The 124,076-nt window shown below is 35.9% G+C and overlaps 4 protein-coding genes across 7 annotated transcripts; 2 read left to right on the top strand and 2 right to left on the bottom strand.

Annotated features, from left to right (window-relative positions):
- Positions 1-12,840: 12,840 nt before the first annotated feature.
- LOC149069011 (uncharacterized) lies at positions 12,841-51,855 on the top strand. Of its 3 annotated transcripts, none has more exons than XM_089250385.1 (7): positions 12,841-13,058; positions 13,472-13,597; positions 18,970-20,339; positions 21,692-21,931; positions 36,599-36,806; positions 36,942-37,144; positions 42,654-51,855. In XM_089250385.1, the coding sequence occupies exons 3-7, from the start codon at positions 18,978-18,980 to the stop codon at positions 44,871-44,873; spliced, it is 4,233 nt and encodes a 1,410-aa protein (XP_089106511.1). In that variant the 5' UTR covers positions 12,841-13,058; positions 13,472-13,597; positions 18,970-18,977; the 3' UTR covers positions 44,874-51,855. The 3 variants fall into 3 exon arrangements, with proteins under 3 accessions (XP_089106511.1, XP_089106512.1, XP_089106513.1); XM_089250387.1 differs by having other exon boundaries at positions 12,842-13,058; positions 21,692-21,784; XM_089250386.1 differs by lacking the exon at positions 13,472-13,597.
- Positions 51,856-57,507: 5,652 nt separating this feature from the next.
- On the top strand, positions 57,508-79,326 carry LOC149069010 (sodium-dependent phosphate transport protein 2C-like). Its single transcript, XM_089250962.1, has 6 exons — positions 57,508-57,860; positions 71,627-71,899; positions 72,572-72,763; positions 73,634-73,863; positions 76,863-76,968; positions 77,837-79,326. Exons 1-6 carry the CDS (start codon positions 57,641-57,643, stop codon positions 78,943-78,945), a joined length of 2,130 nt encoding a protein of 709 aa, XP_089107088.1. The 5' UTR covers positions 57,508-57,640; the 3' UTR covers positions 78,946-79,326.
- An 11,501-nt stretch (positions 79,327-90,827) lies between these two features.
- LOC149069009 (transmembrane protein 203) lies at positions 90,828-96,747 on the bottom strand. The gene has a single exon (XM_089250871.1). The coding sequence runs from the start codon at positions 96,608-96,610 to the stop codon at positions 96,206-96,208; it is 405 nt and encodes a 134-aa protein (XP_089106997.1). The 5' UTR covers positions 96,611-96,747; the 3' UTR covers positions 90,828-96,205.
- Positions 96,748-101,348: 4,601 nt separating this feature from the next.
- Positions 101,349-110,930, bottom strand: Adar (Adenosine deaminase acting on RNA). 2 transcript variants are annotated; one of them, XM_089250786.1, is made up of 3 exons: positions 110,739-110,930; positions 105,178-105,233; positions 101,349-103,561 (listed from the first exon to the last, which is right to left on the bottom strand). In XM_089250786.1, exon 3 carries the CDS (start codon positions 103,539-103,541, stop codon positions 101,559-101,561), a length of 1,983 nt encoding a protein of 660 aa, XP_089106912.1. In that variant the 5' UTR covers positions 103,542-103,561; positions 105,178-105,233; positions 110,739-110,930; the 3' UTR covers positions 101,349-101,558. The 2 variants fall into 2 exon arrangements, with proteins under 2 accessions (XP_089106912.1, XP_089106913.1); XM_089250787.1 differs by lacking the exon at positions 110,739-110,930 and adding an exon at positions 105,466-105,555.
- Positions 110,931-124,076: the final 13,146 nt, after the last annotated feature.

Below are 124,076 nucleotides of genomic sequence, written 5' to 3'. Positions count from 1 at the left end.
AAAATTAACAAAGCGGCACATTTGCAGATCACTTAAATTAAGCACGGTGCAGTTCCACACCACTTAAGTAGCCTGTAGCACATTTACGAATCACTTGAGTGACCCGCGGACTACTTGCAGATGACTTGAGTGACTCTTGGTACAGCTCCGGATCACTAAATGGCTTGCGGCACATTCACAGATCACTCAAGTCAAGGTTCTTCAGCCTTTCAGATATTGCGGGCCAAGTTGAACTTTCCAGGAAGCCCGCGGGCCACCAAGTCATATCGCGGTATTCTCGGTTATTAAACCGAGGGTTACCCAAATTATTCAACACTTTTCTTGACTCTGAATTTATTTCTTTCATTACATATGAATTTTTATTTATTTTCAAATAACTTCCTTCCATTATTTAATTCATCCATTAATTAATTATGTATTTTATTAAATCTGGATTTTGCCCGATAATTATGAAATTATAACTTTCAAAAGTTCTCAATTTTTCTCATGAATCATTACTCTTAACACAATTCGAAAACTTACTCATAACAACTCTGAAAATTACTATCAACAATTCTGAAATTATTTCTTTCATTAAGGCGTTTTTTAGTATTTCCGTAAATTCTGTAACTATGTATACTTTCTGGGTGACGAATTTGGGCTCTGGCAGGCCCCGCAGCTAGAAATTTCGTTCTGGGGGGAGGGGACTACTTGCATTTCGGGGAGGGAGCAGAGTGATATAACAATAGATTTTGGACATCTTTCCCCCCTCCTTTTAAGCATTTTCTTACATTTCGGGGGAAGAGATCAGACCCCCCCCCCCAAGTCCCACCTCTTGCTACGGCCTTGACCTCTGGGAATATGTGGCCTATATGAAATCACAGGCCTCGAAAACTCATTTGGCTCTGGGTCCTCCGAATTCATTATGACGGCCCTTTTAATGCATCAAATGCACCGAATTACTATTGAATCTGGAAAGTATCTCACAGTTCTAAGTACAGCAGAACAGATTTCAGAGGCCAAAGGCTCTTTTTTGGAATTTAATAATTTTTCTATATAAAGTATCTATTTTTTTCTAAAAATGAGCAGCGGGCTACAGCGAAAATCTCGGAGAGCCACATTTGGTCCACGGACATAGGTTGGAAGAACCCTGACCTAAGTAGTCCGTGACACGTTTTCAAACCAATGAAATGGTCCTAAAAGATTGCTGTGGTGGTCGAGTGGTCATAGTGACGGCGGGTTCGAACCTCACCGTCACCATAGTGGTGGTCGGCCGAAGTAGGTTTTCTGTGGTTCCCAACTGCGAGGTACGAATGCGAGCCGATCTTCCCTTTAAGAAGTCTCGCCACAGAGAGCAACAAGCCTACAATGGTACAAATATTCAATCATTACACTTCACTTCTGAAATATAGACGGCAGTCTTGAAAAAATCAAACGCAACACTAGATACGCACTCGGACTGTTAGGTACTCACACTTCTGGTACAACTCACTCAGTAGTTAATTGCCCATGGGGCGATAGACCTCCAGCCCAACCCGCTCTGTCTCCCTCGTGGCGATATACCGGAGTTGTGCTCTTGGTTTAAAAGAAAGAAAATCTCCTAAGGTTGAGCACCTTTGCCTTTCAACTTGGATACTTCCATACATTGGACGGTTTTGAATTTAGTCGACTACAATCAGGGCCGCAACTGGGGGGAGCAGGCGGGTCTGGTGCCCCGGTCGCCGGACCAGTAGGGGAGCCGAATTCACCCTTTAATTGTTTCTTCTACATGGCAAGGGGCACCCCAAAATGCCGGTTTGCATCGGGTGACAAAGTATCTAGTTGCGGCCTTGACAACAATCATATTAACATAAAGTTTCCACAATGCTGTACCTCTACATCTTGGACTTCTAACTTTAATAGTAGGTGTCCAACTTAGATTTTACTGTATCAAAAATGTGAATGAAATGAAAATACAAAAAGTGTATATAATTGTGAAAAGGGGGAAAAAAATGGAATTTTTGGTTGCGAAAAGCTCGGAAAAAAATATTTCATAATATAGTCAGTTGACCTCGAATATTATTAAATTTCGGGCTTTCCTGTTAGAGCGCGAGTTTTTTCTTAGTAGGGATGTGACCCGCATTATAATAAATCAACCGCGCTATAACCGACGGTTACAATTATAATTTTGTTACTCAAGTATATTTATCTATCTAAAGATCCGCGGTGTATATCGGAATCGGTGTTGTAGTAACGTATCGCACACACAAAACGCAAGGCCTGCAGACACCGTGGTAGGTCAAAGGTCTCACACGCAGCTTGCGTGGGGCCTTTTATGAGGAAAACATGTTTTATGTATTTTAATCTGGCTTAAAAAGAAATTCAAATTATTTCCAGAAGACTGATGGTGGTGCCGCGAAACTTGAAACTATCATTTTGTTAGTTGCTGTAGGAAACGTAGTTTCAAAATTACTGTATTATTTATTACTGTATATAATTTTGTATGAGAATTTATTTTCTCTCTTCGGTTTTCTCAACCCATATTAATAAATACATTGGAATCTAGCCTTAGGTGCCTAGAGGGATCAACATGGTTTTTTCTTTTGATAATTTTTTTTTAAATAAATATTTTTATTTTAAGAGAGAAAAACAAATTATTGCAAATAATTTTTCCAAACAAAGGTGTCTAACGTTAGGAGACATCCAAGATCTACTAGGGCCGTCTTAAGAGCATCATGGGCCCCCGAGCCAAATGATTTTTCTGAGGCCCTATCAGGCAACTTCTTGAAAATCTCAACCAGATCTCATTTTTTGGAGGCCCCTTTTCTCTTGAGGCCCCCGGGCCGTACCCGGGTGGGCCCATGCCTTAAGACGGGACTGAGATCTACTAATAGGCAACAATTAACTGTACACTATATATTCACTAGAAAATCACCATAAGGGGAAAACCACCAAGAATCTTGAACTAGTGAACCTCGTACTTCAGGATGTTGGGTCCCTGTGTTGAGCACCGTTGAAATACTGTAATTGAAAAATGAAATTTCATGAAATACAATACATTGTTGTTTAAAGGATTGTTTTTCAGTTTGGACATTTAAACTTTCAGGATTTTGAAAGTTTTAAACCTTGAAAGCCTCTTTTTTGACACAAAGTTGTCACTTCCACTTGTAGAAGAGAGAGATGTTGTGTGTCAAGATGACTACACAAATGACTACACCGAAAAATTGTCCATAACGATTGTTTAGTGCCAACTTCTTTGATGATGACACACATGAAAGATCGTTCGAAATAAATTAGAAAGCGCGATTCCCCCTATTGAATTAGCCCAAGTTTGCATGAAATGATCGTGATGCGACGAAAATGGTTGAACGAGTCTTGGATTTTTCGAAACTGCCGCGAGTTTGGTAATATTATGATCCTGTCGGACATTGCGATGAAATTTTTCTACAGGGAAGCCAGACCACAATCTTGCCTCGAAGTCTGTAAACCACAGGTAACCATAGCGTAAGCTTGTATCCGGCAAATGGGTATGAGCCCCCTCCCCGCCAAATATTTGCCACCATCTCCAAAATACCTGAAGAGATATTGGCTTTGAAGGCCTTCCCACCCAAATATTTTTGAGCCCTCCCAATATTTTCAGTAAGTTTACGCCTACGCAGGTAACCAACTTCAGTTGACCATAAGGTCACCCTGGAGCAGGCTCCTTATCATTAATTGATCGTAATTAAAATAAGAAAATTTTATGAGCTAAGGCTATACAGGCTTACAAAAAGCTAACATAATCGATATTTTAAGAAGAAAAAAAAAGATCTAGTACCCTGCCACTGCCCCTCTCTATTGCGCGGAATCCATGGACGATTACACGCTGCATACTTAACATCACCGACAAATACAATCTTGCCAAAAAAAAAGTTTTGTTTTCTTAGAAACAAATCCCTTCATCACGATGTAAAAAAAAAAAATTAGTAACCTTAAGGACATTAAGAGGAAAAAAATTTATTCTTTAAAATTATCGTTCAAACACATCGCTTTGTGACAAAAATAACACTTGATGTGATGACCATTGTGATAAAACTGTCCTAAAACTGATGAATCATGTAAAAAATAAAACACAACATTCAGTGTTCGAATCCAATGCTAAACGTTTTTTCAGAAATAATGAAAAAAAAAACACGAAAAAGATGGATAGTTTTATAAACTTCTCGCTAAGAAAAATTCGGACATGTATCAATACGATATCATCACCCCTATGATTGGAAAAAAAAAAAAAAAATTCTATATTTCCCCCCAATTCTTCATAGAGAAATTCCTACTACATATACAGTTCGCAAACACAGACTAGCATAGACAGAACCGGAACAATTGATATCGGTTCTTACATGAGCTCATCCGTAACGTCAAACAAAAGGACATCGAAAACTTGCAAAGCATCATCATCCACATGCAGTAGTTGTACTGGTATTATAGATTTTTAGCATTGATTTAAAAAAAAGAAGAAGAAGTGAACTAAAAAGAGATCCGACACCGAAATAAACAATTTATAAATAATAAAAATTGCCCAATCATTACCAATTGGTATTGCGACATCAATATTTCTAGGCATTTTTATATCTGTCTTCATCAGCATGATTTCGAAATATTATGCAAGAAAAACACCGTAATAATTTCCAAAAAAATAGAGAAATGTAAGCTCTTAATAATAATTTCGCAATACTTTTTTGTGTAATTCAGTTTTCATTAAAAAAATGTTGGTTTTTTTTTTTTCAATTTCCTCAGAAAAATTCCTCTATTACAATTGAAATAAAAACTATATAAAATCTTCTCCCTTTATATATGATTTACTTCTGTGACAAAATTTGAAATTATTTCAATTAAATTGCTCCGTAAAATAAATATTTATCACTATATCAAGTTGTTCTAATTGAAAATAAATTATACGTGAGATGACCCGTGGGGGATGTCTATGGACCGCGAAAGCTTCGTATCCACTCACAACACAGGTTCGAACCTTACTGAAGGCATAGTGGTAATCGGCTAAAGTTGGTATTTTGTGGTTTTCCAACTTCAAAGCGTGAATTTCCGCCGATCTCATAAAAAGTTTCTCCAATGAGAGAGCAATCAGTCCTACAATATTTGGAATACAGTAGATCCCGCTTAAAAAGTTCCCACTTATTTTCGACGACTTATTTCGTGGTGCCAACTCTTACTAGACTCAGACTTACTAATACTCAGAAATTTCTTTTTTAAAGCGTTTTCCCGCATATAACGTATTTTCATGACGATTTTTAAAAAACATTACAAGTGGAATCCACTGTGTGTGTGGATTCACATATAATAGGCAAGTTGTCCGCTTCGGAATTCGGAAGTTGATGGCAGCATTTCTTGAACATATTACGAACATTCCTCAGACATAAATAATAAATACGTTAGGTAGAGAAAACATACGTAGCACAGTCAGACATGTACCAATTCGTTAGAAGTTCTATAGAGGAATATTTACGAGGTGCATGTGCGGTGCATTAGTAGTAGTAATATCCAGTCGAGATGGCCAAAATGAAGGGAAAAAATACGGGTGATATGGTCACTATAAACCGGTGGTCCACTTGTCCTAAACTGTTTGTATAGTGATCTTGCAACAAAAATGCTTTTGCGAAAAAAAGAGAGATAATTTTTCTCAGCCCAAAAATACATCAAGGACAGAGACTTTCTGGATATTAATGCCGAGACGAACTCAGGAAGAAAAATGGACTGGTCTCCTCCGCTGGGAATCGAACCCCGGTCCCCTCGCATTTTCAGCGGAGACTACTAATTGTTATATCCGAGTTCGTGTTTGGGCCATAGAATGCGGCTTGTTTGTTTTTAAAATATTATAGAATACTTCCCTTGTCTGATTCGAATTGATTGGTACTTTACTGTGCGTTTGTGTTTGATATCCCCCGTCAAAGAGAAAATTGTAATTTTATTGACTGAAATATTCTAAACGCGAAAATACACGAGTATATCAAGCGCATTTCTCAAAACAAAAATCTTTATTATTAGTAAACATTCATATAAAGCGATTTTCGGGGAATGCATTGCGTCAAAAGCTTACGTTAGGAAACGTTATTACGTATTTATTTGTACTAGTTAAATTTTTCGTTCGGCTCGACACTACGTTAATGCAATTAACATTAACAGAAAGGTCATTTAGAATGAAATAATGTAAATTCAAACTCTAGATTCCTGCAAAGCAAGCGTTTCTCAACCGAGGGTTCCACGAGAAACAATGAACAGCATTGGCAAAACAACTCCTCGCGGTGTTGTAGGATTTCGAGCTAAAGAGCCATGCACCAGAGGAAATATTAATTCTCAATGTTTGGCCTACATCTGCGGCGGGAATCTATTTATCCCAGAATTTTATTTCTGGTTCTGATGCTTTCCATGAAAAAGCCTCATTTTTCAATCAGCAATGTTCTGGAAAACTACTAAATTGTACGGGATCCCTAGGCATGGCCCCACGGGGGGGGGGGGGGGGCTGAAAGGGCTCCAGCCCTGAGTCCGGGACGATTCTCATCATTTTTTTGTTTTTTCATGCCATAAATTCCCTATAAGGGGGCCCGTGAGAAGTCTGGTCTGGAGGCCCGCCAAATGTCTCAGCCTGGGGGCCTTGTTCCAGAATGTGGTTGCCATGTTCCTAGTAGGAACATAGATATTATTTTGAAGGTTCTATAGAAAGGAAAGGATTAAGCAGTGGTCCCGTAGGTGCTCGAGTACCCACTGCATTTTAAAAAGTTTTGGGCACCCCCAGAGAATAAAATCGCAAGTGAGAATTTCCTGCATAAAGCTAAAGCTGAGCACCCACAGATCTGAAAGTACGTCTTACGTCTACATATGCTTACTCGCCTTGATCGTCGGGTTATAAATAAATACGCAGGACTTTAGCATTTTTTTCCTCCGCCTACGCACAACCCGGTTGCGCTCGCAGCACCGCAGCCTTCGCTGTACAAAATCCAAGAAAAGCAATCTTGTTTCAAGTCTGTTTTTGATGTATCGACCAAATTTGACGTTCTTCAGTGTGCATGGCTTGGCTCGCTATGAAATATTTCGCGATATTCGTGCACAGATAGAAAATTCCAGCAATCCATTCAAGGAAAACGCATAGCACGCAGACGCACCTTTAAACACTTTCGGCACCTGCGGGATTGAGAAACGCTGCTGAAAGGGTTCTTCAAAGGGTTAACGCCACTGAAAAATAATAAATACAAATGTTAAAATGAGATTGCGTATAGCCTAATGATAATTATAGCCTACTCGGAAGGTACTACGCAATAACAACCCAATGCCTCCACTTCATATAGCAAGGCTTATGATCAAGGCAAAGCTTTGATCTACGGCGGACCCTTCCACAGTAACTTTATAGCGTGAAAAACATAAAATGGTAAGAATCGTCCCGGCTCCCAAGCTTGAGCCCTGTCAGCCCCACCCTTGTGGGAAGGGAGCCATGAATAAGCCAACCATTATGCTGCTTCTCCCGTTCTTCTGAGAGTTATCTTTGATACCTCGTAATTACTGAACAAAGCTTTATAGGCCCTATTACCGACATTTTTTTGTAATAATTATTGTTATAAACTATAGCAATTCATCACAAAAGAAGGAAAAGGAAGAAAAAAACATTATTTTTTTCAATGCAGTAAGAAAAACTTCATTCAGTCATACTTCAAAGTTTCATTTCAGTCATACTTGATACAATTCTGAAATGCTATAAACTGAGTTAGTCCTTCAAAGATAGTTTCAATACAATGCGATTAGAGATTGATCCGAATGATGTACTCTGGTCGCAAAATAATGATCTGGAAACAAAAAAAAAGGAAAAACAAATAACAATAAATAAATAAAGCAAAACGATTCCGATTCTGAAGAACATGGATTTTCTTTCTTCCGACAGGAAGGTGTTCCTCCCATGACAGATTGCCCAAGACGAAGGCAGCAGCAGCAGCTCAATCACTTTAGCGTGAGGAAAGGAAAAGAAAATGGAGACGAAAAAGAAGCATTTCATATGAAAGAAACAACTATTCGCTACAAAAGAAAAAAAAACACCGAGGTCGAAATCTATCGAAAATAGAATTGTTAGCGAAAAATTGCAATGGAGAAGGAAGGAGAGACGAAAGAATCACCCAGTTATGACCAAATAAATAAAATACAGTGCTGTGTAAACGTTGATATATATACCATTTTTTATTTTATTTTCAGCAAGTTTCGATTGAATTCAATTCATAACGTTTTTCAGGGACACCTAAAAAACGAATAATTTTCGTGCCGTAATCCTCTTCCTTTCCCTCAGCACGACTTTAAAATAATCAATACAAATATTACGTATATTCAACTGAATAAATATCTAGGTTATTTGAACTGAGAAACTGAATGCCAGACATCTGTTTGATGAGGAAGGAATTCTGTACATAAAAGTTCTTTTAACAAACGGTATTTTCATTAAAATATTTCTACACTGAAATTATATTCTCACTTTTCAACTTTATGCATCGTAAATATAATCGACTGAAAAAAAAAATTCTACAAAAAAATAAATTTAAACAAAATTTAGGTGCAAAACAAAAAATTGTATAAACATCGTGGTTGAGTATTCAGTATTAAAATATGTTAATATGGTTAAGAAAATTAACACTAACAAATTCCCTGGACGGATCATGCTGATCCTTTGGGAATACGTGAAGATCACGTTATTATTATTATTATTAAAATTAACAAGAAGGGTATTGATGAATTTACACCTAAAACAATTAATTGGTGTAACTATATCGAAAATTTAAATTTGAAATTCTATTTCTAAATTTTTAAATTCGAATTCAAAATTTCATTGCTAATCTCGAATCGGAATTTTTTCGTTTCTGTGGGATTTGAGATATTTTTTCAAGAGTGATTTAAATTGATATTGTTAGTAAAAAATTTAAAACTACTTGTATATTGTAAAAGTAAGTGGAAAATTTGGAAGAATATTTTTAAAAAATTTGGAAGTTTGAGGTTTTTTTTCAGCTTTAAGTATATTTATATGCATCGTTATAATTCGACTCTACCAACTTTTAAATAATTTAAATATAAATATTGTTAGACGAGCACATTACGTGCACCTTACAGTGAGCAGGAAGCAGGATATGGAGCTTCAGGGGCCATATCTGTCCCGGAAGTCGTCAGTTTGAGACCCCTGGTCTATACGGGTGTTTTTAATATTACTTGATAGATTTATAATTGATCATTTTTGTCGCGCTATGGTCATTTTCTGCACAAGAGGGCTAATTAAACCGGGATATACGCTTTATTGCCGATTCCGAACGGCAGTCTTTTTTTCGTACTCACCGACAGGTTCGTGCGCTAACCCCTCGATGTGGGACTTCCTGTGTTAGCAACCTTTTCTGTGGTCATGTCGTCGTTTCTATTGCACCCCCACGTCAAAAAAGTTTCTGTGACAGGCCGAACCGTGTATTGAACTTGCGACACATCTAAATATACTTTGTCACTTTAGGTGAGTATCTTATCGACCTGTGCTACCGCGCCCGATGAATTTATAACTACTGATTTATACTTTTACAAGACACCTTCTTTGAAATAATAGCTCATAATTTCGTCATAGAAGCGAACCACAGAGTATGAATAGTACAAAATTTAAAATTTTCTCATTTCTGTAAGTTTCAAAGATATATTGGAGATTATTTATTTTTTTGAGAATGATTTAAATTTACTACTAAAAATTATTTATTTGAAATTAATTTTGATTTTATAACATATTTGGTGGAGGATTTTCATTCTCAATCACTTCCCATCGTTCTTATTTGGCTAAAAAAGTATCTATAAAAAAAATATAATGAGAATTACATCATGTCACACACGAGCTGGATATGAAGCTTACGCAGGCCATATCCATCATATCCATCATTACAATCAATCTCATTGCGACCCATATTTATTTTTAATACTTCTTTATATAGTATAACTACTTTCCACAACAAATTATTATTTTTTACATGAGAATATTTCTTCGAAATGCCACACATTTCATCACAGAAGCAAATCATAGGAATATGAATAATTTTTATTTCAATAATATATATATATAACTAACTTCTATATATATATATATAAAAATAAACACAAAATTTATGTGACAATTTTCTAAGTCAAAGAAAATTTTTTTAAACACGTTTCAAGACAAATATAAATTTTTCTTCCGTTGGCACATGCGTTTGAATTAAAACCAAGCAAAGCTCGTTTTCATGCAATAATAATGCTTTCTACGTAATTTAAGGTAATTTTTAAGTATTTAAAGTAGTAAGGAAAATTAACTTTTATTAGCACAGATGAATTTTTCCATCAATAGTTGATTCAATCAAAAAAAATTGTAAGTTTTAAAATAATTTTTTACTTGAATTTGAAAAAAAAATGAGACGTCAGTGCGACCAGAGCCGTCTTGAGAACGTCATGGGCAGGGCCGCAACTAGATGCTTGGTCAACCGAGGCAAGTGCGCATTTCGGCGCCCTTGTAATGTTGAAGGTTTGAGAATGAAATTTGCGCCCCCTGTGGTCCAGCGCCCGGGGCACGAGATCCGCCTGCTCCCCCTCTAGTAGCAGCCCTGATCATGGGGCCCCATGCCCCGGGAAAAAATGTTTTTCTCAGGGTCCCCTACCTGGCTAAAAACTTCTGCCCACCAATTTGCATGGTAGAAGCAGCAGGTGGCACTCTTGAAAATTTGAAATCTGATTTTCGAGGTCCCCGGGCGATGCCGTGTGGGCCCATTCATGAAGAGCCATTGCGACCCATAATTATTTTTGATACTTCTTAACTGTACTTGATACATTTATAACTAATTATTTTTTACGACGCTATTACTTTGAAATGTCTCAAATTTTGTCACAGAAGCGAATCACAAAGTAAGCTCAGAAACATAAATAATTTTCAATCAAATTTTTACACAACGAAGTGACAAAATTGCCTAAAATTATATACAAAATTATCTTATATGAAACTTATATTTATTTTCTTTGCATTCAAAGTCGTTATGTAATTCAAATGAAATTATTTATATTCTCTGTTCATACCCTGAGACAAAATTGTGAGGCATCATCATTTCAAAGAAACATTCTAGTAAAAAATATAATAATTAATTTTTAGATTCCCTTTACCACATTCAAATAATAATGCAATAGAGAAAATAAACTTTAATTAGTACAGCTCTGAATTTTCATTCAATCAAAAAATTTTGTAAGTTTTGAAGTAGTAGTTTTTACCATAACTTTTTATTTATAATAGGACAAGACGTCACTTTGCGATTGCTACCCACAATTATCTTCAATACCCACTTTAGTAACTGTACTTCTATCATTTATAAATAAATATTAATATTACTTAATTTAATTATTACAACAAATTGTTATTTTTTAAGAGACAATTTCATTGAAATATCATGAGACAGTTCTTTTAAATGATAGCTCAAAATTTTGTCGCAGAAGTGAATCGTAGAGTATGAATAGGAATATAAATAATTTTCATTTAAACTACATGATGAACTTTAAATACTGTACAAAGAAAATAAATAAAAAAATTTTAGAAAATAAATAATACTTTTTTAAATAATTTAGTCAAGGAATATAAATAATTTTCATTTGAATTACCAACGAACTTGACTAAATTACCTAAAATTATATAGAAAATTATCATCAAAAATTTCTATTTTCTTTGTATTCGAGTTGATCATGAAAATAATTTTAAATTAAATGAAAATCATTTATTTTCCTCTTCATACTCTGTGATTCACTTGTGCGACGAAATTGTGAGCTCACATTTCAGAGACACAATCTCGTAAAAAATATAATAATTAATTTTTAGTTTCTCCACCACACTCAAATAAGAAAATAAAATTTAATTACAGATGAATTTCGATCAATTAGTTGATTCAATAAAAAAAATTTTAAATATCACAATTATTTGGAATGTCACAAGCGAATCACAGGTAATGACCAAAAATATAAATAATTTTCATATAAATTACAAAATGAACTTGACTAAATTACCTAAAATTATATAAATTTTTATTTAGTTTTATTATATAAAATTTAAATGAAAATTATTTATATTCCTCGTCATATCCAATGCGAAATTGTGCGCTATACTTTCAAAGAACCTATTCATTACTAAATAATAATTAATTAATTCAATAAGAATGCAATAAAGAAAATTGACTTTAATTAGTAAAGATAAATTTCCATCAATATACGATTGAATCAAAAAAAAAAAATTGTAAATTCGCTTCCGTTAAAAAAATTCTGAGCTATCATTTCAAAGAAACCGTTTCGTAAAAAATATAGCGATTAGTTAATTTTTAGTAGTATTCTTTACCATATTAAAATAACAATGAAAAAAAAGAAAACAAACTTTAATTAGTATAAAGATGAATTTCTATCAATATACGATTCAATCGAAAAATTTTTTGTAAGTTTGAAAGAAAAAAAAAAAAATTCAGAAACTAATTCGCTTCTGTGACAAAATTGTGAGCTATCATTTCAAAGAAACTGTCTCGTAAAAAAAAAAAATATAACAATTAGTTAATTTTTAATAGTTTTCATTACCACGTTCAAAAAACGAAAATAAACTTCAATTAGCATCCATCAATATTCGATTCAATCAACAACAAAAAAATTATAAGTTCCGAAGTAATAGTTTCTTCTATAATTTTTTTTAAAATACAATATATAAAAGCTATATACTCCTTTCTTTTAGATACTTTTTAATATTTAAACGATCCCCCGGCTGTATTTTTTATTATATTATTTTCTTCTCTCTCCCGAATGTGCTGCGAGTTCCTTGCCCTCAACTTCATATGCGAGAGCCCGTGTGGCGCTGGGGCACTAATTTTGTAGATTTGATCTCGCTAAATCTCGAATTTTATTCGCCATATTGATGATTTGGAAGGGCGAGCTGACGTAGGCCACTCATTAGAAAGCATGCATAACTCATTTAAATTATTAACGTCGGTTTCATAACGCCTTCAAAAAACGAATATTTGGAAACTTTACTCGCGGAATATCGGTCCGGATCCAATCATATTTTAGCGGTAAGCTACTAAATATCTCTTATATAACATTCTTTGATTTTGTTTTTCTTCTTTTTAAAGGGAATATATTTTTTTTTATATATGCGTATGAGCGCGGGGGAAAAAAAAATGAAAGTGCCTCCTTCTTCTATATGTATTTTTTTTTTGGTATGCCATAAAAGCGCTGATCGCCCATCTCGGTACATGCAAATTTTTTCGGAGACGCCTTGTTTTTTCGGGTCGGGAAAAAATTTTTACTTTTTACGGATGAAACTTTTAGTGTCCGGTACCGTCCGAAAACGGGACGTGATGAACTTTTGTGTTGTGTGAGAAACAAACTTTCCGAAAAATATCACCAAGTTCCACGTTTAGGATAGTTGTTATAGTTAGAATATTTTAGTTATTGTTATTATTATTATTTTTTTTGTTTTTAGTTTTTGCAAATATTCGAGCTGGCAAAAATTTATTGGAGCGATGACTATGCTTTTGTTGTGTGTCTTCGATTCAAGATTTCGATGGGATTTTCGCTCGGCGTTTTTGTTTATATGCAAAATTTAAAGGTACTTTCGACATTTTTTTTTTAAACCTTTTTTTTTTGTTGTTTTCGTTGATCTGAATGATGACGAATTGTCTCGGATGTGAATGGCGTATTTTTTTTTAGCTTTTATAACTGGAAATGCATTTTGTTGTTGAATTTCATAAACTTTATTCAATATATATATGCGATGGGAAAAGTTTTGAATATTTTTAGATGGATTGATATACCGAATGGCTGCTGGAATTATGGTTGAAGGCTTATTGTATATCTATCGATCGATCGATTAGTAGAGCGTTTCGATCCGATATTTTAATAATTTATTAAATTTTAATTTTTTTTTTTAATATTAAATTTTAATAAAATTAAAAATTTTAGAAAAAATTAAAAACGGTCGTTTTCGTCATAAAAATCAGAATGGAACGTGTGGAATGTGATTTTATTAAATATTTTTAAATTTGAAATTTTATATATTTTTAATTAATTAAATTTTTATTTGTGGAAATTTTTGAAAAAGAATTAAATATTGAATTTGCAATTTTATTTTTTGTAGGTTATATACTTTCTTTTGTAGGAATTTAACGTTTCGTGCCGATAAAATTCTACTTAATTGCTGAGAAGGGATTGAAATTTTATTGAATTTTTTATTAGTTTTTTGAACTTTATATTTTTTTAAAATTATGAAATATTAGTAGGAAAATCACTGATATGTGCATTAAATGAAAAGAATGAATTTACTGCTGCTTTGAATAAGATATTATTTCTTATGAAGGCATTTAAAATATATTGATGCATAAAGAAATGCCAGTGTATTATATTCAAGGGGGCCGTATACATAATAAACATGGAAATATTCAGTCAACTCGTGTCCTTTTGATTTCAAATATGGATTTATTTGTTTAATTATGATGCAAATTAATATATTTCAAGCTGATATATATATATATATTGATAAATAAATTATTTTCAATTTATAAAAATCAACAATAACCGCTAGAGGCATCTCGGAAAGACTAATGTTTTGAAGAGACTTGAAAAAGAATTGAAACATATTGTTTATTTTATTCCTTATACAACACCATGGCCATAGTTTGGTACAAAATTATAAAAAGATTATGGATTTTTTTTAAAAGTAAGTTTTCCATGACACGAAATGGCTCGTTTAGTTGTTTCGTTTGATGGATTGCGGTATAATTTATGAAATTGTTTGGCAAAGGATATTATAATAATGTGGAACATATTCAAAAGCTATGTTTGGAAATTTATAAAATACAGGGTAGGTCAAAATGATTGCTCAGATTACAAATGGTGATAAGTTTATTTTAAACTTTAAAGTATAAAGAAAGGTATTGTAGAGCCTACACAATAAAACAGTAACTTCAACGTTTCATTACATGCATTATAAGTGTTTCGCATTACTTGCTTTGGTGATATTTTAAAGCCTTGATATCTTAAAGCATGTTCTTTGTCACTGATGTTGGTGCATTCTCAGTGTGCGCCTTTAGTTCTTGTATTTTTATAGGTATGTAAAGCATGTACACTTGGTCTCCCTCTCTCTCTCTGACATATTCCCATAAAAAGATGTTACAATAAGTAATGTAGAAGATATGGGTGGTTACTTTTCATCAAGTCTCTAATGACCGATTTGATTGTTGGGAAAAGTGTCAGAACACAGGGCTGCAGCTGAATGCTAGGTCAGCAGAGACAGCCTCAAAGCAGAATGTTTAGCACTGTTCTGCGACGAGTCCTCCTTACTGGAAGTGTTCTGAGGTAAAAATTCCCATACATGTAATAGTGTTTTTTGCCCTTTTTCTTAAATTCTTCCAAATTGTTCTGCAGTAGCGCTAATTGTTCTGCGACGTACATCACAGATTTTGGCACATTCTGCTTTGGGGAGAGACAGTAATCCATTTTGGGGTCCCATCCTAATGTTGAGCGAGCAGTCAAAGGGTCAATATAGCACTCGCCATAGGCAGAGATAGGCATGAAAGCCTTGGGGGGGGGGGATGATATCCATTCATATATATATACATATACATTACATCAGTCGATTTCGTTATTAATGCTGGGGGGGGGGGGGCAATGTCCCATGGCACTCATCTGATCAAATTACCAGACCCAGTTGCTCCCTTTTAGCCACTCAGTTAACAACCTATTAAAATTCTAAACTACATTCTTCGACGTTTATGAACTGAGAAGAAAGTTGTTGTCACTTGTTATCTGAGCAACCATTTTGGTTCACCCTTTATTTCTATGGATTCTGTTCATAATAGTAAATTTATGCATATTTTAATACAATATATTTAAAATTGTTAATTTTAATATCCAATGTGTGAAAAGTCACACATAAAATGTGGGGAAAAATGAGCTTCTACAATAAGTTTCTTCCCAACACATTGCCCTGGATCAAGTAGCTCGCCTGTGGGATTTGTTGACTGACCATCTTTACTTTTGATACATATGATCATATTATAGTCAGCTTTGTTTTTGTGCTGTAAATTAAAACTCGTAAAGATAAACCAACTTACTTTTCTCGAGACCAATGTATAATGGATCATGTTTAAGAAATTTTCCTGTTTGAGAAGCCTCCTTTTTTCCTCTAATCAAAACATTTTACACTTAAGAAGTTCTTTTGCTTAAGTAAGTTTAGTCTATATTGTATACTCAACTGCGATAAATTTAATTAGTGTCCAACCTACAGATCCAGTCTAAGGATTATTAGTGCCCGTGTGCGGCTGTGGTAAGATGCTTGTTGTCCATTATGAGGGTTACCATCAAGGTCCTTAACTGGTTGGAAATTTCCATATGGTGATATAAAGTTGGTGTACGGTGAAATAGTCTAAGCATTAATTTTGTGAGTGCAAAAGTGTGATTAGGTGACTAAAAGAATAAAATGATTTTTGATAATACAAATTTTCAATTGCTGAATATCAATGGTGGTAACCTAGAATTAATCTACATAATCATTTTACACCCAAGGGGAGTGAACCAGGACTTGGTAGTTTATAGCACATTCCGAATGGCTTTTCTTTCATGTCTCTCACCAATCAGTAAATCAATGTACTAACTCGGGATTTCAAAATTCAACCTGTTAGTAAAAGTCAGGGGAAGGGGAGAGACAATTTTAATTTTTACCATTCCCTTCACCATAAAAAAAGCCCCCCCTACCAACCCCCCCCCCCCCACCTCCTCCCTTTCACCAGACCTTGTGTTAACCATTCAGGAAAAGCACTTTCTGCCGTTGCCATATGTAAAACAACCAGTGCACACATTGCATATTGTTTACTTCAGAATTCGGAATACAGATGGCGGAACTTCTTGAGCACACATAGCTAAACATTCCTCAGAGGCGAGGGTGCACCCGGGTGGCAAGTTATAAGGGGCGGCAGCTTAGGCATTAGTTAGGCATCAGAATTTTAAAAAATTTCCAATATTCAATGACATCAATAATTTTGGCCGTACCTGGATGACAGAGATGTTGAGGGAACAGACAGGCCTGCCTGTCTGTCCCCTCATTTCAACTTTTTCTATTTGCCCCCCCCCCCCAAAGAGCACACTCATATGTATATATATATATATGTATATATATGTGTGTATATACATTTCCCTGGAGCACCAGAAATGCCTTTGAAATAAATTTCTTAATAAAACTTGCCTCATTATGTACTCTCCACAGGATAAAGTGTAAGTAATGATGCCTCATCAGTAAGAGCTGTAATGTGGATAAAGTTATCAGGCATGATTAAGAATGATAAAATAATCCTGGACCAAAGAACGAGACAGTTTCTTTAAAATCGGAATGTATGGTCATGCACATTTTGTGCAGTAAATAATGGTGTGCAGCTTTATATTAAAAAAATCGGGTTCATCCCAGGGTCCCCTAGCCTAAAGCTGTCGCCGCTGTGGTGGTCGAGTGGTCATAGTGATGGACTCGCATCACGAGGATTTGGGTTCAAACCCCACTGTTGTTGCAGTGGTGATCGGCTGAAGTTGGTTTTCTGCAGTTCCCAACTTCGAGGCGCAAATGCGAACCGATCTCCCTGTTAAAAAGTCTCGCCGCTGAGAGCAACAGGCCTACAACGGTATAATTATTCATTCATTACACTTCACGCACTGTGAGTTGAGGAAAAACTCAGTTAAAAAAAATTGATTGCAGATGGCAGCACTACACATAACAAGCATTACACAGAAACAAACTTCACGGAAGGTTCACTATACATATACACACATTCCAACATGCACCAATTCGTTAGAGGTTCCTCAGAGGAATATGGACGGGGTGCATGTCTGGTTTAGTAGTAGTAGTCTGGAGCTGTGTTAGCATCCTTCAAGAGTCATCTTTACGGGCATCATTCGAGACTTTGCACCTGGATGGCAAATAAGCTTAAGCTGGCCCTGCACAGAGACAGACTTTACGTTAGGTGCAAAACACACAAGCACACACATTTGGACATGCACCAATTTATTAGAAGCTCCACTGGGGAATATTGACGATGTGCATGTGCAGTATATGTAGGTGTATATGGGGAGGGGGAAAGCAATCGCCCTCCCTGTTGTCAAAAATATGCGTAAAAAACCACACATAACACTACATGGGCAGTGCCTTTAGTACACCAAAATAATATTGCAGCACAACTCACTTCTCCCCATTAAAATGGTGGTAAATCGCCTAAATGGCAATAGACTGGGTTGTGGATAATTTTAAAGAAAAAAATTGTATTACTGGCGTAAGCGAGAGGGTGAAGGTGGACATCCACCCCCCTCCTTGTTTATTATACCCTCTGTGATTCCTATCTCTCCTTCTCCACTCAAGAAGCCTATATCTGCTTATGGTGGTGTAGTAGTTGACCAAAAAAATAAAATAAATAAAATCCAACAAGGCCTAGGCTGGTTTAACACATAAAATTATGTGGTAAGTAACTGATTGTAATGAAAGTCCATTATAACAACTCACAACTGTGAAAAACATTGTTATAACAGTGAGATCTCTGTATAACATCAATTGCTTTTAACATTGTTATGTCTAAAACGCCAGTTTTTAAAGGCTCCTGCTTGCACAATTGGCAAAAAAGACTTTCTCATTATCAAGTCATTTTTATTCGGTCCCCAGCGGTGAGGGTATACCAAGGTCTGACTGTGTGACAGATATCTTGTATATAAGCAATAGGTACCTTCAACATTAGCTCTTTAATAATCACTTGTGAATCATGATAGCAAGATTCTTGTTATAAGTCCTACTCATTATATATGACTTTGACCATACAATTTGTGATGAAATTTTAATTACTTGTAGAGTTATTCAAGTTCTTTTTAAATAAGTTACATTAAAAAAATTAATATACATACTGTTGTGGTTGAAAAATTCATAAAACTGTTTTATTTTCTTTTTTTTCTTAGAGTATAACATGGGTAAAAGAAAAGCGTCAAAACCTCAAAAATATGTGCAACAATCAGATGAAGAAGAGGAAGATAATTTAGATACCTATTACCATGAAGAAAACGAAGAGAAAAAAGAAGAGAAAGAGGCCCCAGCAATAAATTTGGAGACCAACAACAAGGATGGTGGCACAAGTGCCAAAAGTCAATCTCAAAGCAATAACGTCAACAGCAATAATAATTCATCATCCCAGCACAAAGAACACACGGAATCTCAGTCTCAGTCGTCCTTACCAAGAAATAGGAATGATGCTTGGCACAAAAGGAGCCAAACAAGTATCCTGGAGAGCTACAGAATGCAGCAGGAGAAATTACTTAAATTCACAAATTCAGATCCGCTCCAAGCTTTGAGATCGCAGCAAAATTTTTTCAACCACAATGCCTTGCAAGCGTTTTCAGATAAATCATTCTCATCACAGTTGTTTTCCGATGATCATCAGAGTGAAGGGAGCAAAAACAACTCTGTCTTGAATCTTAGCGGCACTGAAAGTGACAGAAGAAGTGTTTATGAATTCGAAGAAGATTACAAAGGTGGCAGAACGAAGCGTAGACGTAAATATGTAACATACCCAGCTACTTTCAGGCTTGAAGTGGTTGAACATGCAGAAAAACATGGAAAGAGTGCGTCTGCCAAAAAATACAACATTTGTGTTGAAAAAGTTAGCATGTGGTGTAAAACAAAGGATAACATCGTTCATAAAGTTAAGAAAAGTGGTTTTTCTGCATCAGATGGAGCAACAAATGACAGCTATGATGAAAAGATGGATGACACGTCCAGCTTATCTCATGTTGATCCAGACTTTGATGCTCCACCACTCAGAATCGATGAAGGAATCCATGACAAGAAAAAGTCTCTCATCTCAAAAGATATTGAAATGTATGATGATGACGACGACGATGATGATGACTCAGATGTTGACTCCGAAAAAGCTGACGACTCCGAGATTGTGAGAACGCAAGAAATTGTGTACCCACCTTATTTCAAATTACGTGTGATACATGCAGCCGAAGAAAAAGGCGTTTCAGAAGCTGCTAAAGACTTCTCTGTCTGTGAAGACAGAGTCCACCTATGGTGTCAGGCTAAAGATGTAGCTGTGGATCTTGCCAAAAAACAACCAGCTGAAGACTGGGAATGTGATCTTTACATCATGCTAAAATCTGCGTTGGAGCAGAAAAAAGTTGTAACTGTTCGCAGTTTGATTCTATTTGCTGAAAAAGCACAACGATCCAATCCTGGTCCATCTTCCTCAGTTCTGTCTACAAACTGGCTGACAAATTGGTGCCAGAAATTCAAAGTGCTCTTCAAAAGCCCCCTTGACAGTATTCCACCGGTAAGTTTATTTTCCACTATTCCATGTTTATAAAACACACTGCATGGAGTAGGGTGAAATCTCTAACATGTCAGGCTGGGATATTGATTACCATACTACCACATTATTTGGCAGACATATGGGAATATTTCTCTGTTGTTTTTGATTTCTAGTGTTACAGATGGAAAATATTTTGCAAATGTAATTTCACACACTCCTTTAATTTATACCGCATGGTTTAACTTGATGTGTATCCAAAGCGATGTGTCGAAAAGGGTGACATATTTTGTCATTTCTTTGAATTGCCCTGTATTTCATAGGACAGGTCCATCTTTCCTATGCTATTTGTCTTCTCCCCCTGGGTCTAACACATGGTATTAAGAAACCTGTTGAAGTAAATATGAATTCTCTTCATTCCAGAGAAATGGAAACTGTTTATAAAATACAAACAGCAAAGGTATTTGTGACAAATATGTCTTCATAAAAATGATCATGTATTATCATCTCTACCACAAATGTTCTTCTTTTTGAAAATTAACGAGAAGTCTTAACACTGTGATATACAGGGTTAATCTGAATTCCTATTTCAGCCAACACTTGGTCTAAATTAAATTTTTTGCTCTGAGTAGACCAGTTTCTTCTCTGTGTGACATATGATTGATGGTGGAAAATATAAGCTGTCATATACACCAATAAAATTGTATTTTTGTTTTAGTGAAAACATTTTTACTTTATACAACACGTACGTACAACTGAAACAGAGCATTGCAGCTCTATGTAAAAAAATATACATAAAAGTATTCTTCTAATTTTTAATAAAATTAAGAAGATTGAAAACTTTACGAAATCATAAGTTTGAACATCTGATATTCAGCCGAATCATTATTCTGATTTATTGTCGTTCACAAAGAGCAATGATGCTTCATAGTGGCATCAGAGCTGAGGGTGCAGTTATTCTGTACAACCGGTCTGAGCACCTCCAGAATTCCTTCAGAAATCAAAATTTGTCATGTAAAGCTTAAACCAAGCACCCACAGGTGCTTATAAAACAGAAGAATTTTAGACAGTCATTTAATAACACTCTCAAGTACCTTTCATGCTTTTTTGAGTTTTAGGTTTGATCTAGACAGCATTGACCATCGTAATGACTTGGAGATGAGTTATAGGCCTGTTCAGTAACAGTAATGGCAACCATATTAAATTATGTACTTTTTTCAGTTCTATTGTAGCAGTTTCACAATACTTATTCGAGAGAGAGAGAGAAAATGGGGGCCTATCCTTTAGTTTGGTGTGTTAGCAAGATTTTGTTAATTTATTCGTAATACAAGTTTAAATTATGATTTTGATGTATTTTTTCCATCGTTCCTTTGCAGCCCTTGACAGAAGATGCTTCCCTGATGCTGGAGACATCATTTTACCTGGCTGATAGGGAGGAGACACAGGCTCTTATTGCCAAAGGCAAGAAGGCAAGTAAGATTCAAGATCTTATTGACGACAGTAAGAGGACTACTGATGCTTCTCCTAGCACTTCTGATAAGGAAGACTCGTTTTCCTTTACCTCCAGCAGCAGCAAGAGGAGGAGACGCTCTTATACTCTTGCTTTTAAGCTAGAGGTAAAGTCATTGATTGCATTTCCCATTACTTAAGCAAGTAAAAAATTAAGTCCAGAAAAATGTTAAGTCAGTGGAAAATAAGACAAATGAGATAAAAATTCACTATTAATTTCTAATGAAATAAAGATATTAATGTATCATTCAGACTGATGCTTTTTTCCAGCATAGACATGAGAGTTTATCATTTGCATTATGAATTTTTACGCTACTCAGCAAAGACCAAAGATGAATATTTTGTACCATAGGGAATATTAATTAAATTAACAAATAAATGCTAGATAGGCATGAATAGTTTCAGACGTTCAGGTTAAAACTGAATATGGAGAGCTGAAAGTATTTTCTTAAAAAAGAAAATAAAAATACCTAAAAAGTTCTGTTCGGAATAGTCACTCTATTTTTGCTAAAAATTCTTATGCTAGACCAAAGTTTGTTTTTTAGTTAAACTTTGAGTTTTGTGGAAGCATACATTTTTGGGGGTGGGGAATAAACTGAGGGCATTAATGAGCAATGGAGCTAAAATAAGTAAAATAGAGAAAAAATGGTTTACTGACACGAAAAACTGTTCATAAATATTTAATTTTATTTATAGAGATAATCAACTGAGTACTGTGATACCTCAGCTAGCAGTCACATTGGTTAGCCATAAAGTGATTTCCCATAAGTTTCTATGGAAAATCATTTAATTTGTTCCAGGCACTGCCCAAAAATAAAAGTGGAAAATAAGACAGAAAATTACAAAGTTACTTTGTAACTTTCATAATACAATAAAAAGCACTATTAAAAGACTAGAAACTGACTGAAAGTTGAGATGAAGAACTTCACAATTGGATGAAGGAGAATTTAAAGGAATATGAAAAACCGATCATCTTTTTATTTTTCTGTATCTACACAAGTTGCTTAGGTTCGTGCGAGAAGGTGTGATATAGTCAGCTCATTTCTCTCTCACACTCATTGCAAATGGAAAAGATAAGCTCCTACAATGTCCAAACTGTTTGAGCTTGGTGTTAAGAGTCATACTGTATGCACTGAAAACATTCATGTCTAAGGCTTCTCTCTCTTCTCTCTTTTTTTTTTTGCGGCATTATATCTTAGCTTAATCTTTTATTTTACATGAAATGGCTTGAAATCTTTCTGAAAGAAAAGTGGAGGTGTATCTGGGCAGAGCGATTCCATGGTGGAAATAAATTAATCTGATTTAAGTGACAGTTATTCATCAAATTCACTTTGATTGGCATGAAAAATTTAAGATCATGATGTGTCTGTGTTAGGTTAGCTTGTACATCCATATCGACTAAAAATGCTTGTTAGCCAAGGCAGAAAAATCTTGGAAAAAATCTTCATTAGCAAAAAAAAATTCATAAAGTGAGGTGTTCATTAGCCAAGAGGTATCAGTGTACTTAATTCACGTCAGCATCACTGACAAATTTTTAGGGATTTCAAATCAGAATTTAAAGGAATAGAACTTATTTCTGGCTTTATAGATTGCTTTATTTACAGTATTGTCAGGAAAAACAATAATATATATTCACACAAACAACATTATGACTTCCCATGTTTTTTTGTGAGAAAATTTAAACTTATCATTAATATATCTATCAAAAATTTAAGAATTTTGATTAATTTGTGTGTGTATGTCAGTTTTCAGTTTTGTCATTAATTTTGTTTTCCCCCTTTGTTTTAATAAGACTTTTCAGGGCAAAAGTTTGTACTAAAGTTTTGTTCAGTTGTTTTTGTTTGTTTTGTTTGTATGTACCTATAAATTTGTCTATTTTGTTTTGCTAACAGCATGTCTCTCTCTCTATATATGAGAACTCTATGAATTCATAATCCAAAAAAAATATGGCATGTGTCCTAATATATTTCAATCTAAAAAATGAGAATGGGGGATAATGATTTAACCTTCTCCTCAAAAAATAGTAGATGGTCCATTCTCGGATTCCATTAGGTGCTCTGTTAACAAATAATGGAAGTGATAAGATGATTGCATCTTGTAAAACATTGGAAAAATTGTGTTTAAATTTATTTATTGAAAAATTATTTTCTTTTTCTTTTAGTTATTTTTTGTTATTTGTGAAAATAATGAAGCAGTAGTTTCAATCAAAACTTCAAAATCCTGGATGTATGAGTATTAGTATAATAAGATTCATAATTGTGTTATAAATTCCATAAAAATCATCAAAAAACATCATTATCACAAAAACAATTATAGAAACATTTGCATATGCATCCTAACCAAAAGATTTCACCATACAGTTTACTAGTTTGATCCTTTTCTCCAAAGCAGACTCAGTACTATCCAAAATAAGTTAGTCTTAAAATTTCGCAACCTGTGAATCCATGAACTGTGTTTTAAGGTCACAAAAAAATGGGGGGGGGGGAGGAGAAAAGATAAGGGAACAAGTACAGTAGTCAGTGCCCACCCAGGCACAGCCTGAGGGCCTTAAGAGAAGAGGGGCCTCAGAAAAAGGAGGAGTAGTTGAATTTTTCAAGAATTCACAAGATAGGGCCTCCAAAAAATTTGGCCCGGGAGCCCCTATTGCTATTAATTTCTATTTTATGCATAAACATTTAAAGGCTTTGAATTTTACAGTAAGACACAAAGAATTTTGAAACTACTTTTACTAATTTGAATTAGTTTAACATTTGCCCATGAATTTTTGAACTAGTGAAAAACTTCCTTGGACATTGATAAAGTTCATATCATATCTTTTTCTTTTTTTCTTTTTTAAACCTCTTGAAGTCTATTATAACTATATAAAATTACACTGCACGCTTAAGAAATCAGATAGGACTGAAAACTCCATTTGTTACATAAGCCGGACTAAGTAATTTCTGTAAACACCCTAATGTTATGGAGTTTATATTCACTCAATTTATCAAATCATTCCTTCCAATGATTTTGAAATATTTTTCTCTTTTCTTTTTTGAGTGAACATTTGCAGATGTAGTGTAATCCTAGAACTGAAAAAAGGGGGAAATTTTATGCTCGCCTTTTCTGGTTCCTGGTTTCAAAAGATAGGAAGTTCTATGTCATAGCATATTTTTAGTGTTTGACATGTCTCTGGATAGTACAGACAGAAAATGAGGTTACTTTGAACGCAAATTATTCTCAAAAGTTCAACATAAAAATATTTAAACACAATTTGCCACAAAAACAAGACATATTAGTGACATAATATTCATTTTCCAAGAATGAATTCAAATCTGGAATATATTTTAGATAAAATTCTTCCATTTACTCATTTTTTTTTTGAAAGGAAAGATTACTAAAAAAATTAATTATTTAACAAAAATTATAAGAATTCTGTTTTACAACTGAAAAGATGCATCAGTCTGAATGCTGCACATTAGTTGTCCCATTAATACATTTCGCTATCGGAAGAAAAAATACAGGCTTGCACTTATCAAAGTATCATGAGATCATCCAAACCTAGCTCTGAAATAACCATTTCTATATTGATTTTAAAGTTTCTCGAATGAAAATTTCAGTTTTATTTCCAAGAGAAGCAACTTTCAGTTCTCTTAGGTCAAATAGGTGACACATACATGTATAGCTTTATCATAGTTTTAAGCATGTATAGTAGTTAGTAGCGCTTATATGTCAGAGTTGAAAATTTTGATGACTTGTTGTAACTAATTTCAGTTAATGATTGTAAGCAAAAAAAAAAAAAAAAATCAGTTTATTGAAATAGCTTTTACAAATAAGTGATTTGATGAGTTTGCACCTTGATGTTCATGATCTGTGCTATCATTCATGGTTCTAGTTTTTTCTCCCATTTTCTAATGCCAAGGTTTCCATCACAATTCAGCAGATAAAATTACAAAAAATAATCTGAGGTGAAGTTCACCCATCATAGCAAACATATACAGTTAAACCTCTTTTTCTCGAAAAACTCTACATCTCAAAAAATGAAATAATTCTTTCATTTACTGTACTATATCAATGCATTTTTATCTCTGTCTCGAAGTAATTTTTGGAAAGCTATCTCGAAGACCAAGCCCAATGATAACAAAAAGAAAACATAGGAATTCTTTTTCTTTCATTCAGAACTGGTTTTTCTCCGGAGGTTAAAGAAACTGATAAGAAAGGATTATTCGTGTTACAGCCCATTGTATTAATGGATCTTCTCAATCATAGGTGGATACTATGATTGACAAAGGTTGGATGCCATGTGTATGGCTTGTTTAACATGGAAAAAAGTCAGCTAACAGACAGTTCAAAATGACTTCAAGAAAGCTGCGGATTTGCAACCAGTCATCTCAGTACTGAAGGATCAGATCTGGTGGTTCACTCGAATTTCAAAGCATTGGGACATTACTAAAACACGCTTGAAGCTAGAAATTTCATTTTTCGATTTTGTGGAAATATGACCAAGTTCACTACAAACTTGCAGCACCTTGACAGAAACTGAAATTATTGGTGAATGCATGGTTTACTCGGATGACAAAAATACAGTTGAAGATGATTCAGAGGAACTAGAGAAAGCAACAGTGAAAACTGCTGAACATTTTGCAAAAACGCTGAATAATTTTTTGAGCATATTTAGAAGATAGGGCCTGAAATATTTGCAGCTCTTGCTAGCATAGATTAGATTGTGAAGGCGCAAAGAACAAAAAATATGTATCAATCTAAGTTTACGAATTATTTTAAATAAGGTATGTAAATAAAATTGAATGGAACAAAAAAAGAAAAAATTCAAATGTATTTTAGTGTATTTGCATACAGTGTGATTGAACATTCAATGTGCAATTGATTGTGTAATCAATAATTTCCTTTGTATGTAGTAAAATATAATGCAGTATTTTTTTAGTTTTATCAATCACATTTTTGCCATGTTTTTTCTTTCTTACCAGAAAAACTATAGTTCCCGAAAACTCAATATCTCTAAATTTTTTTCCTCTCGTCAGTTTCGAGATAGAGAGGTTTGACTGTATTACTATCCAGGAACAGGCTTAAGTATTTTGTGACCTGGTGTAAAATAAAGCTTTGCAGCTCTCTAAAATGGGGTTTCCCGATCTCCCAGGGTCTATAAGCACCTTCGTGCATGTCAGGTTTACATTGGCCCCTGAGAATGACTATCAAACTACTATTTCATGGTCATAAAAAGCCATTCAGAAATAAATTGGATAATAGTGCCCACTGCAGAAATTGCAAGTGTGCACCCAGGCACTTGAAGGTGGGGGGAGGGGTTGTGTGTGTCAGGGCTAGAGAACTGATTCTATTTTCCCAAGGCCACAACTGATACTCTTTCAGCCAGGTAAGCATGCAAAGCATGCATCATGTATCCCTCATGTGATACTTAATAAGTAGTTAAAAGAAGCATTTAGCGCCACCTTTCCAGTCCAGCTCCTGCAAACCAGATCCACCTGCACCACCCTTATTGGGTGAGGGAGGGTTCTGATGAAATTCTAGGCCAGAAAGTTCAATGTCTGAATTCTAGAGGTTTTTGATCTCCGACAGAATTTTAAGTTTTTTGTTTTGTTAAGAAATTGAAGTAAAAATGCAATCAAAGTATTTTTTATCCCTTTTTTTGCAGCCCAAAAAGTTTAGCGACCCGGTGCGGCCACAGTTTTCACACTTGCCCAAGTCTGGCCCTATTGCTATAAGTAAATGTGTAGCGATTGAAAAGGAAAAAAAACATATTCAAACAAAAGCAGCAAGCCTATTTCACTTTAACTCATACCCGAAAACTACCATTTCTTCCCTTTTTTAAGTTGGACAAGGTCTGGAATATGTAGTGTATTTGTGGAAGCCCTATCTACAGCAAGACATGGACATGATCAAAGGTGTAAAAATGTATATGATGCATTCATTTATAGGCATGTAGGTACAAAGACTGATTAAAGATGCTTACCTGAAGAAAGGCAGAAAATTGAGACTTATCCGAGACATTTCAAAATTTTTTAGTGTATAGACAGGATACGAATCAATATTTTTTCAAGTTACTAATACAAGTACATAAGTTGCATACACAAGTTATTAGATATCTTTGATACTAATGTGATAGAGCTAGAGTTTGATGCCCCACTGAGTTTTTCCTTAAACAGGGTAATTAATGATTGCAATTACTTGTCATCTGATTGTCAGGTGATCAATGGGCACGGTAGCCCAGGTCGATAAGATACTCGCCTGAAGTACCAAAGGATGTTTAGAGGTGTCAGGAGTTTGATACCCAGTTTGTCCTTGTCAGAAAACTTTCCTGACACGAGTACAACAGAAACGGCCACATGACCACAGACAAAATTGCTACCGCAGGGAGTCCTCCATCAAGGGGGTGAGCGCACCAACCTCTCGATGAGTATAAAAAACAAGCCTGCCGTTTGGAATCTGCAATAAATTGTAGGTCCCGGTCTAATTAGCCCTTGTGTGCAGAAAATGACTGCGGTGCGACAAAAATGTTAATGAAGGGTGCATATATGTTCTTTGATTAAATTCTATGAATTGTGACATGATCTTCATAGTATGTCGTAGATTATATTTTCCTGAGTTTGATCAAAATTCTATAGCCTTTGAGATTTTGGTGTCCTGAAACTTATGAAATTCATGTTTGTGATATATATATATATGTCAAATATTTAGGAATTGGTTCTTGTTTATTCAGCCTGAAATATTTATATCAAGTTTTATAAATGTTAAATCTACATATTCAACTAATGAACAAAAATTCATGAGATGAGCAGTGTTCTAATGCAAATAATTAATGCTAATGCAGTATATTCTACTCTATTATATCTAATGCAGTAGTTCTCAAGCTTTAGTTACAATGGTTCAGTTAATTTTCTTTCATCAGTTGACAGCCTGGTCCTAAGATATGTACCATACTTAGTTTAATCTAGCAATCTCCCCCATATTTATAAGTATATTTTTCTTGATATCAACACTGATGTGTATCCAGATAGAAATATTTGATTTTGAAGGGCAAAAACTTATACCAAGATTGAGATAACACAGTACTTGGAAAAATGAATGCAAAATCTGATGAAATAATAATTAGTAGTTCAAAATCCTATGTTTTGATACAGTAGGCCTATCTTATCTTCCTTCTTACCTTTCCGATTCAAATATTATAACACGTATGAAATAAATTACCACAGCAAATTATATTATAAGCAGGGACTGCAAAGATTTTTGGAGAGTGACATTATCCTTGGGTAAGTCACCATATGGTGACAGTGTCAGCAGTTGTGAGCTTTGGCCTGAGTTGGGTCAGACCATCCATGTTCAGTGCACACGAGCTCTAAGGAAAGATTGAGATATTTGTTGCCTTTGTAGTCTAGTGGTCTAGGGTGTTCACCTGGAAAGAACATGGATTTGGTTCCTAGCATACACACAGGGGCAACTAAATTTTCCCTCTTTCCTAAATATATCTTCACATCAGGTAGTTGTTAAAACCTTTGTATACATAGTGGAGAGAGTGACATCATCCTCGGGTAAGCAGGGCCTGTTTCGAATAAGTTCAGGTTCTGGGCAAATATGAATTTTTGGGGTCCCTTATATATACGGGGTGATTATAAAAAAAACTATCCCGACATATGGGCCTCTAACTATCATACCATTCACAGAAACTGAATGAAATTTTGGCATAAGGTATTTTGAGGTATGCGCTCAAGAATGATATGGAAAACAACAGTGTCACTCTAACAGTTACGGTTACAGTGAGAAAATTTTGAAAATATCAAATGGCAACACCAAGTTTTTTGTATTGGAATGCGATCTCCATACTGAAAAACACTAAATAGCGTTGGAATGGCACCTGTAGCACGAAAATCCCCGGAGCTAGGCAAGGAAAAAGTAAAAAGGACTGTGCCGTGCACCAGAGCATTAATGTTCGTTTCATTCTTCACACCGTTTCTTCAGCTGAGATCCCAGCCTGATTAGTCCTCCACAAGGTCATGTGGAAAATTTGTGAAACACAATAAAATGCTTTATTTTATGCTGCTTCTCTGTCCTTATTGGTTGTCCTCACTTTTAGCCTATCTACCGCCGGTGATTTTCATGCTACAGTTGTTGTTCAAACGCTATTTAGGGTTTTTCACAATGGAGATCACATTCCAATACAAAAAACTTGGTGTTGCCATTTGATATTTTCGAAATTTTCTCACTGTAACCGTAACTGTTAGTGACACTGTTGTTTTCCATATCATTCTTGAGTGCATACATCAAAATACCTTATGCCAAAATTTCATTCAGTTTCTGTGAATGGTATGATAGTTAGGGGCCCATATGTCGGGATAGTTTTTTTATAATCACCCTGTATATATATATATATTACTTGTTCAGGCACACACACAAGGCCTAAGTATGGGCCTGTGTCTGTAATGCAGAAGATATACAAGGCAATCAATTTTGGATCCCTGGAGAGTTTATGTACTCCCAGTTTTCCATGCAAGAGGCAGGCCCTAATTATAAGATTCAATAGCCAAAACAAAATTACCAGTGAACTTTACATGAACACAGTACTCAGCTCTGGCAAAAGGACTTTAAAAACAAGTTATTGCTTATCTGGGCAAGAAGCGGCTGTTACTTTCACAGTAATTGTTTTTAGAAAGGGGACTGTACCACCACAAAAATTTTTGCCTGGATTACTATGCAATATTCATTACAGCAGCATGCTGAAAGTCCTGAATGTCTTCAAATCTACATTCTTTGAAAGTATTTTTAAATTTTAGAGACAGTTAAAAAAAAAGTCGCAGACTAAGTTCAAAGAATAAGGTGATTGGTGCCAACCTCCATCAGTTTTAGAATTGATTTCTAGGCCAGCTGTTTGCAAGCTCTTAATGCATTACATGCAGGAGCATCAATATGGGAGACAATTCACCTATCTGGCCAGAGAGCCATAGATTTTACAGAATTTTTCCATGAAATAAGGTTTTTAGTTTTATATATATATTCCATAGACAATTGTGTGTTGATAAAACACATTGTGATGATTTTGATCCGAGAATTAGACAAGTGCACTTACTTTTTGAATGCAGGGGTTTTTCTTTTTCCACTATGTTTTGTTTTTACTGGATTACATTTGAGACATTATATTTAATTATCAGTAATAACACTGTCAAAACCATTTACATTCTTCAAAATACTGGATGGTATATAAGGACATTTTTTTAATTTGCTGCTAGAGATTCATGATACCATTTAAATGGCTGACTGACTACTTTTATGCTCAAGCTTTAATTGGAATCCAGCTTAGTGTTCCAAGTTCATGTCTTGATTTTTATTTATTTTTATTTTTTGAAAAGAAAAACCTTCACATTGAAAATTGTTCTTACTGAGATATCCCGAGTTATGAGTTTGTTAATTTTGGTAGTAATGTTATGAACTATGTTATGAACAATCGATTTTTCCTAAAAATTCTCAGATTTATGAAAAAATGCTGTAATTATTTATGGTTTATATAAAATTCTTATTTGTTAATGTATAAATAAAAATTCATTTGACACACTTGGCAATTTGCATGGCAACTTTCAAAAAGTCAGAGCCAACTGTCATTATCAGATACTGTACCTGTTTAAAAAGCAGAAGAATTTTTGTCATAGTTGTGTTCCAATCCAAAAATTCAAACTGATTTTTATATGGGCCTATACAGTTGGAACTTGAGTTGTAAAAAAGGGAATGGGCACGCACGCTTTCACAAAATAGTACTGTTGGCTCAAAAACAATGTATCATTTCTATTCAAGTATTTTCCCATTAGCAAACTTTTGAAACAATTGTTTCAGTCTGTTTGATTTCGTATAATGAGGATTCACTATATAAGTAGTAATATTGTGAGGATTTGGAAGAAATAAGATTTTCAATATTTTAAATGGTGCTTTCACAGTGTTTTAAAATTTATTTGTGAGAGACCAGTTTCTTTTTTGCATGAGCAACTTTCCAGAATGAATTGATCTCGCAGCTTGATGTACTATTGTCAGGTTTGGATTTTTGATGTCAAAGTGTCAAAAACTGGTTTAAACCAATAACTGTCGAAAACCGTCAAAATTCAACCTAAATTAATGCCTTTTGATAATGTTTTGAACACAATAGATATGTAAAATGATGAAAAACTTATTTTTTGCACATTACAATGTTTTATTTTCAAACATTAGTTTATTACAATAATTAAAACAAAATATTAATTAAAATTTTCAATTTTGAATTTTTCAACATGAGTCTAGAACATATAAAATATAATTTTTTGGTTTATTTATCTAAGCTAATCATTACTTGTGTTCAATTTGTTAAGTGGAATAGAGCTGTTTATTCAAAATATGTATGATAGGGCATCAGGGTTAGGTTTTTGATCCCAGAAATTAACTCTCTATTAGAACTGTCAAAAACTTACTGTCATAGATGTCTAATAGTTTTTGTTAACCTGATAGATATGTTAAATAACAAAACACAAACACTTAACAAAACACTTACTTTAATGTAGATTAAAGGGTTTTATATTCAGAATTATAATTACTGAGGAAAAATATCTATTTTGACATTTTAAATTTTCTGATCCGCCCAAAATTTTATTCTATATAAAAATTTTCACGCAGCATCTGTTAATACACTAACTAAACTCATTTATTTTCCCCTAAAAATTTCTTAATTCAGGGTGTATAAATTCAGTGTTTTCAACCAAAGCGTTTGATCATTTTTGTCGCACCACGGTCATTTTCTGCACACAAGGTCTAATTAGACCGGGACCTACAATTTATTGCAGATTCCGAACGGCAGGCTTGTTTTTTATACTCATCGAGAGGCTGGTGTGCTAACCCCACGATGGGAGACTCCCTGTGGTAACAATTTTTTGCTGCGGTCAAGTCATCGTTTTTTGTTGCATCCCTGTGGCAGGAAAGTTTTCTGACAAGGATGAACTGGGTATCGAACTCTCGACACCTCTAAACATCCTTTGGTACTTTAGGCGAGTATCTTATCAACCAGGCTACCCCCCTCCCCTTTTTAACCAAAGCAGAGTTGAGAGAACTCAATACCTAAAACATTTGTTTTGCACGTTTGGATACAGCTTCAATTGGAAAACCATTGCATTATAAATGGTAGTAAATATACCATAGTAGTAAATATGCCATCATAGTACAACAGTAAGAATAACTAAATTGAAATAAGGATAAGTTACAGGAGTTTCTTAAGCACCATATACAAGCTAGCATTGTCAAATTAAATGCCATTTTAGTCCTACAATTTAGTATTTTGATCGCTGCATATATGTTTCAATTTTATGCACAATAAGAGTATCGTTTTAAGTATCTCATGGTTATCTAGATAATTTAATAACAGAAATCACTATTGCATATATGATGTAATAAACTTTTTTAAACACTTATCTGTCGGTACTGGAGCGAAACGAACCCCAGGGAAATTCACGAGAGACCCCTGCTCTCAGACCGCGTTACTGTGTGGTGCGCCATATCACAAGTAGGCATCATTGGCCCTTACTTTTCCCAGGAAAATCCTCGTGCTGTAACTGTGAATTCGGATCGTTACTTAACTATGCTGCAAGAGTTTTTCCAGCCGGCTTTCGAGGCAATGCAATTATAGGATACCTGGTTTCAACAAAACGGTGCCACTGCACACACAGCGGGCATTATCATGAATTTTTTGAGGCAAACGTTTCCTGGAAGGCTTATCTCTCGGATGGGGGATCTCAACTGGCCTGCACGCTCACCAGACTTAGAACCATGCGATTTTTTTCTTTGGGGTTACCTGAAGTCGAAGGTGTATTGCAACCGTCCCAGCACCCTGGAAGACCTACAGAACAATATTGAGGCTGAAATTGCAAGAATACCAGAAGACATGCTTGAAAGAGTGCATGAGAATTTCATGAAACGTCTTCAGCAGTGTGTGGATTGTGAAGGTAGACATTTGCCAGATACACTGTTTAAAACCATGTAATTAGAAACTTCCATTATTGTCCAATATGAGAAAAATAAAAATGTTAGTTTGTAAGTGTTCATTATTTTTTTTATTTCATTTCCAAATCAGCAAATTGCTGCGCTCCACCCTGTATTTACTTCACAATGATTTTTGTGGTACAAATATTCTATGGTCAAGAGAGAAAAGTCAAAACACTATAGAGACACTCTCCAGATATTTTGCTTCCTGCTCTGACAGATGTCATAAGTAGGTATAATCAATAAACAAAGGGGAAATCACATTTATGACCAATACAACTTCTAAAGATGTTTAACACACATGAAATCCATTTCAATGTATACAGTGGAGTACACTTATAACATACTCTGGATATAACATACAATTTTGTTATCCCCGATTTTTGGCCCATTCCACTCCATCTATATTTCTGTTATTACATACCCCCTCTTAAAACATACATTGTGGATATAACATAACAAACACTCTCTTATTCTAGAAAATGTTTTGGATATAACATATTGCAAAGAGAAAAATCTGGAGAAATGAAGCGAAAAAAGTGACTTATTTATGCAGCATTCATTGTATTTGGGTTATATCTAATGATATAAACTTAATCTCTCTTGTATTATTTCCACATAGAAAGTCGTGGGAATTTTTCTTTAATAACGAAAAATTTGGTCGAAATAATTATATTTGCTACTGATAGATGACACTGGTGAATCAGGGGCAGGCAGGTGCCTCCTCTCTCTGGATCCAGAGTAGATAGCTTCCATAAGCCAGAAATACAATTGAAAAAAATTGTTTCATCCATAAAATAATGGATGCATATGCATCATATGCCCTTCGTTCCCATTAATTTGGCCTCCTCAAGATCTGCTCTCATGTTATTCTGGATCTGCGCCTGTGGTGAATGGCTAGAAAATGCTACCTACCAGTATGTACTGTTATCCTGCAGAAAATTTCTTGTTATTAAAAAAAAAAAACCCCTCTTTCTATGAAAACTGCATCATCAATGTTTTTTACATAATTGAATGTTTCCTTTTGTAATACTTTTGGATCACCTGGTAGATGACAGTGATAAAGAACAACTGTTGTGATCAGGTAAAGCAGAAATTTGCGCTGTTTTAAAAGCATCAAATCTGTACCTGTTGAAAGAATATGCAAAGGCATGTTGATTGATGACTAAATTTATGAACATTAGGTGCTTCTTTAGGAATTAGTTATGCAAAAAAGCCATCATATTTTTAACTATTAGCATAAACCAAAATAATACCAGAGAAATTAATTAAATGAATTAAAAATTTATGGACGTTTGATAGATTATGTACTTTAATAAATTTTTAAAGCTACTCAGCTAATATATCAACCAAGAATTATATTCAATCTTATATAAAATTTAATTATGTGTTGCATAAGATTATTTTGTTTGTGACAATCTCATGCACTTTATACGTGTATACAACTGCTATATAAGCTAATTTCAAGACCTTGCTCATAACATACACTTCTCCAATCACCAAGGGGGTGTGTTATACAAGTGAACTCCACTGTATATGTATATATATATATATATATATATATATATGTATCTTCTACACTTCAATGTAATGTCTTACTATTAAGTATAATGATTGGTTCAAATGTTTGCCAGAAATGTGAAGTGAATTTTTCTTTACTTTTTAAACATCAGTGCATGGAAACTATAAATAAAATAAACATTCATTGTTTTAAAAGAGATGTGTAATGCTTTTTATTGTTGTATGTTTCGACCTTGTGTGTGATTGTGTGTGGGATGCCTTGGAATACCTGGTAAAATGTTTTTGTAAACCTGACTATTGTAAATCTGTTGAATTTTCTTTACAAAAGATAGAATGGTATTTCTTTGGATGGTTTATACGTGAAATATGTGTATTTTTTTATGTACAGTGGAATTTTGATTTACAACTCATAATTCCTTTGGTAAACCTGCTCATAATTCAAACATTCCTATATGAATCAAACTTCACCATAAGAGTAATAGCTCAAATAATTCATTTCAGGACAGTCTACTTCACACCAACTAAGATTCTTTTTAAATATAAAGTTGCAGGTTTATGTTATTATTTTATTTTTATTGAAGTCAAATTTTTTTGGATTAGTACAAGGAGGGCTTCACTTTGAAATCCTTGCTTCCAATGATATACACCAAGGTTCGATTTCTGAATAGGCAAATGGGACATTTGCCCTGGGACTCATGAGATTTTTAGGTTGCAAAATTGAAACTATGAATTCACTTACTAACTAAATATCTTGGAACCCCACTAATTTCTGCTTTACCCAAGTTCAAATTTACCAAAACTACCTTACCCAAGTCAAAATTTGTTAACAATTTTTGTATCTTGTAAAACACTGGTAAACCAAGTTACTTGTAATTCAAAGATTTTACTGTAATCTTATTCCATGTGTATTAAATATATATGCATATATATATATATTTGAAGAAATACAAGATGAATAATTGGCCCAATCAACTATACTCATTTTTATGTCTATTAATGCATTTGATTTTCAGCAGAGTATAAACATGTATAGAAAGCTTCCTTAGGACCATCTAACTTGATTGGCCACTCTGGATAAAGCAAGTATGGTCTCTATCAACCTATCACAAATGATGTTGATTGCAATACAAGAATATCATGCAATGTCAAGGGCTACTAGACACTGTCCAGGTGTATATTCAGGTGCCAAGACAGCCATGCCTTTCCTTGAATATTGGCTATGCATTTTTATTTCTAAAGAATTCCTCTTCTTTACTTTGCAGGTTGTCAAATTTGCACAGTCCCACACGAAACATGCCACTTCCAGAAAGTATGGGATAGCTCGTAGAGTAATCAGTCGATGGGTAGCAGATAAAGAAGTTCTAGAGAATGACTTGCTCCATGCAACTCAACATGTTCTAGGCGATTCAAAATTAACTGAACATGTTGATAACCAACTGCTTAAATGGTACAAAGATATGAGAAAGAAAGGTAGGCCTTCATGCATATATGTGCAAACAAAGAGAAGCTTTTACTACATAAATATTGGTAATTTTTCTAGTACATAAATTCAAACTGAATAATTGTAAATTTATCATTGAAATTAAATTTTTTAATCACTCCTAGGTACCCGTGTCTCAAAATCCATGCTTTGCGCTAAAGCAGATGGCCTGTTTCAATCCCTTGGTCTGACAAATGTCAGCGCACAGAATGGTTGGTATAGGCACTGGGTCCTCAAGTGGAAAGAGCTGGGCGAAGACTTGCACATAGTTGATGATGACAGCAAGAAGCACTCTCCCACTCAAGTGTCTCTTTCAAGCAGTATCATGGTGAGATTTTTTTGAAAGTTTTTTCTCTGTATATGTATATGTGACAGCCAAAGTCAGAATTCTTCACAAAGCAGCCTACCTCTCTGCAAATTGGTGAGACTTTGGACACTAGCCTTTTAGCAAAGAGCCTAGACTAGACATTGGCCATAACATACATAACATCAATTTTAAGGATAAAACAGATTTAGAAAATAGTTCAACACACACACACACACATATATATATATGTTCACTGTGGGGCTAAATTGCTTATCGAGTCCGTGGGGCACATTTTTTTCTAAGGTGTTTCTCAGAAGGGGGGCAATGGAACTGACTAGGAAGGAAGGTGATAGCTAAAAAATTAACATGGGATCCTATGGGTTGAGTAAGCAAGGAGATGATGGGGAATTTTTTCCGAGGAAAAGGAGGGGGGGGGGGGTGTGATGAGACAAATAAATTTAAAGACTCTGGTTTAAGCCCTTCATCAGCATAATTCTCATTTTCCTGATCTACATTAGCAGTTGCACAACTCTTCTTCAAGAACAGAGCTTTTTTTCGATTTTGAAAATGTGCAAGGACCTTTCCCTCAACTCTACAAATAATTTTTTAAACCTCTGCAAGAAAAATACTTATATTTTTCTAAATGATAAGTTGACAAGGTGCGAGGAGGAATGAAAAAATTTCAATTGTGAAGTGTGCTGTACAAAGTCTTTGGGCTTGTCAGGCCCAAAAAGCTTATTTCCCTCTTCTAAGGATTTAACACTTTAACACCACTTTCTCAAAGTGTACGTCACAGCTCTTAGGAACTTTTCCAATCTTTTTGTTTTCCAACTGATTTGTTTGCCTATTTATGCTTTGAAGTGGTTCTTTTATAAGTGAAAATGTACCAAACTATTCTGGGGAGTCATAGATGAGCCATGAATTGAGCAAGGGTGCCATGGTCGACAAAAGTTTGAGGCCCGCTACCTTAACCCCTTAACTGCAAAAAAAAATCCTTTTTTGTTTTTTTGATTGAGGATCTCAAATAAAAAATTCTCTCTCCACAACTTTTTCAAGATTTTGCATTATTTTTTGTTTAAATTAAAATCTAATTCTTACAATATCACATCGATTGCTCATTGGTGGTTGAGCAGTTTAACACTAGAACCGCGGAGTGGGTCAATTTGACCCAAATCAAACTTCGTTTCCATTTATCTCGAAAACTTAGGCGCAGATGTTGAAAAAATTTCATGACTTTTCATGATATCATATGAATATTAATTCACGAAAATTTTATTACCTTCACATTTCATGTTTCAGAGTTATAAGCACTTACACCTAGAACCACGGTTTGGGTCATTTTGACCCAACGTACTATTCTATAGGAAAAAAAGGGGTGTAGAATTTTCTTGGAAGTGGTTACCCTTTCTAAAAAGTATTTCTAAATGAAGATAGTGAAGTATAAAGGTCTGTCAAGGTCATTGTCAGAGCAGATTATTTTTTTTCAATGGAGGAATGGTAAGTAGAGCTAAATATTTTTTTCCCTTTGTAAACTTTGAATACCTGGAATTCTGACAAGACTTGATAAAGATTTTGGGAGTGTGTAAAAGTTTAACACTAGAAAAAACGTGTAGTTGAAATTTCTGTAGGCAAACGATGTCACACAGAAAAATAATAAAACTCTGGCTTGCACCTAATACGTTTTGTATGGATTTCCAAACCCTTGGAAGTATCAGCGTCCAACGAATCTCTCTTTCAGAGCACATAGTGATGCAACTGATCAAGCCATTTGAGAGTAAGGGTAGAAATGTCTCAGTGTAGTGAAAAAGTGTCGGTTGAAGCTGGCTCAAATGCTAAAAGCCAAAAAATACGAGCTTAGTAGAGACGGTGAGATGAAATCGAAGAGCAATATTATCTTACGCAATAAAGATAGTGAAACAACAGTTGTATGGAACAATGATGCCACAATGACAATTTATCAAGGAAAGAACGATATAAACTTTTCATTATTCAGCACGCTTCATCTGGCAGTCAATATTGGCAGTAGTAGCCCCAAAAAAAGCTTCCACACACACAGAAAATATTTCACACTACAATTCAAAAGTGTAACGATCGTTGTTGTAACGATCAAATGCCCAGAAAATGTTCGGTGAAGGTGGCATCACAGACGTTTTCTACAACATTTTGGATCTCACTATAAAAAAATTCCTGTATTTTGTATAGAGCACTACAGAAGGCCAGAACTATTTTTCGAAAGCAGTTCCTCTTAAATCTTATTGAAGAGCTACGTTCGTCATACGCGTTGCCCTTGCGCAAAAGGAAACGTGCGTGTGCTCTTGATCATGTAACTGTGCGTTAGCGATAAAAATACTAAGAGTAATAAATAAAAATAAACGAGTCTGATGTCAGGTAACATAAAAATATGTGGGAACAAAACTTAATTTTTGCATGAGCTGGGCAACTTCAACATGCAATTAATGTGCAAGAATAATGAAAAAAAAATTTCCTCAACTGCTCATCATAAATTCCACTTATCAGTAAGAAATCAATACTTATTTGACAGTATCATACTTATTTGACTTTCTCATACTTAATTTGACGTGCTTATTTTACATCTTTGTCATGTTATGGGATAACTGAAAAATGTTTTTGGACTGAATAGAGTTAATAATGTATACTAAATCTTATTTTTACTGAATTACATCATTTTTAGCTAATTTCGCAGCTCATTTTATATTCATAAACAAATATAAATTTCCATTATGAATATGCAATTGAACAACATTGAATAAGATTAGGGGAAAACCCCAGAAATCGAAAATAAATCCCCGTTTTTGCTATGAAATACTGTTTTTGTTTTCACAGTGTGGGTCAATTTGACCCAGTCCACGGTTCTGTGCCCAAGTGGCATGGTGGTAAGATGCTCGTCTACCATCGTGAATGTTGTTGTCAGGGTTCCGGGTTCGAACCCAAGGGAGGATATAGATAAGATATTTTCCCAAACGAACTGGAGGCGACCACTGATAGACAGCACCTTCACTTCCAACCCATCTCACTAATGGCAGTAAATTGCGATATAGCGATATGGCCAGAGTTGGTGTTTGGTGAAGTAGTAGTCCGCGGTTCTGGGTATACCGAATGTGCCATGGTTCTAGTGTTAAGGAGTTGAGATATCGCGTAAATGAGGCTGTGTGCATTTCAATTGTATCTGTATTACAAATGTTTTCAATAAAATTTTCGAACAAATTTCTATTATTCACTTTTTTATCTGCTTAGATTATTTGAATGATTCAACTTGAACCGAAAATCGCTAAGTAAATGCTCCCAGTTAACAATGATGGTGAAAACATATTCTAGAGAACATCTTTGCTTATGGATTAATAGAATTTTTATATTAGAAAACACATAAGAATTGACTTGAAGGTTTTTCCCCAGTAGATAACGTTCAACCCCCCCCCCCCCTTCATATATTAGAAATAATTGAGATATAAAAAAAGGTTAACATGAGTGAAAATCTCAAATCAAGTTTTTATCGCAAATCAAGATTTGCAAAAATCTTTCTAAGCTATTTATTTGAAATTTCATGTATAAAAATCACTGATATCTTATTCCAGGGGCAGAAGTAGTAGGGGGCGAAAAGAATTCGTGCAAATGGGCAGCAAATTTTAGAAGGTCAACAAAATGCACCATTTTAAAAACTATAGACATTTACAGAGGAGGGGACAGCAAAAACATGTCTTCCCCCCCCCCAAAACATTCCAATTACCAATTTTGCATTCAAATGTAATGATCTTTGATTCCATAAATTCGACTGAATAGAATATAGGAACGAGTTGAAACTGCCACATGAATCAGAACGATGAAAAGAATTCAACAAAGCCTAGGTGTGGAAAATGATTTGAAATCGAACATTATTTAGTGCATCATGAGTAAGGTTGGAAATTCTCAGAGTAAAGAGCTGTTGTCTGAGTGGTTTACTACCAAACGTTTCTTCTTGCTCTGCCACTGAGATTATCAATGGGAAAAAAGAGCAGTCAATGAGATCGTGGCTGTCTGTAAATGACTGGAAATACAAGGCAGAGTTGTGTGGAGAAGAGTTGAGTTTGAGCTGCATTATACTCACATTGGGCCAATATTTCGACTTGTTTTATAAGAGTTGGAGCTGTGATTTCAAGAAACCTTTTGCAAAGATGCTCTTAAATTCCAATTAAGTTATTGTTTATAAAGATATTTGGAGTTCTGAAATGGCTGAAGGCACACTGGAAAAAAATCAGGTTGATATTTTGATTTTTTTTAAATAGAAAAAGAAGAATAGATAAAATATTGACCTCAATTTAAAGATTGTATATTTTTCCAGTCAAAGGCATGCACTTGGGAAAAAAATAAACAATAATAATAATTGTGATAATCAATCAAATAGATAAATGTTTATACCATTTGAAGCTAATACTATAATTCTTAGAAAGGCTTCACATTATACAGTGCCTAAATATATATACAGTAGAACCTCGATTATCCGGGCTAATGGTGGGGAATGTGATCATGGATAACCGAAAAACACGGTTAAACTGACAGGAGTGAAAAAATAATTTAAAATAACAAAATGGAAAATAAAAAGTATGTATTTTACCTGTTTGGAATGACTATCCAGTCTAATGATAGGCTTACGTTGCTTCTTGCGACAGAGCCTGGGTGTCTCGCGGTTTCTCCAGTTTCTCCAGTCTAATGATAGAGGAAGGTGATCAGAGATAACCAAAAAATATGGTTATCCTTGATCACCATTTTGTCAGTCATTTTGCACAGTTCTAAAATTTAGAATGACAATGACACAAATGAAGAATAGTGCTGGTCCAGCTGATGGGTCGTGTAATTTCAGATGCAATGATGCATCTGAAATTAAACCATTCTTGTGTACCTTGTTTTTCAATTTGTAAAAAAAGGCACAATGCATTTTGCTTTCTTTCTTTCTTTTTCTCTCTCTCTCTCTCTCTCTCCCTCACGTACTTACATTTGGTTCTTTTGTGTGCCTATGGGGGTCGCTGCTTCAACTCATTGACATGGGACTCCACCTCTGGGATGGGGGTTCTGTAAAAGAATGATGAAATCCAGCAGTTATATATGGTATGAAAATGTTTGTTTTTATTACCAACCTTCACAAAATCTTATGTAATTAATGAAAAAAAAACATGAATAGGAAAGAACCAAACATGAAACTAAAATTTCCATCCCATGGTTAGTCCACTCCCAGATAATTGAGGTTCTACTTTATTGTTGTCAGAGCTAAACTCTGACAATATAAATATGTTGGGGGGGGGGTGGCACACGTACACTAAGAACACACATTCCAGCATGTACTGATTTGTTAGAAATTTCGCAGAAGGAGGAGTATGAGGTACATGTACGGTTAAGTGGTAGTAGTGCTTACATATCAGTATTATATAACGATGCAAAGCAGTATTTGCCAGATTTTCAGTGAGAAAATCATTTAAAAATGCATTGTATTTATATAGTATATATTACATATAAATAAATGTGTATATTTTTTCTTCAGCCTACAACAACTGTTGGTTCAACATCTTTGAGTACCAATGGCAAACAGCAAGGAAGCTCATTGGATGCATTGAAGCAAGCGTCTTTAGCAAATGCTATTCTCAACTCAATGCAGTCTGCCAACCCTGACTGGAAAGTCATGAGTCAGTTTCCAGAAATCATGAATGCATTTCATTCCAGTAGTCCATCTGGTCTCTCCATTGCTCTAGCTAATCAAATGGCTGCTGCAGCAGCTGCAGCATCAACAAGTTTTAATGCTTTCCAAGGTTCTAGTTCATCTCTCCAAGCCGTTGCTGACTATTGCAAAGAACAGAACCAGAATATCAACACACTCGCGAGCCTCCGAAATCATCTAGAATTAGGCTCTGGTAAAGGGATTGACAAGAATAAGTCTCAGCAAGCCAAGAAGAGACGTGAACGTTACTCTCCAGAGTTCAAACTGGCTGTGATTGAATATGCAAAAAGTCATTCTTACCAGGAGACATCCCGTAAATTTGGTGTGCATCATATAACCGTTTCAGAATGGTGCAAAGACAAGGAAAGGATTAAGAGAAAGGTGTACTGCGAGAGTTTGCATACAAAAATCTTAAAATCTGAGACAGCTGAGCAAAAATTCCTCTCTTGGTTGCAGGAATGCAATCGGCAAAAGATAATCATAAAACCTACAGATGTGCAGAACAAAGCAAGTGAGATACTGAACCTTATCGGTGAGGCAGAAGTGAAAAAAAACTGTTGGTGGTTCTATCTCTGGAATAAGAGGGGTTTAGAGCCAGAGAAATTTTTCGATGATGAACCAGACATTGATCTTCTAGAGAAGGAGAGCAGAGTAAATTATCCTCCAGCTGTCAAAATAGAGATAGCAAAAATTGCAGAGCGACAGAGTGTGAACTCGGCAGCACGTTGTTTCAGAGTAGCTCGAAAAAGAATTCGCGAATGGGTAAAAACCAAAGATAAATTATCATGGCTTGCAGAGACTGGACAAGTCAGAGAGAGGAGTTCGTCTATGAGTGGTAAGAAAGTAAACTGTCTCGACGCAGATAAAGAAGTCTATGAGTGGTACAAAACGCTTAATGTCAATGATGCTCTGCCAAAATTTTCTGAAGTCAGATCCAAAGCGCTGGAAATATTTCAGAAATATGGTTTCAACAATATGAAATGCAGTAGAGAATGGTACAAAAACTGGTGTAAGAGGTACGGCATACGCACCAATTCAGAGAAAGATGATGCCTTGATAAAGTGGGTTCTTACTCAGTACGATGAAAATTTGCCTGTTACTGAGCATGAACTGTTGAAATTTGTGTCTTCCATAAGTGATAAGGGTGGTGTACAGAATCATTCTTTGGCTGGATACGGCAAAGCCTTTTACCGCCGTTATCCAAAACTTTTCGAGTCACTTCCTTCCATTAGCGAAACATTTCCAGAAGACTTGGAAAGAGAAATTGAAAAATTCAGGGACACTGTTCAAGAGATACAAGAGGATAATAATTATTCACTTGCGAGTGTAGGCTGTATGGACGAGATACCTTTATCATTCAGCATGTCAGGAGATGAGAAAAAGGTGATAATTAATAGTGGCATGGACTCGTGCGATGCAGTTGTCATAATGTCGTGCCTTGCTGATGGCACTCTGCTTCAGCCATTAATTATTTTGAAGCAGCAAGAACGTGCAGCTGGGGATTCTGAAATGTCGTCTTTTGTGCTGTATAAAGATTTACCCCTAGTTGAAGAATCCACTGTGCGAACTTGGCTTGAAAAGGTTTGGTTGAGCAGTGTACCGTCTCCAAGCCTACTCGTAATGGACTGTTTCAAGCCTCATGCCTCCAGCACTGTTCGTGAGGTCATGATTCAGTCCGGCATAACTCCCCTGGTCATGCCAGCAGGTTGCGCATCAAAACTGCAGCCTCTACACATATCTGTGGTAAAAAATTTTCAATACTGTATACAAGACACTTGGAACCGGTGCAACAATGAAAATTCTACGTCTTCACCTTCTACTGTTGAAATTATACGGTGGGTCACTGATGCATATGTGAAACTCCAATACCAAAGGGAGATTGTTAGGCGAAGTTTCGTTATGACTGGTGTAGCTGTTGCCTCAGATGGCAGCGAAGATGGACTAGTTGAGAATTCTGAATGGTTTGGAAATGTGGGTGATGAACATGTTTTGTCTCCATTGAGCACAAACGGTGAAGATGAAGATTCATCAAAAGCAAAAACGTAGATTATTTTTGATTTACTTCTTTTTATTCCGTTTAGACCACCTGCCACACTTTTTTTTGCGAGAACAATGCTTTTGCTTTGCGTTTTATGTCATATCATCAACAGTTTATTTTTATTTGTCGTCGCTGCTGCTGAGCAAAGTGGTGCTTATTTCTTATTTATGTGATTGATTTTTTATTTGCTTGGCTGACCATATATTTAGTCATTTGTCCATTATATGTTTGTGGTGATTTGATGTCAATCTTGAGTGTTGTAAGAATATTTATGCATCTCTTACTTTTATAAGTAAGAATTAGTAGAATTTAGGTTTTCATATAGACCGGTGGCGAGAAGAAAAAAAATTCTCAGATGATAAAAAACCAGAGCCTTCCCACTGAAAAGTGTGCTTACATGTTTTAGAATATTTTAGATACATATATATATATATATACATATATAAATATACATATATACATGTGGGCGCTTTATGTTTTGCCAGCAGTTATACACATCGGCAGTAGTTTCTTGTCCTCTGTCCAACAGAAATTTATGCAATAACGTAAAACGTGAGAATATTCAAATAATGCTGCTTTCTTAGGAAAAAAAAATATGTGTGAATGTATTTTGTGAAGGCTGTCTCACAGCAAAAGTAAAATTGTCTATTTTTTAATTTAATTGTTGAACTGTGGCGTGTGAAAATATGATTTTCCATGCAATCCCCTTCAAAGTGTGTTGAGAATTGCAACTTTGTTGGCCTGCAGTAAATCATTGTTAGTTAAGCCAGATGCAGGAAAAATTAATCATCACAATTTTTAGAAGAAGAAAAAATTTTTTTAGGCATTAATAACCATCTCCTAATTTTTTAATCAAATGGCAGATTCATAAATGAAAACTGATTGACATCCATCGCTTAAGGCTTTAAATTGAAAAGAAAAATTTAATAGAAAGAGAGCAATATTTTTCACAGTTTGTATCATGAGGAAAAATATGTACTAATCGAACATAATTTTAATGAGGACAGTGGTTTAATCACATTAATTTTATTGTGCATTTTGATGGCATCTGTATATGATCTCTTATAGTTTGAACAAATTAAAGTTCACTATTTTATAAGTATCTCTAACATTGTTAATGATCTCTTCTTCACATGCTTTGGCTTTCGTATAAAATCATACTTTATAAATCAAATGATTGAATTGATTCAAATATTTTATTGCATAATGAAATTTTCATAGTATAAGGATCCATAAATACTGTTTGCAAGTAACGATTACTGCTGATACGATGGTCAAACAGCATCAACAGTTTCCAAATTATTTTATATTTAAGGTATTTCTTAATTTAGTTTCTGCTTATTGTGACCATTGAATGTTTTTATGACAATAGCTGATAGAGGATAAGTCTCATTTGATTTTTATTTTGTCAACCTTCCAAGTTTATGTAGGCTGTTTCAAGGAAACTGCTGAGCTTGTTTTAATACTTTCTGCAGATCTTCTGCTAGAATTATCCTCTTACTGTCATTATTTACATATGCATATTCTTTGTTTGGAAGTCAAACAGACAGCGAAATTTTGTTTTTGTATTCGTATGGCAGCTAAGAGAATGTCTTTGATAGCCATAGCCATTCCTGACAAAAATCTCTTTTTTTTAAAATCCATAATTTTTTTTATGGATGTAAGTTTTTTAGCAAAGTTCATTCTATTCTTCACGATTTCTGTAAATTTTACGCAGTTAAATCATAACCTAATACTGATAACTAAATCTTTCTTTGCATAAAGCATACATGGTATCTGATTCACTTTAGCTTCCAAATAGTTTTTGTGATTTTAAAAATCATAGCTTTTCGTTAATATTTTTCTTTTAAGGGAACAAAAGAAATGGGCAATATTGTGAGCATTTACATTCCCACGGCATATATCAGCAGTTCTTACTGACTGATCTAAAAAGAATTTCAGGAAAGAAACTTTATCTAAAAAAAGAATTTTAATGTCAACACATATTTTGAAGTATCGAAATTCTTACTCAGTAATAGTGCATTTTCAGTCAGAAAAATTTCAATGTTATAAAATTTTTTCTAATTTTCAAAAATCAGTAATAAAAAATTTGTTTTGCACATAACTGCAGTTCCTCTTTTTTTTCATATCTATTTACAAGCATGAGAGACTCAAGAGATAAATAAATAAAGAGAAATGATACTTTTAATTTTCAAATAGGCTACATAAAATATATTCAAAGGAACAGGTTCCCTCTTGGTTAAAAAAATAATAGGAAAATGAAAAGTTTGAGCTCTCAGAGGTTCGTGTCAGGAGCATTTACCCAGGGTTATTATAATTTCAGCCAAGTAGAGTATGCTTGTTTGTTAGTCTCACAATATTTGCTTTGCTCATTTCAAAATGTTCTATGTGTAGCTTTATAATACATATATATACCCTGTATATATGTTTATTATTATGACTTCAGACCAATATATGAACAAGGCATGCAGATTAAATTGGTAAAATATAGAAATTTATCTTTTATCATATGGAAAAAAATTAATGATACGCAAAATTATTCCTCATAAAGTAATCTTCAAAACACCACTATTTGTGAATGATATAGTGTGGGGGAGGGGGGGAATCTGATCCAATACCTAAGTGATGAAAAATTATCTAGAGTACAGATAATCTATAAGCCATATTCACATTCCTCTTCTCGATACTTGAAGGTTACTTGCGAATCCACAAAATTATATTTATATCCACATAAAAGTTTACCAGAACATCCCCCTCAGAATATTTCAGAAAATTCCCCCCCCCCCATATAATTAAAAAAAAATATTTAATACAATTTTCATCAGTTTTTAAACAAGTGCAAACGTGTAATATAAACATTCCAACCATTTTACAACACTGGTTGTATTAAAATCGACATTCCTCGGTAAAGTTTTGTTTGTCTAACAAAAAATGTATTTTATTTTCTTGGGGGAAATGGGGGCATTTACGTATGACTGTGTCTGCTGCCATATTACGAGTCTATAACTGTCCAACAGATTCACAATTAAATTCACAATGGAAATGATTTTTTTGAAATTTCATTATTCGTGATATTAGGATATTTTAAAAATATATGTTAGCAAATAAGCAGCAGATAGAATTTTACCCTGTGTGTGTGTGTGTGTGTGATCATTTTCCCCTTTTATTATCTGTAAATCATGTCGGTCACTGTGAACGTAAATTTTTATTTCTTATGTGTTAATCATCATAGTGCAAAAAAAGCCACATTTTATTTTCTCTAATTGTAAATATCGTCTGCTTTAATGACCATATGTATATGTTTGTATGTGTTTGGAAGAAAACAAACCCGCTTGTCTGTGAGTACAACCCGTGATTCTTGTTTCAGATATACGAGTGATATATAAAAAAATGGTGAATTTATAGCTTTATATTATATTATAGACTGATTGTAACAGTTTTTTTCCCCCATCCTCCCCTGCTTGTTGTGTCATGTACGTGTTTTGATTTTGTAGTCAATTGTTGTATTCCATAAAATGGGAACAGTTTATTTCCGCTTTAAAGGAAAAATGTGAGAGGTAGACATTTTTCTAAAAGCAATAACTCATTAATATATATACACACACTGATATAAATAAATAAATATATATTATATATATTATATTACCTCGTATTGGGTCAAACCTATTCTTCCAATTATGCAGAGAAGAAGAAGAAGAAGAAAATAATAATCATGAGCCGGGAGATAGCTAATATATTTATTTTAGGCTCCTCCCTGCGGTATGCAAATGAGCGCCTTAATATTATTAATAATAATAAAAACACTTGAAGTGAGAGCCTTGCGATTCAATCGTATGTGAAATAAACCCCAGGTGAAATAAATAATATTTATAGTGAGTGTTCTTTGGTGCATAGTGCATGCAGATTTACATATACACAGCTATGCTTTTGTGTTACAATGTACAGCTTTTTTTTTACACACATATATATACATATATATATACATAGGAAATCTACATATTTTAGTTTGAATGTGTCTCAGTGTTTATATTGTTGCTATAGCTGGTTATTTACATTGAAGCTTTCTTACCCTTTACTTTGAATCCTTCGAACAGGAAATGCTGCCGCTGACCTTAATAATGTAAATTGATTGCTTTTTTCTTCAGCTTCAATATTGCATACATAGATGTTGATTTCTTGACATTTTCTAGTGGAAAACATTTTCTAATGACATTTTTTAAATGGAAAAATTCTATGTGCACTTGTAATGACAGAGGTGGTGTTAAGTGTTTTTCAATGCAAGAATTCTGATGTAACACTGTTCATATTTAAAATGACAAAAATCTGTTCAATTTGTACAACTCTTTCTTTAATTATGGAGATATTTTTGCGGAATATATCCTGTTGCAATGTATGAAAATGTTAGGTAAACTGCTTAAATGTTCAGAATATAATTTTTACACCCTATCTGTGTGACAAATTTTAATTTCAGGTTTACGTGAGTCTAAGAGTGTTTTTTCTTCTTTTCATTCCCCTGCCATCTATTAAATATTTTTTTGTTATAGAACTTTAGTTTTTTTCTCAAACATTCTTGAACATGCTCAAGATATATGTTAGACATAGAGGGAAGGAGGGTGGTTCAACATAACCTAGCACTGAGAGGAAAAGGTACATGCTATACCATCTCAAATTGTTTGAGCCAATGGTACTTCTCCACTGACGAAAAAGGATGACATGATAGAGAAGGTACACAATTCGTATCAACTAGGTACTTGGCCGAATGGCCTCATTCTCCTCCTCCTAACCAGATCATGGCCTGCTGCTCGGTCTCAATGAGATAGAAGCAGGTGGTCGTAGAAGACCTGAGCCAAGCTGGAAAATGAGCATGTATTTGTTATGAACCTAATGTGAAGTTTGCTTCTGTGTAATACATGTCATAGTACCGCCATCTGCCATCAATTTTTCTAACTGAGTGAAGTGTAATGACTGAATATTTGTGCTATTTAGGTTTCTTTCTTTCTTTCAATGGTCTCATACAAGTTAGAACCTCCAATCGGAAGAGAACTTATATAATAAAATTTAATGAAAGCTCTCTTATCAACATCTTTGGAAAGACACACTCATTCTAGATGAAAGTGTAAATTTCACGACAACATCAAATGATAAATAATATATGTTTTTTTTCTTTTCATGTGAATGCATCTGTGATACAAACATCCCAATTAATATATCGCAAGCGGGGGACTGAGATCTCAGTCCCTGGAATTTAAAACCCGTTTTTCAGCTGCAGAAAATTGCGAATGTGGAATCCTTGGTCACACATTTAAAATTGGGGGGGGGGGGTGAAATATAAGTACGCCGTATAAAGATTAAAGATCTGCTGATGATGAGAGAAAACACAAGAACCAGTTGAGGGTGTGTGTACGGAATATAATCTCGTCCTTTGCAATATCACACCTAGAACAAACAAACGATAAAACACTTACCATCACAGCCGAAATTCCACAGCATAAAAAATGTTAATATTAGGGGAGAATTTGCTTGGTTTAAAAAAATTTTCTGAAAAATATGGAATTATTTTTCAAAACCAAAAATATTCCGATATTTTATGGATTTCAAAACTAATTAGCTGATTATTCAAAATTATTTTTTTACTTTTTGTAGAGTTTCATTCCTTTAAAAGCATGAGTTCAATTTGTTTTATTTTGTACTTTCTGATTTGCAGTATTGAATTCGGGTTCTTCCCCTCCCCCAATCTCTGCGAATATTTAAATGACAATCTCAATGAGTTCAGTATGCAGAAGACAATATCATAACTTTCCAAGTATAAATTGTCATTATTGCAATGAGAAGCAAGTTCGTTTTAGGTGGTAAAAGAAACAATTGCAGCCCATAATTATACATACTTTTGTACTAATCAGCTCATAAATCTACCAAATCAGTCGATTTACATTCTTGTAAAATACTGTAGCGTTTATTCAGTAGGAAATATTAACAAAAAACTATTTTTTCATGCTGGAATAGTCTCAAAAGTGACCATTGGAAATTATTTGACACCATCACTGTAGAGATATCGTAATATTCTGTTTTTTCTTATCAGTGATGTTTTATTTGATGAATAATTGAATGTAGGAATAATATAATAAAGGAATAATTTATATTCAATGAAGAGCAAAAAGAAACTCGCTTTCGAAAAATGGAATTAGAATTTCTACCTGGTTACAGGCTTTTTCTTTCGATACAGCATTCGTGTGTCTAGTCAATGTTATAACAAAAAATTTCGGTGATAGTGTTAGGTCATTCATGTTTTAAGAGTTAATTATGAGGAAATTAGGCATAACTGGAGCAGGCGTCTTATTTTCTTTTACCAGTGATATTAATAAAGAAAATTTATATATTTTTGTTCTTTCTTCCACCTATTTTTTACTTATAGTTATTATTTATTCTCTGCCGTTATATAAAGCAATTAATACCATCACTGGCTTTTTAATAGATGATGGAAATCTTTTGTATGTGGTTATTATATCTTTGTGGTGTTCTACTGAATGTAATTTTTTTTTAAACTTACTTGCTGCCAAATGGATTGGTTCTTAATGGAAGTTAGTGAAAAGTGAGAGATTTCTTTGGAAATATGATCACGATTTCACAGTCTTTATGTTTATTTATTTTTCAATTATTTGAATCCATATTAGAACCGGCCGAATTTATTTCACTGAGGATGAAATACAGTATATAATCACAATTTAGTTCTGTTCTTCACTTGTTCGAAAATTTTGTTTTTGAGAAAACAAAATGGTGTAATTTAAAAAAAAAAAAGTGTCAGGCGGCAGCATTTCCCGTCTACAGGGACGTTATAGAATAAACCAGAAGTGCTAAGTACCATTTGCTATTTTATTTTAATAGAGTATTTGTTTCGTGTGTGTGTCGCAAAGCGATATTTGTAAGATAAATCTTAACTTATTTTTGTATTGAAGTCAATAAAAGTTAACGAACATTGATAAAAAAAACCAATCTGTTGTGTCCGTGTTTTCGATTTTTTTAGGACTTTAATTGCTTCTGTTCAGAGTTTACACCCTTTCATTCAGTTATGCAATATTCAAAAAAGTAAAACACAGCATAGAAAAACGGAGCATAACATTAGCTTATATTGGCAGTCATTTCTCTGACTTTTTAGTACAAATACTAAAGACAGTGGATGGTTCTGCCTAACAAATTGGTACGTCGTTTAATTTGTTCCTAAAAGTTATTCGTATCGTCTAAGCAATTTTTTCTATCTGAAAAATAATGATTTACATTTTCGACGTATTAATATCCGTATAAAACTTGATTAGCAAGGCCCGGATGTTGTCCTTTTGAAAAATTCCTGAGGAATGAGTTTAAAAAAAATGTCATCAAAATACCAAAATGTTCCCAAAAAACCGATTAGGTCCGAAAGTTCGAGGGAAAAGTGTTGATAGTATTCAAAATATCACGAAAATGTTTTCTCAAAATTATTAAATTAATTTATTCATTTTACTATTTTCTTCACAACGAGTTGGTTGCTATTATCAGAGCCGTAACTATACAGGGTGCATAGCAGATAGGCGATATGGCATTTTGCCTGCGAACCGTTGATCCCAGAGGTATACTTCCTCAGTTAAAAAAAAGTGCAAATAACGTAGTGCTCAGATATGTCATTCATGCGCTTTTTTCTAAAGGGGTTTTGTTTAGTTATTAAAATAAAAACAGTGTGTTTTTATACACCCCGTATCTCTTGCTGATAACAAAAAGAATTTCCATGTTTAGAATAAAAAATTCCATAAGTGTGTGCAATATTTACCGAGATATTCAAAATAGAAAAACGGGGGAAAAAACACCGTTTTACCCAAATTTACCGCTGTTTTTTTCCCCCAACTTTCCTCCGTTTACCGAATTCGAATACCTCAGTGAATATCGCACTTTAGAAACATGGAATTTCTTTATCGGCATCAGGAGAAAAAGGGCAACTAATTGGGTTTTGGGGCACACGAGGACTGTATGAAAATTTAATATTTTATTTTAATAACCACACACATACACAACCCCTCGAAACACGAATGACATATCTGATCTGTACTACACGTTATTTGGAACCGTTTTCTAACTCGAAGTACAGTATACCTCTAGGATCAACGGTTTGCCAATAAAAAATGCCACGCGACCCCCCTTCCTGTTTGCGATGTACCCTGTATATATATGTGTTACTGCCAAAGCCCGAAGTGCGGCCAATTAGCGAATTGGTCAAAGTCCGAATTGCAGAAACGATTCAGACTTTGGCCGGTTATTTCGCGAACGAAATGACCGGAGATCCCTAGTCAAAGCTCGTTGTGTTGATGTAAGACGGTTCAGTAGGAGACAAATCCGTTTTTTTTAATCGCCAACGTGCGATACATGTCTATCTATAGCGGCTATATTGGATTAGCTCCATATGACGAAAGAGAAAAAAGTGAAATTTGAGAGAAAAACTATAAAAATAATTATAATCATTTTTATAGTTTTCTATAGTAAAGACGTAGCTTTTTTTCTGCCAAAGTTTGGGAGGGAAATGATTACCGCATCGTGACTGCGGTTTCTAATTAACCTGGACATAATTATCATGAAAAAATACGCCAACTTAACGATGATCCCGAATCATGGCTTTTGTTATCGGACTTCCAGACTTTGGCCAGGCATCACCGACCACTTCGTGAATTGGCCGTACAAAGTCCGAATTACGGACATCGGCGTGGTAAATATTTAACCGATTTAAATTGGCCGATTCGCGAAGTGGCCGGCCCCGCCGTGAATTGGCTAATTTCGGGCTTAGGCAGTAACATACATACTTCGTCATCCGGGGCAAGCAAGAATTTTGGCGCCCCAGTCTAATGTAGAAGAGCAGTTGAAGGGCGAATTCAACACCCGTCTAGTCCATCGCCCGGGGCACCAGACACACCTGTTCCCCCTCCCCCCCCCCAGCTGTGGCCCTGCGTATTATTTCCCCCAATGAGAAGCAATATATACTTTTTCCGAACAGTGTTATTTGCGTTTTTCTTTGTGTGTTGCCTACCCTGATTGACAGATATGTGAACAACAACAACATTTCAATTCAAAATTCATTGGGTTTCATCAAATAAGAAGGTTCTAATGATTCTTAAATAAGTGAAACAATATCTTGAAAGTATATAAAAAAAAAAAATGCGAATGTCATCAACATTTGGTCTCTCTAAGTTAGTACAGAATTATTCAGAATGATCCAGTACAGAATTATTCTAAACAGAAGGAAAATTTGTTTCGCTTATAAGTACCCGACAATGGCGACATCTGCTTTGATAAACTTCCCTAAATTAATCACTTTTACCGGCGACTATGCATAGCCACGCACAAGCGTCACGTCGTTGATGACATGATAAATCTTACTAAATGATATACTATGCATAATAATATTCACACATGTATTGTATCATTATATCGGGGGAACGATCGTAAAATTTGATATTTTTTTTTGTCAGGGCCCGACTATATTCAGCACACGTACCAGACTCATTTGGAATTGAAATCAATAGGCTTTCTGGATATCATGCGTACGTGAACGGGAAAAAAAGTGTTGTTTCTCTCCACCGGGAAACAACACTTTTTTTCCTATTCACCTCGGCATAATATCCAGAAAGCCTATTGATTTCACGTATCTTAGCCGAGAAAAAATCATCATCCATCTCATTTGGATTTTTTCATATTTATCAAATTCACAAATCACATTAATGTATTACGAATAATCTCCGATAATTTAAGATAAAAGTGATAGTGATTTTCAGTATTTATCAAATTTACCAACAACGCTTGTGTATTATATATATAATATCCAGTAAAAGTGATACATTTTTCAAATTTACTAAGACTAAGTACCATGATTGGAAAGTATGCATTATAACTGATTTATCAAATTTATAGTAACATACATCTTAATCAGACCTGCCTACCCAAAAAAACATATGAGTGAAATCAGGAGCGTGAAGCTCAGCATTGAGATTGGGATCAAGTTTTTCGAGTCCTTCCACTTTGATTTCCTAACCATTTTGAAAACAGAGCGCGGTAGCCCAGGTCGATAAGTTAGGCCTACTGCATAAAAGCACATTCACTCAAGAGATACATTCAGAGATGTCACCGCTTCGATACCCGATTATTCCTCGCCCAGAATTTTACAACAGAAACAGCGTTAACATGACCGTAGAACCCATTGCTCTACCGCAGGAAGTCTCTTTACCGAGGGGTTTGCGCACCAACCTCTTGCCGAGACATATAGAAAAATAATAATAACGTCGAACGCTGCCGTTTTAAATCATCAAAAACTGTAGGTGTCTGTCTAATTAGCCCTCGTGTGCAGAAAAGGACCGTGGTGATAATAAAAATGATCAATGGCCCTAAAAATGAAGGCTCCTGCGTTCCTCTGTGAATTTTGAACTTGTTAAATTGTTCTGGTAAAAATGTGATACTGTGCTTCGAAAATTAATCATATTATGAAAAATTTCATCGAAGGGGTCTTCGTGTTCTAGAAGTTTAGTAATTCATTCCCTTAAAGGCGAACCCATAAGATGGTGGCTCATATTTCCCAGCATTCATGAAAATTCAGAAATTCAGAATAAATGAAAGAAATAATTCCAGAATTAAGGAAATGTCAGAATAAATGAAAGAAATGATTTTAGAATTGATAAAAATCCAGAATTCCAGAATTGATGGAAGTTCAGAATTTATAAGCAAATCCAGATATATGGTGGAAATTCAGAATTTATGAAAGAAATTATTTATACCGTAAATAAAAGCCCTTCCCCCCTCAAAAAAACTTGGAACCAGATGCGACACCCCCCCCCCCCCCCCCAAGGCTACTCTGGTTATATCTCTTATGCAAAGAGAGCCGGGGCTACGGCTGTGTTGATAAATGTTTAAAATCTGTTTTTTTCCCATCGGTCTCTATGGCTTCCATTGATCACGTGCAGTGGCTCACTTAGAATATCCCCCCCCCCACCCATAGAGGACCATATGATCACTCGTTAAGAATCACAGAACCAGATTCTCACTACACATACAAAAATTATAGTACCCTTCATTTCATTATCTTTACGTCTTTTTTCTACGTGCTGACAACAATGTCACCGCGTGAAAAATTTCAGCAATGCATGTTTTCGAAAAAGCGAAAATTTGCGTACGTTAGCGTAAAAGCATAAACTTGACAAGAAAAGCGTAAAAGTTAACAAGTCTGACCGTAAACCTTCAACACAATGCGTAACTGCTCTAGTAAGCAACAACCAATCGATCGACAATTATAAATCAACTGTTATAATTAATCAACAGCAGAAAAAACAATTTTAAAAATTAGAATTATTTAGTTCTGTAAAATTACTACCCATTTTTGCAACAAAAAAAAATTAAAAATAGCAGAATTTCGCGGAAAAGTGGTAAAAATCAAATTTTCGCATTTATTCATTAAAAATGGCAAATTTCGCATTTATCGCGTCCATTTCCTAAATATGAAAATTACGTATCCCTATTAGTTACATATAATGACTCCTCCTAACCGGATTATGGTCCGTAGCAAGTAGTCGAAGAAGACCCGGGCCATGCTGGAAGCTGCGCATGTATGTATTGTGAACTAATGTGAAGTCTGTTTACGTGGAATGCTTGTTATGTGTAGTGCTGCTATCTGCCATCAAATTTTCTAACTATGAGTTAAGTGTAATTGTATCGCTGTAGGCCTGTTGCTTTCTGTGGCGAGACTTTTCAAAGGGTAGATTGTCTCGCATCCGCACCTTAAAGTTAAAAACCGCAGAAAACAAACTTCAGCCGACCACCGTGGCAACGGTGGGGTTCGAACCAAGGTCCTCGTCACCATGACCACTCGACCACCACACATAACGACTACTTAACAATACTTTGTAACTACTTTTTAAAGAACGCTATATATACAATATAAAGGAGGACACACAAAAATACATGATTGCCCAGGGAGGAGGAACTTATGAGGAACGGACCCCGTTGAAGGGTAGAAGCGGATACAAAATAACGAAAGCTGCAAGAGTTGCGTCACGGAAACATGACGCAACCTGAGAAATCAGGAAATAATATCGTCATACTGTTTTCTCATGAAAAAACCGACCGATATTTATTTTTAAAGTAAAAACCCTATTTATATTCATTTTAAAATCAATGGGTAAGGTTCATATATAATCGATAGAGTTTACTCAGGTAAAATAACTTTCCACATATTCGAAATTAGTCAGATATTTAAAACACGAGTGTTCAGTATTTACATAGCCTACTATGTTTTGGAATAGTCATCGACGAATTATGATCGAAATATTAAGCTAGAGAGAGAGAGAGACATGCTGCCTCAAAATTTTTTAATATAAAAATACTCGTTTCCAAATTAAAGTCAAGATTAGGACTTAAAAAAAAAAAAACGAAGCCGGCCAACTAATCTCGAGTCTCCCCGGTTGATAAATGGCAATAATAACACACACAAGGACAAGGCTATGATCAATAAATACGTCACCAACTGCGCTTGCGTCGAAAAGAGTTGCGGTATTGGCAAAAAAAAAGAAAACACGAGAGAATTCTCGCGTCGGGGGCGACGCTTTTTGGCACTTTTCCAGTATTTGTCCAGTTTTTCCGAAAGTTCTGGTATTAGATTTCGCTTCCCACTCTTGTCCGAGAACTTGGAAAGCGCGCGCACACAATTATACACACACACACACAACAAAAACACCGTAAGGGTGTAGCAGCCGCCGCCGCCTGCGATCCTCTCTATATGGCCACCACGGAAGATTTGGTACGCGAAGTGGTCGTCACTGCCGACGGCATGTCCAAACTCGCGTCCAGCGATTCATCTCTTGGCCTCAGGAGGAGATGGGGACCCGGTACCAGGTACGAAAACGGCGACGATTACGCCGACGACGCGGACGACCCTTGGGCCATACCGGGTATTCACAGCGATCAAAATGGCATCGACGATGGCGCCCGGTGGTCAGGTAAGAGAGCCATTCCTATTATGCTACGTATATCAGCTGTTTACGTGTACTTCTTATTTCTATCTTTTCACTACATGGTTTCGAAATATTATCGTAATTATTACATACTTGTCTTTGTCCTTTAATAACTCTAAGAATTACTGAATAATCTCTCATTTATGTGAACGCCAAACCCATTAGGTAAGAAAAAAACAAACACATTCCAATAGTTCTTATTTTACTAACAAAAAATGCAGTTTCTTCTCCAGATAAATGCGACTTTTTGATAATCGACAGCAATACAACATTACTAGGTTTTCGAAACAGTTATTTCCATTTTTACTATTATTCTGAAGGTCATCAAGAAGTCAATGACCTATGAATCACTCGTATAGATGGCATTGTTGCTCAGATTGTAAGCTCATTCGTTTCTCACGAAAGGGCTATAAAATACACACAGTTCCGTATTCAAAAAGATTATTGAGACTAATTTAAAGAGAACGGTTTTTCGTTATTGAAAAGAATTTCATACTTAAAGTTGAAACAAGCACCTGCTGCCTTTAGACAATGATTTAGTGAAACAACAAAAAAGAGAGACTTTTTTGGCTATTATGCTATGAAAAATTCAGAGTTATTGGGAAGTTAGGCTGACGTGATGGAAAACTTTTTATCGTCCGCCGTTTCATCATTTTTCCCACTGCGATTCAGTGGTTTGGAACAACAAGCATCCGAAACAACTCTCAATATCCATAATAACTAAAAATAACTGGAAAAATGTAAATGATGAAATTAAATTGAATTTTTTGATATATATATATACTAGCTATAATACCCGGCGCTGCCCGGATTTTCTTCAATGAGGCTGTTAGAAACACGTGATATCTCCCTCTTTCTTTGAGGGACATGCAAACCGTGTCTAAGTAAACCAATATGGCGACTTCCTGTGCGACTCATGAACTAAACAAATCTAGATTTAAAGAAACATAGAAATGAATATATACTTTTCTTTCCTTTTTAAGGGGCGCTATGTATTTCTATTCCCCCCCCCCTCAAACTTCAAGTTATTATCTGCCTGTTTCAGCTTTCAAAAATGCTTAATTAAAGCTGTGGAATTTTTTCGATTTACTTTTTATGGGCCCATAATTAATTTTAAAACAACCTAAACTATATGTGAATTTATGCAGTTCAATATTAAAAGACAATACGGAGACATTTTTCATGCTTGAGAAGATATAAATAAAAAGTTGAAATCAATGTTATTACATGAATGCCCAACCCCAAAAATAAATGTCCGGCTAATTACTTCATATTCAATCTCCTGGGCTTCGTATATCTCTAAGCAAACACAATATTTCAGAAATCGTGAATTCTATACAATTTTTAAAATTATTGATGTGGCGGAAAACCCCACAAAATTTCAGCATTTCTACAGTAAAATCGGCAATTTCAACAGTGATTTCTGAGTATCACCCTTTTCGTGACCCTCAAAGTGATGCTGATGATGATTATGACGTCTATTCAAAAAGCCTCATTACTGAGAGTATTGAAATGTAATTGTATTGAATAGTAGCATTGTGTAGTATTGAAAGTATTGGCAAACCATTATAAAGGCATAAACTATTATACATATACATATACTAACAGGATTAAAGAAGTGACAAACCATTGTAAAGGCATATACACGTCTGAAACGCATTGCTGGGGAACCACGGTAACCAAAGTAAACGTTCGGAAAGTGATTGTTGAGGATCGAAAACCATTGTTGCCCTACAGTTTTTTGCCCATTTGGGGCATTTGCCCTGGTCTGACGAAATTTTAAAGTAGCATATCGTTTAAGTCGAGTCCCATTTGGTATATATGCAAAATTTGGCGACGATCGATCTAAAATTGTAGATTTGTATAGAGAACATACACAGACACACAGAAAATCAATTTTATATATATATATATATAAAATTGATATATATATATATATATATCTTTATATGTATATATTATACATACACAATTTGTCATACTGTCCTCGAAAGTATGGAAAAATTGGAATTTTTCATATAGAGGTGACACATGCAATAACTTCTTTCACGTCAATACTCTCTCTTTTACATCCATTTTAAATAATTATTAATAGATAAATCCAACAAAAAACCAAAAAAACATTGGTTTACATGACAAATTACAGATTTTACAATTCATGTCGTTGTTTTACGTTTCACGTTGCTTTTTATCATGCACAGTTTTAGTTTTTTGACATCACCAAAGGGCAATTTGTTATTTTTATATAGTCATTTGTTCTGGCGCAGTTTGACCAAATTGGTCCTTGCGCCAACAAATTTAAAATCCAATCCAACGAAACTACACGATGACATCACACAATATGGTTATTAATGTGTATTTGAATATTCTTACGAAAATTCAAAAACTCTTTTGATTTTATAACAATTTTGTACATTAACAGATGTATATAAGTCATATTATAGGTATAATGTATGTAGTCCATGATATAGTCTTAATTGCGTGAAATTTAAAAAGTAATAAAATAAGTCAATTTTTTTTAAACGAATACCATTTATGTGATCATCTCATATTCCCAAGAGACCTTTACGATCTGTCCAGGGAATTTGTTAGTGTGTTAGTAGACATCCATGCCTGAGCCGGGATTCGAACCCAGACCTACACAGTCAGAAGCTAGCTCCCTAACCACTGGACTGCGAGGCGACAAATTTCGTGTATCAAGTCGCGCTTATTCAGTTTAGATCATCAATGATCTAAACAAAACCGAAGAGATATTACTAATAAATTTTGATAGTAAATTTAAATGATTAATAGTGATCTTTAATAACAGTCACTGGTAATTTAATGTGATTAATATATCATTGAATGATGTATCATTACCTAACTCCATGAGTAAAAAACATACGAATATGATATTTCATTTAAAAGAATTTCAAGAAAACATCGACTAATTTTAAATTTAACACGTGATTACGAGTAACAGCAATTTCTGCAATGCATTTGTATACATGTTCACCATAGAAATTTGAAGGAAAAAATAACTAAACCCAGTCATTTTAGTTGTACAAATGGGATTTTTTCCATTAGAAATTATGGAAAATACAAATACAAAAACAAAGACCACAATAGAGAGGCGAAATGGCCAACGAAGCGACTGGAAAAAGATACCCATAAAAAAACATGGATGTCAATTACATAAAAATACAGCAAAGTAATAGTAATTATCGTAATTACTATTATTTAAGAAAAAATAATAAATTTATTGTATTAAATTGTCGTTTCATTGTCACCTCAACTTTCGAGTTAAATTCGTTCTCGAAAACTAAGTTAACTATCCTATTAGAAATAACGGATAGCACCAATTCGTACCACACCCAACAATATTATATAATACTCGTTCAAAGAACAATAGGTTTGTCAGAGTATAGTATATTTTATTTGAAATTATTCTTTTATACAATCTTATTACTACAATCCAAAATACATTTTATAGCTCGATAATCGCTGTCAACTTCGACTTGTACGAGACGCTTTTGTGCGCTGAATTATTATTATTTTTCCTTACACTTTTCGAGTTGTGATTGTCTTACAATGGTACTTGATAAAATTTATCAACTGGTAAATAGATTTGCATTTAAAAAGAAATTTCAATTCATTTATACAGAAAAATTTCGAGTGTGCCATTGTAATTATTGAATTTTGTAATTCGAGGAAATTCTTAAATGTTGGTTTCTTTGCATAAAGGCTAGAATCGCAGTGAAAACAATTTTAGTACATTGTATAACTGGTGCTAGTTGAAATGCAGTTTATTTTAATTTTCGAAGACATTTTTTAACTATCTCGTTTGCACGAATTTTATGATTAATTTGTTCAAAAGTTATTGAAAGCACGACCAGCACCAGCTCTGTTGAAAAACTCCTGACATTGAAAATGACATTTTAAACACCGAAGAACACACATATCTCCCCGCTAAAAAGTCTCACCACAGAGAGCAACAGTCCTACAACGATAAATCATTCAATCATAACACTTCACTCATAGTCAGAAAAACTAGTGGCAGATGGCAGCACTACACATAACAAGCATTACAGAGAAACAACAAAACTTCACGTCAGGTTTCACTACACGTACACGCACATTCCCGCATGTACCGATTCGTTGGGGGGTTCCGCGGGGGGAGGGGTGTGGGCGGGGTGCATGTATGGTGTAGTAGTAGTAGGTAGGGCCTCCAAAAAATGGCTCGGGGATCCATGATGTTCTTAAGTCAGCCACCTCGTTGGGCAATTTGCCTGTTGTGGCGTTGTATTTGTATTTGTATATAAACAAGTGATTCCCAACATTTTTTTGGCAACGCCCCAGCTAAACATTTGAACAGCAAAATTCTTCCATGGAGACATGTGATTCTTATTTTTCAAAAAAATGAATTCCTATTCACGTGGAGGGAACCTAAAAATCCATTAACTTGGCTAAAACAAGCTTCTAAAAAAAACACACCATACATGAAAAAAGGAAAAAATTAAAGAATGAAAGGACACTTGAAGTACTAAGGAAAAAATTGCTAAGAAATCGTTTAAAAATAATATGACCTGATACGTGAAAAAATAACGGCATATAAAGTTTCAAAAAATTTAATACAAAACTGAAATGCATAAAACATAAAATAAGTTAGAAATACAAAAACAAAATCAATAATTCGTTTTCACGATGTGGCTCTTAAATATCAAATTGCCTCACGGTTGAAAACCATTGATATAGATGGAGGTTTACATTAAGATAAGCCATTAGAACGGTGTGGGGGGGGGGGGGAAGGAGGCCTTTAACGTTTCAGACACGGCGGGCCAAATAGAAACTTTCCACGAAGCCCGCGGGCACCAACTCGTATTGTTTAATGCCCTCTTAATAGACGGGACCAATGAGCAGTTAAAACAGAGACAAAAATTTATTTGATCTCAAATTATTTCTTTTAAAAGTTATCGATTTTGATTAGTTCTGAAAAAATTTTTTGAACTGACTCTTAAAAAGTTCTTGATTAATTACTGATTAAATTAATTGATTCTGTGATAAATTTTGATTATAGACCATTTTAAGTGATTCTGTAATTATGAAATTATTTTCCTTCTCAATATATCTTGAAATCATTTCTTTTAATAATTATGCAATTATTCTTCTATTGGTTGTGAAATAATTTCTATCAGAAATTACGAAATTGTTTCTCTCACAAATTTTATAAGTTATTTTTTTCATTAATTTTGAAATTGTTTGTTTCAAAAACTCTAAAATTATTTCTTTCAGTAATTATCAATTTTCACCAATTCTGGAATTATTTCCTTCATTTATTCCGAAATTATTTCTTTAACTAATTCTAGAATTAATCTTTTTTTCAATGTTTTCACAACCATTTTCTGATGATCGATGGACCACGATAAAAAATCCCTGGGGCCAAATGCGGCCCGCAGGCCATACGTTGAAGGCCCCTGCCATTAGAAGAAAAGTTTGTTACGCCATCGAAACCTAAAAGAAAAATACGAGAAAACAACGGAAATGCTTAAGGACTTTGGACGAACAGTTTAAAATCGGAAACATTAAATATCAAACGAAACAGTATGAAAGAAATGCTGCTAAAAAAATTCGATTAAAAGAAGACAATCCCAGCCTGAAAGTCAAACCATCAATTTATAAAATCTCAAGAGGAAAACAAACTTAAGACATTTAAAACGATGAAAGAAAATTGCAGAAAAGCCCAACAATAACAAAATAACTACACGATGCCATTTCATAAAATTTGATTCATTTTCATAAAAATAAATAAAATTATAAATAATAATGATTACAGTAATTTCTCTCCTGCGTATAATCTGCGCAGCGGAGTATAATTCGCAAATGTAAAATTTGCTAATTTGAAGGTAAATATCATTATGTAATCAGCGTGTGGAAATTTTATCAATAATGAAATCTTGAGAAATGGAAATGATTGTTTGTCACGTTTTCGTAGGAAAAATTTTCGATTTTTCGCCCACATCTGTATACGCCATCTATAAATCTTTAAAACAATTTTTTTTTTAAAAAAAATTACTATTTTTAAATAATTATCGCAATACAAATTTCTCAGAGAGAAAAAAGCTGCACGTAAGATGCAGCGGACTATAATTGCCACTAAAAAATTCCGATGTTTTCCTAATGCACGAATTCACGGATTATACGAACAAAAATGCTTGAGTAAGTCCGTTTGTGCGTGGACTAATTAATTTAGTTAATGTTTTTGTTACAACGGACGCGTTCATGAGCTACTGCCATTTAACCGTACATGCATCTCGGAGACATTTCTACTTAAGCGTTTATGCGCTTCGAGATAATTACAAAGAGTATCGTTCAATTACTTAAAATGATAGATAAGCCGTTAAATAACATGGAACGTCCAATGTCATTGCGTGCAATTATTTCTAGGAATTAAAGAAGAAAGAAAACGAAAGATACAAGATTCAGGGGTGGACGAGAAGTTCCGGATATCTTTTAAAAATTAGTAACAAATCAACCAATTGACATAAAAAGGTTAGGTCACGATAAGTATTTTAGTGCAAACCTTTAGTTTTTTGTCTTTTTTATAAATAAAAAAAGTTCAAATTTCACTCACAGGTGGCGTTTTAAAACAAAAAAAAAACGACATAACGACATAAAACGCAACATAACGGTGCAAAATTAATGTTTATTTCAATACGAGCGCACTTTTTAGCTCGCGCTGCATCTAAACGGGTGAAAGGATGCTCATGTTGAAATTTCATGTAACGCACCACAATTATTAATTATGCACTGTTTGTGTTAAGTCGAGTTCTTCGTTTTACAGCGCTACCCGTGAGTGAAATTCGAACTTCTTTTTTTTTAAATTTATTGAAACAACTCCAGACCATGATAAGCATTTATTGCAAGTGTCATCTTTTTATGTCAATTGATTAATCCGTTATTAATTTTCAAACTGTGTCCGAGACAAGTCGATCCTGTATTTCGACCGATAAGATTTTCAAAATCCCTATAAATGTCGCCAAATGTATAAAAAGTTTTCAGATATTTAAGCCACAGGATTTTTTTTTCCTGTATAAAATCTCAGTACCAAATGTAATACAATATTGCTCCAAAATTGATAATAACCAATCGCAAGAGTAAGGTTTCTTATAGGAAAGTAAGGGTATTTCTTACGCGCTGATAATGTTTCACGTTAGCAGTTCGATACGGTTTCCACACTGTTCGATAGCCGTAATAGACAGATAAGAGATTTAGAGGACGTGTACCGGGACGGACAGACATGCGCCTGTTTTTGCAGATTTCGGCGCATGAAACGGGCGAAAGTAAGAGGTGGGCCACGGCCAAACACGCAATCGATGAGACTGGCTCGGCGTCTAAAGAGAGAGAGAGAGAGCCTCTGGGTGCCCTTGAACTTCGGTCATGTTATTTCTGACTCTTTTTTTTTATTGTTTTTTCTTTTGGCAAATTCTCACCATCATCATCTCCATGGCCGCACTTCATGGTCATCGCAGAAATAATAATAATAATAGGAACAAAAGGGATACATATGTATAGTATTGCGGAGAAAAAGAAAATTCCGCAGTGGTGGGCTTCCGCTTCTGTCAGCTAACATTAGCGTGCCCCAAGTCCATTAAATTATAGAAGTAGCCCCCCCCCCTTATTTTTGGCTCTCGACAATAATGATAATTTGATCAATCGAAACTAGCAAGGACAGGAAAAAACACATATACACATAGTGAAGGCAAACACGTAAAAATAAAGCGTTTGTTTTGTTTTTTTCTCCTGAGCCTAATTGAGTTTTTTTAAGGTTTAGGTTATTCTAAAGTTCTATATATTGACCTAGTTACAGCTCCGGCAAAAAAAAACAACACATGAAAACGCATTGTAAAAATAACACAAAACTGTGACATTTTCACGACTTGGTGGCATCGACGGCATTGAATGAGCGGGTGACAAATGGCTTCACGGTCCGCAAAAGCTACTACGTACGTGAATTACCATTACTTTTAAGTCATTCAGCCGCAAATTTTTGAGATTCGTGGAAGACTGCAGATAGCTTCACTGTATTAGATCGTTGTAATATATTATCGAATTTTTCTCCGAATATACCACTTTTTCTTCTGGCATCCAAGAACAGCAGTATGATTAACCCTTTTGACTACTGATGGCAAAGAAGTCTTAAGAGCATCATAGCCCGCCCCCCCCCGGGCCAAGTGATCTTTCTGAGGCCCTACCAGGCAAATTCTTGGAAATTTCAACCAGATCTCTTTTTGAGAGGTCCCTTTTCTCTTGAGGTGCCCGGGTGGGCCCGTGCCTTAAGACGCGCGCGCGCGGCACAGCTTTCTTTTTCACCCCGTAACATCTCTTACGTATGTTGTTGAGGGTTGGTATTTTGAATTATAAAGGCTATGTAACTACTTTACGATTACCAGATAACAGCACAAAAGGAAACAACTAGTTTTTTTAAATATGTTAACTAATAAAATTCAGTAAAATGTTTTGCCCATGTAAAGGTGTTTACTTCATCATACTTTTGTGTGATGCAGTGAAATACTGTTTCCTACAAAATGCTCCAAACAAATGCATAAAACAAATTACGGCTTTTTTTTGTTGGTAAAATAAATATAAATAAATATTCATGCAACTGAATCAACATGTTTGAATTATTTATTCATATTTATTGTAAGCTTATAGCGCTGACGAAACTTCAAAGCACCAGATACCGAGTACAGTAAAAGAAGTCCATTATAACGACAGTTCACAATCATGAGGGTAATTGCCGCTATAACGGACTTATCGTTATATGCGATAAGTTTCCATTTTTTGTTCCGACAGGCTGTAGTTCCTATCAAAAATTGTAGAAAATTGTTACTTTATCCACATTGTCCTTCAGATTATATCGTCTAATATTAACGAATGAACAGAACTAGTCATGGAATTGATTTTTGGTTTCAAAGCAGTTTATTCTCTGCACAGAAACAAACTTTAGGTTCACGTTCACAACACATACATACACGCATATCCCGGCGAGTATCAATTCGTTAGAAATTCCGCAGAGAAATATGTACGAGGTGCATGTACCGTTTATATAGTAGTAGTTTATTCTCTAAGACGTTTTTGCATAGAATTTTCGTTTTGTCAAAGGGATTTAGCACCCAATCAAACAATTAAAATTCTTAATTATTACCCCGCTGCTCCCTTCCATGGCTATATGAACTCGTCAACATTTTCCCGCTAATCGGAATTTAACACGATATTTTTTCGGTCATTCAGAAACGACTTCAAACTGCAAGTTCTGGTCCCGTGTTCTCTTAGTCACTGGAAGAGGCAAAAGTCGAATAAAATCAACATATAGGCAACACATAAACCCTGTGTCGAATGAGGAAGACCACAAATAGGAAGAAGGTGTTAAAACAATTTGACTTTTCCGTGTACATTCATTATTCGAAGTACCTCAAAGTAATTTTTACAAGGAGCATGTGTCAAGAGAGAGTCATCCCATAAGCCATCAAGAGTTAAGTCATCAAGAGATAAGTCATCATAATCAATTCTAGAAGAAAGAGAGGGAAAAACTGGCGCATATATATTTTTGAGAATTCTTTTGACGTTACAGCAAATGTTTCCTAAGTTTTTGCTCGCTATAACCCCGAATATCTTGTGTATCTTTAGCATTAGCTATTTGACAATCACTTGAAAATAATTCGTTATAACGAGATTCTCGTTATAATGGACTTTTACTGTACTAAGATATCTAGTACCATATAAAAATCTTCCAGGAAGATGTTTGGAAGAATATGAAAGTGCATTTTGACACCAGAGCACAGAACAACACTATTAAAAAGTCTCAATTAACACTTCGACAGTGCAATTTATTTCAGAAAAATGCACCAAAAATGGAAATCTTTTTTCTTTGTTTGTTGTTTTGTGAATTATACAGTGAAACCTCCAAGTAACGGCCACTAATAGGACCGAGTAAATGTGACCGTTATTAAGAGGTTCAGTATTTCAGTAAAAATAGGTTAAATTTTTTGATTGCTTCTAAAATTATAACGACCCATGCTGTAATGAATACGAAAAAGCTGTTTTTCTTATACGAGACGTTTATCTTGTATTGAAGATTCATGAACTTTTCATGAACTTCATTTGTGAATTGTTATTGCTAATTTCATGAGAAAAAATGCGTACAGCTGTACTAATCCTTGTATCCTGGAACATGCATTCTTCCGATCAGATTCATCCTCTGACGCAATCAGCTACTTTTCGTTTGCTATCTACGGCAGTATTTTGAATTAGCGCTTATTTGACTCTTTGTTCTATGTCATAGTCACTTGCCAAATTCTAGTTTCCGCTTTGTTCTTTCTGAAACGTGTCAAGCGCACCCGTTACTATCTACTCGAAGAACTCCCAGGGTCTGCGGACCACATTTGGGAAACCACTGACGTAGGAAAGAATCCATAGTTATTTTCATGTTAGAAAGGCTCAAGGAAGGGAAAAACTCTTCCAAAGGCAATCTTGAGAGTAATTTTTCTTATGTGATAAAAGGCATCTAATTATTCGTTTCCAAAAGTTGCGGTTATTCGGAAATCGTTGTACGGAAGTTAACGTTAATGTAAATCCAATGGGATGCGTTCTGTTCCAAGAAAATGTAGCCGTTGTTCGAAGGTGACCGTTATGGGAGGTTTTACCGTATCAATAAAAGAGATAAACTCAATTCTTTCTTCATGGAAAAGAAAACTTTTTTTTTGTCACAAATATAATCATCAAAAATCACTCGAATATAAAATTTTTCTGTTTCCCAAACTGAACTCGGGCGTCACTGTCAAGGGGTTTTAACCTGAATTTTCTAATTGGCCTACTATGTGTTTTCAATCACGCATTATCAGGTAATCAATACAGACTGTGTCCCAAATTTTCTGCACAGCGGAAATCTAAGAAACATATTTTCAATTACAAAAAGTTTTCAAATGACGAGGTTACTCAAAATGTCTCAAATTTCAAAGAGGAGTCGTATACATAAACAAAATAGAATTCTTAACTTTTTATGTAAGGCCTGTGTCCTAAAATTACCAACTGGTGTTAGTAAATGTAAATGCACCTCAGAGAAGTCATTTACAAAAAAATGGATTATTTTTAAATGCAAAATAAACGGAGATATTTGGCTTTGAGGCTTTCAGCATTCATTGCCAACGATTGAGGTTCACATATTCAAAAACGTAAATTAAATTCAAAGTTGTGAAAATTCTGTAATTGTCAAAATAATTGTTAAAATATAATTGCCATTTATTGCGAATTAAATGAGTTCATTCGATTTGTATACAGTTCCTACAAAATGGCAAATTTTCAGCGAATGAAAACTCACCAACACAGAGTGATAAGTTTTTTTATTATTATTATTAATTGTATTAAAGGCCGTCGGCCTATTACAATAGGTGGTACAAAAACAGAAAAAAAAAATTACATTTTCATCTATAAATACAACAATATCATCAATATCATCGGGGAAAATCAATTACACATAACAATCCAAAAGGTGAAGAAAAAAATCTCAAAAATGATCGCACAATAAGCTTCATTCATAAATTTCAAACAAATTCAAAAATAATTGCGCATCTCGAAAGAAATGAAATAGTCCGTAAATAAAAGGTCGATCAGAAACATGGGTATATCCAGCAAGCGTATGATAGACTGCTCATTTGAACACAGTGACAAGTTGCCAAAACGTGATTTTATATGACTGGTCTAAAGAAGTGTTTCTTAACTAGGCTGACCATATATCCTCGAGAGAAATACGGGAAAATACGGGACATTGCCAATTATCGCCAAGAATGACGCCAAAAGTAAAAAAAGTTACCAAATATTGCTTGTATTGTGGAAAAATCGCTATTGCGGAAAATGAAACATTACTTCTAAACCCCTGAATAATATTCTAGTTAAGTCAAACATTACTGCAAATTGCAGTAGATTAAAATGAATTGCACGAAATAAAACGTTCCCCAAGATGGGAGATTAATGTTGTTATTTATAGTTATAATTATCATAGTATAATTTATGCGTTGAAAAATAATTTCAATAAAGAATAAAAATCCAAGTAGGCGTCATGCAAAAAACGGGAAAAACCGGGACACTTTTGCTAAAAAGTCAAGACGGCCAGGAAAAAAAAAAAAAAACCGGGACTGTCCCGGGAAATACTTGACGTATGGTCACCCTATTCTTAAAACCTAGGGTCATATATGGCCACCTTGTGGTACTTTCTTTTCTTTCAAACCGAACATAACTAAGGTCTATCACCATCTACGGGCGATTTACTACCTATTGAGTTGTGCCGGAAGTGTAACTGTGTGTGTACCTAACAGTCTGAGTGCGTATGTAGTGTTGTGCTTGATTTTTCAGTGATGCCATCTATATTTCAGAAGTGAAGTGAGTGATGTGTTATGATTGAATTGCATTTTTACTGTTTGTAGGTCTGTGCTCTCTGTGGCGAGACTTTTTAAAAGGGGGATCTCGGCTCGCATTTGCTCCTCTTTATTTTGAATCTTTTTTTTTTTTTATTGAATTACATTGATTTCATGCAATTTTATCATTGGCACAAGCTTTTTTTATGCATTTTTTTGAAAATTATTAGATATTGGAAGCGTAAAATTTTGTACTGGCAATAGAACTAGCATACACAATTAAATGTTTGTGATAAAAATTTGTAATAAATCAATGGATAAATAATATTTTTTATAATATTTCTATATAAGAAAGTTTTTACCATGTTAAAAGGTTGGAGACCCCTCAAGTATGTGCTTTATACCCCTTGTGCTCTAAACCCTTGCTATATTTAATACGTACCGATGAAACTTCTTGCAAAAATGACTTTTCAGTTGTACTTAACGACCCCTCAAACGAAGTTTGAGAATTACTGCTTAAACATTTTTTGTAATTAAAAGCATGTTTCTAAAGTCAACAGTTGCACAGATATCTGCTGTGCAAACAATTCGTGACAGCCTGTACGAGGGAAGGGGAATAAGGGGAGGAAAAAAACAGTCTAATTGATAATTTAGTACCATACAAATCAGAGAATTCATAAAAAAAAAATACTCGAATACAGTCGAATCCCGTTATAACGAACTCCAAGAGAGACCGGAGAAATCACTTCGTTATATAACGAAATTTCCCCGTATATAAAGGAATTCCAGTTTTTTTTTGCATTGTTTCTATGTAAACTTATCTGGGGGGATTACAAACGTGTTCGTTAATACGAGATTTCCGCTACATCGGTATTCGTTAAAACGGGATTCGACTGTGTTTAAAGAGGAAAATTTCAATTTCATTTTTTTATCTGCGCTGAGGATAAATCGACTCTATCTAGTCAGATCACGTCGAGAGAGAGTGATTCGCTCACGATCGTGGAGTTAACTCATTCCGTGCTGCATGACGACCAGCGCTACCACCAACTAACATCGAATGCCCCTCGACATGACGGAAGTCGGGGTCTGTGACACGGTTATGATGTCTCCGATTTTACACGCTTGAGATTTTATTTTCCTAAGTAATGTTAATCACATGTGCACCCGTCTACGCTCTATGATTGGATTCGTTTCGAGTAGCGAAGAACGGCCTGCTGTATGGCCAATTACCTTGACGCGAACCGAAATTAACTTTTGATGACTCTCGCCACTCTATCTAATCTGTAATCGATTGTCAATAAGAGCAGACAGAGCGCGAAATATACATGGTTTTTTTTTCTTTCTCTCTCTATCTCTCTCCAGATCAAACGATCACCGAAAAACTGAAACGTGTGGCCTCGTGTCTAGGCAAAACGCTGGCCCTCCTAGCCCTCCTGTACACTTTTGCTTGCTCTCTGGACCTCTTGAGCAGCTCTTTCAGGCTCATTGGAGGGAAGAGAGCCGGACAAGTCTTCAGGGACAGCGAACTGCTGAGGAATCCGGTCGTTGGCCTGATGATAGGAGTCCTCGCCACGGCAAGCCTTCAGAGTTCTTCTACGTCTACCTCAGTAGTCGTCACTATGGTCGGAACCAAACGTAAGGCTTTTTCCTTTAGAGATGAAGCTCTTTCGAAGTTTTTCTCCTTCTTTTTCCGGTAACTGAGACGTGTTTCTAACGATGTACAGGGTGGTCATAAAATAACTTTGCTGATGTAGATCTTGTGGTTGCAAGCAAAAAATTTCAAGTGGCGTCACTGAATTTTCTGCACTGCTAAGGGATCGGCAGAGTGAAAATCTATGAATGACGTTGGAACGGACATGTGGACCATAAACGACGGTGCAGACAAAGAAAAATCTCACCAAGGGGATTTCGTGCGCTAACCCCTCGGTGGGGGGTTTCCTGCAGTAGTAATGTGATCTGCATTGGTTGTTTCCACGTGTTATTTTGTCTACGTCTAGCGCCGACGTTTATCTTGCTACGGGTACCCGTTCCAACGCCATCCATTTATGGCTTTTACTGCGCCGATCAATTTGCAATGCATAAAAGTGAGTGTTGCTATTTGGTTTTTTTCAAAATTTTGTTGCAGAAACCGTAAGAGCTAGGTTTTTGTCTCTTCTCATTCTCGAGAGCATACCCATGAATACCTATATCTCGAATTTCATTCGCATTCGTTGATTTTTGTGGCCGCCAGGGACTCGCGTAATAGCAGAGTTATTTAATGAGATCCCTGTATATGAATGATGTATTTCATGCGTTGTATCATTTCAGTTCTTTCAGTTCGTGACGCCATACCTATAGTGATGGGAGCAAACATTGGCACGTCAGTGACAAACACTTTGGTTTCATTGGGACAGAGTACAGAGAGGGCCATTTTCCGCAGGGCTTTCGCAGCAGCCACGTTGCACGACATGTTCAATTGGTTAGCCGTACTTATTCTACTTCCATTTGAGGTGGCAACGGGTAAGAATGACAATTTGATGCTTCAGTAAAAATGTCTCTAGTACAGCAGGACCTGGATTAACCGAGCCTACAGTTTCAGGTTATCCGAGGTGCTTTTCATGAATCGATTTCAAAAACATGTTGCAGTAAAATGATTTGTGAAAGCCTTGCGTAGCGACAAACTGCTGCACAGAATGTCTACGCCAGTTAAAAAAATGGGCGATATCGCCCTTCGGGGATAGGAGGGTTGCAGAAGGAAGGGAGGGTGAAAACTACCGATACAACATGGGATCATCTGTGGTGGATTAGCAGGGGAGGGGAGTCTTTAAGGGTTTTTCGTAAGACTGGACTTGACAAACATATTAAACCTGTTTCTCGCGAGTACAGTGGGGCTCCCTGAAGAATTTAAAGTGCTCAATTGCACATAGAAAGACTGTTTTTCAAATAACTGTACCGTATATTAAGTAATCTTCGAAATCTTGTGCACCGTAAATGCTTATAGTACGTCATGTAATAAATTTTTTTAAGCGAGCAGTGTACGGTTATAAAGGATAGCTCATGTATAAGCATATTTTTTATCATTTTACAACTTCATTTATTTCATTTAATCCCAAAATTCTGTGAGGTCTGTATTATACGAGAAGTTTCGGTTATCCAAGTTGGACCCAGTCCATATTAGCTCGGATATTCGAGGTCCTACTGTGCATACATTTTTGTGACTGTATTGTAATCCGTTAATTTGCTAGTAAGAGTGATGTTACCCGATTGCGTCCTCTAACTCAATACATATTCGTAACAATAATTTATGCGTGCAAAATGATTTTTAACTATCCGTGCACTGCACTATTTATACTCGTGCGGTTAAAAGATTCCAAATTGTATATGTTTCAGGATACCTCGAACTACTAACGGGTGTCATAGTTGAAGGGATCGACTTCAATGCTCACAACAACAACAATAATAATAACAACGATCAAGCATTAGAACAATTTATGATTCCAGACGCCAACGACAGCGAAATAAGTTGGACGAGGATGACTCCTAGAGATGGCAATGGACAAAAGATGAGTCACGCCAGTCTCCAGACTCTCACCAAACCATTCACGTCACTCATAGTTCAGGTAAAACATATTTATTTTAAACGTATTATTTTATGCTATTTTTCTACCTTTCCAAAACTTTGGCCGACTGCGACAGCTGATCTCGGACATACACTTTGTTGATCACCTGTTATATTCGTAATGCACTCTAAATAGAAGAAATGACTTCATTCCACTGAAGAAACAGTAAGACTAATGCAAATACAAATACAATTCTAATGGGGATAATCGGGAATGAAAGCGATAGGGAGTTGCTCCAGACCAACTTAAACAGGATTGCAGCATGGGCAAATGAATGGAGCATGACGTTTAGCGTAGATAACTGCATGGTCGCTCATTTTGGTTCGAACAACCCACGGTTCTCTTACGAGTTGAATGGTGTCACTATCCCGGATGCAACTAGGGTCACCGATTTGGGAATTCTCATTGACCAGCGACTTAGGTTTTCTGAACATTGTTCAGTGGTGGTCAAAAAAGCGAATAGAATGCTTGGTCTCATTTTCAAGAAGGTCTCTTCGCGTTCTCATAAAGTCATTCTTCCGCTTTTTCGAGGCTTAGTTCGTCCAGGACTGGAGTATGCTGTAAGGTTTTGGAGACCATACCTACAGAGGACATAGACTGGGTGTAGTTGAAGGGGTGCAGAGAAGAGCTACGCGTGTCCTTATTGGCACACGGGGCTTGAGTTATGAAGAGAGACTTCATTTTTTGAATATGTTTACGTTGGATGAACGCGGGTGTCGAGGAGATATGATCGAAGTGTTTAAAATTTTCAATGGGATGGATAGGATGGACCATGAACTTTTAGTACACCGCCAATCGACTGCTTTTACAAGGGGACACCAATATCGATTGGTGAGGGACAATGCAAGGTTATGGTGTCGCAGGGAATTTTTCTCTAATAGGGATGTTAATAAATGGAATAACTTACCCCCGGAGGTAGTAAATTGTAACACAATTGACATATTTAAAAAGAAATACGATAAACATGTTGGGGTGAATCGAGAAGCTATCCATTCTTAGAATAAGACAACCATAAGTATTCTTTGTGGGCGTTGTATAATATTTTATTGCGTGTACATATTGTTTATAATTTTTGTTAATTGCATTTTTAATTGGGTTGCTGTTTTTTTTTAAATATATGACATCCATATTTTTATGGGCATCTTTTTATCAGCCACCTCGTTGGGCATTTTGCCTGTTGTGGCGTTGTATTTGTATTCCACTGAAGAAACAGTAAGACTAAGCAGTTGATTATAAAATATCGTGTCAATTCATCACGAAAGCATAATAATCGAATGCAGACTTTTTTGTCTTTGTTGCGAAGAGGACGAAGTAAATAAGACGGAATGATTCATGAGAATTTGAGAACCCAAGGCCCTCTAAACGCATGGGCTCACCCGGTATGTTCCGGAGGCCTCTTGGTGCGTGAGGAGCCTTTGATGATGGTGGTATCCCCCAGCTCCCACAACGGGCACTCCCCATTAGAGGAAAATTCCTGGACACTTTTTTGTTATGTCGGCGGGCCTCAATGTACAGTCGAGCTTGGATGCAACGAGGTCGCACGGGAACTCGAAAAACATTCGCAATATGCGATATTCGTTATAACCGATACACGATAAGTATTCGAGTTTAACGAGAGTAATTTGAAGCAGAGTTTCTAAACCCAGCGTCCAATGGAAATGGGACAGATGGTCCTAGGACAGACTTGACGTCAAAGATACACACTCACACAAGTTTGAATAAAATATTCGACCCATTCGTCAGTGGTTCTAAAAAGTGTACACCGAGAACTTCTCTCAGAGGCGAGCTGTCGGTATTGACGCGCGTCAGTTCAGTTTTTTGAAGTCGCTATTTATTAGATTATTTTGGGAAGCCGCGGATAAATGTTTATTGAGGCAAGGGAAATGCGGGTGACAAAAACTTGGGAAACGGCTGCTGTAAGTGGTCTATCGAACTGTTACAGACATTTTGAGGGTTCCGGGGTTCACAAAGACTGAGAAACGCCGACATAAACAAAATTGCAGATTATGCCAACCTCTCTCTTCATCGGAGCGGTTTTGAAAATGTACAGAATCAGCGCTATTTAGTTATAGCTAGATATGGCCAACCATCTAGCAATAGATTACGCATTATTTTGGTATTGCAGATTTGCTGGAACCGGGCTCGACTATATTTTACTGCCAATTAACGGACATCCTTCGTTTTTCGGTCACATAGACGTCCGTTATCGAGAGGGGTCCATTGTATCAGACTTCTGTTCATGGTCATGGAAAAAATTTTCAAAAAATTTCCAAAAATGTCATTTTTGAAAAGTCATGAAAATAAAACTTTTTTTGCAAACAAATGTCTGAAAACACCGTGGAACTAATTCATTAGACCTTTTATAATACCAAAATATGTTAATTTCATACAAAAATTTGTATGAAAATTAAATTAAACAATTGTAAAAGCGTTTAACAACTGTTAAAATTGTAAACGTTTGCCTAAATGTATCATTTGTTAATAAAACGCCCTCTGGTGGCGACACGTGTAACTAATCCCCTCCCTGAAACAAATTCCCATCATATAGAAACGTCCTCTCCACTTGTCCCATCACTTCATGAAGTCCTCCACAAAATGTCGTAATTTTCTTATGACTGGTTTCGCCTGTAGGCTACTTTACGATAGGGTGTTTTAATTATGGACGCGCTTATAGGATTTTGTATATTTCCATTCATACTTAAAAACACAGTGGTGCCTCGAAATTTTTCATACCAAATCGAATCAAAGCACCTCAAAAGCGTAAAATCCTACAGAATGGATGATCGAAATAATTTAGGCAGCAAGGTGATTAGGCTGATGCCAAATAGTAAAGGAGGCTTGAGCTTTATGTAGGATATTGTGATTAATGAATTAATTCTGGGGGGGGGGGTGGCAATATTTGTTCTTGTACTACAAAATACCGTGAGTGCTCGAGTATGTACAGCTACAGCACTATCGGCTCCGATATACCTATGTTCAAAATCGATTTTTTTTTGCAGTTGGACAAGAAACTGATAGAAGACATGGCTTTGGGAAGAGAAAACGACACGTCGAAGTCTTTTCTAAAATCTTGCAAAGCCGGAGAAAATTCGACGATTGTCTCTTGTGAGTAAAACCGCTATTAACAAAATGTTCTCCCCTAAATTACGTTCTATGACCGTAAGAGAAATTTCGCAACCATCCCTTGCATATGTGTTTTCTGCATACAAGGTGCCTCGTGAATCCGTAATTTAAAAATTCGTAAAAATTGAAGGAATCGGTATATTTGAATGCAGTTTGCGGAAAAGGTATCCCCACGAAGAGGGATCTTTTTTCCTGGTACAGAAAAAAAAAAAAGGTTAAATTTTTTTTTATCGATAGAGGGCATTGCGCGAAAGCAAATCACTAATAATACGGAATAAGAGTCATATAACATTCAGGGCATTGGTGTACGCAAAGGGGGGTTTGGGGTTCACCCTCCCTTGAGCCAACATTATAGTGTTATTTTGCAGGAAAAAACATAAACACCTCCCAGAAGGAAAAAATCTGAACCCCCCCCCCCGATAAAATACGCCTATGATTCAGGGTATACAATTAACAGCTTATTTTTGAATTTTCCTGTTACTGGCGCTTACACAAAGCTTTCATTGTGATGTTGAATTGGTGGGTAAAACACAATGGGTGAATTTGTTCTATCTCAGTCACGAATCACCGGCTGAAGTTTTACGAACGTTTCGGACACTGAAGATATGAAAGAAAAGTTCGGGTCCAATCACTCCTGCCGGACTGCCATGCCACACCCTCTATCGACAAAAATCTGAACTTTTTTAAACGAAAAAGAAAAAAATCATCTTGCGCGAGAATAACTTTTCAGCAAAACACATTCAAATTTTCCAATTCCATTTTTATGAGTTTTCAAACTACATTATTAACGAATTTATGGGACACTGTATTTTTGTGTAACACGTACTCATTTTTTTTTCTTTCATTACAGGCGGATACCTCCTGGAATACCTCGGCCTTTCTGACGAGCTGTCCGGTTGCTTGCTGATGGTCGCCACCATGTTCCTGCTGGTCGGATGCCTGGCGCTACTAGTCCGCCTTCTACGCTCAGTTATGAAAGGAAGGATGGCATTCGTGGTGAAGCGAATAGTCAATGCCGAACCGAGGTTCCCGTACAGTCTGGTGGCCGGCTACGCGGCGATGGCCCTAGGATGTGCCATCACCATACTCGTGCAGAGCAGCTCAGTTTTCACGTCTGCATTGACTCCGCTGGCAGGAATCGGACTTATTTCCCTCGAAAGGATCTATCCACTGACTCTCGGAGCCAATTTGGGCACGACGACTACCAGCGTTGTGGCCGCATTCGCTGCGCCGCGCGAATCCCTTCCTGACACTATTCGCGTGGCCCTGTGCCACCTGTTCTTCAACCTGTCCGGAATAATCCTGTTCTATCCGATCCCCGCGACAAGACTCCCGATCCCGCTCTCGAAGTTACTGGGATCCACGGTGGTGAAATATCGGTGGTTCGCCTTCGTGTACCTCTTCGGCATGTTCTTCTTGCTGCCCGGTGGAGTCTTCGCCCTGAGCCTGTTGGGTGGGGTGGCATTCGCCGCTGTGATCATTCCTCTGTTGTGTCTTTTCGCCCTGGTGGTGCTCGTCAACGTCATCCAGAAAAAACGACCCTCGCTGTTACCCTTCGCTCTCAGAGACTGGTCTTTCCTTCCGCTGTGGATGCACTCCCTGGATCCGCTGGACTCGCTCATCGCCGGGATACCGTGCTTCAGGTGTTGTCCGGCCAGGGACGAACGGCGAGACGGCAAGGCCCTCGGAAACGCCTTCCCGCCCACCCATTCCAGGATGAACATCCTGGAACCGAGTTCCGCTTCCGGGTCCGCACTGTCCCTGTCCTCTGCGGCTGCCGGAGACGGGATCAGTCCTCAGTGCTACAAGGCCGTCAAGGGGTTCGAGGAATGCGCCTTCGCGACCGCGACCTATCCTCGCCACTTCTACAACAACAACATCTACCCGCCAGACAAGAAAGAAAATCCCAAAGAGAACGGAGAGAAGAAATCGGCGACGAAGACGAGCGACATGCTGTGATGATTGATGACCAGAGTCTGGACTTGACTTCCTCGCAAACTTCAAATAAAAGAAACCGGAACGACAATCGCTCATTGTGATGGTAAAAAAAAACTCGAAAGAAAAAAACAGAGGCTTATACTGTATATAGAGAAGAAAGGACGATGAGATTCATCCCTCAAGTGGATTAAGCGCAGCTGCTGTGGACATTCATTTATATCAAATTTACAAAGCGAAGGCGTTACAAAAGGACGAATTAGTGAGAGTGAGAAGATTCTTCCTTTGGAGAAAGTTTTACATGTAACTATTCACATTTGCTTACTAATAGCTTCATGTTGTATACGCTTATAAACTTTTTTTTCCCCCTTTTATACATATAATAAGCTACATATTAAAAACAAACCTGCCCACCTATACAAGTATATTATATAAATGTATACCGTATATAATGATTTAGAATAGTTTTACAACTCACTCGATTGCTGCTATTTTAAAGGGGTAAAGATATTTCCAAGCGCTCAACATACTTTATACTTCCTTCCCCTCCATTTTGTGCGTAAGTTTTGTTATTTTGAAATTTATGGGTGTAATTTCATCAATTAATTCATTGCAAAGCCTTGTTTCGTGGGAAACTCAAGCGAATGTTAGTTTCACCAAGAAAGTATTAGAGATCCTTCATCATCATTATATAGTATAGCGTAAAGCATGAGAAACATCGAAGGATATATAGAATTGAATGCAACACTTACATATAAATATGTAGGTGATCTCTGGTATGATATCATAAATTTTGAGCATCAGAAATCATCTATTCATTCACAGATCATGCTACGCAGTATTGATGAATTGTTTGGGGAAATCCTTTTTTAGCTGCCATTATCCACAAAAATTATCAGCATACGTTTCAATTCGTACCTTCAATGTGTTAAGGAATTATATTTGTGACAGGGTCAAGAGACGAAAAAACGACAAACACAAGAAAATACTATACCATACGATGATATTTTAGGTGACAGTAGATTTTCAAAATGTGGCACTGACCCTAGAACATACTATTTAACACTGTAGTTGGTAATTAGAAATGCCGGCTACTGTTTCTGGTGGGGCTCTTAGCAATGTCTCTGGGAACTTTGGTTGAGAAATGCTGCAACAAGATGTTTATGGATCCCTCATCTTAATAAATTTTGATGAGATGCTGTGACTCTAAGTTTATCTCGTAATGCAGGGGATTTTAGTCTATGCAGGAACTTCTTAGATGGGGCGTAAAATCTACCTTGCAGCAATCTGGTTATAAATACATTTATTGCGAACTTGGTTTCAGAGGACGTCTCAACGGCTTCAGCTTCCTGGGTTGAAATCCACACATTTTTGGGCCATCTTAAGCCGTGATTCTATATATTTTTAGGGGGGGGGGGTGGGGGGAGTCCAAAAGGCAAATTTTTTTGTGTGTGCATTTGCTATAACATTACTATAGAAGGCACAAGAATGCTTAAAAATTACCTATACAAAAAATATGAACACGCTAAAAAGAAATTGATGAGAATTTGAAATTAATGAAGGAAATAAATAATTCCAGAATTAATGAAAACATTTACAGAATTAATGAGAGAAATAATTGGTAATTAATGAGAGAAATAATTGGTAATTAATGAGAGAAATAATTGATAATTAATGAGAGAAATAATTGGTAATTAACGAGAGAAATAATTGATAATTAATGAGAGAAATAATTGATAATTAATGAGAGAAATAATTGATAATTAATGAGAGAAATAACTAACAATTATTCAGAGAAATAATTCTAGAATTAATAAAAATTCAGAATTTATGAAAGAGAGAAACGGTTTCTGAGTTAATAAAAGCCTTCAATCATTGGGAGCTGAAGCCCCCATTGGCTTACCCATTAAGACGCCACTGACTGGTTTAAAACATTTTGTATTTTACGAATATTTTAACGCATTTTTGAACTGTAGATGAGTTTCTATGAGTCGCGAAGTTGATCGTTTTATTGATTTTGGGTAATGGCTAAAAAAATGTTAGAAACCCCTTATCATAACGGATGAGACTGGTTACCAAAAACTTAAATTTTATAATTTTCCTGTGAATTTGCCTGTAAATATTGTTTTTTTCAATCATGTTCAGTTAAGAAACTTCCTGTCGATATATTTTTTGGAAGGGTGGAAGAAAAAAGCTATTGATATGGTAAGTGTATGCATGTTTCTGTATTTTACTCTACATCTGGTATGCAAAGAGTAAAACAGGGGAACAAAAAAAAAATAGAATAATATCTACCAGAATGTGACTGACTTCACGTGTTTGAGAAGCCCATTTAAGTTGCCAATATTGCGATCCGAATTAAATTCAGGATTTTTTTTTCCTATGTAATGAAACATATGTGTTGGTCATGTGAAAAAAAAAAATACTTGTATGGTGATAAGTACGTACATTAAACATAATGCATCAATTTCATACGCATTAAGAGCATTCCAATTCATATAAGAGCAAAGGCAGGAAAATTTCAAGATAAAACGTCAGAAAAAACGATGCAAAATCATGTCTTAGGCTAGATTGAGACGATGAGCACATCCATTTATATGCCTTTGATTTAAATACTGTAATTTGCTATATCTGCTAGCAATAATTGGTAAGTTATCATGTTAGCGAGAAATATAGAATAATGTAAAAGTATATGTAAATTGATTAAGTTTATAGCTAATATGATTTGATAGCAATTGAATGGAATTTTGTTTCACCACGACATCTATGGCGGATTGAATTATTCACTGATGCAATAATTTCAAAACTATATCATGTTAAAAGAGTACAGCATGAAAAACTATGAGAAATTAATATTATCATTGAAAAATTCAGAGTTTAATCATGCACACAATGAAAGTGAAGGTATCTCATATCTTCTGAAAGAAAGAAAAAGATTATTTTTTTAGAAATTCGAAATATTCATGATGATTATTCCCGAGGCATTGGCTCCGGTCTCATAATCTCATGAGAACCAATTCAACTGAGATGATTAACTCTGAATGATCTATGCACATTAATTATTGTGAGCACCCAAGGAATATGTAAGTGACAAATATAATTTTTAACAAATGTGCGTATATAATTATTTTTCCTTTCTCTATCTCTCTCTCTTACATCCTCGCTTTGTAACAACTGAATTTACTCAGATATTATATGTATAAAAATCATGTTTTTCGTGCATTGTATGTGGAAAATAGATTTATTTTGTATAAATAAAAGAACGAACACAACCGATAAGTATAGTTTGATTGGATGATTCTTCCTCGTGTACTTATTATGCATCACTCATTGAAAATATCAATCACCTTCTTCCCTGTGATCAGCATTTTATATTTTTTACTAAATTTAAGAAATGAGTAAAACTTCAGGATATATTCTTTAAAAGCATCGCATTATTATTACTGTTAATTTAGTAATAAATTTTTGAAACACTTTCAAACCTTGATTTATCGAACAATTCCAATGAAAAAAGAGTTTTTAGAATTCGGTAAAAGTTTTTCTGAAGTTTTTGGCAGTTTGAATTGAATGTCATGGTAATTTATTTTCCCCCCGTCTTTGCTTGGCAATCAGCCAGATGCAGTTGTCGGTCACAATGCTAACCGAGAGAAGATGGATAATATTAACAAACTTTGTACCGTACATAAAAGAAGAGTCATTATTAGTTGCTTGACGTACATTGAAACTAATAACTCTCTGAAAGACTATCAATATTCATTTTGCAGTAAACACAATTCCATGATGTTAATTTAGTTTATACTTATAGAGCAACATTTAATATCTGTGACATTTACACAGACTCTTCTGTATCTGGAATGTTATTGAAAAGCAGGTGTCAGCAACAAAAAAGTGAATTTATTGGATGCAAACATGATATGAAAATACTGCTTATCATTTGAGAAAATAGTGTCTCTCACTATACAACAAATGACTCGAAATATAAATAAAAATAAGGAAACTCTATTTGATACTCACGCTTAAGAGAACTTAACTTTGAAAAACTGGACTATAGAACTCCAATATTGTCTTTCAATTGACGTCTAAACAGTAAAATTCAAATATACTCAATAAACGTGATCGTATATGGTGTTGCATACATTTGTGACTGCTTATTAGACGTTTAAAAAGAAAAAAAACCTGCTCCAAAAGAGCATTTAAAGTGAGCATAATAGGAAAATTTAATCATTATTTTACAGGGACGTCAAACTGAAATTATAGATCAAACTATAATTATTAATAAGTAAAAAAGAATGGTCCACCTGCAATTTTTGGCCCAAAATTTTTCATAGATTTTTCATAAATGTGGTGATGACTGAACTGATCAAGTAACCAGATGAGTTTGCTGATGACAAGGAATTTCAAATGTCTAGCTCCAGTTTTTGACATGATTGCATCTTCCCTTTAAATTTGGTACCTGTTACATATAACCGTGCATTGATATGACAGCAGGTTTGAACATACAGCGCAAACAGATTATTCTGCGCTTGGTGAAGGACGCACACGTTTCATGGGCGTTTCATTCAAGCTTCCATCTAGACCACTGAATTTCTTTGTTAAATCAAGGAATCAAAATAAGGTAACCTTAAATCAGAGGATCCATTGAAATAATAAATTTTGATATATTTTTTAATGTGTGTGTTTTGAAAATGTGTTCCAGTCAGGGCATCAACATACTTGAGCTGGAACTGAATTCTTTTATGGGCCCCATCTACAGTATATGTATTAATTGATTAATTAAATAACATTATTTATCACAAGCTTCAACTACTAGTTTATGCAAATACAGTAGAACCTCGTTTATTCGAACATCATTTATTCCGAACACCTTTCCAACCTCGCATTTTCAGTTTTCTATAGTCAATGATGCTCAACAGTTGGTATTTTCTTGGAAATTGAACCCTCTTATCACCCAACTCGATAGCTTCTTTCTAATGTAAAATAATCCACTTCCAAACAATTGCATATACTGTATCTGTGAGCTACAGATGTAAGTAGGGGCGTATTCGGGTATAGTTTATATAGGTATAAACGATTGACAAGCAAAAAAAAAACCGCGTGAATAGGAGCAGATTTCTCTGCCATCTTTTTTTTTTGTCTCACGAATTCATCTTAATCTTATGGGTGTGCTTTAATGAGAGGGAGGAGTGAGTCTTCTTGACAACAAAAAAGTTCTTATAACGGGTTTTCGTGGGGGGAGGGTATATCATTTGTCCTAATTTCAATTTATTCCTTTACGTTATCGGATTAGTTTTGGAATCGATTTACCGAACTTTTCATTTTTCCGAACATCCTTCGGTCCCGATGTGTTCGGATAATCGAGGTTCTACTGTACTAGAATATCTACGATAGATAGAGTGCAAAAAATCGGCTAAGTTCAGGTCCAGATATTTATCTGTAGTTCTGAGTTGAAAAATTCTAAATGTATTTTAAATTAGAGTTAGAGATGGATGCCTTTTTATTGTGTGCACTACTACTACTTAACCGTACATGCAACTCGTACACATTCCTCTTCGGAATTTCTAACAAATCGGCACATGCCAGAATGCGTGTTCTGAATGTATGTGGGGCTTTAACCTTTTATGTTTCACGTTCGCGCTGCCATTTGTCTTCCATTTTCTGATGGAAACACCTGATTTTTCATGTTACAACAGTATCGTGTTGTAGGTCTGCCTGCTCTCTGCAGAGATGCTTTTTAAAATGGGATACCGGTTTGCATTCACACCTCAAAGCTTGAAAACCACAGAAAACCAACTTTAGCCGACCACCACTGTGCCACCGATGGGGCTCGATTCTGGTGTCGCAGGAAGAAAGTGTCCAGCACGATAACCGCGTGGCCGCACAGCGGCCTGCTGTGTGGGTACTGGACATCATTTGAGAATTTGATTCTTTCATCGAAAACTTCCTTTGCCACTATAGGAAGGAAGGAAGGAGAAAAAAAACCAGTTGAAAACAGTAAACGGTGATGAGAATGGTTTGTTCATTAACACAAAAATAGCTTTATATATCTGTATGCTGGAGGAAACGGGCACTATACCCATTTTCCTCAATATCTAGATAACGCTATTAATTTGCAGTATTTTCATTACGCTATATCAAGCCTTATTTCAATAAGTAACATAGATATTTACTCTATCAAACAAGTGAACTTTATAGAAATACATACCAAAAAAGTCTTTAAACAGTTGGCCAGTAAAATTTCCCTATTGTGGTGTCCCTTATCTCTCATACAAATATTTCATGACTTTAAAAAATACAAAAAATCATGTATATACTAGATCACCGGGCCTATTTCGGTTGATGGGGGGGGGGGGGGGAGGGGCATTTTTTTGCCCAACTTTTCTTTAAAATACCTTCAGTCGAAATTTATGGCAAACCTAAATCATAAAGAATATTTTCAATTGCATCAAAAAAAGTTGGTTACAATATCATGAAAGACGAAACTCCCAAGTCATTTGCGTGACGGTATATAAAAAGAAAAATTATCAGAGGTTCGCAAAACACACCAGGCCTCTGTTTTTAGCAGGTGAAAAAAGTAATTCCATAGCTCAAGAAGTTTGATTGATCCCTGTTTTAGACAGGCACAGATCCAGAAGCGATGACCTGTCCTTCCCTACCCCCAGTGCCAGATAATATGAAGAAAAAGAACCTGTCTTGCAAAATATGGGGTCCCTGAAATCCTGGTCCGATATCTTTTTGACAGCCCTCCTTTGACCCTCCCCAGATCAGGATTTTTCACGGAATTCCTCAAAAGTAAGTTTATAGTGTAAACAAAATTAGTATAGGACTTCTGTCAGTCCCCTCCCCCATGTGAGGGTCATGCGGTAACCATTAATGCCCAATGCTTACCACTCAGCGTATCATTATGGTTGTTTTTAGTTGAAAAAGTCAACAGAATATGCTTATCACATTAATTGAAATCTTTCCCCTCACAGTCGAATCTCATTAAAACTTCTAATATCCTTCCCCATATTTTACATTCCTAATCATATCAATAAAACATGAATTGCGGCCAGGGGCGTAGCCAGAAATTTCGTTCGGGGAGGGACCACTTACATTTCGGGGGGGGGGGGACCAAAGTGACAGAACAATGGATTTGGCCATCTTTTTCCCTTTTTTCGGTCATTTTCTCACATTTCGGGGGGGGGGACCAGACCCCCAAGTCCCCCCCCCCCTCGCTACGCCCTTGATTGCGGCTAATAAAGAAAACTACAGTTTTTTGTTTTAATGAGATATGATAACACTACTATGTTCAAAAAGTTCCGAAACTGATTTTATTACGGAAGAATGAATACAGATAGAACCTGTTTATTTGGTGTTTCTTCGAAGTGTAGCTACCCCCGAGCAATTACACATTTTTTTTCCATTGTTCATACAAAGATGTAAATGCAATGGTGCAAGCCTTTTTACTCACATCCTTCAATGACTTTGTCGCTACAGTTCTTCCAAACCTGAGAATTGTTGCCAGTTAAGCAAATTCTTTATCTGAGGAAAAAGTCACATGGGACATAAGTTGCAGGAAAAATGGGGCCATTCAAGTATTACGTAAGCAGATTTTCAGCCATTTTTTACCCCCTCCCCTCTTGTCAGCAAAAAAAAAAAACACTGCCTCCCCCGTTAGCAGCTTAGAATATTTCATATCTTCAAAAAGGGGTGGTTGATGACGTAAGCAACCTTCAAAGCCCCCCCCCCTCCCCTTGTCATCAAAAGTCAGCAAATCCGAAACCCCTCCCCCCGATGCTGACGAAATACTTTAAGGACCCCTAAGCTAGATATATGGGAATGTTTAGACAAGTAATCTGACACCAGGGGGAACTCGTGAGTCTTTAAATGTCTGCATGATTTGGTGAGATGTAAGAGACCAGATTTTTGGAAGGCCAAGTCATTGATGCGCCATCACGGTAATGCATAAATTCACAAGTCCCTCCTGGTATCAGATTACCATTCAAAAGATCACATTCTGATACTTACACGACCAGCTTATTCTCCTGCTCCGCCCCACGTGACTTTTTCCCCCTTTTCCCTTGGATAAAGAATTTGCTTAATTAGGGGCAACAACAGTGCCGTCTTAAGGCATGGGTCCACCCGGGCACGGCCCGGGGGCCTCAAGCGAAGAGGGGCCTCACAAAAATGAGATCTGGTTGAAATTTTCGAGAAGTTGTTTGTTAGGGCCTCAGAAAAATAAATTGGCCCGGGGGCCCATGATACTCTTAAGACGGCCCTGGGCAACAATCCTCAGGTTCTGAAGAAGAGCAGGGATGAAGGCACTAGAGCAGCGGTTCTCAACCTTTTCTGACTCGCGGAGCCCTATTCAGTGAATAATTTCTCTGGCGGAGCCCTGTTTAACTCGAAGAGCCCTTTTTAGTATATCATTTATATGGCGGTACCCTTTAGGCCTCTTTTTTGTTTGTTTATCGAATTTTTTTATTTATTTTATTATTCTCGAGTGGCCGCGGAACCCCTGGGAAGTGCGCACGGAGCACCGGTTGAGAACCGTTGCTCTAGAATACTTTAAGACATTCATTTTTAAAAATATTGTTGGTACTTTGAAAATCGGAAGTGCCTTATGTGGTGATGACGAAGCTCATGTATAAAAAACTAAATTCTTCACATTCATCTTTGTTCCTTATAAACTGACCTGAAAGATCAAAGATCAAACTTCCAGTTCAGTAATAGCAAGGGACCTCCACAACACAAGCAGACGACAGGTAAGATCGTAAAAAATGAATTTTTCCACACTCTATTTTATAGTAATGTGCTGCCATCTAATGTCAAATTTAAAAGTGACTCATGTGGTGATAATGAAGTTCAAACTAAAAAAACCACATTCTTTATTCCGCTTAGTTCCTTATAAACGAAGCTCATAAACTGAACTGAAAATTCAAACTGAAAGTTCGGTAATTTTATCTGAGCATAAGGAGACGTCCAAAACGAAGAACCTCTTAATGAGCAGACGACAGACGGTTTGTTCGGTACCCTACAAATTAAGCTCACAAACAGAACTGAAGGTTCGAACTGCCAGTTCAGTAACTTTTTCGGGACACAAGGAGACGCCGAAAACAAGTAACCTGGAGAGAAGCAGACGACAGGAGGCTTGCATCGAGCTTATATTACTGGAGGGAGCTTCCAGCCGCCGCGACTGCAGCGACAACAAATGTGAGGCGTGACTCAGAGAAAACAAAGTTCCCGCCTGGCAATCTGCACGTAGAAATGTACAGTTCGGTCTCTAAATATTGGGTTTTAAAGAAAAAAAAAAAAGGATATAGAGAACTCATCTAAAGGTGAAAAAAGATTGTTATTTATTTCATTATATAATACTGGAATCATTCCTTTCATCAATTCTTGAATTTTCCTCCATCAAATCTGGATTCTCCTCCATTAATTCTGGAATTTTTTCCTTTATTAATTATTATTTCTTTTATTACTTCTGGAGCAATTGCTTTCATCAATTCTGGTTTTTTTTCTTTCATTAATGCTGAAATTATTTTTTATTAATGCCGAAATTATTTTTTATTAATGCTGGAATTATTTCTTTCATTGATTCTGAAATTATGTCTCATTAATTCTGGAATTGTCTCTTTCATTAAATTTGGAATTACCTCTTTTTCATTAATTTTGGAATTATCTCTTTTTCATAAATTTTGGAATTATCTCTTTTTCATTAATTTTGGAATTATCTTTCCTTTATTCTGGAATTATCTTTCATAAATTTTATTATTCATTAATTTTTTCATCAATTTTAGAATTATCACTTTTATCAATGCATTTCAGCATTGATAAAAGTGATAATTCTAAAATTGATGAAAAAATTAATGAATAATTCTCTTTTAATAATCTCTTTCATTAATTTTGGAATTATCTCATCCATGCTGAAATTATCTCTTTCATTAATTTTGGAATTATCTCATCGATGCTGAAATTATTTTTTCATGTTCTCAGCACTGCCAAGGCGGAGACCGCTGATGTCATAGTCTGTCCAGTAATATAAGCTCGATGGAGGCTTGATTTATATACTGTTGGTGCTGCCATCTAATCTCGAAATTTCAGGCAACTCGTGTATGTGTGTGAGAGAGATATTCGTACATTTGCAACAATCGATTTTATGTAGAAAAAAAATAATTATTTCTTTCCACAAAAACATTCGGACAATATGGATGATCGAACAAATAGGTGAAAATATGGATTATGTGGTCTTCAGATAGGGTTACCTGATTCAAAACTGAAAAAAGAAGACGCCTGGTGCGAACCTTAGGCAGTGCCGTCTTAACGCATGCTTCCCCCACCCCGGGCCGTGCCCGAAGGGCCTCAAGAGAAGAGGTGCCTCAAAAAAACGAGAGGGTGCCTGTCAGCCCCACCCTTGTGGAGGGTCATGGAATTCCAGTACCTTGATTCCTTTACTTCTATTAATTTACATTAATTAAACAAAAACAGCAATAAAAAATTCGAAAAATGATCAAAGTTATCGAACTGCAACGTATATTTGATAAAGAGATGATGATGAAGCGCTTTAAAAGTATGACAAAATGCCTGTTCAATACGGTTCGAGCCACAATACGGCAGGTGGACCACGTGCTAATTATTATTAATAATTTATAAATTTTGTGAAATTAATTTAAATGCCATTCCCTCTCAACGGATCGTGTTCGATTACGATCTAGACCAGCGGTTCTCAACCTTTTTTGACACGCAGAGCCCTTTTCAGTACATAATTTTTACATCGGAGCTCTATTTGACTCGAGGAGCCTTTTCTGTGTATAATTTTTATGGCGGAACTCCGTAGGCCTCTTTTTTTATTTATCGGTCAAATTTGCATATTTATTTTCCTTGAGTCGCCGCGGAGCCCCTGCGAAGTGCACACGGAGCACCGGTTGAGAACCGCTGCACTATAGGATGTGATAAAAAAGGCTTGCAATACTGCATTTACATCTTTGTATGAACAATGACAAAAATGTATAATTGCACGGGGTTGTTTACTTTGAAGAAAACACCACATAAACAGACCTGTATTCATTCTTCCATACAAAAATAAGTTTCAGAACTTTTTGAGCGTAGTAATATAACAGTAAAACCTAAAATTGAAAATTTCCTTAATTAACCGTTTGAGTCCCAAGCAGCGCGATCGCGCTGTTGAGATTTTATGTCGAGAAAACCCAGTACATTTCGGACATAGTGGACAACTGACGGTGCGTTACCGATTGTTGAAGTCGCGCGCTCAGATTTACTGAAGCAAGTACATCACACAGCTCCTTTTAATAGTAGTAATATAGTACGTAATAGGTAGGATAATACTATAATACTGCAATAATACATTACAAAATAAAAATTTTTATTTCATTGTTATCTTCTCAATAATTTTTATCGAACAAAACTTGAAATATTTATAAATTAACAGTACGCATACGTAATAATATAAAATAACGAATTACAAATTAACAATATTTTTGTGTTACGAACAAACAATTTAAACTGCAATAAATGTGACGGAGCGATGAGAAAAAGACGAGAATCGCGTTACCTAACAAATACAAGAAGCGCTATTGCTCCGATTGGGATTCATCCATGTAAAATAAACAAAGCGCTATGGCGCCGCTTGGTATTTCTCGACATAAAATAAAACAAGCGCTATATCGCGCTGCTTGGGTCTTTTCGTACTCATTTAGAGAAAGCGCGGTTGCGCTGTTTGGGATTCTTCTACAGTGTTTTTTCGATACCCCCTGGGACTCAAACGGTTAAAAAACTATCTGTCAAATCCCCCACTCATTAAATTTTTTTTTTACATTTTTCAGCATTACAGATATAGAAGTTCGCAAAAAACTTAAAAAAAAGTACATAACCAGTTTATTTTATCACAAAACATTTAATTCACCAATATATACAACATGGATATTCACAGATATTTTTAAAAATGCTAATTTACAATGAATTGGGGAAGACTGGCATTACAAGTTCCAGAAACATTGAAAAAAATCTTTTCTGCCTGTTTTTAATTCATCTGAACCAATTTAATTTTATGCATTATAAAAGTTTTATGCATTATGTTCAACAGTAATATAAGTTTGCAGATGCCTGTCTTAAAATTGCAAAAATAAAACGATTAAAAAAATAAAGAAGAAAAAATATACAGGGTGCTCGCAAACCATTTTAAAAATATTGGATGGGTGATAGAACCTATCAAGACAAACAATATTTGTAATGGAATTCAATCTATGGTCGCAATCCAGTCTGAGTGTCAGAAAAGCGTAAAGTAAATTGTCAATGTTGAAATTTCAACAGTTAAAATAAGACATAACGAAATCATAAGTTGCACAATCCTGTCCAGATCAGCAAAAAAAACAAGGCAGATGCTCGAAATAATGTCCAAGGGTGTCGTTGCACAGTTCACATCTGCAAATGAGATTGGTGCCTATTGTAGACTCATGGTGTCATGTTTGGCTTGTCCTTTGCAACAATTCCAGACATCTTGCGACAGGATCTTCTGCAGAGTTCACAGATGCCTTTACAAAAAGAAGTCCAGTGAACATGGAGGTCACACCACAGATCCACCATGTTCAATCCACCATCCGGGTTATCTGTCATTCAGGACATGTCAGGCTGTGGTGCTAAAGGTGTGCTGGGGCTCCATCACGCAAAAACCACATTTTCCTCCAGGGCAAAGCAGAAATGACATAGAAAATGAAGAGTTGTGCTAGTTGGGCATATTCTCAGTTCTGCCTTTCTGACACTCTGAGTAAATTATGATACATCGTAAATATTGAACACACTGCACATCTATTGAAATATCAAGTTTCATTGGATTAATATTAATGCTAGAATTTGATAGAATAACATGTGAATAGATTGTATTTGAACTACATATCTGAACTTCTGAAGGTAGGGGGAGGGGAAGACTTGTCCCTTTGACAAAAGAATTCTCATAACTGATCAAAAAGTAAATGGATTGTTACTTCACTTCTTATGCATCAGGACTTGACAAATCACAAAAAAATCTAGACGGCCGAAAATTTTTTTACCCTCGAAAAACATTCAAAATAATGTTATTTTTAGCCCTGCTTACATGGGAAGTAGAAAAAGTGGGTTTAAAACCTGCTTCAAGAATTTTCACCAATGACTGCTCTCAATTTCTTTCCTTACGAAGGAAAAAAGTCATCAAGTGTGTGCTAGAACTCCCAATGCTACCGCAATATTGAACATGTGAAAGGGGGTTTTTGACTTTTCCAGGGCGTAGTGACCCTCTTTTAATGTTGGCAAATATGCTGATATAAGTTCCAAATACCTTTTTCTGTTTGTTCCCAGACTCAAATTTAGTAACTACATATAAAAAATTTTAAACACCAATACTAAAGCCACCATGACCTGATGCCTGGGATTCATCAAGTCTACTTATACATTGGCTGTTCACTGAAGAGCGAGACAAATATTTTTCCAAAATAATATGATTTTTTTAAATATTCAATACAATGATTCTTTTCGAAGTATTTGCCATACATTGTTATGTAATTCTGTAAGGATTTCTTCCAGTCTTTAAAAAACATGATCATTTTTGCTTAGAATTGTCTCAGCTTGTTTCATCGTAGCTGTGAAGTAGGAGAAACATTTTAATCACAATCATGAGTTTGATGTTTCTGTATAGTGTATAAGGGGCTCACATTTAATGTCATCCATCCAAAAAAAAAAAAAAACTGTGCCACCGCATGAACTATGTGAGGTTGAGCATTGTTATGATGTCTCGAAGAAAGTTGAAGTTCCATCTTTTTCTTGCCACTCTGTCTCAAGGAAGAAGAAAGGCTATTACGGCCTGATTAGGACACTGCGAAGAAAGTACAAAAAATTTTGGTCTGTTAGGGAGCCTTCTGAACTCCTACATAGTCTTGCAGATTAATAGCGATAACTTATAGGGAAAATTGAATCGTGTCTAATCTTAGCACTTCAAGATATATAAAAGTAAAAAAGACTTGATGAATAAAAATTTGATAACGCAAACCAGTCTTGATAACTATAGAAAAATTTTCCCCATGTTATGATACTGGTTGGTTCTGTACTTTGTGAAAGTGATAACAATACCTAAATGATAACATTATTCATGATTCTAATAAACGATATCTACTGAAATTATTTTCTTTCTTGCTTTATGTGTAAAAAATAAGGAACAATAATGAATATTTCATAACACGCCTTGTACGGAATGTGGTATTGAAAATTTAAATTGAACACACTCATAAATAAACAAGGTACGATAACAATGTGTCACTATTACCACAATTTCCTATGATTAAAAATTTTGATTGGAATTCTCGTAGGTGTTTCAAGAGAAAAAATGAAGCACATAGACAAATTGCAGTACAAATAATTGTACAGATTGTACCAGAGAAACAACCCTACATGATTTATTTTTTACGTTTTTCTACCTCAAAATGTATCTGTAAGGGAAAAAACCTTGAACTTCACTTTTATGTCAACCAACTGAAAAGATGTCTGACAGCTGAACACAAGAAGGGAAATAATTCAAAGATATTTTGTGATATGCTGCTAGATATAGCCTACTTTTATTTACGAGTACGATACTTGCACAAAAATATTACCTACTGGAATGCTTGAAGCTTTGGACAATTGTCAAACTATTACAAGTGACTCTTATTGCTGTTTTAATCAGGGATTGACAAATCTCATGTCCCAGTAACTATGGCAACTAGAAATCGGTATTGGCACCTAAGACATTCCATATTTGATTGCTAACTCAGTTTAGAATGACACAAAATTTTCTGATTTTATAAATATGTATCTACCAACATTAAAAGGGGTCATTAAGTCGGAGAAAAAGTAAAAAAAAACCATTTTTTAGTACTACTTTTTTAAAGAAAAACTATTCCCGGCTCCTGAGAAATTTGTCTGGCACCTAAATTTTTTTTTAATTTTTCCAACCTTGGTTTTAATAATAAAAGTTGAAGGTGTGAAATTACCACTAATCACAAATACACGATGATTCCATTCCTATGCAAAAGTTGTTTTTGCAAGTCTCTCATTAAATGCAAGGTTTGAGAAAGAGTCTTAAATTGAGAGATCCTTCATTAGGAGAGATCTTGCACCAAGAGCAAAGACAGCAAACTCATCTGCTTAAAACTTGGCATAACACTCGTGAACACAGCCATTCATTTAATACAAATAGTCTTTAATGAAATACTTCAATCGATAAAGAACGGTTTTCACACAAGGAATTGAATTACTTGCCGCATTGTAATCGTTTTGTGATAGTTTGACACATCCATTACAAGCTGCTGTTCAGCTGGCACATGTCCCACACTGGCCACATTTGGTGCTGCTAATAAACATACTAAACCTCACAGTGTTACCACCACTAAGTCAAATAGTCATATTGATGTCAGCTGTATGTTCCTTTCAAACAACCCATACATAGTCAAACTCAGTTAAATCAAGGATTCCTCGAAATTTGTCGTATTGAGTTGTCATTACAACCAAGGTTGACAAACAAAAAGCATATAGCAATTTTTTTTTCACAGAAAATACAATCAGATGAAATAAAATACTGTGTATGAAATTTTTTTTTATTGTGACCAGCCAGAGAGACCATATTTCATAAAGAAAAATGTAGGAAAATGAAATAATAAATAGCCTACTGGACAAAATCAGTTCTTGCCAAAAATATTGCTAATTGTCAACAAACTTGCCAAATATTGCTTATGCCTATATCATTTAATCATTTTTGTTACACCACTTATTTTCTGCCAAGATGGCAAATTAGACTTGAACTTACATTTATTGCTAATTCTGAACAGCAATGTTCGATACTTTGCCTTTTTATGTACAAGCTATCACAGAAGACTCATTGCAGTAACAATATTTTATGTGTGATCATGTTGTTCCCGTTTCTGTTGTACCTCATGTCAGGAAAGTTTCAGACAAGGATGAATTGGGTATCAAACTCGTGAAACCTCTAAATATCCTCTGGTACTTTAGGCGAGTATCTTATTGACTTTTGGGCTACCGAACTTAATATCGCTGATAAATAACTTTTGGGCAAGTGCTACAGCAAGTCTGCTAAAATGTACTTGACTAGAAAAAAAAATGAACATGGTAGAGTTCATTTATAGTCATATTCACAATTTACAGATTGTGAAAATCCCCTTCATTCATTCTCGGCTCTAGTAAAAATTAGGAATTAAAATAGGTTTCGCTGAAAAAAATTGAGACACTTAATAAATCAAGTATCAAGCATATGATAAATCGTAATTTCAATGTTAGGTATAATCTAAAAATACGAGGCCGTAGCGGGGGGGGGGGGGGACATGGGGGTTTGGTCCCCCTGAGAAAATGGCTGAAAAAAAGATGGCCAAATCTATTGTTCTATCACAAAATTTCCAGCTACGGGCCTTTAACAACATGTCCCTAATACGATAATCTTTAATTTTTCTAAGAACTTTTTTTTTTAAAAAAAAACACTAAAAACAGAAGCAAAGGTGGTGAAAAATGTGTCATTATATTTCCCCAAAGCAGAATGTTTTGCATTGTTCTGCAACGAGATCTTGGCTGACTGGAAATGTTATGCAGTAAAAATTCCCAGTGTTTTCTGCACCTTTCTTAAAACTTCCCTCAGTTTAAATTAGAATTAAATTTAAAAGTTTTCGGGTTTTTTGGCCGACGTGAAGTACAGTTTTTGTCTTTCAATGTTTCGTTCACACGAGTGGCGATCATTTTCAAGAAGTCAAAAACTGTACTTCACATCGGCCAAAAAACCCGAAAACTTTTACATTTAATTCTGATTCACACGATGGCCACGAAAGACTTTTTTGTTTCATTCCTCCAGTTTGTTCTGCAATGTACATCACAGATTTTGGCATTTTCTGCTTTGGGGATTATATTTGACATTAGTGTTTTCATCAAAATTATAAACAATATTCATTATTATTTTTCACGGGAATTAGCCCAGGCGGCCAATTATTGACATCATAACCTGGGTGTCGTTACAACCAAGTCTGACTGTACTAATACGATGATACGTAATAATTTCAATGATAACAGATATTTTCCCTCTTGGGAAAAGCACACAAATTTTCTGGAAAGAGATTCCAAAATCAATACTCAATTTGAAGCGTTTTCCCATTAAACAATCACAAACAATTGATGATTATGAAACAATCGACCACTAAAGGTATTGTTACTTTGCAAGTCTATCTTCACAGTTAGCCACCATTGGTGGTTTGTAAAAAAAAAATGAATCACATTGGATGTACCATCAATGCAACTGGCAGGCCCTGACCATGACCAGCATGAGTAAGATGAACAACGGCGACAACACTTCGGAGTAGACGAGGTTTTTCTGTCCCTCTAGCTTGAGGCACAGCAGCAACTTGAACAGGAACACCAATAGCAACTGGATGAAGCTCCACGAAGAGCGGAGGGCGGCCGCTTTGTACATCCCTTCGAGATACTGTCGAATGAAAACTATCACGCAGAAATACGCGTTCAGGCCGTCGCAGATGAACAAGGACACGAACGTCGTCCACCACGACATCTCCACGATGTTCTCGAGCTTCAGCACGGCCACCACCGAAAACACCGTCAAAGCGACTAGATTCATCATTATCTCGAACATTGTCAAGCCCAACCAACGCACCAACTCCCTCAACGTGAAAATCATCTTTTCTCTATCTAATAACGAAAATCAATTTTACCACTCTATTTAAAAAAATTTCCAGTCTAAATAGACATCGAGGCGACATTTAGGCGTGCGGTATGCAACACAAGGCGATCTGAAAACACATTAGCTGGGATTGTTTGTTTACATATTTCCACAGGAACGAAAACTTGTTCGTGGGAACTTGAGGCTTTCTACCTGCTTTATAGATTTATTGCGCGTGACGGCATTTGAAAAAGCTTGGTAGCAGTCATAAAAAGCCGCTGCCAAATATTACAAATCGCGTGGAATTTAAAATAGCCTGGTAGCGAGAGTAATTAAAAATTCAAACTGATTAGCCACGTGGAAAAAAAAAAACCACAAATGGTAAAGTAAAGAGAAATCGAGTCCAGGACAGTTGCAAACTACCAATGTTTTAAATTTCAATTTGGTTTGTCACTGGTGCTTCGAGCACTCTTCATAATAAAAACAATGCAAAACAAAAGAAAATAATCAAATTGAAAGTCCTCGTTAGTCATGCGGGTTGAAATGTAATTAAACCATCTGTGCAGTATCGCGAGTCATAATAACGACCCATCAGTCAAAATACTGCAGCTCCCTGCTGGTAGGTCTAGTATTATCCGAAAATATATTTTTGGAGTAATTTCATCCTTCAAAATTTTAAAGTGGCGTTTTTTTTCCTATCAGTGAGAAATAACTATTAAAAAATTAAAAAACCCATAAAATTTGAAAGAGTATTTTCACTCCTCAACGAAATTTGAAGTAAAATCGAATTTTGATGCGTGAATCACGTATCTAAATGCATATTGGAGAATGCTGCGTGGATCACAAAGATAACATCTACCAGATAACATGTTAAAAAACGGCCTGACAATCACTTACTTCCAGCATGTTCCGGAAACTTGTAAATTACACGAACAAAAACATCGAGGATTGCAGAGGTTCGGCAACTAAATTACGCAATAGACCTTTCCACGGACAAATATGGACACTGACTTTTTAATGAATAATATTCAATTACGCAATACAAAAATGAGTTCACACGAAAAGACACAAAGGTTAACATCTTTTGCCAAAAAACTCACCAAGAAAATTTGAGCTTTCTAATTCCGAGTTTGACCACCTGGCGGAAATCTCTCCCTATGACTGCATAGAAAAACGCACATTCCTACAGCCGAACTTTCTTCATATGCCTAGACCAGTCCTTCCCGGACTGTAATTTAATGAAAATAAATTTTTTATTCTTGTACATGATTGTTTTTCTCCCACTACAAATCGTTTACTTACTTTGCACGTGTAAAAAAATTATAGAATTATCTAATGCTAGATACTGGTCTTGATAAGATCCCCCCCCCCTTGAGTGGGGGCAAGTGGGAATGACGTCGTATGTTAAAATCCAAATAATTAAATAAATTTGTAACATATTGCAATTAATAGGTGGAGGTATATTATCACTTTTTTCCCATAATACTCTCATCACGGTGGAAATATATTATCACTTGAAGGTTTTAACAACTGGCTGTTGCGAAGATATATTTTGGAAAGAGAAAATTCAGCGGCCCCTGCGGGGAATCGAACCCACGTCCTTTCACTTTCGGTGAGTGAATTCCTAATTGTGTGGAAGAATCAAACGAAGCAATCTGTACGGAAGCCAGAATGTACGTGTTTCTTAGAATTCACCATAGGAATTAAGACGGACATCCAACTTCTTGAGATGGATACCACCATCTTGAATAAGGGACCTCAGTTGTCTTGCTACAATGGCACATTGGGCATGCCACATAAACCTGGCCTTGATAAATCCCAAGGGTCAAATCAATGAAAAATTAGCATTTGGTGCCTGAAATTCTCACGTGTATTTAGTCTGAGCGCAAAAGTTTCTGAATTTATGTCAGTGTCTCCTAGCAAGGCCGTAGCGGGAAGAACCTGTCTGCCCCCCCCCCCCAATGCGAGAAAATGATCAAAAAACGGGAAAAAAGATTGTCAAATTTATTGTTCTATCACTTTGGCCCCTCCCCGAGCAAAATTTCTGACAACGGGCCTGTCTTTTGTATTGAAAAAGCTCCAAAACCTGTGATTGGGGTCAGAAAGAAGTATATTTTTTGTCTCATCCCACACACCATCTTTCTCTCCATATATACTCGTGTATAACCAACCCCCCCCCCCAAGCCGAGATTATAGTGTTATTTTGCAGGAAAAAACGTAAAGACCCCCCCGTTGAGAAGAAGAAAAAAAAAAAAAAAAAAATTGAAACCTCCCCGAGAAAATTCTGCGTACGCCTATGATTCAGAGTGCTCGTTCCATAACGAAGGTAGCCTGGTAAACCTATTCGTGATGGTGAGTTGAGCAGCAGCTGTTTAGCAATTACATAGCTGCCAACTTTCGAAAATGAAAATTAGGGAGATTTTCGCGCGGACACATATTTTATACTAAAGGGATTTTTCCGAATAAAATAGGGATTTTTCACACATAAAAGTTGAAGCATAGAGAATAAAATCCCTACTCAAAAATTGAAGTCAAACAAATTAGGGATTTTACATACATGGAAGTTAAACCCTTGGGAATAAAATCCCCACGCAAAAACAAGTAAAATTGGAGGTCAAAACTTCAATGGTGATCTAAAAAAAATATTGCGTTCAATCAGAAACGATGTGAACAAACGTTCTGCGCGAATGACCCCAAAATCATTGGAAGATGAAGGAAAAAAAAGCATTAATTTTTGAAGAACACGACTTTTTGTGACACTTGCTTGATGTTTTTTGGGTGATGTCAGTTCTTTCCACAATATGACCGATGCTTATATCCTTTTAACACAACTTGTACAAAAAGAGCCTGCCTTTCTCTGGAACGTTTGATGAAAAGTTTGATTCATCGGAATAAGTATCTTTAAAATTGATTAAAATTTTTTTTGCTTATCAGTATTCATTATCGCACGTATATGTAACTTCAACAAAAGAGGAAGTTTTGACCACATGCGCGCGTCACTGTAATCAATTATTATCTAGGACTATTTCCCTGCACGATAAGATAAACAACTTTTCTTGCTACCATCAGAGGGTTTGTAAAAATTCTAAAAAAGGGAATTACCCACCGTTCTCCCCCCCCCCCCCCATTTACGACGTGTGACGTCATTTCGAAAGGGGGAAAAAATAGAGGCAAAAGATTTTTTGGCCCACAAGAAATTCCTTAGGGATTGTTTTCAGAAGCGGGGATTCCTTTTTAAATGAGGTAGGGAATGTTAAGGGACAATTAGGGATTTTTTGTGATTTTTCGTAAAAATTCGGGAGATTTCAGAACTTTTCAGGAGGGCGAGAGATGAAGCTAAAATTCGGGATACTTGGCAGCTATCAGTGGCGTCGGAGCCGGGGGTGCTCGAGCACCCACGGAAGTTTGTAGAACGGCTCCGAGCACCCACAGAATTGATTCAAAAATCGAAATTTCCTACATGAATCTCAAGACGGGCACCCACAGGTTCGAAACACTTCCGACGCCCCTGGCAATTATGCAAATAAAATTACATTTTACTTCGAAAGTTGAAATTGCATTCTTTTTGCATTAATTATTACAACAGATTTACATTGTAAAAAATATTTTGAGATGATAAATATGAAACAAAAGCAATGGAAAAGGAATGCTCCATAGTCCTTCCAACTCTTCATTCGCGCCGCCATCTTTATTGACATCTTGAACACTGGACAACCTGGGTCATCAGATCACTCAAACAGAAGACAAGCTAGATTTTTGTCATCGCAAATTGATGGATGTCTTGATAACTGACCAGTACAATACATTCATTTGAAATTAATAACATGCTATCAACATAAGAATTTACCTACTAAGATGAACGAAATAAAAATTTACATATTCAAATAAATGTGGAAAAAGTTTGAATGATGAAGTAAATATAACATGAATAACAAATGCAAAAGAAATCAATTGCCAAAAGAATGTGACCAAGAATAACCGAATGAGTAAGTGATAGGCTAATATATAAAACATAGAATATTAAATTCTTCACGTAAAATTATTGGGCTCCCCCCATTAATAGTCACCCTGTTTTAGGATCAAATAATAATTAAGTTCTATTTCAGAGGCTTTTCAAGAGAAACACCTCCCATTTTTATGAATGAACTTTTTGTCCCAAAAGCACCTGCTAAAGAGTTTTACTGTATATCCAAAGGACTAGAACTTACAAAAAAAAATAACACAGCCAAGGAACAACAAATCGTTTTCCCCAAAGATATCATTCCCATTAACTTCCACTGGAATTCTTATACGTTCGATATCTTTCTCAGGTAAGCATTCTAGGGCTGAATCCAGATTAACTGCATAGGGCCATGTCGAAAAGAAGAAAAATCAGTTTGAAGGACTGGCTCGGCACAGAAGGAAAAAAAAAATATATATAAGCAGATTTCTTAGATGCAGAGACACTTGGTGGACCCTGTTCATCTCAGTGTTTCACAATGCTGTGCAAATTGCAATCAAAATTACTTGTGCTGAGCCTCTCCTTCAAACCAGTTTTGTGAAGTTCTACATGGCAACATGTTCAGTGTGGACTGAGCTTAACACAAACAGGAAGAAAATCCTTGTCAATGAAAACCGCAAAATAAACAATTTTCTTTCCCAAACTCACTCAGAGAATCCATGAATCAAGGAAAGTTTACAAGTATTTCTTGACAAGAATTTCCTCCTTCATGCCAAATAATGTATCAAATCGAGAAATGAAAAAACTTCAAACATATAAATTTCGTCATGATTACTTTTATTCATAGTATTATATGTGTTGATTTTTCGATAATCTGAATAGTAACCGAATGGAATATGCTTGATAAAAAATAATAATGAAAGATTTTTTTCAAGCACAGGGCAATTTAATAAGCAACAAATAGTTTTTCCCTTATATTTTTGCTTACCAGATGAAATAAGGAAATCGTTATCCCTCTAAAGGTTTTTATAACCAGACTTCGAAATCATCTTGTTCCATTGGCTTCTTCACCCACTGTCCAAGGTTAGCTTCCTGGAAAGCTTTGAAGATGGCTTCTTTCGCATTTCTGTACTCGGCTACCGATTTCTTCATTTCTGCGTATGACAGGGATTTTGGTACAGGTTGATCTTTTGGGCCCAAACACTTGTACAGGTTAGCGAACCTCGCAAAGAATGACATTTTCGCAAGTCTTGATACTTGACCCGACTCTTGCTTGCCCGTTTTTGCAGTCACGACTTCTGGTTTTTCCATGCCCTTGGTCCAGCTCACACTGAAACTCGGGGATTTTGCCAGTTGCCGCACTTCCAGACTAGATATAACACTCATTTTTGGAAGATTGAAGCAATATGGAGATGGCAGATCTTTGAGATGATCCTTGATGCGGCCACACATGGCACGATACATATGCTCAGAATGGAAAAGCCTGCCCAAGATGATGCTGTGTAAGTATATAGGCTCCATGAAATGGCTCAAAAGACAGCCCTGTATGCCAAGAATATTCCAAGAGAGAACTTTGTCGGAACAAGACATTGTCAAGTATCGCTGCTGTCCCTGGATAATGCCATCCCATGTCTGAATTCCCTGGCCTTCCTTGACAGGTATAGTTCCCTCACCAGACTCTATTTTCGTACGAAGAAGTCCTCGAGCCTTACGGTTAGGATGTAGATCAACGACGTCTGTATATTCATCTTGATGCACAGAGAAGATTCTCGCATCGCCACATGGAGATGTACTAATGAAGAGATGAAATTTGATATTGGGTTTTGCAACAAATTTGCCATTGGGAGACTTCTCAAGAACTGATTCATCTCCTTTTCCTTGCGCATGCAATTCCAGCTGAGAATAGAAGTAATCTCTCACGCAGCGGCGACTGATCACTTCAGCATGACAATCATTCAGAGCGGTGCCGCTCATGCTCATGTACTCTCCGTTCAAATGTTTTGTACCAGTTCCTATGCCTATAACATGTACATCTTGCATGTCCTCGTCAGTAGTCATGACAATACCAGCGAGTACTTTCCACTTGGCAAAATCCAGATTTGTAGACATAATGTTATTAAATGTATCATTCACTGCTTTTGCAATCTTGTCTGCTGTATTTTGAGGGAAACTAAAAAGTTTCCTGTCCATACTGGATCCTGGCGGAAACGTCAAAGAGTGGAAATTAACATTGTACCGTTTCGAAAGAGCGGAGCGTGCTGCAGATGCTCTTGCAGCTTTCTTATTGGGACCCACACCCTCATAGACTTCTCCATCAATAGTAACGCTCATAACAAACCTCTGGCTGGGTGCAAATGGATTTTCTCTGACAAAATCGTAATTCAAACCTGGCTGAAGTTCATTCAATAACATGATGGGATTGTGTTGATCGGCCTCATTAAGGACTTTTGACAATTTCTTTGCTAATTTCGTTCGAGCTTGCATGCTTCCATCCTGGACAGTAGGAGTTCCACTTTCAATTTGACCAATTTTCTCAAAGCTTCTGTAATCTGGAACTTGGTTCTCAATGTTGTCTGCAGTGAAATCGGCGAGAGACAGCTGAGGTTTACCCAGTGATGCAATAACTTCTGGCATATCTCGAAATTGTACGAATGATTTAAGTGCAGCTTCTGCTGCAGCATGTTTAGCTAATTGCTTAGATCCACCTTGACCAAAGAATTTCTGACCATTGACGGTCACAGATACCACAAAGATTGGTTCGTGAGAAGGTCCATCTTGGGACTCAACATCATAAGTCAGACCTGGTCTCAATTCATTCAACTGCATGAGAGCATTTTTGGGCTCATTTGATTTAGGACCCTTCTTCTTTTTCCGAGGTGGTCCACCATCAGTTTTTGCCCTCTTGCCAGTAGAATTATCCACTTCCATGGTACCATCTTGTGTGGTGTCACTACCATTGGATGCTGGCATCAATTCTTCTTCTTTTTCTTCAACTTTTACCGATTCCATTTACAGCGTAGTTACTCCGTCTAATTAAAATACAGAGGGGGAGAAATTCAAATGAAATTAGACAAAGAGCAACATTTGAATTAAATAACATTGTCAAAATGCATCAAGATTGCATTTAACCTGATATGATTTCTGTTGTTCTACATGCTAAAGAACTTGCACAGCGATGCTGATTACAGAACAGCAAAATAATTATTGCAGACAATGTTAACCATTAATCTTATATAAATTTTGGCAATTCAGTTGCTTGATTAAATTATAATGTTAAGTTTGTGGGCCAATATTTTAAGGTCATTACGGTGTTCACATCGTTCTGCTGAAGTAAATAACACCCAATAGGGCCACAAGATATACAATAATTATAATAATATACAAACAGCAATAATCTATATACAGTCAAACTTCGCTATCTCGAAACTGTAGGGACCAAAAAAAAATTTCAAGATAAGAGTTTGAGAAATAATTTTTTTCAGTAAGAAAGGAAAAATATGCCAAAAAATGGTGAAAAATACCATACTATATTTTACTACATACTAATGAAATTATTGGTTAAGTTACAAATCAATGTTCAATTACACTATATGCAAATACACTAAATTTAGTTTGATTTTTTTTGTTCAATTCAATTTTATTTACAGACCTTATTTAAAATAATCTGCAAGTTTGATTCATATATTTTTTTTTTCATTGAGCCTTCACAATTTCATCCATACGAGGAGCAGCTGCAAATATTTTGGGGCTATTTATTCGGGCTCTATTTGCTACATAAAAATGACAGCATTTTTACAGCATTTCTCACTGTTACTTTTTTTAAATTCATCTGGAGTATTTTCTGCTGTATTTTCGTCATCCGAGTCGGCCATACATTGAGCAATAATTTCGGTATCAGTCAAGGTGCTGTAAGTTTGCAGTGAACTGTCCATTTCCACAAAATCAGAAAATGAAATTTCTAGCTTTAAGTGTTTTTAGTAATGCCCCAATGTTCTGAAATTTCATCTTCAAAATTTTCCTGAGATTCATTGAATTTCGAGTGAGCCACCAGATCGGACCTGATTCATCACTGAGATAACTGGTGAAGTGAATAAAGCTTATAACTGGTGAATTTAATAACTGGTGAACTTTAATAAAGCAATTTTGAATTGTCTGTTGGCTGACTTTTGCCATGCTGAACGAGCCATTCACATGGCATCCAACCCCTGCCAATCATAGTATCCACCCACGATTGACGAGACCCATCAACACAATGAGCTGTTTTACTAAATAATCCTTTCTTATGTTTCTTTTTTACCTCCGGAAAAACACCAGATTTGCCCAAAAGAAAAGGAAATTCAGTGTTCTATTTTTACTATGATTGGGCTAAGCTGTCGAGTTTTTCAAAAATCACTTCAAGACAGAGAGGTGAAAATGCATTGATTTAGTACAATAAATGCAAGGATTTTATTATTTTTAGAGATATGGAGGTTTTCGAGAAAGAGAGGTTTGACTATTTAGGAATTGACCACAATTTTGAGTGGTTCTGACATGAAGTTTAATAAAACATCAACTGGTTTATCAAAAATATTGTACAGTATTGCTATTGATTGTTGCCAATGCCATTAAAAGGAACACAAAAGAAGATTCCAAATAATCTGCTTACCTGTTATTCTGCGATCAAAAGGCTTCAAGTTTTACTTTCACTACGAGCTCATCAACCTGATAAAAAGAATATATTTCTTTTAAACATTATCTCAATACATTGAAGCATGAAGATAGAACAAAATAGTATATAGGCTTTTTCTTACACAAACAACAAAGAAAAACACTCAGAAAATATCGGTACCACTCCTTTTGGTTTGATGTTATGACATACAAATGTTACCACTTGATAGAATCAGCCGTTTATTATGATTATTTCTTGAAAACAAATAAATTTAGTTTAATGTACCTTGTTGCAGTTTATAACATAACTGTCAAGTAATTTCAGAAAATGAGAATTAGGGAGATCTTTTTACAGGATCCCAACGCCATACAAAATCTATAAACAGACAAATATTTATTAGCGATTTTTATTATTATGTGACAAATATATTTTTATAAATAGCAAGGGTTTTTCATCAATTAAAATGAAATTGTGGGGGGGGGGGGGGGGTGGGTGGGTTCTTTCTCTTTGGAAAAACATGATAGAGAAAACAGAGAAAAACATGAGCTAGCCATCACAGATTAGAGCAAAGTCACCAATTATTGCCAAACAGGATTTTACAAAAAAAATTAGCTGTCATTATCACACTCAAATCAGAATCATGCCAACAAAACTCACCATTAGGTGGTCATGGCAAGTGTGAAGTATCAGATGCACAACAAACTTGACTTGGCAGTCATTTGGCTTTTTGGCAACCCAGATCAATGGAATTATGGTGCATTTAATTTGTGAAAAGATTTTATTTTTTTAAATATATGATCTTCATTTAATAAATTTATAAAGTTAAAGTAAATAATAAAGTTTTCATTTTTCACTGCTGAAGTGCTACGTTGATGATTTTTGCTGACTTATATAGAATGTTTCATGATCATTTGGAAAAAAGTCACCAAAATTCTAACTTGTGCCGTAAGTAACTTTGACCCAGGTCATTTCATCTATTTGACTACTACTACTTAACTGTACACGCACCACTTACGCAGTGGCGTGACTAGCCATTCCTGTGCAAGAATTTGCATTTAGGCCCCATCTGAGGACCCCTGTGCAGGTGCACCTGTCTAGTTACTGCACTGCTTGTACACATTCCTCTATGGAATTTCCAATAATTTGGTACACACCGGAATGTGTGTGTAAGTGTAGTGAACCTAGAATGAAGTTTGTTTCTGTGTAATGCTTGCTATGTGTAGTGCTTCCATCTGCCACCAATTTTTCTATGTGTGAAGTGCAACGAGTAAATAATTGTACTGTTGTAGCCCTGCCATCTATGTGACTACAGCAATTTGATAAATTTTGTCTTTACTCACCAAGAAGAAATATTTTTTTGTGATTTGGTACAGTGGAAACAATTTTATTTGCTGTGTCATTATTCAAGGGGAAAAAACACATGCAACTGACTTTTTCTATGTTTATTCTTTGTATATCAGTGATAGAGCAATATTGTTCCAGAAAACCGAACAATTTTAACTTACCAATGCAAAAACTACATGTATATGGGAGATAATCAAAGCCACAGGGAAGAGAACATAACTCAAATTATTCAGCACTTTTGCAGGAAATAAGGTATGTTTAGGTAATTTTGCTGAATAATCTTAATGAAATACCATGAATAATAAAATTTGTGATTAAATATGCATATTTAACCACAAAATATGCATAAAAATGAACATCCTGCTCGTTTCATGCGTAAATCTTATCCCACTCCTTTTTTCCCCTTTGGTGATTTCTTTTTTTCACCTGTTGGCGCTTTTTTCCCCTAGGAGTATGCTAATTTAAATCGGCTTGATTTAAATCACAAAATTTAAATTGTTTTTTCTTTACATAAATTCAATGATATCGAGGTGAATGTAACCTGGTGTGGTTTTCATGTTACTGATAGAAAACAGTAAACAGAGTACTGACAGAAACAGTGAACCACTGAATCGTAGTCAATTTTGGTAACTGGTTTTAAAACTTAATGTAAATTACACATACACTCCTACTTTGGATAGTTGATTGGATAGGGAGCGGGTGGAACTTAACATGCACTCAGCACTCCTCGTGGTGAGTTTTAGGTTGTTTTGTTCGGACAAAACAGGTGAGGAGCGGCACAACGAAACTCTCAAAAGTTTGGCCAATTCCCATTTTTTGGACACATTGCGCGACCGGTGAACATTGAAATATTAACGATGTTTTAATTTATTTTATGTTATTGAACCATACATTACAAACTATATATAGCGTGTCGATAGTGGATTTTTAAGTAATATTAAAGAATTTAAGAAGAATGTTAAATTTTGTCAATTTCTATGAACTTCAAGTACGATGAGCGAACAAAAGATATATAAAATTTTTAAGTTGTGTTTCTTATTAAAGGAGGCAACTTTTCCGCACTATAGCGATTTAAAAATGAAAAAAATTTTTTTTCCTACCCACTCTACACATCATGAAAAGTAGAGCTCCCTTACGGCAAGTTAGACAAAAGAATGCTCGAAAAATGGGGATTGATTTTAATCCTTGAATGCAATTTGTACAAGGTATTTAATCGGGACGTTGATCAAGTGTTTGCGAGCACAAAATCGGGTGCTAGGGTAGAGCACTATTGGTGTTCACAAGCAATAAGTTGAAGGTACCTGCCCTAGGGATGTTCCACTTTTTGATGAAAAAAATAGTTTTTTTTATTCTTATAGGCAGAAATCTGATTCTTATAACAAATTTTTTTTTTCTTGTGTTAAAACAGCAAACAAGCTTATACGCGGTGGCTAGTGTAATAATACTTTTGCATACAGCGTGCGTTTGAACTAATCCAGTCTGTTATCATTTTTTCTTTGTTTATGCTGTATTGTACATACCGTTTTACTTCCCACAATTGTAGCGATATTTTTCCTTTGCAAAAGCATGACATCGTGCAAGCTATCATGCTGATTAACATTTACTTATCTCAAATCAAATCACTGCCAGCAAAGAAATCGCCATCCGCCCAGAAACAGGTCACCTCGCCAATTTCGGATAATGAAAGGCTGATTGACGCAGGCTGTTTAGTGAATTTTGGCATTCCGCCAAAAGTTAAATATTTTTTGTGATTTGATGCAATGATGAAAATTTACATTAAATTTGTGATTTTGGGGATAAAAAAAAAAAAGCAAAGGCTGTTTTTCCAGGTAAATTTTTCAGAAATATTCTTTCACCAAAAATAGATTTTTTACAATCATGGTCGAAATTTGGGAGAAATAAGAATTTTTCTGGAGTTCGAGAGATGGAGTAGAAATTTGGAAGACTTGGCAGCAATGCTAGCCTATATTCACAAGTTATTTTTGATTGTTATCGTATGCCTGAATTGCCCTTTCATTTTGGCGATGTTTTTCTAAAACACCCTGTATAATTGTATTCAAGGGACACTAGAAATGTATCGTTATAAAGGAGCTGTTATATAAAGGGAATATATTAACCAATGAAACTCATTGAATAGGATTTTCACTGTAACATGGCATAACTAACATATTGATTGTCAAATTATGTTGGGGAGTAGATACGGTCTCAAACAATATCATAGATTCCCCGATATCATCCAATCTCTCCGTTAAAAAGTGTCACCACAGAGAGCAACAGGCCTACAACCGTACAATTATTCAATCATTACACTTAACTCATAGTTAGAAAACTTGATAGCAGATGGCAGCACTACACATATATCACAAGCATTCCACAGAAACAAACTTCACGTGAGGTTCACTACACATACACACAAATTTTAACATATACCAATTTGTTAGAAGTTCCGCGGAGGAATATGGACGAGGTGCATGTCTGGTTCAGTGGCCCATCAATTTATACACACACTTTTCGATAGCGGTACAAATGCAGTATAATACATTTCATTTCATTCCGTGCACCGCCCAGGCTCTATCGACCATTGTCAATTTTAGCCATTGCCCGGATGAGGGGCTGGGCGATGTCGGGTGCTTTATTATGCACATAAAATACATGAACATTGAATATAAAAACACATTAAAAAAAAAAAAAGTATATACAGATTTAAATATTTCTATTATACAATATACAATTTATTCCGATGAGCTCTTCTGATGTCCTTTCCAGCTTTATTGAGCCCGAGCCCCCTGTTCCTCTCTGTGACCAAGCGCCAGGTCCTGAACCATGTTTTCCCTCATTGGCTTGTTGGCTCGGGTGAGCCCTCCGCCGTGTCCAGGCCAGGTCCTGGACCATGTCTTCCCTCGTTGGCTAGTGTGAGCCCCTCGTGTCACATTGGTCCGACCAGGTGCCAGGTCCTTCAGCATGAGGGGAGGGGGTTGTTCGATTATTCAAAAGCTCCTCAGCTTTTGGTTGGGTGCTTCACAGTTTAAACACTGATCATTGGGACTTTGTCCAATTCGCCAAAACGTTGCCATAACTTCTATCTCCCTTCTAGAATCATCCATTTCAGGTGGCACTAGTAGCATGGGCAATTCAAACGGCTAACACAGCGTTTCCTCCTTTCGCGTAATATTTGAAATAACGTCATTTTGTTTTCCAACGCATTGTTGTATCGTCACTAGGATATTATCTTGATTATACAGCATACTTGTCAGGTTGCATTTTTCCAATATATTTCTTATTTTCTTGTAACTTCAGCCCTTTTTTTTATCATGCCTTCCATTTTAAATCTCGTAAATATAATTATTTCGTTTACTATTACGTATTTTGAGGATAATTTTATGTATTTATGCTCTGATCGGTTTATTATTTCAAAGAGAGTCTGGGTTTTATATTTATATACTGAGAATATTTGTTTTTATTATTATTGCTGGTTTCCGCTTTTGCAATGTTTTCTATGCTGGTGATTTTTTTTTTCCAGGGTCCGCAGTTAGCTCCGACAGACCAGACGCGACCCAGGCTCTGTCCCTCCCGAGATAAAAGCCTTTTACCCGTGTGGATTGAGTCCTGCTGGGGAGTCCTTAGTTAGCTGGCATCGAAAAAAAAAAAGCGTCACAGCGATCTGGATTATACTGCATCTGTTCCTGGGTGCTTGCCCAGGCTGACCAAGAGCATTCAGTTGCGGCCCTGGGCTAGGGCCACCTCATGTCTTGTGTTGATGGATTATACGAATTTTGAGCCCCCTCGACTTTTTCCGTGGAGGAGGGACAAAGAACACACTCAATATACATTCATATATATATATATTTATTTACCTTTATCTATTTCTATTGTATTTTTTCAAACCCTGGGGAGGGCAATCGCACCCCTCCTGCGCCCCCCGATCCAGCGTTCAGGCTCTCTTGCCCGCCCCCCCTAGTTGCGGCCCTGGGCAAAGAAATTATGTGACCTCTCATTGAGGTCAACGTTGTTTGGGTAGAGAATGTATATGAACATTATATTTTGAGAACCCCATGATTTCCCCCCTCCCCCCGATTTCTTCATGGGCAAATGGGAAATCGGGTCCGGCATATATACTATTGCCCAGCCATGTTTGTAGAGGCTTCAAAATGCCTTCAATGAATAATGGAAAAGCAATGCAATTGTTTAAAATTTCAATCACTTTGTAAATTTACCGTTAATCGTAGAGCGGGGTCGTGTTTCTCGCTGTCCGTATATCAGGAATTCGCCGGAATAACAATTAATAAAGAACGCTATTGATCCGCTGGAGGATGGATGCATACATACATACATACGCTAGCGGTACATAATTTTAGCGCAGTCGCGACGAAATGGTTTTCGTGCCGTCGCCATTTTGAAATAAATCTACGGACTTCCCTTGATGGCACGGATAAGGTGATGGACGAAGTTACCACAGACAACAACAGAATACAGTATCTGATGATTCTTCTACTCGTAAGAGAAGTGACTATACGTCCATACGTCCCGTATTTCCCGCGACATTCCCGGTTTTCTCCCTTTTTTTGGCCGTCCCGACTTTTTGGCAAAAGTTTCCCGGTTTTCCCCGTTTTTTACATGACGCCTACTTGGATTTTCATTCTTTATTGAAGTCAAAGATTGAAATTATTTTTCAACTCATACATTATATTATGTTTATCAAGAACTATAAATAAGACCATTAATCTATCACATATTTGTCTTGGTGAAAGTTTTATTTCGAGAAATTCATTTCAATCCACTGCAATTCGCAGTAATGCTTTGTTTCCCGCCATTGCGATTTTGCGTAATTTCAGCAATATTTCGCAACTTTGTTCACCTTTGGCGTCGTTCCTTGCAATAATTGGCAATATCCCGTATTTGAAATCATAAATTCCCGTATTTCTCTAGAGGAAATTTGGTCAGCCTATTTGTAAGAGAAACGTTGAAAAGTTACTATATCGGTAAGGTGACTATACGTCCCGTATTTCCTGGGACAGTCCCGGTATTTTCTGTTTTTTTGGCCGTCCCGACTTTTTCGCAAAAGTGTCCCGATTTTTCCCGTATTTCACACGAAGCCTACTTGAATTTTTATTCTTTATTGAAGTCAAAGATTGAAATTATTTTTCAACTCATAAATTATTTTATGATAATTACAACTATATATGGGAATATTAATCTCCCACATTTGCCTTGGTAAACGGTTTTTTTTTCGTGGAATACATTTTAATCCACTGCAATTTGCATTTCCCGCCATTGTGATTTTTCCATTATTTCAACAATATTTGGCAACTTTGTTTGGTTTTAGCGTCATTTTTGGCGATAATTGGCAATGTCCCGTATTTTCCCGTAATTGTAATCCCTATGTCCCGTATTTCTCTCGAGGAAATATGGTCAGTCTATATATCGGGAATTTCAAGTTTCTTCTAGGTTTTTCAACAAAAAAGAGAAGCCAATAATGTTTTTTCAACCTTGAGTCTTGCTACAGTAACGTTGCCATAATCAAACATCATGATTTTTTTCAAAGCTTGGACAAAATGTTGATAGATGGCAGCAAGCCTCGGTATTCATCAGATTATTCTGACCATATTTTCTCGGAGGAAAAAAATACGGAAAATTGGGATCTGGAAAAGAGAAATTATGAAAACCATCGAGCTTATATTACTCGTATTAATATATAGTTCGATGATACAAATATAATCAAGGGCGTAGCGAGGGTTGGGGGACTTGGAGGGGTCTGACCCCCGACATGTGAAAAAATGACCGAAAAAAAGGAAAAAGTTGTCAACCCCCGAAAATGAAAGTGCCCCCCCTAGACAGAAATTTCTGGCTATGCCCCTGAATATAATAATATTTGATGTGATATGAAATATAATTTTAGTGCAATCACGACGAATTGGTTTTCGTGCCATCGCCATACGAAATATATCTACGGACTTCTCTTGATGACAAGGATGAGGTGATGAACAAAGTAAACGCAGACGATAACAAAATCCAGCATCTGATTATTTATTTATTTCATTTAAAGAAATCACTGAATTCACTGAATTGAGTCTTTTTGAGGTATTTTACCAAAAAAAATCGATCTTAATTTTTACCCTGGTAACGCTGCCATCTATCCATATAATCAAATAACACAAACTTTTTGAAACTTTGAGCTTGAGTTACTAGATGGCAGCAACACACACTCTTACTAAGATTTTATTGACCATATTTTTTCTGAAAAATACGGGTAATTCGAATTTCTAGCATTTCACCTAATAAGAGTTAAAGTAATTTCAAAAACCGGACAAAAGTTACCTTTTTTTGTTAAAGAAGTGAAGACTCTTAAAATAACACTGGAAACTAGGACGTCTAGTGCCCTGTGAAAAATAAACTATATTAATGTCACACCGGAACCCCTGCTACCTATGGACCCCATATTCTGCCGCAAGGCCCTAGGTTTGGACCAGCAGCAGGTTCGAACTTCTGGCCACCACAGTGATGGTCTGAGCTGAAGTCGGTTTTCCAAGTTCGAATTGTGAATGCGAGCCGGTCGCTCATACTAAAAAGTTCCTCTGCAGAGAGCAGGCAGACCTTCAACATGATACTTATATGACATGAAAAATTCAAGCATTTACCATCTTCACTTCGAAATATGGAAGAGAGATGGCAACGGGAGCAAGAATACGAAACAAGCAAAACTCTGACAGCATAAAACGTTAAGGTTACGCGCACATTATCATACTCAACACACATTCCTGCATGTATTGATTCGAAATTCTATTAGAAATCCCTCAGAGGAATGTGTATGAGGTGCATGTAAGGCCAAGTAGCAAGTAGTATCAGGACCATAAGCCGAAGTGGCTGGAGAAAAATATCTCTACTGTTGTGGTAGGGGAAGGGTGGGCATAATGGCCACTGGCTATTTCCACCCCGTAAGGTGCTGCCACAAAGCTCCAAACGCCTTAACTGCTCTGCTAGTCCACCATCATTGTTATTTGAAAGTTGGAAGATGGTCAGACCATTTGTTTGGAAATAATTCAACATTTTCTTGTTTTTCACTGTGCTGATGTAAGATAAGCGTGTTTCATTAATGTTTTTAACTGAATACAAGCTCCTAAATACATGCGATTAGCATTCACCCCTTGAAATTTAAGCTATAAATATATATGTCGAAGTAAGAGTTTGTGGGCTAATCGTTTATGCTGTGGAGTCGCATTTATATAATGGCGCCGAAGAGGGTGACACCACACACACGCATGCACACACACACAGCAAAATCTCGATAACTAGAACCTGGACTTGATAACAGAACAAAAAGACTCCCAGTTTCGAAATTTATTTTAATCGTAGAAGATTTAATCAAATTATTTTAATCATAGAGAGATTAAATTTAATCATTAATAAAAATAGTTTTCGCACTTAAGGGGAGACGTCAAGTTGACTCCCTCACATCTGTCGAAAGAGGTGTTCTCCCTACTTTTGCAGTTTGTATGTCAGCGAGGAGAATTTTTATCCCTCCTTTCGTCATATTTCCTAGGCAGCGGATGAAAGAAGAACTTAAAGGTGGTGCTCCACCTGGGACAGATTTCGTTTGTCAAAGTTCAGGGTGGATGCAAATTGACATATATTCCCCCAGTGGTTTGATCCCTTCTTGAAATATGCCAAACCATCGAAAGAAGACCCAGTATTACTAATACTTGATGGACACGCTAAGCACACGAAGAACCTCCCCTTCATTGAAAAAGCTAGGAATAATCATACCACTGTAGTTTTTCTTCCAACTCATTGCTGTCACAAGCTGTAGCCCCTGGATGTATCTTTCATGAACCCATTCAACATTTATTATGTTCAAGCAATTGAGTGATTCTTGCAAAATCTACCAGCTGAAGATCATGAGGTGTCGCAGGCCCGAATCAAGAGAGAACTCCTTTTGTTCAGACGGATTGCGGATCTGCAGACCATCAACCCAACGCTGCACTTCCTGTACTTTCCAGTGACGACAACGCAGCGTTCACTGTAGGTTCTGGAGATTCCAACAATACAACAATTTCTACGCATCTCGAGAGACTCATCAAGGCCCAGTACCTCATCTGATGTAAGCCCACTCATCAAGCCCCGTATCTCATCTGTTGTAAGCCCTCATGATATGGTTCCAATCCCTAAAGCAAACATTGCCAAACGAAAAAATAAGCGAAAAAAGAGATCAGCTGCAGTTTTGACTTCAAGCCCTTATAAAAATGATCTCATAATAGCGGAAAAGGAAATCCAAAGTGGTTAAGGGTGCTTTCTTTGAGGACTCTGATGAGTGACGTCACTGATGCTGATTGCCTCCTCTGTGGACACAATTTTTCAAGTCCAAACAAAATGAAAGATTCATCAGATGCTCAAACTGTCTACATTGAGCACACGAGGCCTGTGCCGGTTGCGAGGAAGAAGACAATGAGTTCATCTGTGATTTTTGTAAATAAATTAATAAAAATACAATAGCTAGCAAAATGCGAAATAATTTTAAAATGAACTGAGCAATTTCAGTTATAAAATGAGTTCAAAATGTACTAAAAAGTTTCACAACCTTTCTATTGAATGATAATATTGCTTTCATGAGAGAGAATACACATTCAAATTCTTTAAAATGGAATCAAACAATTATTTTTTTATATCGGGCAAATTGGTATATATGGCCAAGTGGCCATTTTGCCCTACCCAGTCGGGCAAAATGGCCACTTGGTAGGGGTTGCGGGAAAATATTTTTTCCAACAAAACTAACCGAAATAAAGTCAAAATAGTATTTTTTGCATGAACCTAAATATCTAAACTATCTTATACAAAACTTTCATTTGTTTTTTTCAACATTTACTTATCGAAAAAAACTATTTTTCCTTAGCGTGGCAATTATGCCCACCCTTCCCCAACCTATTTTTGTTGTTATTAGAGAAAAAAAAAATCTCTATCCACAGATGCGGGACCTATTTTTGTCCGTTTCTGACAACGTTCTTTTGGTAAACAAAACTTTTTTTTGCGTTTTCAATTTTGCAATTCAGATTTGGTACCTCTCTCAGAACGGCATATCGTGTGGCTGCACGGGTCACCAAAAGGGCTAGGATTTTTGGTCGACCCCCAGGCCAGTTGTCATGGACCCTTCTATAGTGAATTTATAGTGTGAAAAATAAAAAAAATGGTAAGAATCGTCTAGCGCCCCCAGGCTGGAACCCTGTCAGACCGATTTTTATGGGCCCCCATGGTGCTACCATGTAAAACAGTGTTTCCAAAACTTATTCAGCCCATCGCCCCCTTTTCAAAGATAACATTTCTCATCGCCCCCCCCCCCCGGAAGTGATGTTAAAAATCAGCACAAAAAAATTGGAAGATGCAGTGACGAATTTTTGATTTTTCTCCATCAATATGTTTTCTTCCAACAGGGTAGTATAAAAAGAGTTAAAAATTCAAAAATAATTACAGTAAAGTTTCAAAAGATTACAGTAAACTTCATTACAAAAGATTACAGTAAACTTCATTACAAAACATGACAGTAAACTTCATTACAAAACATGACAGTAAACTTCATTACAAAACATGACAGTAAACTTCATTACAGTAAACTTCATTACAAAACATGACAGTAAACTTCATTACAGTAAACTTCATTACAAAACATGACAGTAAACTTCATTACAGTAAACTTCATTACAAAACATGACAGTAAACTTCATTACAGTAAACTTCATTACAAAACATGACAGTAAACTTCATTACAGTAAACTTCATTACAAAACATGACAGTAAACTTCATTACAGTAAACTTCATTACAAAACATGACAGTAAACTTCATTACAAAACATGACAGTAAACTTCATTACAGTAAACTTCATTACAAAACATGACAGTAAACTTCATTACAGTAAACTTCATTACAGTAAACTTCATTACAAAACATCACAGTAAACTTCATTACAAAACATCACAGTAAACTTCATTACAAAACATTACAGTAAACTTCATTACAGTAAACTTCATTACAAAACATTAAAAAAAAATTAAATTTGTGAATTATGAAACTATAATTCACAAAACAGATGCACATATTTACATTGATTGCAGTCAGAGTAATATTCGCATCATACTTGAAAAATATCTAATAATAATAAAATTTAGACACAACTACCATTGTGTGTCGCTTAGTTTTAATAAAAATAATTTTATTATTAATAGATATTTGCTAAGTGTGTGGTGACTGTCGCTTAGCTTTACTAATTCAGCATTCTGAAATCCTCACAATTGAATATCTGTAGGTGATTTATATTTTTTAGACTGCATTAGATTTGAGACTGCATTGAAACGTCTCGAACCAGAAAAATTTTGAGCTACAATTAGAACCTATCAATAACGTACACTCACGAGACCGAAAATTTTCTCCGCTAACGAGGAGTGTCCGTTAATGGATAGTAAAATAATTAGTTGCATATCCGGAATTCCGTTGACGTAATTCAAAAAAGTGTTCGGTAACCGGAGGTGTGTGCACTAACGGTGAGTGTCCGTTATGTGGGAGATTCCACTGTATATCCCATTAATTCCAGGTACAGTATTTGCCTTTGCGACCGGAACAATTAATAGCCATCTTCAAATTTGAACTTCAGGCTTTTTTTAATGCTATTTCTGTCAATTTTTCTTGTAAATGTGATAATTGTTATTGTTGGAGATTTAAAAAGAAAATGCATTGAAAGTTGTTATTTCTTTCATTCAGAGTACAGATTATTTATTTCATTACAGATGGTAAACAAGGGCGTAGCGAGGGGGGAGGGGACTTGGGGGTCTGGTCCCCCCGAAATGTGAGAAAATGACCAGAAAAAAAGGGAAAAAGATGGCCAAATCTATTGTTCTATCACTTTGGTCCCCCCCCCCCGAACGAAATTTCTGGCTACGCCCCTGATTGTAAGGATCTCTTCGGAATGATCACGTTATATAAAAAATGAATATTCTTTTAATCGGTCTTATAGTCAACGGCACCTCACACATTCCTGGAACAATTTTTACTAGATTTAGCATGTGTTACCTACTCCTAAATCGCATATCCAGAAGTTTCATTTTACAAGAAATTATTCCCACCAACGCATGTTGGACTTAGGTGTTCTATTTTGACATGGAGTATAGAGTAGGGTGTTGAGATGAGTTGAAATCCGGTGAATTTATTATTAGGTAATGTCCAATTAGAATTAGTGTTGTTGTAACGCACTAGATACGCAATTGTGTTCACACTCCCTGAACCATGGGTCGGCAACCAAATTTACTTGGCAATCTGCTGCTTTATGACTTTTTTCCCGTATCAGTAGGGTGACCATACGTACCATATTTCCCGGGACATTCCCGCTTTTTTCTGTTTTTTTGGCTGTCCCGACTTTTTAGCGAAAGTGTCCCGGTATTTCCCGTTTTTTACACTAAGCTTACTTGAATTTTTATTCTTTAGTGAAGTCAAAGGATGAAGTTATTTTCCCACTCATAAATTACATCAGTGTTTCTTAACCTTTTTCAGCTCATGGCCCCCCTATGGATCACATTTTTTTCTCGTGGCCCCCCTGTCCTATCTAGGGGCCCCCTCTACCCTCATTCAAGAGTGAGATACTTTCTATTTTTTTTATTATGAATGAAATTTTAATATAAATCAGGTCAGTCTATAGAATCCTGGCTAGACACGGATTTAAATGATGGATTACATTTCTCCCAGGAGTCAAATTATATGGTAAAAAAGGGTCTGTGTAAAATAAGAGACGATCCAACGAACATGATTTAACACATTAACCGTTGCTCTGGCGGCCCTCCATACTTAGCTGGTACTAGATCTGGTACTATGATTTAAGTAATAGCTTTATAGCTCTTAAGTAACAGATTACATATGAAAATCATTAGTACCAGATTACATATGAAAATCATTAGTACCAGATTACATATGAAAATCATTAGTACCAGATTACATATGAAAATCATTAGTACCAGATTACATATGAAAATCATTAGTACCAGATCCCACATAGTGCAGTCCCCCTCCCTCCATTATAGACATGAAGACCTGGATCATGCCCACATAGACCCAAGGGTTAAGATGCCTCTGGTTCTATGGACGGATCTGATGAATTCTGAAAGTAGTAATATTTTTCAACCATGTTTCACTTTTGAAGCTTTTTTCTCTTCACAGCTCTCTATGATTCCCTTCACCACCTGTCTTCTGATTTTCTCCCGTGGGCCCCCCCTAGAATATCCCAGGACCGCAAGGGGGCCACATGGCCCCAGGTTGAGAACAACTGAATTACATGATAATTACGATTATAAATAATAATGTTAATCTGTCACATTTGTCTTGGTGAACGATTCATTTCGTGGAATTCATTTAAATCCACTGCAAGTTTCAGTAATGCTTTATTTGATTTTTTTCCTTAATTTCTTCAATATTTGGCAACTTTGTTTACTTTTGGCGTCATTTTTTGGCGATAATTGGCGATGTCCAGTATTTTCCCGTATTTGGAATTTCAATTTCTCGTATTTCTTTCGAGAAAATATAGTCAGCCTTCTTATCAGAGATCTATCCCGATGGGACACGAGTCCCAACTATTTTTTTTGTTTGTCGTTTTTTTTTTCTTTCTTAATCACTATAATACTGCCAAAAGATTATTTCATTTTTGGACTGTCGATTGGATTTTTAACAATCTTGTACGTTTGCAATTAAATACGTTTACAACTAAGAATAGTAATGATCTTTCCCCCTGGTAAATCAAAGAAGGAATAAACGATAAAGGCAAACAAGAAGGAAAAAGCCACGAATTCCTAAAGCGGAACGCTATAGGTGTCGTCTTCAAAGGGTACGGAAAAAATACGTCACTTCAAGTCAGACGCCGTGGTGTGTGTTCTACAATAAAGTTTTGTGAGAGAAAAAAAATCAAAATTCAATCGTTAAAATAAATTACTTTTTGAAATTATCAATCGAGCCGCTAGTGAGACATTCGTTGTTATTTTAAGTAAATTTTGAAATGAATTTGACGCGAATATTTTTCATTATATTACTTTATTTTCTGTTATGATATTTCGGATGTGAACGGTATCACAGGAGAAAATGAAGTTTCGCCAAGCAATGTAACAAAATAATAAACAAATAAAACAAGAACACATCTGATATTTTATTTTGTTAATTTCCTATGGGGTCATTCAAGTATTACGTAAGCAAATTTTTAGCCATTTATGACCCCCTCCCCCCCACTTGTCAGCAAAATTTCGTCATCAGCTCTGCCCCTCTGAATCCTAACTCATATTTTCATAAAGGGTGGTTGATGACGTAAGCATTATCCAAACCCCCCTTCCCCCCTTGTCATCAAAAGTCAGTAAATCGGAACCCCCCCCCCCCCCCCATCGATGATGACGTAATACTTGAACGGCTCCTATCCAAAACATTATCCAGCCAGGCATTATTCAGGAGATAGCCAAAATATTTGGACCCAAGTCAGAGAGACACGAATTTCTTTCTTGTCCAGGACCTCCTCGTGTATAGGTCGAACTCCGGTTATCTGTCATTTATCTTTCAAAGCACCAGTGCTACTGCAATATTATTTAGGTCCGAATTAAAAAAAAAATGTAATTTTGCATAATTTCAAACGTGCAGGACTCTCACTTCTTCCTTGATTAAAACTGGCAAGCATCATCGGGGGGACGGGGGGGGGGGGAAAGAAGAATCATTTCAATTGATTATTTTCTTTTATATATTTAAATTCCGAATGAATGTCATTAAATATTTACCATTGTTTTATGAACACATCAGAAATCTCGTTAGATTGCAACGAATTTCCACTTTCAGCTCAAACATTGAAAAAACAATTTAGATGAAACCACACTAATTAAATTTAAAAAACAATTGAAAAATTCTTTGAGAGAGATATGATTGATAATATAATTATATCATTTTGAGTAATGCTATTAATATATACTATAATACTTAATAATGAGACAGTTTCCAATTGAGTTGAATCAATCCCTGAACATGCATCATTTTCTTTCAAGGAAAAACACTACATAAGTCACTCTGTATAGAATTTTCAATTAAAAAAAAAACAAAATATTTACTAAACCGACGCCATCGCGAGAAGAAATTGCAATCATACGATGCTGAAGGAATGTGTATCCCCATATCCATGTATTCCTCGGAATATTAGGAGGAGAAATGATGCTTATTTTCAGAGATAGTATCAAAATCTTATACTTATATTGTCGTAATCAGTGCGGGTACGTTCTTGATAAGAATGAAGAGATAGTACCGCTGAAGTGTCTTACCGCCAAGGTGTCGGGCAATATAAAAGGATTTATATTGCCTGATATTAATATTAATATTGCTGATATTAATATTGATATTGCTGATATTAATATTGATATTGCTGATATTAATATTGATATTGCTGATATTAATATTGATATTGCCTGATATTGATATTAAAACATCAAAATTTTGAAAAAAGAAGAAAAAAACCATTATTGTACTTACGGTTTGGATTCAACAAACACATCATCTTCCGCATTACATTCATTTCTTTTCGGACACCATCGAAATTACAAATACAAACACAAAGGCCACAACAGGTAAATTGCCCAACGAGGTGGCTGAAATTTATCTGTATGTTTAAACCATCCGTTGTGTCAAAAGCACTTTCGATATGAAACTTTTTAACACAAAAATTCAATATTACTCGTCTGGGTAATTGATATTTTGCCACTTTCACACAGATGTTATCCTTAGGTTTGAGTAATTCACAAACGTGAATGAACTCATAAAAAAAAATTCCATTATGGCCAAGTAGCGGGGGGGGGGGGACTTGGGGGTCTGCCCCCCCTCCGAAATGTGAGAAAATAACCAAAAAAGGGAAAAAGAGGGCCAAATCTATTGTTTCTATCACTTTGGTCCCTTCCGAATGTGTGAAATTTCTGGGTACGCCCCTGATTACGGCAGTTTCCCTCCAAGTGAGCGTCATGGCTCCTAGGGGCATCACCAACCGCTATCAGTAGCATCGCGGCAAGCTGTTGACCATTGATGTTTCCATCTGTGGATAAGCGGTTCTTTTATGAATGCACAATAGCTACTATGCTACTTTCCCTGAAAGCCGCAGATAATAACAATTACTAGGAGCCTAGAGTTAGGCCCAGACCCCACTGCGTCGCGGTAGACGCGACAGCATTCGAGGGGGGAATCGAAAATATGTAGGTTTATACTGTACGCGCACCAATACGCCACCTCCGCCGACAGGCGACGAGTTTTCTGTCGCGAAAATTTATATTTTCTTCGCGGCGAAAGCCATTAACAGATGAAACTTAGTTTTTTTTGCCCATAGGCACAGATATTTACGAAGGCTCCCTTGGAAAAAGGGTCCAAGTTTTCAAAAACTTACTTTTTCCTCTCGTCCTCCCATCGCCTCCTTACATCCCCTCGTAGCCACCCAATCGTGTCTGCAGCTGGTTTCGCCCCCTGAAGAGTCCCATCGCCCACTTTAGGAAACACTGATCTAAAAAATCATAAATTTCATACCGTAGTGGGGGTGTCTGCGACAAAATATCCAATTACGTATGGGTGATGGTTATAAAATATTGAGCACAACAAAAATAACTGTTGGAATTCTCTGGATTACAACTGGTATTACGCGCGTAAAATGTAGATTGATATTATACAGTATTTCCGTGCGGGAAACTGAATTTGAAACCAACATCTAATTTTACTTGAAGAATTAGAAGAACTAGTTTTTTTGTTTGATTTGATAGACGCAAGGCCGTAGCGAGGGTGGGGGGGATTCCGGTAATCTCCCGAAATGTTGGGAAATGGCTGATATATAGGGAACTAACATGCTTAAGTCTATTATTGTATCTCTTTCTCCCCTCCCGAAATGAAAGAGTCCCCCTCCGAAATAAATTTCTGGCTACTGCCCTAGATAGATGTGGCAGTAGGGTTCTATCGCAACACTGTTTCTCGCAGGTATAATTATGGTCACGAGATTCTGAAACTTAAAAATGAGGACGCATGCGCCATTTCTATATGTTTGCAACAGAAGACACCACCGCACCAACCAAAAAAACAAGTTTTCCAACCGAAATAATACCACTTTATAACTAATATGCATACAGTATTTTTTTGGCGGGTGCTTTTTTTAACGGAGGGTAGAAATGAAGAAATCGGGCGTCGAGTGTTGTTTCGCTAATTTCATTTATTTATCAGTGAAAGAGGTAACCCCTGGGCCATCTTAAAGCATTGACCCTGAAGATCAAGACCGTAGCAAGTCGGGGAGGGGGGGGGGGACTTAGGGGGAAGGGGCTGGTCTCCCCCTCCCCCGAAATGTGAGAAAATGGCCTTAAAAAGGGGGAAAACATTGACAAATCTATAGTTCTATCACTCTGGTCTCCCCCGAAATGAAAGTGGTCCCTCTCCGAACGAAATTTCTGGCTACGGCCTGCAAGAGGTCATAGAGTTCCCCCGTGCGTGGGAACTCTATGAGAGGATAACACATTGCAGGCGATTCACAAATCCCACAACGGCAGAGTGCAGCAGGTCCACATACACGATTTGCAACGGTAAACTGATTGTGGATTAGGAGCGTAAGTTCTTATAGACGTCTCATTTGCATATTTCCACCGAAGTCGCTCGTACCAGCGGCATCTATCGGCAGTTTTGAGTTACTTTTTTCCCTATCTTTAAAAAAATTCCCGTGACCTCTAGCGGTGCTAACTTTTTTATTTCGGTTATTTTTCCGGTTTTTATGAATTTTAAAAATTTCTACGGGGTCTTTTTGCCCACCATGCATATAACGATGTATGGATATGATAAAATAACTACTGTAATCAATGTATTATAATTTATTATTAAGAATATGCTGATTATCTTCATTTTTAAGATTTAAGTTGTTCATAGTGCATGTGTATTTCAAAAAATGACCATCATGCATGCGGAAAAAACTGTTCGTGATGGAGATTGTTTGCACTCATATTTCAGTTCAGAACCCCAAAATTAGTCTAAATAAACTTGTATGCTAGGGAAAAAAGTAAAAAAGTTTGATTTTAACAGTTGTTGTTTGTATGTCGTAAAGAGGCCATTCAAGTATTACGTAAGCAAATTTTTAGCCATTTTTGACCCCCCCCCCCCAATTTGTCAGCAATACTTCATCATCAGCTCTGCTCCTCTGAATGCAACTCATATTTTCATAAAGGGTGGTTGATGACGTAAGCATTTTCCAAACCCCCTCTCCCCCCTTGTCATCAAATGTTAGCAAATCGGAACCTCCCCCCCACCCCCTCGATGATGATGTAATACTTGAACGGCTCCAAAATACCATTAGTAGAGCAAAATGTAGCTTATTGCCCTTTTGAAATTGTAATCGAGAAACCTATAGACCAGAGACAGGTCGATTCTGTTTTTTTTTTTTTTCTCTTTTCGTTTAGAATTACAAAAAGCCAAGTAGGACTACATTTTATTTTACTAACGTTATTTTACAACAACCGTTAAAATTTCGAAGGAAACTTAATAATTAAACTTGTATTGTTG

This window comes from Pholcus phalangioides, unplaced genomic scaffold (assembly GCF_987345545.1).
Source record: "Pholcus phalangioides strain wild (caught in Gottingen) unplaced genomic scaffold, Ppha-v1.0 ptg000024l_1, whole genome shotgun sequence".
NCBI lineage: Eukaryota > Metazoa > Arthropoda > Arachnida > Araneae > Pholcidae > Pholcus > Pholcus phalangioides.
The sequence above is the reverse complement of the archived record's forward strand: the minus strand, read 5'-3'. Positions and strand labels throughout refer to the sequence as shown.

What these genes read in the sequence shown, in the direction of transcription:
- LOC149069011 (XM_089250386.1), top strand. Translation starts at nt 18,978, where the DNA reads ATGGGTAAAAGAAAAGCGTCAAAACCTCAAAAATATGTGCAACAATCA. An exon ending in CTCTTGCTTTTAAGCTAGAG is followed by an intron (nt 21,932 to 36,598) that starts GTAAAGTCATTG and finishes TTTACTTTGCAG; the next exon opens with GTTGTCAAATTTGCACAGTC. An exon ending in CTCTTTCAAGCAGTATCATG is followed by an intron (nt 37,145 to 42,653) that starts GTGAGATTTTTT and finishes TTTTTTCTTCAG; the next exon opens with CCTACAACAACTGTTGGTTC.
- LOC149069010 (XM_089250962.1), top strand. Translation starts at nt 57,641, where the DNA reads ATGGCCACCACGGAAGATTTGGTACGCGAAGTGGTCGTCACTGCCGAC. An exon ending in TCCATTTGAGGTGGCAACGG is followed by an intron (nt 72,764 to 73,633) that starts GTAAGAATGACA and finishes TATATGTTTCAG; the next exon opens with GATACCTCGAACTACTAACG. An exon ending in TCACGTCACTCATAGTTCAG is followed by an intron (nt 73,864 to 76,862) that starts GTAAAACATATT and finishes TTTTTTTTGCAG; the next exon opens with TTGGACAAGAAACTGATAGA.
- LOC149069009 (XM_089250871.1), bottom strand. Translation starts at nt 96,610, where the DNA reads ATGATTTTCACGTTGAGGGAGTTGGTGCGTTGGTTGGGCTTGACAATG.
- Adar (XM_089250786.1), bottom strand. Translation starts at nt 103,541, where the DNA reads ATGGAATCGGTAAAAGTTGAAGAAAAAGAAGAAGAATTGATGCCAGCA.